Source organism: Nothoprocta perdicaria, unplaced genomic scaffold (assembly GCF_003342845.1).
Source record: "Nothoprocta perdicaria isolate Ctin4 unplaced genomic scaffold, notPer1 scaffold_180, whole genome shotgun sequence".
NCBI classification, from domain to species: Eukaryota; Metazoa; Chordata; class Aves; order Tinamiformes; family Tinamidae; genus Nothoprocta; species Nothoprocta perdicaria.
In genome coordinates, this window is record NW_020454983.1 from 1,241,661 (window position 1) to 1,385,695 (window position 144,035).

General features: G+C 39.9%; 1 protein-coding gene across 1 annotated transcript; it reads left to right on the forward strand.

The window, feature by feature from the left end:
* Window positions 1-26,614: 26,614 nt before the first annotated feature.
* Window positions 26,615-83,785, forward strand: DLG5 (discs large MAGUK scaffold protein 5). The gene is made up of 33 exons (XM_026036581.1): window positions 26,615-26,666; window positions 37,499-37,664; window positions 42,259-42,402; window positions 44,746-44,929; window positions 48,439-48,698; window positions 51,573-51,885; window positions 54,482-54,712; window positions 55,659-55,843; window positions 56,688-56,813; window positions 57,773-57,905; window positions 60,464-60,591; window positions 61,241-61,416; window positions 61,959-62,062; window positions 62,597-62,689; window positions 63,547-64,566; window positions 65,882-66,020; window positions 66,882-67,026; window positions 67,479-67,600; window positions 68,089-68,178; window positions 68,963-69,131; window positions 72,004-72,081; window positions 72,736-72,898; window positions 73,788-73,921; window positions 74,493-74,657; window positions 75,065-75,248; window positions 75,580-75,728; window positions 75,901-76,071; window positions 76,354-76,550; window positions 77,344-77,487; window positions 77,676-77,803; window positions 78,580-78,689; window positions 80,385-80,494; window positions 82,484-83,785. The coding sequence occupies exons 1-33, from the start codon at window positions 26,624-26,626 to the stop codon at window positions 82,585-82,587; spliced, it is 5,808 nt and encodes a 1,935-aa protein (XP_025892366.1). The 5' UTR covers window positions 26,615-26,623; the 3' UTR covers window positions 82,588-83,785.
* Window positions 83,786-144,035: the final 60,250 nt, after the last annotated feature.

Sequence of the window (144,035 nt, forward strand, 5' to 3'; positions counted from 1 at the left end):
GCGCCCTCCCGGCCCGGCCCTGGGCGCGAGGCCGCGGGCCCCTTCCCGCTGCTGGAGCCCGGTGAGTCGGCTGCTCTGTTGTTGTTTAATTCATCTTCCCGTGGAGTAGTGAACTCCAAACCTCGTGTAAGCACCGCTGTTGCGTTGTGATGGAAAAGCCTCAAGTGAACAGGTCTTCAGCACATACTACCCAAAATGCTTCTCATATTCTCTTTTTTTTTGCTTTATTTAGGATAAAGAATAATTTAACTTAAATATCCCTTTAACATAGACTCTCCAGGGAAATTTGGATTTGGGTTTCATTCAGAATATGGATAATGAAAACTGGCCGTTTACAGAGATGCGCTTCATTGTACTCTAGTTTGGAAGAGGAAAGCTCAAGCTCGCCCAGACTGTGTTTCTGTGTGTTGGGTGCCTGTTGGAGGTGGGGGCTGGGGGTTTGTTGGGCAGCGTGGGGTGTTTGTGAGCGAGGGGCAGGGCTGGGGGCTGAGCTGTGGTGTCTGTGGGCGCCCCTGTTCCCTGCTACAGCGAGGACACCAGCGGTTCTGCTCCTGCTTTGTGGTACTCAGAGGTGTCATCACACGGGCAGCTCCGTTACCTTGTTAGCTGCAGAACTGCTTTTTCAAAAATAYGCTTTTTCTTCTTTTTTTCCTTCTTGTTTTAAATACACCCCCCCACTAGACCATATGTAAACTGTGATGGGAACTCAGGCTGTTGTTTATGTAGACAATTCCTGTAGCTGACTGGGTAATGTATAGCTGACACTTTTATATGCACCCATCTACGCAACAGGGGAGGAAGGGAACAACTGTTCCCGTGGCTGAAGGGAGGGAGCTGGAGTCCCAGTGACTGCGGAGGGGTGTCCAACAGGCAGCCTCCCGGGAGGGCTGTTCTTTTCCCTGTACAGCCTGCTCCATTTCAGTCCACGCTTAACATATGTGACACCAGTAGTTGCTGCTGATTGCACATGTGAAATACAAACCTATATGAGGGCTAATAAGAACYGTTCTTAACCTTATTTTGTGTCTAACTGGAGATATTTTGTATAAATGTTAGTAAACAGAGCACAGAATCCAGCAGACAACCTTCTATCAAAGCCAACCAGAGCATGCTGGCTTTGTTTGTTTTATTTGACTTAGTCATGGTTAGGGACAACATGTTGTACTTCCTTGAGAAGTACCATGGGCTAGAACATGGCACTGGAAATTCACCTGAATGTGAATTGTTGCTTGTGAGAAASTGCCTCTGTCTGTGTGAAAGTGACAGTGTCGCTGGTTTCAGGTTTCCTGCTGTTTTGTACAGGAACTAATTCGTTCCTTTAAGTAGATTTCCAGTTGCCTGCTTGTGTTTCTTTGTGTGTGTCAACTGGTGGAGTATTAAGTACTTTATTTGATGAAGTCCATCATATGTGAGAAATGCTGTGTCATGATTGTATGACATCTTCCTTGTAATGTGAAATTAAGTGGCTTCTGGTAAGTTGTTTAGAATTAGATATCCTGCTAAACTGAGGTCCAGGTGCTTCTTGCTGAATCACATTTAAAAGCAAACTGACAAGTTGCCCCTCTGAATATCTAAAGCTGAGAGATGGAGAAAAGCCAGAAATGCCCAAGAGATGCTGCTTGCCCCAAGGAAAYTGGGAACCAAACATCTCGCTGCTGTTTATGGCACCTCTGTGTTGTCTTCCCTCTTTCCTGTCCCCTAGAAAATGGTCTTGCTGGAGATGGGGGAGCAGGAGAGCAGCTGGAGAGCAGGACGAGGAGTTGGAGCTAGTGAGTAGCGAGGAGACACACGGAGGAGGCGTGTGGAGTTAGGAAATGCTGTCCTGTAGGAGTGTGAGAGACACCAGGGAGGCTTGGAGGGATGAAGTGGAGGAAGGAAGGAGGAGGCAAGTGGTGGAAATGTTTGAGGAAGATGGGAGAAAGGGCTGTCAGTTTGTTCCCTGAGAAATGGGAGGGATGGGGGTGAAGGGAAACTATTAAAGTATAATTTACTGATCCAAGCACTGAAGCGACAGTTTGGGCGTGAACTAGAGTTTATGCTGTCTTCCTGTTCTTGAAATTGGAGAGTGGGGGAAGTAGAGCAGCTTGTCTGTGCATTTTGTTTTTCTGTTGGTTTGTTGGTGTTTTCTCCCCACGCCTATTACTACTTCCCAGGGTAGCTCATCCAACCTTGTTGCTGCATTTTTTAGATTGTGGATCCTGCCTGCTTTTTGATCCATTTAAGTCACTTGCCCTAGGAAAGGTACAGTTTTCTTGMAACATTGAGCAGTAATTAAACTTGCTAAAATAACCAGTGCTAACTAACCTGTAGTACTGTGCCTTCTCGTGACCTCAAATACCTCTTGGAATGCTGAGCCTGAAGAAAGCAGGAAGTTTCCAACAAGTGTTCAGGTGGGATGTTCCCAATGAAATGCCTAACCGTAATTATATGGAAGCAGTCTCGCAATCCCAAAGAAGGAAACTTGTGTTTTAGTAGTTCACAGATCCCAAGGGTGGTGCTTCTTAATTATGTTCTTGCTGTGATCAAAGAGCGGTGAGGAAAAAGTCCAGACCTTCTACCTACCTGTGATAAATTTGTAGGGCCGCAGTTTTCACCAGCGTAAAACAAAGGACATTTCTTGTGCTGTSAGTGCTAACAACTGTGGTTGTGGTTTATATGATCATTCTGAAATGAAAGTTCACTATCAGAAGTGGTTAATAAGAAAAACTAATCATTTTCTGTAACTTGGATAACTTAGACTGACTTTCTGTAATTTGGACCCGGGTTATTTGTTAAGGTCCGAGATGGCCTTTCTCAAACCTTCAGTACTGTTTTTTGAGGTTGTTATATCACTGCCTGACTTGGTCGCGTTGTCTCGTTACCTTAACGAGCGTTGCTGTGAGTTTTCTCGAGTGCTTGTCTGGGTAGTGAAGGCTGCAGCCTCGGCGTGGGCACTGACTGTGGGCTCTCCGGTTTTGCTGGTTGCCTGCAACCTGAGCCCAGTGGTCTGTCTTCCTTCGTTGCTTACTTGGACCACTGCCTGTTTTCTTTTTTTTTCTTCCTCCCAATTTTTCTTTCATTTCTTCCAGCTTTCTTCTTGGCTTTCCTTCTTTTTGTTAACTCCGTCTCTTCCGTTTAGCTTTTCTTGGTATTTCCATTATTATGATAGCATAAGAATTCCCAATTCAAAAAAGCAGGTCATCGCTAAGATGAATGAGTCTTAATGAGTTCTTCGTCCTTTCTACCTTTTTCAGACACCTCTTACACTGCAGATTTTGAGGATGGAATTTCATCTTTTGGTGTTATACATTGCCCAGGATGTTTTGGATGTTTCAGTTTGAGGTAGTTACTTCCTTTATCTTTCCTTTTTAAATAAGCTTTCTTGAAATGCTGCAAGTTAAAATTTTCCTTATGTAGGCTGTTCGTAGTGTTGATTTAAAGAGCAGAACTTGTTAATGCATCTAATTTTGTATGGAAAAAGCAGTAGCAGAAAAGCATCAAGGTTTCTGTGTCTATCCAAATTATATTGACTAGTCACTACTGACAAATTATTTATGACCTTTGACATCAAAGTCATAAGTTTTCTTGTTTATTTTTTGGCAAGTGCTGTTGATCTGGGACTGAATCTTCCTTATGTAGGAACTAGAAATACAGGAACTTTGCACCTACTGAGCTTTGACTCGAGGCTAGCCAGTGCTTTTGTAATAAAAATGTAGGAGAGAGATGGCCTTTCTGAGAAGGTGACTGATGTTACTGGATTGTTTTTGAATGTTTGAGACAAACCCTTCCAYGGGGCCTTGTTTTGGACTACTTGATGTTGTTTAGGTTAATTTTGACCAACCAGACTGGAGCAGCTGAGGGCAGCCTGGTGCTTTTGGGGGACGTGCAGCGCTCTGGTGGCAGAGTATTTGCCACAGCTCGTTCTGGTGGTGTGGCCACTATAGCAACATCTGGGCCTGCTGTGTAGGCAGCAACTGAGTTTAACTTTGGGAAGCAATTTGAGGGCTGTTGTGCAAGTGGAATCTGTTGTCCACAGGGCAGCCTTGTACTTGGGTCCACTAGGGGTGAACGTATTTTCCGTGACCTTGCGTGATTAGTGACCAGGAGAGAATCACTTAGTACAACTGGAAAGCCTTTGCTACACCAGCCTATGTAACAGGGCCATTTCACTTACACTTGAAAAAATTCCTCCTCTCCCCTGCAGTTCTCAATGTCTCATTTCTCAGTTATTGGGATGGTTTGCTCAGCAGCTTGCTTGTTCACAGCATTAATTGGTTTGTCCTGGATAGCTGCTATTTCCCTTGTAGAAAACCATACATTTTTAATACACGTTGGCTGATGAGGGAGCTGGATTTGCAGTGGGATGTTATGACCTGACTGGACCGCTTTCCCTGCGGGCCGCCGAGCTCCAAGCTGGAGCAAGCAGGAGAGTGCGACCGGTGCTGTGGGCTCTGCTGCAGGGCCGCGGCGGGCRGGATGAGCCCTGCAAGCTCCTGCTCTGGCACTTGGTTTAGTGCCTATGAGGAAACGTACGGGGTGAAGTGTAAGTAGCTAAATGCCTTCTGCCTCTCCTCCAACCCCAGAGGCAGSCGCCTTTAAGGCAGTGTTTTGCGCCTCTTAAAAATCCAGTTGGGAGTCTTCACTGCTGAGGTTATGAGATGCTGAGGCTCTTTTTTGGCTTCCATCCTCTCCCCCTCATCTCACCTTTCTATTGCATCTGAGCATGATTGGTGCTTCATCAGCATGTTTATTACTCATAGACGTGTAGCACGTGAGTAATCCTTGTTCCTGCGTGTCAGGGTGGGCACGTGTAAGTGCCTGCAGGACGTGGGCGCCGCATCCTGGGYCCTTGGGATCAGCCCGTGTCTTCGGAGAAGGGCTGCCCGTGTGGCTGGACCTGCTCGGCGGGGCTGGCGGGGAGCCCTTCTCAGCAGCGCTCAAGGGAGCTTGTGGAGGAAGGAACAGTCGTGCTGTGGGGTGYTCCAGTTGCCCGGAGCGTTCATCTGCAGTGTGCTTGGATGGATCCCTTTGGCCGAGGTGAGTCTTTTTCCGTTAGTGTTGGGTTGGGCTATGGAAAGCCTTGCTCCTCAAATGTGTCTGTGGGGGTGTGTGTGTATACATATATACACACRGTATTTTTTCTTGAGGGAGGTTGGCACACTTGTATGTAATCCTCTTTAAAAGCATCAAAACTTAGTGATGGGTGAAATAAAACTGATGTCAGTACCCATATCAAAATGAACCAGCACAGTGGTTAAGCTGCTGCATGGCTGTGAGCGTGATTTTAACGCAAACCTGTATCTGTCTCCTCTTGGTGACTCTGGTTCTTGCTGGCATTTGCTTTCCTTGAGGATTACTTCCTCCTGTTCCGTGTTCTCTGTGTATCTTCCATCTTTTCCTGGAAATGTTCTCGTAGGAGGAGATGGTTTTGAGGGTCCGGGATGGGGTCTTGCCTTTCTGGAGCAGATGGGTTGGGTCTGTTGTCRGGAGTTCTTTTGCTAGAAGTTGACAACAGATTTACAGATGTGCTTTTAGTGACCCTTCTTTAAGGAAAAGCTTAYTTTTACATAGTTTTAAAGTTMTCTTGAATGCTTTATAGGTCGATTTATGAACTTCGGCCGTGATTTTTAAGAAAATGAACTTTGCATGTAGATTTGTTCTGTTTTTCAGGTAAGCATGCAGGTGTATGTTGGGTGGTTAGCTAGCTACTAAAGCTAGGTAATAGCTTTTTTTCTAAAGGAAGTATATGTTACCTCAACAAAAATGCCCAACTGTCAAGTTTTTTGTCTAACTAAATGAATTATTAAAGATGTTTGTCTTACAATTGTCAGTATTGAGTCTGTATTTTTTCCCTTTTCTAGGTGGTTTTATGAAGAGCATTGATTTTACTTGAGAACTTCTTCAGTCTTTACTGAAGATGGGGTGTGTTTCATCTTTAACAGAACTATTCTTTGTTTCCTTCATTTCTTTCAAGGCCATTTATCTTAGGTGAGGTTAAAAATAACATCAAAGGCTTTTTAGTTAGTCTTGTAAAAGGAAAAAAAAAAAAAAAAAAGGAGGAGCAAAAGCTCAAACAGCCCTTAAGCAAGAGCAGACCTTCCCTGTTAGTTTATTAATTGGCTTTTTGTTGTAGTCACCTTTTCCACCCTATGCTCCTGAGTTGCCCTGTGCTGTATGAACAATGTAGGTGTCATCTGATTTCTAGAAGCTTGAAAAAAAAAATGCTGGTGAGGAAACAAAATGCTTCAATTAAAGAGCCCTTTTGAGGAAGGTATGCCCTTGGATTTGTGTTGTGGCTTTGCACAAGCATCCTTCCCTTTTTTTTGCAGGAGAAATGTGAGTTTCTGAGGCTTGCTGTTACCATTTGGGTATGTGAGGAGTAGATATCTCCTTTGGGGCATGTTGACTTGCCTTTTAGTGAAGAGCAGGAGGTTTCTAAAGTCAAATATCTGATTAGCCTGTCTTGTTAGACTAAAATATATATATATATATGCAAAAAATACATCCGTTGATAATGTATTTTGCTTTGGTGTAGACTGAAAGATGAACTTTGAGATACTTACCGTGAATTACTTGTCTAGACTACTGGCCTTGGAAAGCCCAGCATTTTAAGATACATTGCTGTAGCTCATGATTCCCATGTATTTATCTGCTGTTCCCCCGGTTCATGAACTTCTCCTGTTGTCTTTGGCATCCTGACAGCAGTCTGGGCTGTTCAGGGGCTGCGAGTGGCCGGGCGGTGTTTTGACTGTGCGGAAGGACGTGCCTTGATAACGCGGAGACGCCGTTTTGGACACGGAGGTCGGAGATCCCTGTTGCCCAAGTGCCCAGAGAAGGTCGCCTTGCTCTGCCTCTCCAGGAGCCTGGGACTGCTGAGGAGGCCAAGTAGTAGCATTGATATGGAAAAAGTGCCCAATATGTTAATTTTAGATCCAGCTACAGAAAATGATTGAACTGGTGTGAAGTGGTAGGTTGTTAGTGTGGTTTTTAGTACAAAATTCCTGTTCTATTTAGGTGCCTGGTGTCTTCCTTACCTGTGATGCCAAAAAGTCAAGGCAGGATAGGGAAGCTCTTGAGCTTGYAGTGTGACAGGGACTTGGCCCCAGCAACAAGCAGTTTGCTCCATATTCTGTGCCATCTACCAGGGACTTGTTTCTAAGGGCTTTGGGAATGCTGGGCCAAATGCTGCTCGGCATCTCTTTGGAAAGTTCTTTTATCTYGCAAGTCTGCGCTGCAAGAATACAATATTAGCTTCAGTAATTTTGCTGTGAATCTCCTTGACTTTCTCTTGGTACATGAGCTGCTTCGCAAATCCACAGGAGGTATTCTGAGAATCCACGTTATCCGAGGCTGTGTGTGCTTTGAACCTCCCAACAGTGCTGCTTCTGTGGGGAAAGACACTGGGAAAGAAAGCTTTAGAAAGCGTAAATTGTCTTATTGCTACAATCCATCCAAAAGCAGTCACAGAAAAATTTCAAATAGAAAAGAAAATTGGGGAGTTTTGCTGAAGCATCGTTGCATGCGTTACCATTATTGTATAAGACAAGAACCTGCAGTGATGGCTAAAACCATATTACAGCCCTGGGGCAAAAAGAGTGAACGAGGACAAAATGAAAAGAAAAAGCATTTGGAGTCTGTGTCAGCAGCAGCCACATCATTTTTCTTCATGGCAATAATGGRGGAAACTAAGGGAACTGTTCTAAAAGCAACCAGAAATTGTCCTTGTCTTCTCTTCTATAGGCTAGGCAGAAGAAACACGTTTTGATAGGGAGAAAAAGATTTAAGGTCATAAATGACAAGAGTTTTCTTTAAGTTTTCAATTAAAGATGAGTAGCTGTCTCACATTTTAATTATTTACTTGCCTAAAATTTTCAGGTTGAAACAACAATTAAAAACCTTAATTCTGTCTTATTTTCTTTACGAGCAATATTTCTTCATGATTTATATCATGTAAATGATTTATATCATGTAAATGCTATGATTTCTATATCATTGATATAATGATATAATGACTTATATATCATTGATATAATGATATATATATATAATATACATATATATTTATATTTCATTAAATGCCATGATTTATATCATGTAAATGCTAAGGCTAGGTGTTTGAATTTTGGGCCATGCTACATACATTACAGATGTGGTCAGAATATCARTATACCACACAGCCTCGTATGTGCAGTAATAATGCAGCAATATGCAGATAAATAATGCTGTTTTGCTGTCAGAAGTAGGGAACAGAAGTCTGATTCAACTTGTYGCTGTGTGAGGTTTATTGAGGCTAGCGCTCATGAGCTCCAGGGATGTTTTCTGGCAGTGGAGAGGTTCCCAATGAGGGAGCTCTGTGCAGGGTGTGGAAGCTTCTCCTGCACCRTATCCTCACCAAGCTCGCCAGCTTAAATGCAGGAGCACTTCCAAGGACTTGAGCACTTGTGCTGTGGAGAAGAGGGAAAGCAAGCAAGCTTTGGAGAACAACATAAACAAGGTAATAAAGTAAATCAAGCACCCGCTCCTCCTTTTGATGAAAATGAGATAGTTTTGTAAGGGGATTACAAAAGAARAAGTTGGTCTTGGGAACTGATGTGAGTTTGTCTGTATCTAAAGCAGGGGCAGCCTTGCTGGGCTATGCCTGGCTAAACCCTTCCCATAGAGACCCGGCTCTGTTAGAACCTGCTGCGTAGCCGGCCAGCAGAGCCTTGGAGTCTCTGTGCCCAGGGGAGCAGCATCAGACCTCTTGGGCTGCATCTGCAACAGCCGTTTTAAGCASTCAAAGCAAGTTGGATTTGATGCAAAGTCATCTAAGTTAGCTTAGATAATTTGTGCTAGTAGCTTAATGCTTGCATGAAAGGTTCCCTGTCATGTATAATTAAGAAGWGTTTTTAAAAAGCCATTTCTTACCAGGAGTTACGTAGTAGATGTTGCCTCTAGTAACATACATCTGCTGTCCAAATTCATTTGATTAAAAAAAGGAAGGTCAGGAGGCTTGTCTGGAGCCCATGCCCTGGGCTTGGGCATGGGCAGATATGCAGTGTTCTGTATTGGAAAACATCTATTAATAGCCTTAATTGTGTTATTTTTTTCAGTATATTAATTGGTGACTGTCAAGTCAAGGGTGTGTGTGGTTTTTTTTTTTAAACTTCTGACAGTTTTACCAGGTTTGATTTCCATTGCATAACTCCATTTCCCAACTGCCCTCTAAATTTTTGTGTAAAAACTCAAAAAGTGTTTTATTAAGCAAGGGAGAAAAAGTAGATTTCCACCTTCATATGGGGCAACAACACTTAGTGCATTTTTCTTTTCAGCCTGGGCTCCTCTCACATACAGAAATTGCTCGTGTAAGATGGTACTATGTGAATCCACTTTGTTTGCAAAGATGTAATGTTCTTTTTGCTGTGCTTAAATGTCTACTTTGGGTTCAAAATGGAAGCATCATAATTTCAAGTGAGCTATCTCCTTCTGTTTTCAGACAGCAAAAAGGGTGCTGACAGGTTTGCAGTTAGTGGGAGATGCCCGACCAGATGTCGTGTGCCTTGCTGTTAGATACCTCTGTCCCCGGGCAGATGCTGTGAGAAAATGAAACGTTATATAAGTGAATGTGAGTTAGTTGTAACTGACTTGTGTTAGGCATGAGCTTGCCAAGGTTTTATTTGGATATTCTGAGTGTAAAAGTGTCTATTCACTTTCATGAGTAGTGTATCCTTAGGTGGAAGGTGTTTTTATCTGTTTTCTCAAAATTAACAAAAAGTGCCAGCTTATATTAATGCGTATATTGCCATAACAGTAACAAACTGAAGGTTTATGGAAGGTTTTTTTGTCATTCAGAATAAAACTACTGTGTGAATATCAAGTGCTATGACAGAGAAGATGATGCTGTACAAAAACAAATGGCTTGCCAAGCTGCACTGTGKTTTTTGTGTAGTTTATGTTTGAAAGTGTATTTTTCCAAAGTGAATTCGCACTCCAGTGCTCTAGTAGTCAGTGCAGCCTGCAGGAATATGAATGCACTTGTCATTATTTTCARAAACAATGCATTAAAATGTCTAATGTAACCGTAAGCTAATTTTGAAGAGCTGTCACTGGATAAGAGGAACTGAGTTGTTCCAGTAAATTTCCAGGGAAAACAGTAGCCACTACCTTGTACAGYAGAGAACTGCAGGAAAGCCAGAAACCTCTCCCAGTAGCTTTCAGCTGATGGACTTTGTAATTACATCAGTCTGACTGTGTCTGTACCTTGTTCTAGAGGTTGGATTTAAAATTAATTGTATGATGGAGAATCCAGGCTTACWGCAATATCTTAATTAGAATTTAGAGTCGACTTTACATAAATGTCTGAAAACTCGGCTCTGAAAGAACATTGATTATAGAGCATGAAGTGAAAGGATTTTCATCTTCCTTTTCTCATAATTTGGGAATAAATTAAGGATATGTAAATATATTCCCATGCCACCTTGGTTTATTTCTCTTTTTATCTTGCTTTTGCCAATTTTGCTTATCCTGTCATCTTGCTTATTCCTCCTTGCTTTTATAATTAGTAAGAAAAAGCAAGTAGAAGCAACTTTTCTATGATCACAAAAACATTTGAAACCTCCAAAAGGTAGTGCTTTTTCTTGTGTGTTTGTGGTTTTTTTTTTTTTTTTTTTAGATCCACTCCTGTAGAACACAATTTTGATGTTGGTTATAGATTATGCTTTTAAATGGTCTGTTCTGCTGTTACCCTGACTGAAATCTGTGTCCTTCAAAGGATAGAATTTGGTAGTATTTAAGCATTCAGGCATCCTTTTACCCTATCCTCTGACCTCTATAAAGAATGATAAAGATATTATATTTGCTTTAATGATTTGAGTTATAGGAGGAAAAAGAGGGATAATCTATGGTTACTTTTTATCTTGGTTACAATTTACAGCATGAGATGAATTTAACGTCAGAATGGAGGGTATACGTGTGGGTTTCTTGGTTGGTTTTTTGTTTTTGCTTGTTTACTCTGGAAATCCAGTCTTTTGAGCTTGTGATTTTAGTTCTTAAGGTGAAGTTAGTTTCAGTAAGGTAACACCTTATGCCTCTTCAACACCAAGAGAGAAAGCTTTAAGTAAAAGCAGTTCAGTTTAACAAGGTCAATAAGCAGATGTTCCTCTTAAGCAAGAGCTTCCTCTCTAATGTATGGTGATGATATTGCTGCTTGCATGAGTGAGTTAGGGTCATACCTACCTTGTTAAGCAAGGTCTTAGAGGAAGAAGGGATTTTGAGCTTTACTAGAGCAGTATTAAGAATTGGCCAAGAACTAAGATACCTAATAAGAGTTTTACTAATGAGACATCTAATGATTAAACCCAGTTTTTCTGTATTCCAAATGGGCTATGGTTTGTAGGTGTCTTGGCGTTTCAAGAGTGGAAATCTTGTCTTAAGAGCTGTCTTAGGGAGTGATGGTGCTGGTCATGCCTTGAATGATGCAGAAAATAGTATTTGGTCTCTTTGTAAGCAGGTATGGGCCTCAAATTATTTTAATAGTGTGTGTACAAACTGAGAAACGTTCCTTATTTTGCCACGGTCTTCTCTTCCTCTGCAGCAGGGCCTGTGCCGGTTGCTCTCTGTGAGGGCAGCAGTGCTCCTCGCTGCTGCAGCCCCTGCTGCATCTTCCATGGCAGCAGGATGCTTACGGCCCTGTCGTACTGCTTCAGACTCCCTTCCTCACCCACTGCTCAGTTCACTGCTCAGTATTTGCCCTGATCTTCAAGAGAAAATGCTTGTGTGTATTATTGAGTCTGTGGAGTCGAATCTTAAGTTAGGTTTCTGTGTGAAAGTAAAATAAAGATACATGTGTTCAAGCTGCTTAGCTCACCTGAGGAACTGCAGTTGGATTTTGCAGTAAGCCTTATGCCCAGCYGCCGGTGTTGCAGGTAACGAGTGAYGGGGTGCAGCTCGGTACCCCACACCACCGCAGCCTGCCTGTCTGCCAGGGTCACAGCGCGGCCTTGCTGCAGCACAGCCCAGCGGACRAGGACCGGCCGACTGGTTGGGCCGCTCTCCCCTCGCCCCGCTTGGCTTGGGAACAAGGGGCCTTTGTTGTGGGCGCCGCGGCGGCAGCAGCGGCTCCCCCGCCTGCTCCCGGTTCTCCTGTCTCTCCAGCGAGGCCTGGCGGCTCCTGGGGACACCAGCCGCGCTTGCCCGGTGCCCACAGGGACACTCCAACCATGGGGCTGGCGCTGGCAGAGCCCTGCCCATCCTGCCAGGGCTGTGGGGCTGAACTGCGATGAGGCTTCCTGGGTCTCTCTGTAGCCCAGAAGGGGCTTGGTATTTTCAGCCCGAGTTCTCACAAGCTACCTAGCTTTTCCCAGCAAAAATTCTTGTCTAAACTTACTCTTTTAGCAACTCTTGGGAAAGGACTTGTCTTGGTTTATAGTTGAAGCTGATTTTACGTATGCCTTTGCCAGATCTGTGCAGATAAATGACCTTAYGTTTAGAATAAACCATTTAAAAAGTGAAAATGTTCATCTATCCATTGACATAAGTTGCAAAGATTTTTATATTTTGGGTGGTTTTGCAGGTCTGTCTTCATGACAATATGCTCATATGAGGAAGTGTGTCACTTTAATTATATTTTCTGAAACTATATCCAAAATGATTTGCATGCAGGAATTATTTTGTTACAAATTTGTGCCACACGTTTAGGATGACTAATTTGGATTTTATGTTTTCATGCTCCTTGAATACAAATACTTTCTGCAGCTTCAGTCAAATATTGTTCTAGTAGCAGTGGGTTGCACTGTATGCCCAACTCTTATGTCTTCCCCCCATGCTAGCATTGGCGTACGTTTTTAAATCACAGGGTTTAACTGAATACCACTTTTTGATGTGTATGACTAGATACAGTGCTTGGAAAAGTAGTAGGGCTGTCTTGAAAAACACGTCTTGTTGCCCTTTTGATAGTGTGTTGTTCTGAGCTTGCATTAGCTCATGAGGACCTGCTTTCCTCACCCATCCCGAAAGCAATGCTCAAAGAACTTTGTTGAGTACAACAATCACATTATTCGTATAATCTAGTAAAACCAGTGAAAATCAAGTGTTACTCAGAAAGCACCTGAGACCAGATGCTAATTACTGTGGTTATTAGGCAGGCTTGTGGGGCTTTAATCAGAGACTTATTTGCAAATCATAGACTTGCTGAGGAGAACAGAGAAGTGATAATAGGAAAGTCTTGCTGGGTTATGAGGCCTTGGGGAGTGGCTTACATGAGATCCTGTCTGAGGATCAACCTGCAGCCTTTGGAGCTGGGGTGGGAGAGGAGCTGGAAGRGGGTGGGAGCTGCAAAGCTGCAACCAGAGAGCTGAGCCAGAGCTTGAGCCGGTGCTGGGGAGCTGGGAGGGCTCTCTGCAGCCGCCGACTGTCTCTCTGCATCTCTGCTTGGCTTTCCCCAAAGATGTGGAAAGGAAGCGGAATAAGAATACGTCCGTTTAGGGGTAATGTTTATCTTTTCGTTCTTGCGCTTCCTTTATGCTGCCCTTCTCTTTGCTAGGCATTTGATTATAGCTGTGATTTGCATCTCAAAAAAAAAAAAATCCATGAGTTTTGACCTTTCTTTGCAAGAGCTTGGCTGTATGAGTATACAGAGTTGCCGCTTTCAAGCAAAAACTAATCGAAATAAATTGCTAAAATTTATTTAAAGAAGGAAAAATATTTTTACTGGCAAATCGCATAATCTGATTTCCTATCCAAGCATTAGTTCATATGAGTTCTGGTAAGAACTGTGGGGTGTGAGGTAGTGGAACACTTCAAGGTTAAAATCAGGCTGTTTCTGTGGTTTGATTATGATGGTGTCGTAACCCACTTCCCTTCCAGTGCTCGGGAGTCCAGAGTTCTTCAGTTCAAACCCCAACCGCTGCGGCTTCCTGTCCTTGTCTTGAGACTGATTACAAGTCACACCAAGGGGAAGATGATCTGGATTTTTTTTTTCTTAAAATATATCTATTTTTAATATAGGATAGGGTATGTGGCATGGCTGATGACCAGCAGTTAGGTACTTGCGTAGACCAGCAGCTTTTGAAACTGCTTTGGCTTTTATAATATTTTGTATTTGTAGTTGAGTTTGTTTTAAAACACATTAAAAGGGAAAGCAAAGTGGTACATGAATGATACCAGAACATTTGCAGGGCTTTTTGAAAGGATCAATGCCTTGTCATGCTATGTATCAGCTTCTCTCCAACTCAAAAGTAGGTGGCTAAGATGGAAAATGCTAGTGCAGTGCAGCACACAGCAGCTGTGCCGGGGTTCCTTGGAGAAGGTGCTCTAGCTCATCCAAGAGAGGTCCTGGCTCTTGTGAGGAACAACAGTCAGAGGAGGAGAGGGGCCCTGCTGCTCAGCTGGGTGTTGGGCTCCAGGCTTGGGGAGTCACCGCTCTGCAGCTCAAGTGCTGTCACCGCTGCGCGTGGGCACGAGAGGACAAACCAACGTTGGTTCCACAGGCAGCACTGGTTCTTGGTCTCACCTGTCACTTGCAGTCCCTCGCAGCACTTGACTTCCTAACAAAGCTGGACTACCTCCTTTCTTGAGCCGTGTTTCCAGTCAGACAAGAGAAGACAATCTTCCAAGCCCAGCTTTTTACAAACAGAGCCACGTGGTGCTGCGTGCAGCTGCCTGTCTCGATTGGAGCACATGGGTTTTGTCATTCCCATTTGCTTTGCAGCGTGTGTTTGCAAGTCACAGGGTGCAGCACTGTCCGCTTGAGCATCATTCACAGCTAAGTACCGAGGCAGCAGGACGTTTTAGAGCAAAGCTGTGGTTTATTCTTGGACCTCCTGCTCCTCAAGCCTGCCGCCTGTTACCACTTCAGTGTTGCCTCACTGCAGCAGAGAAAGGCATGCGAGTGCCAAACGCCTTTGCAGACCATTTTATACAGGACTTCTTACTCTTCAGTTCACAAAAACTTTCATAGTTTTAATAAGCCTCTCTACTCACATGAGTTTCTGTTTTGCAAATTGCATTTTACTGACTAGATTTTAAGGTGGCATACATATTATCAAAAAGCATGGAAAAGGATAAAATTTCACCAATTTACCTTGCCTTATGTGGCTTAGGGTTGGCTCTGTGGGTGTTATGGCATTAGGCCTGCTTGGCGCTGTGGCTGTGCTGGGTTAGCTGTGTTGGGGCTGTCGTGGTGAGAGCAGCAGCCAGAGAGCTCTGGTGCCCCAGCAGGGTTAATAGAGCCTGATCAAGACCTGCACGTTGATCTTTACACCAGCCCTGTGATACTTGGGCCTGTCTTGGCGTATCCCTCCTAGTCTCAGGGCACAAAAGCTTCCTTTAAGTGCCCTAGGAGTCTGTGAGGAGGCTTGGCACTGGGAGCAGAGCACTGAGGAGCGTGTTCCCATTGATCCTACTGCTCAATAAGTGAGCATTTCATGTCAGGATACAGGATTTGTCCAATCCTGTTCCTCTTAGTAAGCATGCTGCATTGCAAACAGTTTATTCCCCATTCTTTTTTATATCTGCTTCTTCCATGCCTACATCTGTCACATGGAGACCATGGGGTATTTGTGGGTATTTCAGCCCTTTGAAACTTCACCGCTGGAGAAGAGACCTCGAGTGATGTTAGTGTCCTGAAATGTCTCTGAGAGCCTTCCCACTGCTTCCCACTAGTTTTGGGGAAAATGTCCAGTAATGAAACGCTTTGTAAGTGAGTTTCAGTTTTTCAGGCTGGATTGTGCCAGCTAAGACTTCTGGCCATGTGGAAGCATCAGCTACCCTTGCTCTCCACTTGCATTGTTTGTGGAAAGAACAGTAGATGCACAGTGTGCAGTGAAAGGGCGGTCTGTGCTCGAGCACATCTTCACTGGAAATTTCAGAAATGGTCATAATACTTTCAGTCATTGCTTGGCACACACTCGTGTGAGTCCTGCAGATACAGGCTACTGCACTTAGCTCTGACTGTTGTTGGTGTTGCAGCTAGAGAGGTCTGGAATAGGGAAATAATAGTAGTGGGACAGTTATAGTTTGAGAAAGATGAGCCTGAACCTGATCTTTCTTCATCATATCATCAGTAAATTTTTATTTCTTCCAGAAATTAATTCAACCACTTTTACTATCCTGCAGTAAGGCTTTTTACAGAACATTGTTCAGTTGATGCGCTTTATAACACAAAACACCCTGTCAGGCATCAGATCAAATAAGCAATCTACCTGTCTCACTAATTAGGTTTTCACTTGTCATTACCACTTAAAATTCCCATTATTTTGTGGACGCATATTCTCCAGAGACAGTACAGCATTTGAACAAGATGATTAGCTTTTTGGTGAGAGACAGTGCTATTGATGAGACCATGTATGTTGTGCAAGATTATCATATGTTGGTTTGGAGCCAAGGGTCATGGCGGGGACTTTTTTGGTCCCAGAACAATTGATCTGCTTGCTTTCAGACAATAGTGTTTCTGTCTCCTGTCTACAAAGACTAATCATAACAGCTTCCTCTCCCCTCCGTGATAAAATCTGTTTTTCTTGCTAAGACAGACAAAATTAAAAAGAAAAAAAAAAAATAAAGAGTTTGCCTTCAGTAAAGCAATAAGATCTCAGAGAGCAGATTTGGGTGAAAAGGGGTGATGGGGTGTTAGGACTAGGTCTGTGTTTCTGCAGCGAGATACAAGCAGGAGATAGGAGGGATGGGAGAGCTGGAATAATAAAGAGCCGCCAGGTTCATTAGGGCTCTGATTTCCACTGGTGAGGGAAACTACGGAGTGGTATTGCCTCACTCTATTGTCCTAATGGACAAAGAATAACTGCTGATGCCAGCGTGGATTTCCCTGTCCTGTTTCTACTAGCCCTGCTGCTTGTTTTTCTTCCTTATCTGATGGATGGGGAAGGGTTAGCAAGATCCACCACGCTTTCAGAAGCACAAAGGAAATCCCAGCGCGCCGCGACGTGTCGCACTGAAACACGGTGGCCTCGTTTGATCCGCAGGCCTTGGGCTGGATGTTCATCCGCGGTGTTTCCTTAGTATCTTGTTTTCTGTCCTCTTCAGCATATGGGCTGATAGTTTCCCTTCTGCAGAGAGATGAAGAACAAGGGAGATGATTTTAAAAACCATAACTGAAATGCTTTTGTCTTGAAACGAGAGCGTCCTTGCTCTATGGATGTCCCCACAGAGTTTAGGAGAAATGATGCTAGTCTACATTGTGTCTGACCAAGAAGTGGTTAATGGACTTCTTCAGCATTTGAACTTCTATGCAAACTCAGAGGCTGGATCTAAAAATAGCAGTGAGGAGGATGCTCTGACTTGTCTAACAAAGCATGTTTGTGTAATACAGCCTTCCAGAGCAAGGATGTTGCTCACTTAACCCAAGGGCCACAGTAGCTCAGATTTTGTTTCATTTTTTCCACACTTTTTTTCCAATTGGCTTCTTGTTCCATGCTTTAATTGCTCCCAGATGGCATTGCCAAAAAGCATTTGAGACTGTGTTTTGGTGAGGAAGCTATTCTCTCTCTGTGTGTGTGTGTGTGTTGTTTTATTTTATTATTTATTTAACTTTGAATCAAACCTCTTCTGGTTCTTCCTGAGTGCGTTTTCTGGGCCCACTTCTCAGCCCTGGAAGCTGTTTCCCCCAGTTAAGATGAGCGAGTAGCCAAGCCTGGTGCGGGCAGCCCCTGTGTTTGCTGCCCGGGGAGGCGAGTGCGCGGCTCGGTTGRGGGGGAGCGCAGCCCCCAGCTGCGTCACGTCCCCCGCGAGGCAGCGGAGCCGGGTGCCAGCAGTGCCCCTGCAGGGTGCACTTGGCTTCCTTGGGGCCTCGAAACGTGGCCTGGGGCTCTGCTGGTCATTGCCAGCCTCCCGGCTCTCCTCCATCAGGATAGACCACTGAATACGTCTAGAAAGCATTGTACAAAATTGCTGTATCCCGTTAACATGATACCAAGAAGACTAGTGTTAAGGCTATTAGATTTTGCCCTTGATGAAAAAATGCACATCTGTGGATTTAAAGCATGTCAAGTGTTGTGGTTGGTTTTCTTTAGTTTCTTTTGTTTTGGTTTTATTACCCATTTTGAGCATAAGCACCACTAGCTGTTCATCAAATACAGCCTTTCCGTTGAAAAGATGGCATCTGTTTTCCCATTAGGATTAAATGTAGCATAGGCAGGGAATGCCATGACTTAGAGACCAGTATGCTGTCAACCTCTTGAAGTGGAAGACTTCCACTTGAATTTTATGGAGGAATTTCATACAATTTATATAAGTTCTCACATTGCTTTTCTAAAGTTGCCCCAATTTTATTTTCTTTTTTTAAGAAAAGCAGCAGTTAGATTTCTATACATATTAAAATCCCCGGAGAATTGTTGCATTGGGGGTTTTGAAGTGTGAATCACTTTTTGTTGGATCAAAACTAATATTCAGATTAATCTCTGACAAATCTTCCGGTGTCCTCAAAATGTCACTTTTTGGAAGGCATTATCCAAGCAAAGAGAATATGCAACGTTTCTCCTGAGGAACCTGGGGATTATACCRCAATTAGAGAAGCAGGAGCAGCTGACGAGCTCAGGTTGGTTATTTGCTTTTACATGCTCTTCAGTTGATGCATTTAGACATCCTGCTGGTTTCCAAGCATCTACTCTTGGTGTAATAACACTGCAGCAACATAACAAAAGGTACATGTGACAAAAGGGTGAATTGAATGCAATTCAGTTGCTTAGAATTGCAACATTTTGAAGATTCTTAAGTGTGTAATAAGAGCAGAGTATGAAAATATTTTTATCATGACAGGAAATGACAGAGCGCTCTGTGAGAGTCGGTGAAAGGTGATGAAGATGTCCTGGGGAGAGGAGCTGAAGGAGCAGAGACTGCAGGGAATGGAGACGGGGGCTGTTTCAGCTCTGCACTGCCRAGCTTTGAAGCCTTTTCCTCAGCTCCTTTCCATGCTGCTAACTGGGCTAGCTGAAGTTGGCCTCCCATCTAACCAGATTCAAACCCTTCATTACAGGCACTGTAACTCATTAACATACTGTAAGCTGTAGGAAACGTTCTTGCTCCTCATATAGGAATATGCAGAGTGTTGATGGAATTGAATCAGTGCTTAAAGCAAACCAAAACACTGATCCTGTGCCCTGTCTGCCTTAGAAGTGCTCTCAATATCTTCAGAATCCATTCAAGGAAGATGTGAAGGAACCTAAAGGTTTTAACTGGGAGTTATCAAGCCCTTCAAGTCTGGMTACAGAGGCACAGTTTTTACTACATTTTTTTGGTGTTGATGGGGAGCAACAGCAACAGCCAAATGTGGTTGTTGATATGGCTGAATGAAGAGGTAGCCAAATGTTACGTGATTATATTTGCAATTCCAGGCTCCTGTCAGGCCCATTGGGTGGGTGTTTGTGTGGACGTCCTGCAGGGAGGAGGGAAGACGGCGAGCAGGGCTCCCCCTCCTCACTTCCAAGCAGGGTCTGTCCTGCAGTCTTCTCTGCTGTTACCCCTCGTAGAAGGGAGCACGTGCAGAGCTGAACACTGCGTGCTGCGCCAAGGGCTGTGTTGGGAGCTGCTGTTACCATCAGTTCCTTGTGCCCGGGAGGCACGAGCCATGTTCCCATGGGCTGTGGGGCCGGCTTGGTGCCTCATGACCCTGCCATGCGCYGGGCTGTGGGGCTGCCCCACAGGCCTGGCCGGGCCAACGCTAGCCCCTGCCACCGTCACCACCAAGGAGCCCCTCTGGGGAGCGTCCTGAGCCGCTGTGGGTGGYGCGGCGGGAGCCAGAACACGGAGCTGGCACCGAGCTTTCCCTGGGGAAGGCTGGCAACAAATGATTCCTGCAGAGCAGGTAATTGGTGTGTGTGATAATCGCCCARCATGCAGAGCACTTAAGGACACACTTAATTGCGTTGTTAAATGAGGGTGGAGGTACAGCTGCTTTTTCATTTCTGCATGTTTGTCTTGAGGAGAAGCGCAGCCCGTGGCCTGCGTGTGCTCTGAGTGGGTGCTGCTGCTTTCCGCACCACCACGTCTGAACTCATATTGGCACCTGGTGTATCCATGGGTGCAGAGACATTTAGTTAGGGCCTCTGTGACAGCTTAGTGGTTACTCAAAAGGTCCTGCGTGGACAAGGGCAGAATTTACTCTTGTTTGTCCTTCTTCGGCCATCGGTGTCTTGGTCACTTTGACAATCCATTCAGTGGCCTGTTTGTAGCACTAGCTGCAGGTTAGTGGCCTTTTTGCGGTTCTGGCCATCTCCTTGTAAYTTATAATATCCTAAAGAAGACTTAGGCCTGAGATATCTGTAGGGAACTGGCATAGATATTGGTTTTACTGAACAAAGTCTTGGACCTTTTCCTTTAGAATATTATTTTTATATATATGGAATTACTGCTGGCAGCAATAGCGCTTTCTGCTCTCTATACAGAAGGAAAAAAAATTAAAAGCTACCTCCCTTATGCTCCTCTTAATGAAAGAGACAAACTGAAGTGTTGGAAAAGCTTGCCAGGGAGTTACAGGAAGCCTTTGAGYATGTGATTTACTTGAGGTATATTGCTTCTGTTACCCTTTCATGTAAATCAYTGTAAACTGAAGGGAGGAACTAAAATATGAGCCATCTCCTGTATAAAAGTGTATGTATTTTTTTTTCCCCTTACAACAGTGCAACAGAGTCTAATTTAAAGCCTTGCTCTGACATAGCTAAAAGGAAACCATTCATCCTCGGGCACTGCTTTGTTGTTGTTGTTCTTGGGGGAGAGGGAGCTGTTTAAACTGAGTGCTGGAGCTTGCTGTGAAAAGCAGTATAAAGGGMACTCAGCATTTAGGGCTTAGCTGGGGCCTTGCATCTCATTTCAAGGCTGAAAGGAAGTTGCTTTCGTGTTAGGCCAGGTTTCATAGTGAGTTAGGTGATTTTTCTCTTTCCTCAAGGCACATCCTTTGCTGGAGGAGGAGGGTGTTGCTGATGGAATCAAATCTCCGGCTGCTTGAGTCTCAGAGGAGGAGTATTGACTCCCACATCGTCTGAGTTTGGAGGGTGATCTAGGTATGGCTCTTGAAGGCCTTAAGAGCAGTACAAGTGAGTTGCTCCCTAAGTTGTAGCAAGATGAGTAATTCAGTTCAGAAGAAGGAGCTTTTAAGTTCTAATTAGCTGATATTTTTAGCATTTATAATGGAGAGCAGTATATGAGGAGATAGTAACTATGACTTCAGTTAGTAGCTCTCCTTAGTTCGTCGGTGATCAGAAATTTTGATTTTCAGCAAGCAGCCTTTGTCCTGTTTCTTAGACTGCACTTATGAATGGCCATAGATACCTTCTTTCTGGATGCACCTTTCTGATTCCTTGTCCTTAAAAAGCTGGACTTGCAACACGCATTTCATATGCGGGAAGCTGGAGCTGCTGGCAAGAAACCCTGAAGAGGGAACGTGATGCCCCTTGGTCGCTGAGGTTGTAGGTGTCCCCTGAGCRTGTTCAGACACCTGGCTGGGAGCTACGGTGACTGACCCAGAGGGGTGGCTGACACACGAGAGCTGCTTCCAGGGAGCAAACGCTCCCATTCCCGCTGCCAGGGAGGTTCCTGGGCCTTGGACTGTCGCTGGCTGCTGCCTTAGATACCTGTAGCTTCTGCTTTGTTTGTTGTTCCTTGTCGGCTGTGTGTTATGGCACACGCTACAGACGTTATTTAAGTGGTTACTTTGATTTAATTCCAAAACTGAAATGAAATTTTCAGAATAGCATTTAAGAGTGGTGTTAATCGTATTACTTTTGAAGGAATAACATGCTTCAAAGCTGTGTGTGTGTGTGTGCAAGCTACATGAAGTGAAAATTTCTGAATTTTGAGAGAGGAATATCATGGGCTAGGAATAGGYTTGTAGGAATATAGTGTTTGTATCACCTTCAGCCCATGCTGTTCTGGCTTCTAACACTGCRGAGACTCCTTTCTGTCTACAGCACATGGGAAGAAAGCTTTTAGAAATGGCTAGGTTGGAGTTATAGTTAATAGGGTGATGGGGATGGAGTACTGAAAGGATGTGGGCTTGACCAGGGTTTTTAAGACCCAACTTCTCCTACCGCCCTTTTATACAAAGAGCCTGGGGTCCTGTGTTGGCAACTGTCTTCTGTTGTGCTCTAATCTTCTTGGACCTGTAATGAAAATCTGCGCCTCCTTTTTAATGCATAAAAAATATATCTTCTTACATATAATTTGCAAAGTCATCTTGATTATGAAGATTACATTGAGAGACACAGGAGAGTTTGGAAATTAGATTATAGGAAGCTTGTTAAAATCAAATGCTTCTGCTTTTTTTTTCTTTTTTCTCCTTTGACTTATCTGGTATAATTCAGCAAACATGTTGTGGTTCCTAATGATTTATATAGCATGGGACCTCTCTTGAGCCTCCTAGAATGTGTTTTTGTAGAAATGATTATATTTTTCTAGCTGGCAAATATGCATCTGGGACTTGGGCAAATGGAATGTATTTTGGGTGGTTAAGAACAAATCTTAGGGCATATTGGGAAAATTAAGTTGACCCAGTCTGCTGTAGAGGCAACTTGGGAGAACTGGTGTTGAGACACATTCTTGCCGTGCTTGGACTGAACGTATTGAAATCTGGAAGCAGGAATCATTTTACTTTGAGATGGAGCACAGCAGGCCTGTGTGCTCGAGAGCGGCTTGGGCAGCCCTGCTGCCTGTCCTGAGGACAGCAGCGGGAACAGTGCAGGCGGGAGCGTCTCCACTTCCCRAGTTTTGAGCTCCCCCAYGCAAATGAGAGAGCTGCCAGCGCCRGCCGAGCTGGGAGCGCCGACACCTGGGTACGCAGACACTTGTCACACGCCACCTCATCCGCCTGGGCCGCCCGCAGAGAAATCACCTGCTGCCAAGAAGCAGAATCTGCCAGCGAGCACAGAGCTGGCAAAGGAGGTAGCAGGGGAGGCAGAGTTAATGCAGTGGGGAAACGCTTAGGAGGGGTATGAAAAGGGTGCGGATGGAGGATCCGGGCACTCCCCCTAATGGGGGCCACAGCCCCACATGGTCCTCAAGTTAGAGCCTTATTCTTCACTGTTTGAAACAGGCTCAGTCCACCCAGCTCTCTGCTTAAGATAAGTGTCTGTATAAAGGAACTGCAGTCCACCTAGATACAGACACCTTCGCAGCGGAGCAGTTGKGCATGTTTGTATGGAGGAGGAGAGGTTCCTAAGCAGGGAGAGGAGTCCCAAAATGAAGCTTAGCTGCACATAATGAAACTTGAGCCCAGTGTTTTGGGTGTGGGTGTTCTGTTTGTTTTTGTTTCTCCTTCTCAAAGGCCACTGAACAATTTAGTGTTGAGTCCTAGGAGAAATTTCACTTGGTTTTGTGCTCTGGTCTCCTCCAGAAGCCACCAAGCGCATTGCCTCTCATTTCAGAGGGAGGCTTTGCTTTGASGTTAACTGGTTGGCCATTTCAGTCTCCTTTTGCAGTGCAGTATCTTGTGGGGGTTGAGGAAATGCTGTCTGAGAAGAATTTTAAGCCCTGCTAGCTACATGGGTTCACTAAGGTGCTACTTTTGTCTGAATTCAGTCAGGCAGGTTTTGATATAGTAGGTAAAGATTAATATTGTGAAACCAATGTAGGATCCTCTGATGATTTTCTGACGCTTAAGTGATATTGCCGCTGATGATGCTGGCAYGTGTTACCAGAATGGACTCTTTTCCTTGGAATTCAAGTCAAATGTGACTTTTATGGCATTTCTGTTCAATTCCATGTGTCAGCCAAGCACCACTTGAGTGTTGCAAATGAGAGAATATTGACATAGACTAGTCTAAGGAGGAAGGAAATAAAATGCTATTGTATCAAACTTGTTGTTGACCCAAGTGCTGTGGGGAGGTAGGCTTTGCCTCTGATCAGAAAGCAGAGTCAGTAAGACGGCTGCAGAACGTGGCCTTGCCAATTTTGCTTCAGTCTKTGCATCTTTTCTTCTATGTCTCTTTTGAGTTTGTGGAACTGTGTGTCACCTTTTTCACCTCTGCACAGAGGTAAAACAAGGGGTTTGCCTCTTGTCCAGGTTTCCATTTCATGCGTTTTGTTATTGGCYGGGGAATTTGCTTGTTACTTAGGGGGTCTCTGCTGTCATCAGGTGGATCACCAGCTTAGCATGAATGCTCATAGAGCTGCACTTGCCTTCTGATACACTACCAAGTGCTTTGACAGGAGTTGCTGTGCTACTTGAAAACACGCTCTGCAGTAGTTCATTATATGCAGATTTATAGTACCAATTATTTTTAAGTAGCATTATACATCTAAGTCTAATCCTAAAGGAGTAGTTTTAAAAAACTCAATGATGGATGTCATATACCTTAATGTATCTTGAGCATCTGTTAAAAAATCCATGATGATTATTAAATTTGACTCAGAATTAGAAGGAAGTGTTAGGAGTCTGTGCATACTTGTATTTTGCTTTTTCTGTTTGTATGAGCATGCGTGGGAAGCTGACTTGAGAGCTTTCCAATTTGATCAAGGTACTTTGAGGTGGGAATTAGACGTATAGAAAATATGTGATTGGTAGCACAAGAAAACTGGAAAAAAAATTAGAAGTAAAGTCTGTTTCATACTGCTTTGGTCTTCCCTAGTTAAAAATGTATCTTATTGATTGGGGTATCTGGAGTCATCCTGTCCTATTACAAGTACTACAAGTAGAAGTTGTAGCTGTAATACAGGTACAAGTTCCCTGTCCAAATAGCAAGTTACTTCTATATGAATTCAGATCTATGAGATTTGGTCTTTTTTAACCCTATTTTTCTTAGTATAACTGTAGCAATCAGATCWGTTGTTGGATCTTCTGCTTTGGCCCAGCATTGTGAATTCTCTGTTGTTGACACAAGGTTTTAGTTTGTTTGAGTCCCACCGAGTCTTGATAGCAATCTCGGTACAAGTTGTCTGTCATAAAATGTCATACTTAAATATGCTGCTCTGTTTGGATCTGCTGTAGTTATTATTCTAATCCTTCCTGTCCAGACGACAAGAATTGTTGCCAGTCAAATATGACTTGAGAATATACGGAGAGGTTGATTTGAGTTAGTGCTGAATGTCATTATGAATTGGCTTTCATTTAATGACCACTAATAAAGGAAAAACACAGATGAAAGAGTTACTTCTGACATGGAAGCCAAAATGGGCAGCTGATGTTCTTTTTTCAAAACTTGTGTTCAAGTGGCTGTTGGTTATGTGTTTCATTTGAAGAAAAAAAGAAATACTTTCTAATCAATTAGAATTATTTCCAACCAATGTATTTTGAATCTTTTTTTTTTCCCCCCTTATGAGTATTTGTTGGGTGAAAGAAGGAGCTTCATGAACCCCTTTGATTTTGGGACTTATTTTCAGTAASGTCTGCCAGTAAAATTAGAGTGTTTGCTGGGAAGGAATGCTCCCTACATCACCTGCTTTTTTATTTTAACCGATTCCATGGTATGTCTGTGCAGATGGCTAAATGGAAGAGATGAAGGTTATGGTGCCCCACCAGTTTAACTGGCTGGCAATCTGTCCCTAAGTGTGTCTCCAGATGGTGTGTGTGGTTTTGGGACGATGGTGGTTGTTTACTTTTTTTTTTCTTTACTTGTAATGCTTATGTTAGTAAATTCCCCATCTTGCATCATGCCTCATCTTTCCTTCATCATTAGACAACAATAACTGCAGGTATTGTGGCTTTTTTTCCAAGTGGGAAGCGGAAGAGATGAGAAAGAATAAGAACATTCTCATTCTACAGACTGTCTTTAGGTTACTCCATTTAAAATATACATCTGTTCATCAAATATCTTGCTCCTTCTTAGCTTTTGGTTTTTTAATTTCAAAGAGACTGGGAGAAGTAAACAGTGAAACAGAAAGACTGTAGAAGTTATAACTCTTAGAAATACTGAAAGTGCCTTCAAGTTGGCTCCTGTCAAGACAGGTTGCGTGTCCTGCTTTGTGCTGCAAGTTCACCAGATTTCAAATCGCCTTTCCACATAATCATTCCCTGCCCTTTCTGTGGGACGTTCATTTGKTTATGAGAGATGGTAGAGCTGCTTAAATTGTAAGGTTTGGAAATAGGACCTGTTTTTCTAGTTCTTCTGGTGACTAGAATCTCTTGTACTTCGATATTAACTATAATAAGAAGCCTCTGTTAGTCCATCTTTATGTGAAAAAAATCTGTTGGTATGGTCAACACCGGCAGAGCATTTTGTAGGTTTTCACTTCTAGGACTAGATACTGAAAGCTGCAAACAGGTACAAGCAGAAATCCCTTACCAGTGAAGCTCACTTCCCAAATAAGCTGGACAGTAGGAGCATAAATGAATAACACAAAGGAGCAGAAGCTGGCAGTTTTAAAAGACAAGATTATATGCTAACTGTTGTTAGTCATCATTTTAAATGAATCTTCATAATGTACAGAAGAAACCTTATATTTTTCRGGACATCTGAAATAACCTGTGTCCTAGTTGTTGCCTTGTATTTATTCTACCTTTTTATATTTAATAGCTTCTTGTTGATGAACCAGCGCCATGTTCGTTAGCAAATTATTCTTAGTGATTTTTTTTGTACATTAGGCATGCTTGCTCTCTGTAATGAAGTATGTTTGGCCTCTACTATATCAGGAGGAGGAATGCTCCTAATAGCCTGTCGTAGGGCAAGGGAGATAAATGATGTCTTTATTTTTTCTGATTTCAGGATCTACTTACAGTGTGCTGTCCATAATGCCTTCTGATTCTGAAAGCAGCAGTTCTCTGAGTAGCACTGGTGAGTAAAATATTCCTCTTAAAAAATTGCATGTCTTTTGAATGCTGAAAAAATATTTTTAAGATAATCTTCACGTGTGTATTACAGCCTATATTTGTGTGTATGTGTTGATCTGTAAATAGTAGCGAGAGTCAAAAACTTTGTGAAAAATTAGCCAAGGTCATACAGACTTGTATCTTTTTGGATGCAAGGAGTCATTTTGCTTTCTCAGTTGTTAAATCCACTCGGGGAATGCAAAAGCAGTGTGAATAAAAAAGAAAACCCATGACCTTGGAATATTTGCTGTCACTGTCATTTTTTTCTGCTCTTTTTTTTAAGAGATGCATCTGAAATTCTGTAAAAAAAAAAAAAAAATGCTTAGTTTTAGGTAGGGCATATAGGCTCTTAATTATTTAAAGATCCAGTGTTGTGCCAGGCATCTGTAGATGAACGTGGTGGCAGGAGGGAAGTCACTTGCTTGTCTAAGGATGTCTTATATTTATGGAGCTGAACTTCTAACTGCAGCATGCAGGAATAGGATCTCAGGCTTGACTTAATTGCTGCTGGGAAAAACGTAGTTTTGACAAGTTAGTTAGATTTTTATCAAGATTACACTCATAGGTCACTACAGGAAAGAAGGTTGCTAGGAGCAAGTTGATGGAAACAAGAGGAAGAAAGCTTTGACATATTGGGACAGCCAGATTCCAGAAGGGAACCTTTCCAAGATCATTCAGGGTGGAGTGCAGCAAGACTAGAATGGAATCATTAGGTGAAGTGGGCCTGACATGGGAAGCAAGTTGTCCGTTCTTAGTCCTTTATCCCCAATTTTAAGACAWCTCAATTTTTGGCAGTTTTGGTGCAATTGTAAGTAGATGTGCTGGTTTCTTTGTAGTCCTTTTACAGTTTTAAAAGGAAAGGTACAAGGATCTCCTGCTAGTGTTTGATATCACAGCAGCGTTTTGTTTAGCAGCTTCTCCTTTAATACTGCATACCTGCAAACTACAAATGCAGGCTCTCTGTTTTCTTAGTTCTCTGTGGATTGTTCTTCAGTGATGTTGTGGTCTACGTGCCGTTGCTGTAGCTGCACTGCACTTGCAGTGGTCTGTCTAGCAGCTTGCCTTTTCCCGTCGTGACTGGAGTCATTTGCATGGTGTTTAGTATGACTCAGGTGGTCATGTCAGTGATGAAAATGTTTTCACTTTGCTTGAAATGATTTCTTTCAAGGGAGAGCCAGAGGCTGAGATTGCATTAGACCTTTCATTTAGAATTTGATTTATTGAAAAATGTGGCAGAGTGTTTACATATTTATTTGGCATTTGACATGATGCATCTCAGACATCCATTCTGTCCATATATGACTTGGAGCTGATATTTTTCCAAAGCATGTTTTATTTGTTTCTCACTTGAATATTTAAAAGTTTTTGTTAAATATTTGATCTATGTATTTTACCTCAAGGGATAACCTTGAAAGTGTTCCTTGTCTTTAGGTTGTGCAGTCATCAAAGCTGTTCATAACCTAAAAATGAAGTGAACGACTATTAAACAGAATGTATAATGTAGTATTTTTCTTACTTTTGCCTTTTTAAAATGACTAAAGTGAACTAACTATTGAATGTTTAGTGCATTGGCAGCCAGGGTTACTCTGTTCATTTGAAGCTGGCATGTTTCTTCTGTCTTCTGGTTTTAGACTTGCTGTTTGTGAATATTGCGGGGGGAGAATTAACCCTACTTGCATCTTGTAGAACAAGAGATGACTGTGTTTAATGTACCCTGATATCACCAGCAAATACTCTTTTGTTTAATAAGCTGCATGTAGGGAGAGACGTGATTGCAAGTAATTCAAAAGCTGCAGCCAAATGATTTCAGTACTTGTTTGCTGAGTGACAAGCCATCCTAACTGAAACTGTTTGCCTGCGTAAGCCCTGTAGGCTGCATATGGCGTGTTTTAATGAAATCCTGAGCAATGCAAAGTTTCAGGAATTTTCCGTAACCACCTTCCTGTTCAATGGCACATCCTTGTATGAGTGTAATGTGGTGTAATGGAAATAGTAAGTCTTGCCTGTGAAATCAATACACTAGTGGAAAAGGATAGTTTGTAGTCTGGAGAAAAAGAGGAAAAAACAACAACAAAAGCTTTGGTATATACTCGACTCAACACTGGTCTGATATGTACATACATACAAAAGTATATTTTAATTTCCCCACTCATGTACTTGCCGTGTGAGTGAGGAAAGGCAAGCGTTCTGCTCTAGGTTCAAAGCACTCTTCATTTCATTAATTTGTGCTCCACCTAGAGCAGAACACTTACMCTGTCAGATTAGAGATGTGTTTTACCTTTCAGAGGAAATGAGGAAGATATCCATGTACCAATTAAACCCAGGTAGAGAACAGTGAGTCTTTGCATCCTCTAACCAGGAGAGCTACTGCAACTGCTCATTTTTACTCTAGGGACTCCCTATTTCCTAGAAGTTACTAGTGAAGTGCTCTATCTTCCCAACCTTAATCAGAGCAGCTGCTGTTGGAGGTGGCTTCTGCTGCCAACTGTCTTAATTAGATGGTCGTGTTTTGAAATAGCTCCAAGTAAGCCAGGATGTTGGTTAAATTGAGATGAACAGATCAGTTTTACAGCAGTCCAAGTTTTCTGACTTGACTTGTGAAACTGATTGATGTATGTAATAATTGGGCTTATTTCTCAGAAAAAGACCTTGATGTAAGAATTCCAATAGATCCAAGAATGTTTTAGAGGGGGCATCACGTTCCTCCTGGCGGCGATGGGAGCTGAACTGGCTCCTGCCGCTCGAGGAGTGAAAGCAGCTTTGCCAGCTCAGGTGCATCTGCCTTGGTAGGACAGTTCCAGTTCCTGAAATACCTACTGGTGTTCATGTACAATGTTTAATCTAATATGCTGGTACAGGTCCACTCTCTGTGTGTGTTGGTGTATTTCCTGTTGTTTTTTAAAATTATTTTATTCATTTGTTTGAGGTGGGTAGGACAGCTGGCTCAGTTAAACAGTTATCGGTTCTCTCCTAGGTCAGAGTGCTGGAAATGGTGTAAGTATCTTCCAGGAACTGTCTGCAGCAAAGCTGTGCCCTCTTTGTGGGTAATTGTACAGAGCTTGGAACCTGATCTCCCAAAATCATGAGCTCTAGTGAGATATTCATTGGGAGAAAATATTAATTGGGACAAATGAGCTGATGCCAGTGTCTGTCAATCCTGATATGTTTTTGCATGAACAGAGTTTATCAACAGATTGTATTCCCTGTGGGAAAGGCAAGCCTGATGGTACTGAAGGGGAAAGGCAAAATCACTTGGATTATCTTCTGAATATCAGTCTGTTAGATCTGCATCTGTTGTGCTGCCATACTTTTCTCCTGTTTTTCACGATTGGGGAGTAAATCCTTGTTGATACATTTTATACTACCTGATACTGCATTGTGGGCAAGTCAATACGCTTAGAGTTGATTCCCTTGACTCAGTTCTCTCTGTAGCAGATGCTCCATTACAAAAATATTTCTCATGTAATGGAGATAATGTTTTTACTGCAGTGGGTAGCAGTGAGCTAGCTTCTGTTTGCTTGTTTAGTTAGAAAGAAGGCTGTGAGCCCCTGGGAAGCTTTGGTAGCCCAGGAAGCAGAGTGAGGAGCTCTTTGTGGTGTGTGAGTTCCTGGTGTTCRTGGTGCCCTCTCCCAGCGTGTCCTGCTGCGCGCTCTGTGCCCGCGTGCCCACGCTCCCGGGAGCCAGGAGTGGTGACTGTCACCAGAGAAGCAGCAGTTCCTGCAGGCAGGTGAGAGCCACCTCAGCTGTCCGTTCATTTTCAGATACAGAAACAATTTCAAAGGAGTAAAAGCTGCCCTATTTGCAGCAAAGGTGCAAATATGCTCCTCCACAGAKGTCTCTTCCCTAGTAACTTATTTTTCAACACTTAGAGTCCAATTCCAGTGGATTTCTGGTAAATGCGAGTATGAGAYGGGGGAAGAGTAAGTGGCACTAGCCGGGGTGTGGAGGTGGTGGAATGTGCAAGTTGCCTGTGAAGCTGCAGGGGAGCTGAGGCGCAGAAARGGGGAGAGGAACCTCCTAATGCAGGGTTTCCAGCCTGGGATGTGAGAATTGGGAGCTGCCAGGAACATGAAAGCTTTGAGTTGAGCCACCTTTGGGCTCTGTGGTCAATGGGGAAGTCTGAAATAAGCCTCAGTACAGAGGTTTGACACAGAACGATTTTTAGGTCTGAGAGGAACGGAGCTCCAAGTGGAAGTTTGGGGCCTTGGAATAAGTGTTTGGGGAAAAGTCATGTGGAACACATTAGGAAGGAGGTACTGGCAGCACAATCCCCTAATTGTCCAAGGATAGAGCTGGGCTGCATCCATCTTTCTGTATTAGCTGATGCAGACAAGAACCCCACATGTGTCATCTCTGTTAAAAAGCAGCATGGAGGCAGAGGGTGAGGTAAACCCATCCCAATCCGACTGGTGTATTAGATTTTAGGACCAAAAAATCTAAGTTCTGTAATTGCATGGAGGCAATGGAGGCAGAGGATTAGAGATGTCTTTGCTGCTAGTGACCTGTGTTGCTTTCTCCATTATTTCAGATGTTACAAAGGAACCCACGGTACGTGTAGCACACTCGAGTTCACTTCCTCCTCTCGCCCCGCTGCTGACCACATTCTTGAGCCCGCTTAGGTACCTGTTCTGGCCCATGGGCAATAGAAACTTGAGCGTTCTGACAAAGCTTTCCTTAGGCAGCCCCTAGGAGAAGGCATACAGGTGTTGAAAGATTAGTAGTTAAGGACCAGCTGTAAATATACAGCATGCCTCCCCAGACGCCAAAAAATTCATGCATCTTGGCCGTGTTTTTTCTAGTTCAGATGCAGAGAGGATAGCAGAACTGCGGACCTACCAGTTAGTTTGGGGTCAGCTTAAAACAAGAATCTGTAATTTTTTTTCCAAATTGTTCTCTCAGTCTGTCAGCTTCTCAGTTATCATAATAGCTTATGTTTAGTTATTGCTGTAAACTTGAAACGTGCCTTTTTGTCCAATAAGGAAGTAGGGGAATTCTGGCCACTTGCACAAGGAGTCTTGCAGGAGGATGTTGGCTCGTTCCCAAGCAGAGGATGCCCCCCAGCTTAGCAGTGTTTTCATTTACAAACCACAGCAATTGCGCCCATATTTCATGCCCTTTGCACTACTTGGAAACAGAAAAGCACAGAAATAACTGGGATTTGGAGCCAATTTAGGAAGTCTCATTCACTTTCATGTTAGTAATACCTATTCACACTGAATTTTTTCAATCAGCTTTCAGTAATTCTCATAGGCCTAATAGAGGAACACAGCAAGTTCTGATGTAACTTMTAGAATGTGACTGATGTGACTTACATAAGAGTTCATGGCCAGTCCATTTAATGTGTGTATTGTCACCCAAACCTCTTTTCCTTTCTCTCCCTGCCCAGCTGGGTTTGCAGAGCGTGAAATGGGTGGTTTTGACAGTACTGGAGGTGGAAGTTTATTGTTAATTCTCCAGAGAGAGATGGTATAAACTGCGATAAACCTTGCATGCCTTTACTGTATTTCCCTTCTCTTTGCTCCCTGCTGATCAGCAAGGTTTTTGTGTGTAAATAGAAGCTTCCTTCGGCTGCCCGTGCCCGGCAGAGTCTCTGAATGGGGCTCCAATGCAGCCTCTGACATCAGAATAATTATTTATGGCGTGGTGGTGCCTGGCGTGCCAAGCACGGATCAGCACTGCCACTTAGGAATTGGATGGGAACCAGTAGCACAGCTGTATGTGACAGTCGCTGGCCGATCTCCCGCTTGATCCAGCCAGAGGATAAGACCAGAGAGGAAAGCAATGTTGCCTTTGGAGTAATTCTTCAGTCTTGTAGCATGTTAGTTTGCATAGTGTGCTCCATTAGCTTATGCTTTAGAAGATGAATGTCACCAATGACTAARAAGACCTTTGATGATTGCTGTTGTGAGCTGACATAGTGGCTGTTACCTATCCGTGCACAGTGGGCTGCAGGTGAGCGCCCAAGACCCACAGGCCAAACTGACACAAGGGAGTAAATTATTCTTATTCCTCTTGATGTCCAGGAGCTGGTTGTAGGTTGAACTTGCATTTTGTTCACTGGAATTATGGAAGTTTAGTGTAGCTTTAAGCTTGCAGTGCTGTTTTTTTCTCTTTTGGTATTCCTTGGTGAACCTTCTGTATCCGTGTTGGAAATCCTGTGCAGTAGGTGGATATGACTGAGCGTGGTTGACACTGCTGCTTGTGATGTCTAGGAGTAAAAATGTGTATTTTGAACACAAGGCTAGTGTGTGCTTTCCATTCTGAAAATTGTCTCATTTAATACCTCTGCACACATGGTTCTCTYATCTAGTATGTTCTTTCGGTGTGTAATGCTTTTTCCATACAGGTATTCCATCTTTCCTTGATATGTCTGGTTTCCTCCTTTTGACAGAAATGGGTTGGGATTGCAGCCGTCAGGCTTCTCTCCCCTTCGCTCCACATCATACACTGTGCTTGTCGTTTYCTTTTGACTTCTAACATGCTGCTACTGCTCCAGCCCTTCAGTTCTTTGCAAGTGGCAAAAGAAAGACAGACAAAGAAATCTTTCTTTGTCATCTGTGTCTTTTCTCTTTGCTCACTGTGTTGCTGAAGTAGCTTTTCTTAGGAGAATTTGCAGTGCAGTCGATAACAAAACCCCTCAGTGGCACTCTAACTTTATGACTTTTCCTTGCGGCCGTCAGGTAGTTGCAGATCTGTCCCCACTAGACTTGTCCAACTTGGACTTTAACCARCGGTGTTTCCTTGCTTAACACTTTGTTAGCTTATCAGCCTGGCAGGCTATTTACAGAAAGGTATGGGTTTTCACTAACTGCAGTTCAAGCTRCTTAATCTGGGGCCCTTTCTTCTTGCTCCAAAGCAAACATCACTCCTGCGCCCAGTTCCATGAGGCCTCGCCAACAACATCTAGTCTTTCAGTCACTGTTGTCAAGACCCGTGCCAGCCGTTGTGACAACTGTCCTTTTAAGTCCCTGTGATTTCACTTTATTGCCTCAGTTTCTGCAGCTGTGGGTAACAAAGCAACATTTTTCACTACTTGTAGGAAGGATGTAGTTGCAGGTCTGGCTTATGATGTTCTCACAGTCCAAGATCTTTTGTGGCCTGACAGAGCACAGATGAAATGACACAGAATCATTTCAGTCTCCTCCCACTTTAGCCCATGCAAGTGTGGTGCCTTATATTTAGAAAATAAAAAGATGGAAAACTGATACAGAGTTGAGAGATTTTTTTTTCCCCTGCTTGTTCTGGGGATTTTGTGTTGTGTTTCCTCTAATGGATAAGCTTGATGTGTTTCTTGGCACCTTGAGGTTTCTACATATGTTGGACTTAGAACAGGGGTAAATTCCTGACCACTTTCTGGCATTTCATCTGCTATATCTTCATGTCTGACAGGTGAAATTTCTGAAGATTGTCAGCACTGATCTGGATGGGCTATGGTCTGTGATGCCCGTGTCCTATACTCATCTTAACAGTGTCTGTGATTATTGCCTTACGGTTTTGTAAATCATATTCTAAACATCCACATTTTTGTTTTTTTTTAAAGAGGGGGAAAACAAAAGGAATGAAAGCRATGAAAGACTGATTGTATACTCAATAGTCTTTTGTTTGTGAGCAAGAAATGATACAATTCATAAGATGACATCYGAAAAAGTCATGGTAAAACGTCAGATTTTTGAAGAAGTGTATGACAGGTTTTCCTTAGAAGTTGTTGATCCTGCCCTTCTTGTGTGATCAGTGCATTTTTGATAGAGTGAGGAGGTTGTCGGAATTTGAATCAAATTTGCTGTATTTCAGAAGATGAGATGTAGATGCCTTTGCATCCATTTTTCCTTGTGCTTCCTCGGCCTTGTGCTYATTCATTGTTATCGTATGTGCAGATCAGCTTGACATGTTTCTCAGCYGTGCTGGCAAGCCAAGCATTTGAGCATGATCTTCTGGCAAGCCAAGCATTGTGGAAGATCTGATGGCCCCAACTTTCATTCAAATGCTTTTCTTTCATAGAAGGTATGAAGGGAATCCTGCAAAAAACTTGAGACCTTTTGTTCTACCTCTTTCTCGGAACTTAGTGCCTGTGTACTGTGTTGTCTGGAAAATCTGTWTTGCCTCTGCAGCACATGCCTGCCCTCAGGCCCTTTAGGTGCCGTACTGCAGCTTGGCTGGAGGTAGGCGAGGAGCCCATGTGCAACTGGCCTCTCTTAAAAATAACAACAAGAACCACCCTATTTGAAGGCATACCAAAGTGGGCAAGTGAGTTGTACTTGGCTGGACAGGTAGCAAATGCATTGTGACAAATGCAGGCTGTGTGCGGGAGCAGGTAAGTTCCTGAAAGGTACCATAATTGGGGTAATGGAAGTTTAGCCTTCGGGCTTGTGCGTGTTCAGACCAGTTTGAAAGTGCAGCAAGGAAGTACTGCTGTGTAAGACATGCACTCACATGGAAGAAGGATACAGAGCTGGAAGCACAGCTCCCTTTGCTTGTACTGCATCAGGATGCCAGATGAAATGAAAGGCTTTGAGCAGTCAGCTTTAAAAAACCCTTTAGGGAGAATGAAGAGTATGATTTATTTATTTGGATGAACTAAGGGTGTACTGAAATCTTTTYGGAGCATCCCCATGTGCCCCTGAACATTATGAGATGTTTTGTGCAGTTRCTGAAAACCTAAGGTGGTTGTTAAATTGAGCCAGGGTAAAGATTTTGGACTTTTTGAAAGATTAAGAGGGGGGATGTCTGGATTATATTGATCTGTTTAAAAGAGATGCACTTTTTGATGGTCAGGTACTCTGCTGAAAATACCWTTGCATGAAAGTATTTAAAGCAATGATAAAAAGTGATAGTAAAGAAATTAAAAAAACTCTGTTTGAGATCAATGGGCCTGAAAGCCTTTGACCTAAGGCTGCTTAGCCTTGCCTTGCTTAAAGCAGTCTAGTTGTAYGTGACACAGTCACGGAGCGCGTGCACAGACTTTGTCGTCTGGAGGTGGTCGCAGGGCTGGTACCTGGCCATGGGTCAGGCCCCTCTCCTTGGRCCCTCCTGCCTTCTTGCTCTGCTGTGCTGGCGGGCACAAGGCCAGTGCCAGGGAAAAGGGCTTTGGGGCATCTCTGAAAGGRTGGAAAGGGAAAAGTGAGAGAGAGAGGACATGCAGTTTGCCACTGAATTTACTTAAGACTGTGCAGCCAGTTACTAAGTGAACTGGAGGCTATTCAAGTTATTCTAGCTGTATTTTCTGCTTGGTTTTGAAATTGCTCTTCTCATTGATGTGCCTAAACTATTGCAAGTGAATATGAGCTTTTTAAAAGGTATTTTCTTTTAGTCCATTCTTTTCTGCTTGATAAGTTTTTCTTTGAGGGATGAAGGTTTTTGTCTTTTTACCTATTGCAGGCTGTTGCTGCAATTCTTAATTTCTTCTGCTTGCTGTTGAAGCATTTACGTGCATTATTTTGCAATAGTTAGATCAAAGGAACTGTCTGTGTTCAGAAATCCTTATTAGAGAATTACAGTAGCAGCTGAAGGCAGTAAGAACAGGAATCCTATTATACTAGATGCTATGTAAACATTAACCCTGACCCAGAAGTTATTTTGGTGTGGAAACTTAAGCACAGGTAGTTTTACTTAGAAGTTGGAGTTTTTACCTACTGCAAGTGCTTCATTCATTGCTAATTTGGGTTTGAAGATGACAAGACAATCTTTGCAATTCATTAGGACTTGATCTTWTACAATAAATTTTCTTCAAATGTCTTGTCTTTGAAAAGCTAGTGATGAGAGAAGATTATTTTAGATTCCCCATTAAAAAAGCAACAAAAGCAAATCTTATCAAGTTTATTCTCATTTCCACATCTTATGTAACTTCTGTATTTAGAAATATATTTTTAGAATTTCTCTCCTGGATAGAAAATTCTAAGCTCCTGTACAGATCAAACCTTTTAACTTCTACATCTGTGACTGCTCTTTCTGTGACTGCTCTAGGGTTAGAACCTAGATATTCCCCTTGCAGAACTAAAATTACAGCTCAAATAAGTGTCAGTATGCTGAGAAATTTACAGGCTGTCCTCTCCCAGGTGGAATATGGCCCTTTTCTGCCTATACAGCTGTCTGGGAAGACTGTATGTATTTAAAAAAAAAAAAAAAAAAAAAAAGGCAAAAAAAATACTGAGAAATATAAAATCCTGTGAAACTCTTAACATATGACTGTTCATTAGAGGAAATTGGCTGTTTACGGTAGTCCATTTGCAGTGCTGGTGGTCATATTGATTTTAGCCCAAGATGTTCCAAAATGAAATACTTAAATGAATTGTTGGTAAGTCAAATGTTCAGGTTGACATGCTGGAGTGATAAGTCATGACATGTGGAAGTGTAGGATTGCTGTGTCCTATATTGTTTTGTTTTTCTGTGAAATTTCTTGGGTGTCACTCTGGTGCAAGCTGCTGCAGGTGAAATTTACTTCTTTTTGAAAAAGAGAACATGTTTCTCCRTAAGTATAGAACACATATCCATGCCTTTTCTGTCACTTTCATTGTCCTTACTTGGCATCATTTGTCAACTCTTGAATTGATGGTAAGTTGTAAGCAGGCAARGAAGGAAGGGCCCTACTCATTCTAACTAAGGCTGTATCTTACTTGTMAGGCAGATACAGCCTTCCTTCTAGTGCAGAAGCTGACTGAGTTGAATTACTCTGTCAGCTCGCTGGCCAAAGCTTTTGTGTCTTATACAGGATGTTTTTATCATGAGTCTTGATTTCGTTAGTCAAGTTTGATTGCTTTTGTGAGGAGTTCCTTGACAGACGATTATTTCTCTCTTGGTCAGGTACAACTGGTAAAGCATCATCACCACCTCCTGTAACAGACACAAGACAAATGAGTGAGAAGCTGGAGACAATATTATTTCAGCTCCGCCAGGTAACTCGTGAGAGAGATGAACTGCGCAAGCGACTGGCACTTTCATCTCCTGGATCGACTTTCGATGACTGCAGGTAAAAAGAAATGAAGGAAACCTCCTTGTTTTCAGTCTTTCGTTAATATTTTTAAACATCCTGACTCTCACTTGCCCATAAAGTAGCGATTGGGGTAGTTAAGGAGTTCATGCGTTTGGGGGGGAAAAAAGGAGCTCAGAACCACTGAGAGGTAAGGGGGACTGACAAGTTATAGTAGTATTCAAGTCAATTCATGTCTAATGGCCTGTTCTGATTTGAGGAATGATTGGTTATAAGGAGCKTAGTAGTAAGGGAGAATATGAGTGACCTCTTAACTGTTACCTGTTTATAACAGTTTTTTGTATAGGAGATGATTTATTTTTGAGCACAGAACATTTGACTATACTCAAACATGATTTTTGGCTTACTACGCAAGTATTTTTTTATCTGTAAGTAAGGACATGTAAGAGATGTTTTCTTGAACCCTGAAATAAATTTAGTCTGAAATAAGAGCCAAGCACAGGTTTCCTGAGGGACACTGCCATGATGCCTAGCTGCTTTGAAAGTTATGGTTCCTATTTGTTGCTGTTTTTATCTGCTGCTTTATAGGCTCTGTCTGTATGTAATCAGGTGAATAATTGAATTTCTTGTCCCTACAAGATGAAGTCAAGGTTTGAATCAATGAACTAGACTGGAGAGAATATGCGTCTTAGTCATATGCTCCTAGTTAAGCATCTTGCCTTTTTKTCTGAGCGTTGTTATGAGTGTTATTTTATGATGTAGGATTCTGTGTTGTAGGACAGAARAGGAAAAGCATGTCAAATGTCAACATGTTTTACATAGCTTTCAGTTACTTCTTACAGAAAGATACTTCTTGTTTGAAGTCAGAGTTTAGGAATTAAGGATTTTACATCTTAATTCTTTTTATAATCCAGGATATGATTAATAAAATTATGATAGGCTGTTTTCTGGACTGCCCCAGTTTTYTCTTTGATTGTCAAATCAATCTTTTGTTGCAAATACAGTATGTACATTCCAGTAGAAAAGAGCTTTAAAAACTCAGTAAATACTGTATTTGGACAGTGCTTTCCAAGTTGGTTATGTGCAGGATGCCACAATTAAGTATGTGAAGAGTGGGAAAATTTGTATTTACCTGATTTTTTTCGCTTTAGTAAAGAAGAAACTACTACTCCCACCTATGTATGCAGCTGTGCTTTGCTAAAACTTCCTGTTATTTTTTTTTACACTGCTTTTAGCAGCCTTTTTTCATGCACAACTCGTCTTGAACCTCCCAGGAATCAAGCAGAGACGCTGCAAGCTCTTCCTCTGAGCGGTGCAGTCTGGCAAACCCTGGTGATTTTCCAGCCCCGGAAGAGCTGTTGTTTTCTTATCGGTATATGCCCCTTGATAGCAAGGGCTGTGGCCAGGGCAGCGGATGTGCAGACAGCTCTCGACACGCCGTGGCTGGGTGCTCCACAGTAGCTACAGCTCCCAACATGTTGTAGGCCGGGCTGCCGCGAGCGCCGGTTGCCAAAGGGAGAGCTGCTTCCGCATGGCGGCGTCGCCAGGCGCTGCGCAGCGATGATGGCTGCCGAGGCGGGCGGCCATGATGTGCCGCACAGCGGCTCCATGGCTTGCGCAGTGCCCGCAACGCGTGACAGGGCCCTGCATGTGCACGTGGCGGGTGGCTCAGCAAAGAGCCCATCCGATCTCGTCACGTGCTCCAGGTGCCCCCTAAGTATTGAAAACAGCCATTCTTGGTGATTCAGCGTGGTTTCCTTAGAGAAGTGGAGTACGAAAAGACTTTYGCAAGCTGCCTTTCAGAAGAGCTTGCTTTAAGTCTAATCTGTAACTGTTATTTTTTGTGGACTTGATGTAGTGAATGAAAACATTTCCAAGCTGTTGTTAAGGCATTGCCCACAGGAAAGTTGGCTCTGCTGTTGGCGTTGGCTTTTGCTGTTAATCACGTGCATCTACATGTCAATCTCAATATGGTCTTGACTTGTTCTCTGGCTAATTCCACTAGAATAGCGAGGATTTTTTGAGCTGCTTTGTGAGTATCAGAAGTATAGTTGGATCTTGGAGCTTAGCATCTTAAAATTTCTTTTTATTTGCAGCAGTTGTTCTAAGGGAGTAACTGACACCTCTCCTTTACAGAAAAGAAGTTATTTTAGTATTCAGTGAACCCTTCTCTGCCCCTGAGCACTATATTGCAGTGCTCCCATTTGAATTCAAGTCAACCACAACCTGACTCTGAATGGATCACTTGGTTGCAACAGTTAAGTGTTTGACTTCTGTTGGRGGATACAGCTCCTTCTGGCCATCTCCCCTGTTTTTGCTGAGACAGAGCCCTAGAGCAGCAGGGCAGAACATAGAGCCTCAGTTGTCCAGGTGCTTGGGGTTCTTCTTGCCCATGCAGCCAAGCTGSAGTGCAGGATATCATGCACCAGGAGTGCTGGTATCATAGCACTTTGTTCATCACTAGACTAAATGACCTAGAGGGTACCTCTGTGCATATAGGATTCGTCAGAGTCAAGCTGGTGATGCTTCACAAGCATGTGGAATACAYACATGGCGGCCTTCAGAGAGCTCAAACACTCATGGCTTTGAACATGTCCTACGGTTATTCTTTAGTTAAATTGTGCACACACTGGAATCTTCTGTAGGAATGTGAATTTCTCATTACAAACCTAGTATGAGCATGTGTTAATGGTGTGAATGTAACTTAATGTGTTCCCTGAGACTTCAATTGTGCMTCAATTAATGTTGTCATTTTAATGACTATGTTGGACAGATGGTGTCTTCTTTCAATAACTGCACCCTAAAGTCTAATTTAATACTGAGGTTCTTAGTACTTCTGTCAAGGGTGTGAACGTTTGCAAATTGAGTTTTACTTACGCTAACTAGGATCATATTTTAGAAAAAAGATTTAGTAAAACAGGAAAAGCAATACTTTTGTATAACTGTCTGAGCACTTCTTTTGGCATCTCTAACTGGACAGTGAGTTAAATCCTAACAATCACTAAATGCCTGGCATGAATGCTCAGTTRGTTTGGGATGAATTTGGCCATCAGTTGGTTTTAACTGTTAGTCAGGGGCTCTTTTTTCCCAGGACTACTCCTCTGTGAAAGAGGTGAGGTAAGAAAAGAGGAATTGTCATTTCACTCAGCAACCCAAATRCAACTGGGCTGCTAAAAAGCTCCTTCATATTGTACAGAAACTCCTTAAGAGRTCGAGTTGGACCTGATTGGTGTGTTGGGTTTTGTACAGCGCTTGGCACTACAGCTGTGTTACACCATTTCCATTCTCCCTTGTCAATTCAATTCCAGCTGATTTTCTGTTCCAGAATCCATGTAGCTGTTTGTGTGAAGCAAAGACAATTCTGATTACTTTTCAGGCTGAGATTGCAGTGAAGCTGTTTGGAAGGGCCTGAGATGAGAAGGAGGAAGAGAAAGGATGATCTGTGAGGCAGCAGAGCAGATTTGACATGTGAGATAMAGGAATGCAAAAGATGTGGAAAATGACATAGGAAATCATTCTAAAACTGGGAAACTTATTGGTGCAAAATTACGGTGACGGTGTAGAAGAAGAACAGAGAGCTCAGTTCAAAAGTCCTAAGTTCAGTGCTTCAAAAGTAGAAGGCATAATCCTGCTAACGTATTTTGCTTCTAACATGATTTATGATGTGAAAAAAAGAGGAAAGATCCTGTGCAACAGGTAACAGTTAAAACTTAGGAACGCCAAAGGTCTAGTTGTCATCTATGTCAGTCAATTATCGGATGAGATGTATTATCTTAAAGAATTCCTCCCACACCAATAAGTCACAATTTTTTAACTAATAATTTAATAACTTTTGACTGATTGTGGCTTTCASTTTAGCTTACTTAAGAATTAATTATTCAAAATGATATCGTTTAAAAAATTATTATAAATAATATTGAACAAAATCTAGGATTTTATATAGGAATGTAYGGTAGATCCTGACATGTTTTCTCATTCCTTCCGAGTAATTTAAAATAATTACTAAATTAATTAAGTTTTAAGTTATTTAATTACTAAAGTAATTTAAAATAAGATATTTCATTTAGCCATATGACTTTTGGTCAAAAATAGTCAAGTTAAGTTCCATGGACACAGATGCCTCCATTTTGGTCTCACACTGAAATGTTTTCTATTAACCGTGATCCTAATCCTGACTTTGCTAGGGGTCTGTGGACAAAGTCTTCTTGCTGTTTTCTCGACAGTTTTGTTGTCCCAGCTCAGAGCTCTGTGTCCCCACGTTTCTCAGGCTGTGTTTTTTCAGCCTCACTCACACAGCAGCCCTGCACTTTCTCTTGCAAAGTTTGGACATGTTTGTGCCTGCTCATTCTTGTAGCAGGTGGCAGTTGTGGTCGTTGATGGTAGTGCTGCTCACAATGGATGTGTGTGCATCCAGAGCTCAATATTGGCTGTGTCAATGCTGGGTGAGATGTCTCCTCTCAGAGTGAAATTGATAGAGGTTCAGATCAGGACTTCTTACTTGTGGTTGCATCATGATGTCCAATGTTCAGTATTTAACTTCAAGCCTAAAACAATCAAGGGTTGAGTAGTACCAGTATGTTTTCAATCCCTTCAGTAGCTGAAATGTGACTTTGGTGTTCTTCTTCCTTGCCAGACCAAGTCCAAAACCAAATCATGATTATGAAAGACTGAAAATACAGTGTATGAAGGCCATGTCAGACCTGCAGTCTCTGCAGAATCAACATACTAAGACACTAAAAAGGTGTGAGGAAGCAGCGAAAGAGGCAGACTTTTATCAGTAAGTACCAATAAAGCTGTAAAAGGTAAGAGTTTTCTGTCATTTCTGTTAGATCATAAGGTATTAGAATGTGACAACTGGATTCCTTTTTTCAAAATCGCTTGTTGATGTAACTAGCAGCGCATTCTACTCATTTGAAAGGAGAATGGCTCAATTCAAAATGTAGGTAATACTGAGGTTAAAGATAGTTAAATCTATGCTGTAAAGTATGACTAGCATTTTTGATGGCGTTTGTCAAAAACTGCTAGTTTTTACATTGCACTTCGACCCACAACTCTTAAAACCTTTTAAACACAGACATCATTTTTTTGCACAGTAATTCTTAAGTTCTTCGTGCCAAACCTGCAGAAAGTATGAAAGGTTGCCAGCAGGTCAGGCTATCAAGTTGTGTTGCTTCCTCACAAAGAACTTTACTTATTTACTTGGTCTCATTTAAGAGTTCTGCCTCTGTATTCTTCTTCCTCTAAATCAATGGCTGCTTTTCTACTCATTCTTTTTTATTTTTTTTCTCTGTGCAAGATTGCTTCTTGCATGGTTTTTAACTGTTTGGTGAAATCTTGAGGACCGTACTCCTTACTAGTGCTTGCTGTGCAAAGCGTGTTGTAGCAGGATTTTTTGAAAGGTCAGTTGCCTGTGATTATCCAGTGCTAATGGCAGACTTCTGTATTCTTTGTCCCGAAAGATAGGCATTTAGCTCCTCTTATGTAGGAGATATGTACTCTCTGGTCATACTGGTTATTTTGTTATTTTCATGATAGTATAGAAGGATTTAACCTTATCTTAGGAAAAAGAAAACCTTGAGTTTTGAAAGACAAATGGATTGGTTGAAATACTCAAGTGTTCTAAGTATATAGGAGTATTCCACAGAGGCCCACAGCGGAGTCTTTCACGGTGCTGCACATAGGAAATTACAAGCTTTTTTGTTTACATTTGGTTGAGACCAAGATTATCTGCTCAGAAGAAAGTGCAGGGTATTTTAATCTGTTCAGAGGTAGTGTTGTTCTTTTAACTGTAACCATTCATTTACTGTTCTTTTTATTATAGCAACTCATTTACTGAGACTTGACTACTTCAAGTTCCTACTTAAAGCTTTAGGGAAGGGCACAGCTCAGTCTGTGGATTTAGATGCCCTCAATGTGACACCATGTTGAAATCCATGCATAATACTCTTTATTTCGTGATTAATTTGAGGGTTAATAAGAAGCTGGCACAATATACTTTAAAAATGGTTCTCCCCTGCCTCCCTTGGAGTAATTCTTAGCCCTACATGCTTAGAGGACAGGGGATTATTGCCTATCCGAACAATCTTGGATTTCTAATAAAATCTATATGAGAGATTAGTAACCTATGTGTACAGATTAGGTATACTTAATCTTACGAATGTAATTTGTCAAGGACTTAATTTTTAGCAGGCTGTTGTCCTAATTTTAAGCAAGATTTCTGTAAGCCCCTTGGGTCATTCTGCTGAGAAAATGSTGGTATTTCATTTCACCAAAAGGGAAGTGTATAAAGTGTATTTTAGCTAGTTTACCAGTTATTTTTAAAATATAAACTGATTCTATTCATGGTCTCTAGTTTTTCCTTTTTTTCTTTATTATGAACTTTAAACAGTTCATTAGCAGGTGTGAGAGTTGAATTTGAGTGAGGCTATTTCAACAGGAAGAGCTTTCCAGTGTGGTTGTTTTGTTTAATCCAGCAGGTAACACTTGATTAACTCTTGCTCCTTTTCAGCAGTGTGACTATCAGTTGTCTGAGTGCATTTCTTTTAACAGCTATATGTAATTAGTTTGGAATAACTTTTAATAGTACTTTTTTAACTTGTTAGACTGTAATCAACACAYGGTCTGTGTGTGTGGAGTTTTTTGTTTTTCTTTAGCAATAAAAAAAAAAAGAGGCTTTTTTCTGTTTTTAACTTGTAGTTAGGTTAGTTGTTGATCCAGACAAGGAGCACAAGGGGAAGGGGCGGTAATCTAATAGTAGAATTGCTGTTRTCTCGAGGATCTTACTGTGCTCATGTGATACTCATATCTGTGTATATCTGCTTGCTTTTTACATGGCTGTGGAATGGCACTGGAGGGATATTTCAGATTTTGCATAAAACCATTATCTTGGAATGCTGTGTAAGGACACCATGTAATGTCAGGTTTCAGTTGCAATTTCTTAGTTATATTCCTACTGTCATTTTCTGATGCTTAGAATACTTAAATTTGTAGAAATGTGTTCATGGGACATGTTTTCTTGGTAGTAAATTTTGGCGTCACGCAGGTTAGTACCTTGGCACGTGTTAGCCCTGGGCCGTTTGCCTCCCCGAGCATTTCTGTGTGTGTCTGTTTGCCACGCCAGCACATTGCACAGCCGCCTGCTGAGTGACCAGTCCCAGCTGAAGGAGGACATGGATACCCTGAAGAGGAAAAACACGCAGCTGGTGCGAGAACACAACCATCTCCAGCAGTCGTGTGAGGAAATGAAAAGGCTTCATGATGAGGATCAGAAAGAGATAACAGACCTACGTAGCCAGCAGCAACAGGTAAGCTACAGTTTGAGGTGCAAGCACTAGCATAAACGATGAGTTGTTCTTGAGAAATTCAAGGATGTTTTTTCCATATCTGGATTAAATCTTTTTTTTTTTTAATTGCCTTATTTAATTCTTTGTGAGTGACAGCTTTAAGACAAGAAGCACACATTTATCACCTAGAACATGTCCATGCATGTTTTGGTTAAATCAGTGAATACAGTCAAAGGGACAGCATTGCTGCCTTCTGTGTCTTGCTGATTCAAAAACACACACCTTAGGTTTTTAAGGGGAGAAAACCAGATCTTCGCTATGATTTGATCTTTTGCCTGCATCAGGAAGAAGGAAGGATACAGGATGCTCAGTAGTGTGAAGGAATTTTACTGCAGAAAAGGTTAAATAACAACTGTGCACATTAAGGCAATATGCAGCATGATTTTTTTTTAAGTGGGTAGGTATGTAGGTGTGAGTAAAAATCCAAGGTGATGCATGGAGTCCATGGCACCTTTAGATCTTAAGGAATTGGGTGGGACAGGAGTGCCTTTGAACAGGCAAGAGATCCAGGCCTTGTTCTTTAAAAGTGTCACAGAAAAAAAGGGACAGGTTTTTCTTCTAGTGACCCCTTAAAGCTTAGGAGAATGGTTGAACTTGGTTTGGTGGTTCAAGTTCACACCGTGCTTCAGTCAGAACAAAGGCATAGGCTGATCACGTTCATAAACTTGAAGCATGAAAAAGCAAGCTTTTGGGGACTGAAAGGAGTGGACATGTCAAAACTGTATGTKGCAGGCTGTCTCAACACCAAGGATTTTAAATTCATACAGACTAAGGAAATGTAGGCAAGAGCAATAATAAGGAGCAACCAGGGGTCAGGTGTGTGCCTCCTGTGCACAGAGGCGTGCTAGTTTAGTTGGAGCAATTACAGCAACATGGGGAATGGCCCAGCAGAACGTCTTGGGTAACTGTGTGTAGGCTGATTCACAAGGCAAACTTTCAAGTCAAACATGAGCCTTTGAAGCAAAGCCTATGCAAACAAAATTATTTACTAGGGCAGGAGGAACAAAGGTCAAAGCAGCCTCCGTGTGTTCAATGGTGGCTTAGGAATTTTCTTGGTGTGAGTGCAAGAAGATACTGAGGTTTGTATTTCTTCTTGATCCTGGCCTCGGAGATTTGGGTCTGGAGAGTTTTGCTATAAAATAGTTTAGTGACTTGGTTCATAGGTTTGTCTTCATGGGTTGTATTTCCATCATCTATCTGGAAGTTAATTAGGTCTATCTAGCAGTATGGAAGGAGGTTAAAAGATCATCCTAAGTATTTATTTAAAGAAACTTGATGTCTCATGTGAACTTCATGATTGCATTTTTATATAAAACTGTGTGCGTAATTCTTGGTGAGAAACTTGTATAACTCCTTTTCTCAGCCTGTCAAAGTRAATCATGTTGTCTTGAAGGGATGCCAAGAGCCTCGTCTTGTCTGTGTCACTTTTCATCCGAATTAGGCTAGCTCTGTTTTTGTTGATCCCTCCAACATGTTATTCCAGTGTTGGGCAGCAGTAAAAAGCAGCATTTGGGTAACCTTGGAGAGCAAAAGCTCCTGGTCAAGGTAGCTGTTGGGAGCGGGGTTGTGTAGCAGCTGAGAGCACAAGGGCTGCTGCTCCTGTGTGAGCTCCCTGGTTGCCGTGGCTGTCCCCTTTGGTCTGCCCGGCACTRTTTACTAGTGCTCAGATTGGGACTTTGGATGGGAGACTTTCCTTATTGCACCACTTCCTGATTAGGACATTTCTTTATTTTTAGCTCTATCATATCTCGTTAGCAGAGACTTGTTAACCTCCATGCAAATTCTGATGTTTTTTCCTTCTTTACCTTTGTTTAAATTTCTTAGCAAAAGATTTTAACAATATGGGCTTTCACCTTGGTTCTCAAATATTTATCMAACTAGTGTTCAGTGAGAAGGGGTTTTCAGGAGAAGAACACTTTTGAGGAGGTATAAAATGACGTATACTTACATTTGACATACACTTACATACTTAAGAAGTACAGAAGAGCAGCGTGTCCTTGAATAAGGATACATTTAACCACTTAGCTGAAATGGCCCRAAGCGGCATCGTAGTGTGAATGTGTCCTGCTCCGGGTGCAGGTCTTAGAACAGCTGGTGGTCTCCAAGTGGTGGCAGCTCCTTTTGGTCCGCAGTCACCAGGCTCTCCTGTGCTCACAACGAGATTTTTAGGCTGAATAAGAAGCTAAAGACGATGAGGAGCCAGTGAAACCTGAAACTACTGGTAATGTGAACGTGTTTGGCAGGGAAAATAATCTTCAGCTTCTTTTCACTTCGTGGGMTGTGTTGAACTTGTGCCATCACAACTTTGCCGTAGCTGGCACAAGGAAAACCCTCCTGGTAGTTGAAGTTGGTTTGATCTGTGGATGGCAGTTGCAATGCTTTTTSTTTCATTTTTCTGTGTTGCTCACATGTTTTGTTCTGTACGTTTTTCATCTTCCAACTTTCTCTTTTTTTCCCCGTTTGCTAGGGATGCAGCTGTGTCCAGCGTAAGAGCAATCGCTCTTGGTAGCRTAACGTTAAGACCATGTGCATTTCTGCACTGCTCTATATCAAACCTCTTGTTTTTTCCCACTGTTTCAAGTGCAAATTTCACTGAAAGAAAAGAAACTTAGAAAATGAGCACCCTTTGAAAAGGGGGGAGACCTCCCTTGAGGGGCACAGATTTTGGCCTCTGGAGAGGAGAAAACTGCATTTGTGTAAGTTCTCTAGAGATTTCTGTTGCCACTGCTGGTCACTCASCAGTCTTAGTTAAGCAATGTATTCTTACATCAATGGGTATTAGTTTGAAACTTAAGGTATGGCATAGAGTTTATTCATGCTTCACTGTGTTTTTCTTTTCCTGTTAATATTTTGCTTTAGCTTTTGAAACATGATCCTGTGCATGAAATATCTTACAGAATGTTCAAGTATATGCCYGTGTGTGTGTAATAACATGCAGCTTTTGGTCTCTCCGAATTGTTCACAGAGAATATAGACCGTCTGTCCTGAGTGCCACCTTGTGGTGGTTTCCCAAATTACTGATATCTTGGTCTTCAAATAACTAATACCTACAAAGAACTGTGAAGAAAATCTAGGTTTAGTAAACTGCTGGTAGCAAAATCAGCCTTAAAGGGATTTTCATCAACTTGTGCGCTTAAGATGTGATAAACCATTTTTTCCATTAACATTCTACAGATGAGTAGCAGTAAAGGGAATGAATAAAAACTTTGTTTAATAATACAGTTCTTGGCATTATGAGTTTTATTTGTTTGGAAGTGAGAATCTTTTGGATATGTATTTTATCATTGCATTGGCTTAGTACTGTTTGTTCAGCCTCAAAGGAAACCTGCATTTAAAGAGCAACCTAAGTGATTTGTCACCACACAGTAGCAAGTTTCCAGTGATTTTTGTACACCTTTGTGAGAGGTGAAAAGATGTGTATTCCTATTTTGACAACTGAGACTTATCAAAGGCTTTTTTGTTTTTTAAAGGTTATGAAGCAAAACGGGTCATCAGAGATATTAAATAAACTCTATGATACAGCAATGGACAAACTAGAGGGAGTGAAGAAGGACTATGAYGCATTAAGGAAGCGGTACAATGAGAAGATAGCAAGTCACAATACCGATCTTAGCCGACTAGAACAGGCTGAGGAGGAGAATAGACGACTTCAGAAGCAGATTGACATGCTAATGAAGCAGAGGGACACAGCAATACATTTCCAGCAGCAATATTCCTCTTCCCTCAGAAGGTATAATTGGGTTTTGGTACCTTTCAGATATGCTGTGAAGACAGCAACTGTTCTGTTATAGTTTATGTTCTCTGTGGTTGTATCACTAATATTTTCCCAGTTTTTATGTGTCTTTATCATGTATTATCTTAGTGTCATGGGTAAAAACGCTTTCTTTTATGTTAGATATTTTAGAAGAGGCTAGAAGGTGTGAGACAGATTGGTATAGGAGGCAATCTCTTTTCCTTGTGAAAGAGATTTTGGAAATAATTGGAAATCATTTGAGGAATTTAGCCACTACTTAGGTTGTGTGAGAAAGGGATATTCTGTCTTTTGAGCTATGTTTATTGTTAATTGTAGGCACAGGCTGAATATACACCCAAAGTTTTGTTAAGCCTCAGATGTAGTGTTCCAAACCAAGCATAGCGTTCCAAGCAATGAACTCCTCTATGGGCGAGGAGGAGCACAAAACCCACACACATGCATGTATGTATCTATAAATATACATGTGTTTTTGTTTCCTTACATATGTAGCCATGTATATTTTCCTGGAAAAAATATGTGGGAAAGCATGTTTTTTCCCAAAGGGTGTAAAACAAATGCAGCTGCTCTGCARCGTGCAACAAGCTGTTGTGGCCCTTGGATTGCAGCTTCGGAGCTAGTGCTGCAGGTGGGCATCCAAGTTTCTGGGATGGTTGTGCCTCGCTTGGCTGTGAAGCCCCTCATTGCATGGCTGCCACCAGCAGCTGAATCAGAGTTATTTCCTACTCCTACTCAGTCTCTCTGTGCTTCTGCTTGATGCTAGGCCTACGTAGTTACCAGTCAGGGGTAGGAGGAATGCTCATAGGCATGAGGAAAAGTGCCCGTGGGTGCGYTGGGAATGTTCTCATGGCTATACGTTAGGGATAATCATGTAGCTCTTGCAGCCAAAAGCAAATATTTACTTAAGCATTCATAGGTCTCTAGTATTTTTCAATACCGAAATAGATAATAATAAACACATTTAATACACAGGTAATAAATAATAAAGCATATAATAATAAAAAGGATAATAATAAACACATTTATAGTATGCATAAGCCTGAATTTAAAAAGTTCTCGGAGTGTAGTTATGTAACCTAAAAATGGTTCCTGACTGGGTTCCTGAAACTGGGAGGAAGTCTAACATGTGACAAGCCCTAGAGCTGTGCTCAAAGCATGACACTCGCAAGCCTGACACGTGTATTATGGCCTTTTCCTGCAGGCCCCCCTTCTTAATCTTCTTAAGAGGAATTATGATTTTATACTCTAAGCTTTATTTAAATTTGTCATCCATGGCAGGGGATTTGCATAATGTCCTGACACTTAAATTAGTCTTTTCAAGGTTAATAATTTATAACTGCTGTGAGCCCTCAAGTAGAAATAAAGGTTGTTAAGCAAGAGCTGTTGTGCAAGATGTTGGTTATGCTTCAGTATTCAACAAACATTGGTCTTAAGAATTTCAAGAGAAATATCCTTGTTCCCGTCAATCACAGATCTAATCATAGAGCCATAAATTTCTTTCTGAGCTCTTTTTAATGGTTTCCAGTTACAGCAGTTCAATCTGTATTATGTTTTATATGGTGTCTTGACAACTAAGCATGCATTAATATGGGTGATTACCGAGTCCTACCTTTTAAAACTGTTTCAGTTGTGTATATTTCTCAAAATTTAGTTTTCCGAACTTAAGATTTAATGAACCTGTAGCTTAAAGATGAAAAAGTGAAAAAATTAAACACTTTGCTTTCCTAAATGCCATGTTTTTTTCTTCATACACTATACTTTTTACTTGTTTCTTAATGGCTTTTTTGCCTTTTTTTGGCAGACATTGCCTTAAATATCTTTCCCTTTCCCTCTTCCACCATATCCCCTGCTCTGTTTCCTGAATAATTTGCAAATGAGGTTGAGTTCCTGCATGGCAGCAAGGTTGCATTTCTCAAGGTGTCTCCAAGATTTTGGGTATATACTTAGAGCTCTCCTGTAATATTTTCTTATTTTCATAGTCCCAGTTACATAAAGCAAAAATAAGTTTACAGTAGAAGCAATTTACTCAGAAGAATTGTAGTGAGTTTACTGTGTGTTCTCAGCATGCTGGATCAACCAGAAATCACCTGTAAGCTGTATGAAGTGCACCTGTGTGAGGGAGGAATGGAATATGCTAGAGGTTTAGGGGCATTGAATCATGACATACGTTTAGGTGCTCTAGCTAAAGTACATGTTGTTTCAATGTGTTACCTTTTAAAAATAGATATAGACAGTTTAAACTATTCTACAATTGAGTTTTATTGGGTGCCCTGTTGATGGAAATGAATAGGAATGTCTGCATTACCTGTTCTAGTTGCACTGGTTTGGCATTTATAGCCCCATTTTCTCCCCCTTCAGTAACCTGTCCAGTCTTTGTCTTTCGCCTGTGTTGTCATATTTGAGTTGTTCTTGGCTTTTTGTTCTAATTTCTAGATTTGTTTTCCTTTTTGCCTCRCATGTTAAAATGAGGGGAGAAGGAATGCCTTTTAAGATGCTTAAAACTCAACACAATAGATCAGGCTGAGGCCRTACTATTAAATGATGGCTGTATTTCTGTGTTCCTTATTCATTAATTTAATAGAAGTCTACTTTGAATAGCAAAATTTATTCTGAATTGTTGTTTTCTCAAGTAGACCTTCTTTTTTCTGCACGTTGACACTTCAGTCTGTTATCAATCAATTATATAATAATAATCTTYTTTTATTCTGCAGCACTTGGCATACAGTGTCTGAGATGTTCTCTGCAGCTGTATTGTGTACTGATGGATAGCTTTGATTGTCCAGCCAAATCCTTACTGTATGAAGAAGGAAAACGGAGAATAAGTATTTTGTTGACTTTTCCACTTGTTTTTAGGTTTGAGTCAGTCCAGCAGGAGCTAAGCAATGCCACAACCCAAAACAAAGAGCTGCAGAGAGAGATGGAGCGACTGCAGTCAGAGGTGACCAGGTTCAAAACGATGCAGCTGAAAGCAACCAAGGATGCAGAGAAGTACAAGGAAGAGCGGGACTCGGTTTTCAGCGAATATCGCCTCATAATGAGCGAGAGAGATCAAGTCATCAAAGAGGTAGATAAGCTTCAAACAGAGCTGGAGGTTGCAGAGTCCAAGCTGAAGAACACGTCCTCTGAGAAGCGAGTGGCCAGTGAAGAGATGGAAGCTTTGAGACAGGTACTAACTTTGTGTTCTGGTGGGGAAGGCAGCCAGTGCCTAACACTGCCTTGAGAATCAGATGCAAATAGGAAAATCCATGTAAAGCAGTCTCTGCTATCAAATATTACGCCTGTGTGTTTTAATAGGGTACCTGTCAGATTAAGTTTGTTCTTGCCTTTATGCTGCACATCATAAATCCTCCCTGARTTGAGTCAGTCCTTAATGCTTGTTCAGGTAGTGGCCTCTGCAAGAACATAGCTCTAAATATTCATTATTTTTAATTTTTAACCACCATGAGAACCACTATCCAGTATGACCTMAGTTACACGATAAAGTAAATTCTCAAGCATTTATGTAAAACCTGTGTTTATCTGAAGGTTTTACCTTASTTGTTTGCATTCTTTCTGCCTTTTTTGAGGTTAACAAAGATATTTTTAAGTTTTTCRCTACACCTGAGATGTGCTTTATAGAACATGTGTTAAGCCAGAACTTTGTATCCTTCAGCAATTTCTTCTTAACAAGTTTACATCCTGAGAGTCTACATCAAAACAGTATATATAATGCAGCTTGCTGCTCAGATTGATTTCAGCTGAATTCATCCACTTGAGTCTTTTGTTTGCAAATACTTATTTTAGTATGAAATAGATTAAGCAAATGTATTTCTTTGCATGTAAATCTCAGTTTACTTTTTTTGTAGCATTACAACTGAACAAAATAGCCTTCATGAATAATTATTAAGCTGGGGAGCTTTGTTTAAACTACATGACTGTTCAGGCACATAATGTGGTTTGACATATGGTGCTAGTATTTTTTTAAATCACTTCTGGCTTTAAAGATTCAAAGCTTTCAACCCTGCGTGCTTGCCAGCTAAGTGATTTAGTCTCTGCAATGAGTAAGGTTTTAATACATCTGTTTCAAACCTATTCTACTTGCATTTAAACCATTAAGTCACCAAGCTTGTGACTTTTACCATTGATTTTACTGGAATTAAGATGAGCTAATATGGAGGACCAAGTAAAATTAGAGTTTAGTTTTTAATTTAAATGYTAGCAGAGGTAACATTTTGGTTACTAGGCTTATGGTTTTATTAGCAAGTTTCCAAGTAACAGCTGCAGGATGGAAATTTCCTTTTTTTCAAGTGTGCAGTGTAACTTTTCAGCAAGGATTTGGACCACAGTGTTGCAGACYTGGGATTTTAAGGAGCCGCTTAGTGCAAAATAGAAAGTTATTTTGAATGATGCAGAGGCAGACAGTGTTAATAAACATGGCTTTCATGTTGGTACAGTCCATTATCAACTCCAATGGCAAGAGAAACCCTCTATCTAGACAAAGATGATCTGCTGGTACTTCACTAATTGAGAACAGCTCTTCAAACCAAAGCACTGTTGTATTTTGAAACAGTRTTTATTCTAATGGCCATAAAACAGCACCTTGTTTGTGTCATGCCATATTTTGGTGCAGATGTCAAAAGACAGGAATAGCGTTTTACTTGGACTGCCAAAGGCAAAGACTGTGCATACTCAGWTAGTTGTGTTGAAAATGATGAAATGTGCTGCARTCTTGTAACAATACCTGTTTTTTTCTCCATCTTTTCCATCATTCTCAAGCATTCTCCATCATCTTCAAGTGTTTTAAGTTTTTTCATGTAATGGATTGCTGAAAGTTTTCTCTCTGCCTTGATATAGTGACGTTTTGTCTTCTCCTRCATCTTGGATTTAATGCCGTGGTTTAAGTTTTGTGTACATTCATTTGAATGCACTTTATATGCAAACTGTAGTCCWGCCACACAAAACATTCCTTTTCATACTGAAACGTGTTCTCATCGATGAACTAGCAATCTCTTTGCTAATATAACTAAAAGCTTCAGTCTTTTTAAAAAGCACTCAAATATCTTGAGTGCTCTAGTAATCGGGACACACTGTTATATTTAAAATTCACAAAGTGAATCATTAATTCTCGTACTTACTTCCAGCAGAAAATTCTGTTTAATACAGGCACACAACAGTAATACTAGCCCTAATTAGATGTCATAACTCAGGAAGCATGATGTTAGTATACCAAAATGCAGTTGTCTTTCATGCTCTAAATGCTCATTTTTATTCCTTGCAGACTGCAGAGTAAAGTAGGAGTTGGCTTTTGACAAGATGTCTTTTACACATTTGGATCTTTTCCTGCTTTTCAGATGATGGTTGTCTTTAGCAATCTTTTCCAAATCCAAACATCAAGAGTTAGAGTTGTCTGTACATAGGAGGACCTTTTTGTAGTGTTTGGCTGRATAAGATTTAGGTGGTTGGACCACCATCCAGAGTCCTGGCCTGAAATTTAGCRTGTTAATGCCTTATTTCTTAGAGGAGAGTATTAAAATACATTTTACCACCAGTCCTAAACAATTGTGTAAAATAACTCTATTCCATGTCCATCAGGGAATGCACAAATCACATATGTAATGCACATGATGCAAGAATGTACAAACTGTAAACCCAGTTCATTAGGCTCCCATTATACAGAACATCAGTGGTAAACTCTGCAGGTTCTTAAGGTGTCACATGTACTCAGTAAGATGAGCTTTTTCCTTCTGTACCTAACATAATGCCAAAAATGGATTTTGTCTTAGGAGCTAAACTCAGCTCTAGTGGAACGGGATCGAGCCATTTGTGAGAGGAATGAGTTGCTGGAAAAATATTGTCATGAAGTGAAGGACAAAGCTGAGGCTCAGAAGGAACTTGATCAAGCTTGCAAGGATATCGAGACGGTGAAGGAAGAAAGAGATGTTGCCAGGAAAGAGAGAACAGAAGCCATCATCCAGAGAGACCATCTACTACGGGAATATTACCAAGCTCGTCAGGTATTGCGAGTTTCTTAAAGGTCTTTACATCCTTAGCCTCATTTTTTTCTCATAAGGCGAGTTAGAGGTCTGGTTGAATGTTGAGGTCAGAATAGAAACCTGGTGTCAATGGGTCCCAGTTAGAGGTAAGAACCTTTTTAAGTGTGCTTATCCTGACAGTACAAATACTTTTTATTGTTAAACATACATTCATATCTTAAAAACATGCATTCAAACCTCATGTTTAGTAAACTTTGAAGTCATTTTGAGGTTTATGTAATTGAAGCCAACCACACTTTTTCAGGATCTTTGTGATGGGCTGTACTCTTGTTTGGTGCACGTCATACTGTATTGCCTGTATATCTGTGTTGCTGTCATCTGTTTTGTTCAAAACAGAGAATGTCGAGTTAATTTGAGAACAGACATATTTATTATCTAAGTTCAGAATTGTTTAACCAAAAGTTTTTTGGAAGTTTTGGAGTTTTTGTAATTCTGGCTCTGCTTTAGAAATTAGGAACTTGGAGTCACCCATCTGCCTTGTAAACATATGCATCTCTGTCCCATGTTATGTATTCTAGTGCAAGAAATCTGTACTGTGACTACTTGCAATAGAATATCTTTAAATGTATTTTTATTGTTTTTCTCCTGTCTGCTAAGCAGAACAGGATATAAGCATGCTGTCTAAAATAAAGTATGCTGATATTATTTACAAGTGAGAGTTGTTATTCATGTAGGTTGTGCTCCCACAACTTTACTTTGAGTGAGACGTTACAGCAGAGCATTTTGTTTGTTTGTTGCTTTGTTATCCATGTTGCTGTTTTAGTTTTCTTGAGCAAGTGGAAATTTTAATGGAAAAAAATGAGAGTTTTGTACTTCAGGTAGTAAACATATTGCAAAGGCTAATGTGCATACGTGAAAATTCTATTTAAAAGAGTTGCCTATTTATTTATTTATTTTTAACTCCCAGATACAAGATTCTGCTACCCTAGACATAGAAAGAGCAAACAAAGAAATTGAAATGCTTCGGAAGCAATATGAGGCCATGTCCCAAGAACTGAAGGAAGCCGTCCAGGAAGCAGAAGTAGCCAAGTGCAGGAGAGACTGGGCCTTTCAAGAGCGGGATAAGATTGTTGCAGAAAGAGAGAGTATACGGTAAGCAAACTGTAGATGCTCTGTGTATATTCATGTGTGCACACTTGTGCATTTAATGTAATCATAGAATGGGATGGATTTTGCTAGCACTTCTTTCAATCTGTTGCAACTTCTGAATTGGTTAAATCACATAGTGTGTATATGCTGAATACACAGGGTATATGTATTGGTTTTTAATGCTGAGGAAATGTTCTAAAACATTGGTTATTTTGTGTTTTCATCCACACGACGTGCCTCTGAAAAATACTACTTAAGAGCCTTCCAGCTTGATAAGAACAATTTATGCCTTCTTATTAGGTGCGATGTGCTTAGTTCTAATTTAGTCATAGTCCTGAAAATAGCTCATATCTGTGTGTGGACCTTGACATAAAATATCCAGCATATTTGCTGTTGAATRAAAGGAAGGTACAAAAGAGATTACATGATTATTTTTTTTCCATCTAGCCTAAAATGTAAGTAAAAATCAAGTTTTGCAAATGGATGAAGAAAGAAGATGGTTACCTTGACAAACTTGCTGTAATGCATCTACCTAGCATAAGTAATACTCTATTTACTCATAAGGATGACAAAAGAAAGTATTAGAATTCTACAGCAGTGTCCGGAGATGACTAATTTGTTAGTGTAGCTCCTTCAGTGCTCAAACGTCCTTAGTTGGAAGCTCGTCTTAGAAGGCCGAATTACTAATTTCCAAGTTAAAAGAAACTTGTTTAATAAGCACATTTTTTTTGTCAGAAGTCTTTTGAAACTGCTTTTTATTGCATTGAGAAGTGCAATGTGGTAAAACTGGTCTGTTACTTAAGTACARTTTTAAGTAATTTTGTCTAAACTTGTTTTTCTTTTGAAGGACTTTGTGTGACAACTTGAGGAGGGAACGAGATCGGGCTGTAAGCGACTTGGCCGAAGCTCTTCGCAATCTGGATGATATGAGAAAGCAGAAAAATGATGCTGTGCGTGAGCTGAAGGAACTGAAGTATGTTATAGAAATGACCAAACTGCACATGGAATTGTTAACAAATCTGAAATTTTGCTCTGTTACCTGTGTCCATGAGTGAACCGTATGCCACTGGGGCTATGAACAGCAGGCATTCAGGARTTTGTGTATTGAAGCACCACTTATTTTTTTTAGTTACTACCCAAGCCCATGCACTGGGGAGAAATCCTGATGCAATACAGGATTGCAGTCAGATTAACAGCAGTTTAGTACATCCCAAATATGTTCTCACTGTTTTATGAAGGCACCAAAAAATGTTTTGAGGCACCAAAAGTTCCACAGGAACTTGAGGAAACACTTCTTGACAGTGAGGGTGACAGAGCACTGGAACAGGCTGCCCAGGGAGGTTGTGGAGTCTCCTTTGGAGATCTTTAAAACCCGCTTGGACGCAGCCCTGTGCCACATGCTCGAGGTGACCCTGCATGAGCAGGGGGGTTGGACTAGATGACCTCTCAGGTCCCTTCCAACCTTAACCATTCTGTGATTCTATGCTAAAGAAATTATCCATCACACATGGTCTTTATGGGTTGCAGAAAAGTTTTGTATTTACCATGTTCCGCTTGTCCTGAGTATTCTCAAGCAGCTTGTCGAAGGGTAAAATGTTTTTTATGACAGCAGTTTAGGAACCTAGTTGTGCAATTTAAACGTGTCTAAAAAAAAAGTRCAAAAACATGTAAGAAGTTAGCACAATATTTAGAAAGCAAGTCTATTTGAGAACAGCCCAGGATATTGGAAGRATGGAAGACTAGAGCAAACTTTTATCACAGCCTGCATTTTTGAGTTGCAAAATAAAATACAAGGATCTCTTGGAGATAACACTGTACTTATATTTCAACATATAATGTATAATTACATTACATGTTACATTCAACATATTCGCTATTATACATACTTTTAGTAAAAAGGGCTATTTATGAAAAGCTGTTTTCATTCCCTAGAGAGAAGATGGAGAATCAGTTGGAAAAGGAGGCCAGGTTTCGTCAGTTAATGGCCCATAGTTCCCATGACTCGGCCATAGATACGGACTCTCTGGAGTGGGAAACAGAAGTGGTAGAATTTGAAAAAGATAGAGTAAGTCAAAGAAACTAACTCTCTCATCTTAAATATTGGATTGTCTTACAGCTAATTATAATGCACCTAATACTATATATGATAAAAATGGTACTGTTTAATCTGTGTAATCATAATTCTCTATTTCTGTTATGCTAGGAACCGCAAACATACTTGAAGTAAGTACCATATCATGGAGAAATAATTCAAAAAAACTAAATCATTGCACGCAGGCTTTGTCCTTGTCTTAAGTATAAATAAAAGATCATTTGAGCTTGCAAGTTACTTGGGTCTATGTGCGAATATAATGTTTTGATAAGTGTTCTTAAAATTCAAGTGATTCATCAAAAAATGGCAGTCCTAAGGCAGCAGAAAGCTAAGACCGAATGGAAACACTGACACTGGAGCTTAGTACTGTGCTCTCACAGGCAAATCACTTAATTCCACATAAAACAGTCAAACTTTTTCATAAAGATCTTTTTTCTATTTTGGCTGCTATTTTTCTTACCGTGGTATAACATTTCTCCATTGGGTTTTATTTTTCTTCATTCTAGTTAAGTAATTTGTATTTCCCTGGTTTGAATGCCAGCCTTGTACATGTTTCCACTTGATAGTTTTGGTTGATACATCACACTGCAGGTAGTCATTTGGGGCGTTGTAGAACACAGGTGATCTTCCAGATCCTCCTTCATTTGTGAGATTTTCCACACACATGACAGTTACTTGCTGACTTCTGAAYGATCAAGTTGGCAGTATAAATCTTTTATTACTGTAATACAGTGATCATTTTTCTGCCCTTCTGATCTGTGTTCAGACCATTCAGTCAAAGACATTGCTGTGTTTTATTCGAAGTTAATTTTTGACTAGAATAAATAGGTGCTAATAGTGATCCTTCAGGATTACTGCCTGTAGATTCTTGCCAGGATTGTGAATGCATTAACTTTTTCATCCCTTTTCTCACCTGCTGATTTTTCTGTTTGTATTTCATACATGGCTATTTACTCCATTTTAATAGATAAGGGAAATGTCAAGTTAGTGCTTATTTGGGAAAGTAGCTGTTTCTAGCATATGCAGTGCCTTCAATAAACAACATTGAATCCAGATTAATTTTCCATTCACATATGCTTATTTGGTTATTTTTTTTACTTGAAAATTTGTTTTAAATGTTTGAGATAAACTCTATGCACTTCATATTACTAGGTCAATTAAATATGCTTTCCTCACTATAAGGGTTATAAATGATGTTATCAAACTATACTGATAATAGTGTGCCAACTTTGATAGACCTACAGAGAAATTGTTGTTGACATACTAGCATTTGAATTCTGGGATGAAGACTGAGTCCACTATGTTTGAACAGTGAGCCGATGCAAAAATAAAAGGGTTTTATGCTTCTGTTCTACATAATAACTCAGCTCAAAACTGAGCAAAGTAGTATCCACTTAGGTTTGAGGCTGTGCGGAGATGTATTCATCTGCATGCCATCTTTTATTGTGGTGGATTCGTTCTTTTCCTATCAACTTTTTACTTAGAGTATTTAAAATAATCATGATTAATTTCAGTATTTTTAAAAAATACTATAAAATTCTATAAAATTTAGATCAGCTCTCTTTCAGTTAAATTTTCATAATTTCACATACTTGCTGTGCTGCTTTTGTCAGTCTTATTTTGCATTCCCTCAAGAGTTTTTGTTATGCCTATTTTAAGGGGATTATTCATCAAATCATGTCTAGAACCATTCTTTATAAGCATGATCTTTTCCTATTGTTTTAGGATGCAAGCTCCATGCATTTTTTTGCCTGTTAGAATTTAAGTTTTGAGTACCATCTCCCTTCAGCACACTGAATTGTTCACCAACACTTATTTTTGTGTGTACAATTTGAAATTGAAAATAACAAGAACATATAAATGTGTAGTCGCTGTTTATAGTGACCATCCCATTTACCAAAAGAAAGACTAAACTAACATTTCCCAGTTTGGTTTAATGACTGATTTGTTTAAGGTGTTTAGCCCTTTTTTCACCCAGGGTTATCTGGTTTGTGCCAGTATTAGCAGAATATCATTTCTRTTCTATATTTAAGACCTCCATAATGTAGAGCTTGTGTTCCTGTTTATCTCTGATCTCTAGCCATATCAAGCTGAATTCTTTGTGAATGCTTCACCAAGACACAATGCTGTTTTCTTACCTTTAAAGTTACTTGTTCTTTTTTCCCCGAGCAATGCCTGTTCTTTAGGACATGTCTGAGGTATTGTAGTTCTCTCGTTACACTGTAACATCCAATATCATGACTTAAAACAGGTTATGCATGTTGTCTTAACTCTCTCTCCCATTTCTGTTCTGTGAAGTTCTCCTTATGCATTATTTCAGCCTAAATCTGTGACGGGAAAAAAAAATATCTTTTGATACAGCACAAGACCTAATATCTAATGGAATTGGGACTTTACAAAATACAAGAACTTGCGTAGAACAGATACCACGTAAATGCAAGGGCATAGTACAAGCATGCAGTAAGGCCTCTTGTTAACAGAGAGGCACAACTGCTGCCGTTGCAGTTTAATCACTAAGTCCTGTTTCTTAGGATGATATGGATTTGAAAGCGCTTGGTTTTGATGTGGCCGAAGGTGTGAATGAACCCTACCTCCCTGGAGACTGCGGCATCTTCGTTACCAAAGTGGACAAAGGAAGTATTGCTGATGGTCGATTGAGGTAGGGGGCAACTCTGGAACATGTTTCTTCTGCTTCATTGGAGTAAATTAAACAGGAACCTATGGAGCTTTTGGTGTTTCCATTTGTGAAGCTCCATTTTCCTGCTGGTTGCAGGTAGCTTTTTCGTGTTGACTGGGAGATTGCTCTGAGACGAACAGTATCTAGAAATGTTTCAGAAAGTCACCAGTGTTGGAAATGGTTCATATAGGTTTTGTTTTCTCTCTTTTTACCCTTCCAACTAGAAGCCTTTTTTGCTTACATTTTGGGAAGGATGTGAGGATGACCTCATTTTCGGTGAAAAAGAGGAGGACAGTGTGTGGGATAATTAGAAAACAATTTCTTTTCTCAGTGTCAATAAGAGATTTTTTTTATCAAACCAGTCTGTCAAATTAGTCGCTTTTAAATGAGCAGAGCAGTGATCAGTCAGCTGAGTGGGATATACTTCACTATAGAAGTGCAGACTTAGGAGTCCTGATCTTCACTTAGCTTCCTAGCTGTTTTCTGCTTCTTCAGGAGGGGAGAAGTTCAGATAATTTAGGATTAGTATTTTGAGGTATTTCCAGCAGTGTTACATCCCTCTTGAGAACAGCTCATCTGTTGTGTCCAGGCAGGTATGTGATTAATGCTGATCTCGTTCTGTGTCTGCCAGAGTGAACGATTGGCTGCTGAAGATAAATGATGTGGATCTTACTAATAAGGATAAAAAGCAAGTAATAAAAGCTGTGCTAAATGGAGGAGGAGTTATTAACATGGTGGTTCGAAGAAGGAAGTCCTTAGGTGGGCGCGTGATAACACCTCTTCACATCAATGTTTCTGGACAGAAAGGTAATGGGTCTGAATGTTGCATATAAATGTTTCATCTTTGGTCAAAAATGGCATGGATATAAAGGTATATGTTTTGAGTTTGTTTAACTCCAACTTAAACTGTTGTTACCCTCTAAAGAGGGWTTTTCATTAGTTTCTTTTAGCAGACTAAAATGGTGATGGTAGATTTATTCCATAAATACAGGGKTTTTTTTATTTCATATTTATTTCTAGTTAGCCATTTGTCCGAAGTGTTTTGGGGAGTGTAAAGCCTCTGAGTCTGTATTTTTATATTAAGTTCCAGGGTACTTGAAACTTAATTTTTTTATGCTGATTTCTCATTTATTTAAAAAGATATTAAGATATATTTTATTTAAATAAAATATATCTTATTTATAAGGTAAGATAAAAATATATCTTATTTAAAAAGATATAAAAGATATTAAGAGACTGGTTGACTTGAGTTGTTGGATTTCTTTCTCACATAGCCGTGTCAGATGTGTAAWTATTTGAAAATAATTGATTTGAATTGTAGGAGTAAACTTGAATTTACTGAATTTCAGATAGTGGAGTCAGTCTAGAAAATGGAATATTTGTTGCTGCTGTTGTACCTGGAAGCCCAGCTGCCAAAGAGGGATCCCTTGCTGTGGGGGACAGAATAATTGCTGTAAGTCTTAAGAATGCCTCTGAAATTTCTTCACTGCAAGTTCTCTCAAACATATTGCTCTTTAGAATTTCAGACTTTTCAGTTCACTCAGTCTTTTGAATACAGTTAGCTTATGATCATCACAGGTGTCATCGTTTGGAGGAAATTTTTTCCTGTATATGTTTGTAATCTTCAAGCATCTGACTTTGGTACTGCCTTGAAGGGAAGCTAATTACTGTAGATATATGAATTAATAAAGGCTAATGCAGTATGCACTGGAATAGAAGTATGGTTAAATGGTATTGCTAGTAAAAAGAAAGATTATAGAAATAAACTGTATACTGTAACAAAGCAGAGATGTTCTTGAGGTGGATGTGGGTAAAGTGACAGGGCAAGACCAACCAGAACTGATAGGTATATTGAAACCTTGATTTAAATAGAGCACTAACTAGGGTTTTGGTTGTCTTGGAGATACCACCTTCACCTTAAGATGTTCCCCACCTGCTACTATTGTTTTATGGATGTCTACTATGTTTTTTGTGTGTGTATTAATAGATCAATGGCATTGCACTGGATAACAAGTCACTGACTGAATGTGAATCTTTGCTACGGAATTGTAGGGATTCCCTTACCCTGTCACTGATGAAGGTGAGTAGGAGAGGCTAAATTGGCAGTATTTTCTTCAAGTTATACAAACCTATTCACAAAGTGACAAGATCATCAGAAGTAATCTATTACTATGAAAAAGTATCTGCTGAAAGCAACACTTTCTCTGGATGCACTGCACTTCTCATGTATTTGGTAGTTCTTTTTTACAAAGGAAGACTATTTGACATCTGATAAAGATGAAATATATTCTTTACTCCTGCTTCTTTGCCATTTGTCTCCTGATTATATGGAATTTCTCCTAGCTTTGTCATGCATTTYTGCAGCACAGCTGCAGCAGTTGTCTGTGCATGAAAAATTAAACTCCTCCTGACTACACAAAGGTTTGCTCTTCGTCAGGAGGGAGTTGCACAGAAAACTGAGCTCTGCCTTTGACAGCTTAAGCACAAGGTTCCCTCTCGCAAGCTCACTGATTTCCAAAAAAAAAGCCACAGGCTTGGTGAGTAATAATTCCAGCTTCAGGGAACTTACCTTTCATCTTTTTAGTTTCTTAAAAATTCATGAGGGAAAACAGACCCTGATGCATCATTTTGTCAGCATCACTTAGTAGTAGAAGTGGAACCCAGATCCCTTCAGATCCCTTTGCTGTCAGTTCTGTGCTCCTGCCACTGTGTGGAGTTGCTCTTCTGAAATTGTTTTCCAGTGTTGTAGGAAGTATTTCTCAGCTTGAATTTATCTAATCATCTATGCCTTGAATCTGCAAGATTTTTATTAAGCTATTTCCAGCTGTATCTGTTTATATTCAGGGATCTGTAAATTAAGGAGACTGAGAACATGCCTTGTATGAAACAGAAATCAGCTGTGATAATAAGGTAATCAATTGGTTTTCTTTGTTTTAGATTTTTCCGCAAAGTTCGTCTTGGAGCGGCCAGAATATATTTGAAAACCTGAAGGAATCAGAAAAAATATCCAATTGTAGAGTTCACACATCAGAAGTACAAGCCCAAAATAAAAGAAACTTGAAGCTCAACAGCTCAACGCAGACTGACATTTTCAGTCCAGACATCATGGATGGCAAAAAGGTCCAGAGTGATCAGGGCAGTGGTTCGTTTTGCGATCACAAACCTTTCCCTAACAACACATTGCAAGCTGACTCTCGCAGGAATACAGTCCACAGTTGCCACAGTAACTCAGAACACAGTCTGAACTCCTTCAATCCAGAGGCATACGGGGACCGAGGCTATGGAGTTGTTGACTTGGACAGCAGGAGGCTGCCCTATGAAGCTGCAGGAGCCGACTGCGTGATGGTAGAGACCGTATTCGACAAAGGACATGGAGCTAAACATAGTGGTGGCACCTGGCCAAAAGTAGTGGTTAATATCTCAACAGCAGAAACGGACAAGTTCTCTGTGTATAAAAAGCCAAAACAAAGGAAATCCATTTTTGACCCTGATACCTTCAAAAGACCACCAACTCCTCCCAAACTGGAGTATCTTTCTCCTAATCAGGTGACAGGCCATTCACCTCAGCCATCCAAAACTGAAGTGGCTTCCACTCCTCCAACTCCTCCTAAGAGAAGTGACTCTATCAAATTTAAGCATAAACAGCAGACAAGTTCTGCCTCAGAGTCTACTGTAACAACTGGATCACCACCCACCAGCCCAGCCCCTGCCCAAGCCCCAATTTCCTTGGCACTTAAACAGGACTCTGCTACCCTCAAGGGGCGCGGTAGGAATGCCGGACATTATTATCGGGAGGAGGGAATTGACTGCACTCATCTCTCTTCAAGGAAATCCTGTGAAGATGACATTGGCTTTCAAAGAGTTGAAGAGCCAGAAATAAAAAGACCAAGACCAAAATCAGCCCCAGCTTTGAGGCATAGAATGACCCCTATGTCCATTCCAAATCCTGCACTTCAGGTATAAGTTTGATATTTCGAAGCCTAAGACCAGAAACTTGAATAAGAATTTTCAGAAGGGACTTGAASCATGAAGCCAGACATTTAAATATTTCAGCAGTAAATTCTCGTTTTGAGTGCCCGTCTTTTTACCACAAAGGGAGAAGCTTGGCTCAYTCTGAAAATCCAGGTCTCTAGAGATGCCATCCCAAACTGGGCAGCCAGGCAAAATTGTCATTTTTTGCTATCACAAAATACAAACGCAATTCACAGAGTTGCAGTAGTAAGTAGGGTGGGAGTAGCCACCAAACGGAAGAATAGGGATCTGCTTAGTAGCCATGGTTGGGATTTTAGTGCTCCTTAGTGAAAGTTCAAGGACTTTTTTTTTTTTTAAGGATGCAAAAATCAAAAAGAAAATGGCGAGAGACACCTTCAGAAAAGCCAAAAATAGGGACTGCTTTGATTTTAAGAAATGAGATGGGTTGCCTGACTCCTCTTACCTGATTACTAGAAAGAGGTTGCTCACCTGCCTGGTCAGTCTTCATGCTGAAATAGCTCTGTGAAGGTAACCTAGGGTTCCCAAGATGATTGGTATGTTACGCTGTATATATAGACCGTTTGTGAGAATGACTTGAAAGTGCCTTTTGGTATGAGAATATGGCTTGAAATGCTCTGTTAGGGCAGAGTATGTGAATAAAGGATGCCACTAGGAAGACTGTGGGTTATTTGTTCCTAGAGTAGGATACACTGTGCAGCTCATCTGTTCAGCTGYCTAAATAATACCAAGTGGCATAATAAATAGCGTAGTTTCATATCCACCATATCAGAKGTGCTCACCAGCTGGAGCAAATTATAAATTTGATGATCTGTTTTCATATATAAAATAGAAAATATTTTTCCAACTGTAATATTAAGCTTGAAAAAGTGTGGTTTTTTTTTTTTTTTTGCTTGAGTATAATCACTCTTAAGTGTAGTGTCGTGTTTATGGGGCCTGATGGTACTGCACAACCCCACTCAGTACACYGAGTTTTAGAAGGAATACAGGAATAACTAATTAATTAGGAATAGCTGATGTAGGATTTGGGGCCATGCACTGTAGAACAAGAGAACAACAGGCAAATTTTTTAGAAGTGAATTTCCTTAGGGGGGGAAAAAAAAAAAGGAAAGCCGATCAGGTAGGTTGAAAACTGGCCTAAAGCAGAGGGATAGAAGTGGTTAGCAGTGTTGGAAGGTAAAGCAAAGGTRTAGCAAGCATTGCTATGGTAAGAGTTTGGGTTAGTTTCTTTTCTCTACATCTCTATCTGTCTATAATTTCAATGGGTTTTGTTTGTTTTTAGGTGCAGAAGTTTACTCCAGCAAGCGAGGAGCATCTGTCTCCGGACGTTCAGGAGTGGGCCCCGTACTCACCCAAGCGCTCCGCCAGGCACAGCGATGGCTTCGTGCCCCCCTCCTTGTATGCTGGAGCCATGGCAGCAGGTAGGAGGTGGTCATTTGGGTGACAAGAGTTGGCATGTCAGACTGCCTCTCTTGGCTCAAATCAAATACTTCTGCTCTTCTCACTTAGTACATGCTTTTTTTTTTTCTCATTTAATGATGATAGAAAAAGTATTAGTTATTTCTTTTTGAGAAGGGRCTGTATTTTACTTCATTCTTTGAACTCTTAATTGCATGATAACCTAATCATACTATATGGACAATATACTTGTACTTCCCAATATGTGAACAAGTTCTTGCTATTTGATTTAAGAAGAAATTGGTCAAGCAGACTTTTGAGTACTGAAAGGTAAATGTACTTAAATGAAAAGCTTGTATAAATAGTTTCATAAATAAACATGACAATATTATTTAAAGCCATCGGTCATGCCTAGAAGTCTGTGAGCCAGCAGAAAAATAAGGATAGTTTAAAAATAAGGATAGTTTTAGCTGCATTCTGTTCAAATAGCAAATAAAATTTTGCTTTCCTGTCTTGATGATTGAAAGACATAAATGTCGTTGCTGAATAAAAATGTTTGAGACTAGAAGACAGAGAGAGTTTTTTAGGTCCCGATGCATTTGATAATATACCCTGAATAGTCTTGTTTGTTTTCTTTAGTCCAAGTTATTCACTTCATCCCCGAGTCATTATGAAATTACAGTCCAGCTTTTAAATGTGCATATACTACTTAAACGATATTGAACCACATGGATGTATTTGCTAATCTATTCTTATAGGTATATGTGCTTCCATGTGACTATATTATAATACATAATAATATCAAATTGTATAACCATTTTTATCTTCTGTAACTTAGATGTATTCTAATAATGTTGTTAACTCTCTTTATCACTTCTGAATAGGTACTGTACCAAGAAGCTTAGCACCATGCCCTGCAGTAACTGCTGTCATGAGAAATCCAATCTATACAGCTTGGAGCCATAGAGTCCACACCAACAACTGCCCATCAGTTGCCAGCCAAATATGCCATCAGCATCTGCATCCCAGGTGTCTTGAAATTTTTATGCCCTTAGATTTTTGTTTCTAAAGACATTAAGGTGGAGTAGTTTCTGCTAGTTTATCCACTTCCCAATAAAACAGTTGTGTGTGTGTGTGTGTGTGTGTGTGTGTGCACGCACTTGTGCTTTTTTTACCCTGGGATCTCATTACTGTTATTACAGAGGTGATGTGCCGACTGCTTTCATGTCTTTCAGTGTTTTATAGCTTGCATTTCCCTGCTATTTCACTGACTAGTGTAGATAAAGAACTTTTTGAATTAACTAATGTTTAGTTGGTTTTCTTTTGCAATAAGTGAAGTCTTTCCTGTTTTTAAGCACTTTATTTTTCTCCTTCTCACTTAGCTTAATTCATAAAGTGGTGGATTTTTTTTGCTTATTTRCTGTTTGCTGAGATACATTGCCTAGTCATAACCGTTGCTGTCTCCCTTGCTTTGAATGTAGTGCCCAGCATCAAGGTCGCTTAAGTCTGGACTTAAGTCATAAACACTCCAATGAATACTCTGAAAATTCACGCACACGAGCATCTCATGGCTCAAACTCACTACCATCCAGTGCAAGACTTGGTAAGCARGTTTTCTATCTTTCATGACTTCTACGTGTTTGAGACAAATAATAAATGGATTAAATGGACAACTCCTTGTTTATGTACATATTAGCAAAGTCTAAAAGGCTTCTTCTATTACTTTGCTTAATTTTATCTGGCTTAGTTGCAAAAGGTTTTCTTTGGGAGAATCCAGGTTGATTTCTAYCTTGAGAATCTCTCTGAAATGCTGGATGTGAGGAATGCAGAATTCTCCTTTTGATATCTGCTGTTGTTACAAAGCACMGTTATAAAGATGAGAGTGCTTCTGAGGTTTCTTAAAATGGAGGTGAATACAGAGACAATTTACTAGAAATGGTATAGACAGTATTTCCAATTCTGAAGGCTTCTACGTAAATTCAGAAACCATGTTTGATGGTCATGAAAGAGGTAGAATCTAAATCTATTGTCTTGTTCAGTGTAGCTGCTCTTAAATATGTTCATTTGCTRCATCATCTTGTTGTAAAATAGGTTCTTCAAGTAACTTGCAATACAGGACAGAACGAATTAAGATCCCTTTAACACCAAGATATCCAAGGTCCGTCGTGGGCTCTGACAGAGGTAAATCGTTCATAATACACCATCTTTCTAATGCTTTTAATATTGGCACTCCAAAGCCCTTGTGTTAGAATCCAGCTTCACCAAAATTTTAAGAATTTGATAACTTTATGAAGGTTAGAATATATATATTTTCCCTTAAAAAGGAGAGAAAAAAAATGTAATGGAAGATGATTTTTCGGTTAGTTGATTCTAGGATATGACACACTAGAAAAAAAAATCCACTAAAATAGTAAGCATTGCTGTGTGTTGTACAGTTTTAATTTTTTCCTGGAATGGTATCTTAAATGCTTAACAGTGAAATGGCTTGTACTTTTTTATTTTTTTTTTAACTAAATATTATTTTTTGCATAATATTGCAGTCTGGATTGTAAGTTATATTTTGAAATGTAACAAAAATGCTAGCACTTCAGTAGAATAGTGCAAGTACTAGGGAGCTGCAGAATCTAGACTTTGATTACAGKAAGTAGCAGCTGTTCTGTGCCACTGTTTGGGTGTTCTGTAGCCATAGGGTATTATAGGCAGCACTTCTGCTAACTGGGCAAATGTAACATTACATGTGATATTAATGACAGTCAACTTGCACTGTCTAAATTTAGTTACTGAAGTTAGGAGGATAGTCTCCCTAAGTTCTTATGCAGTGAGAGAGTAAAATATACCATTAGGAGTTCTTCTGACATGTCAAATATATATGGTGCATCTTTCATTATGTGTCATAACTCCCAAAAGTGTAGGAGCTGCACGATGCTCACAACTCTGATTTTTTTTTCTTTTTTTTTCTCCCTAGGCTCCTTATCTCACTCAGAATGTAGCAGTCCCAGCCTGATAACTCCTCCACAGTCACCACTGAACTTGGAAACCTCTTCCTTTGCCAGCAGCCAATCTCAGAATTCCCTTTCCACGTTACCTAGGATTTCTATTAGCCCGGTTTCTGTTGGAGAACGTAGAAAAGATAGGTAAGGKCCCCACATTGTTCAGTACAAATGTATCAGAATTATTTGTGCATGGAAGGAGTGTAAACAGTTGATTTTAGTGACAAAAATGTATGAGCAGAGATATATTCKTAATGATATTTTACTCTTTTAACAAAATATATAAGAAATGTAGATGTTTTTTGCCTCCAGAACCTACAAGTTTTGAGTTTAGACAACTAAGGAATTCATAAGGGTTTTATTTTTTCCTATTACATGAATGGCTACACCAMATACAAGCACTCTAAACTGGAGTACTCCCTTTCAGATGAGTTACTTCAGATCAGTATTTATATCAGGCTTGTTTGGTACTCTAGAAAAACAAGCGTTACGAACATGTAGTAACTTCTGGTAGTCAATGATCACCTGCCCTAGTATTGYAAAGTGTTCCTTGGATTCAGTTTAGCTAGATCACATAAGTAAAATGAAAGTGTAACTGTGCAGGAGAAGCGTGTGCGTATGTATAGACCAGTTTTATGGCTGTGACTAATCCCTTTGACTCTGGGGACTACTGCTAGCTGTGACATAAAGTACGTAGATGTTAGCAGAATRTGTGGGTTTTATTTAGTTTTTTATTTGGTTTCATGTATCATAACCTGGATAGGCAGTATACATGGAACAGTTGCTTGAACTTGTGTCAGACACAAAATCTGAATCAGCCTTTTTACTCGAATGCTGCATGCGATTCTAGTAGTGTAAAGAAACTGTCATCTGTTGGAGTCATTACATTCGTGTGGTCTTCAGAAGCCGTCTATATTGCCTGATTTATATACAGGCACTTAATGTTCTGAAGGATCTGACCATAAAAATGTGAAAGATAAAGTAATAAGGATATTCTATACTCCAAGTTTGCTTATTCATAAAATGCTACATGAACCTTCTGTCTTGTTGAGCAATTGGTAACAAAGTTATTGTAGTGACATTAAGTTTATATTGGGTATGAAGCACGGCATTACCATGAAAGGGAATGTAGAGAGTTCTCTGGACTTTSTTTCTTGACTTGAGTGTAACTTTCATGCTGCATGTACTCAATTTGTGTTTTCATATAAATGTACATCTACAGTGTGAATTCAAAATTGGAATTTTTCCTTTTTCACCTGACAAATCATGTCAAGCATTCTACTAGAAATGCTAGTTTTGACACACATTASTGTAAGATATATTTGCTTATCTTTGGCAAATAACACAATTTTCACTAATGATGTTCAAAAGATGGGTATTTGAGGTATTTGGCTCTTGCTGGTCATATTTAGGATCATTTGAAAAGAATAACATTACAAGCTCAAAAAAAAGCTTTACCAATCATTTGGCTAAAGTAAATGTCTTAACAAAAAGATTTAAGCTGAGTTAAGCATTTTAAATCGTTATTTGGTCTTTCTACTCCCTGTTTTTCTCTCAGAATAAAAGTAAATTATTTGGCTTTTCCCCAGTTACTGTAAGCAACATGCTCCCCTCAAAACATGCTGTTCTGTTGATTTTTAGGAAGAGAAATTTAAATAAAAAAATGTTAGAGCTTTTTTCTAATTTATGTTTGGTTAATCTGTCAGGTGCTCTCTAAATGTTGAAGGAAAGGATGCTCACTTGATTTTTTAATAAGACCTCTTATCAAGTGAGGTACCTTTTCAAAAGTTGCCGTTCTATTTTACTTTTTTATTGATTCTCTACTATATGCTTTACCAATTGCCATTAATTTTGAGCTTACTTAGAACCCCAAGACACAATCCTTTGTAGTTTTTATATGCTTGATTTACCCTGTCATTTCAACACAAAAAAAAAAAAAAGCATATGCCCAATGTAGATAGTTAGAAAGCAGAAGTTATGACAGATAGAGAACATGAAGGTGTAACTTAGATTTTAATAAGGTTAAAAGGTTTAGTAATTATATTTTTGCCACATAGCAAGTTACCACATTGTGGTATGAAATATACTTTTACCTTTAGCATGGTTTACATTATCAAAACAGAAAATATATGTGTATGTGCCTATGTGTGTTCTTATTTATATGGCGGGGGGGTGTGTGTATGTATATATATGCACTCCTAACTTGAAGTTTTCTGTGAGTTAGCACAGTTGAATGTCATACTAAAAAAAAAAAAAAAAAAAAAAAAGAAACACCAAGAACACCAAGTAGGCTTTGGTTTACATTGGAAACCTGGGGAAGTGGTAGCCCCGTACTAGGTGAGGCTGTCGGTGGCTACCTCCAGAGACTGCAGCAATAAACATCACTTGTGAAATGATGCCCCTTCCTTGCTGTGCGTTGTTGTTGCCCCGAGCCCTTCTCATTGCACCCTTGCCAAGGTAACCCCGACTTGGCCCTTCCCCACCCTGCCTGGCTCTGGTATCAGTAATTGAAGTCCGGTTAACTCACGTGGGCTGTATATAGAGAGCGTGACTCGAGTAGTTTAAGCAGTCTGCACAACTTGAGGCATGTCCACGTAGCAGGATGAAGCGTTAGGAAATTATGTCCTGTTTTGCCAGCACTACTCTCACAACGTGCCCACATTGGTGACGTTTYTCCATGCAGAGCTAGCTCAGCTCTGAGCATTGGCTGCTCTGCAGCAAGTTCTAAGCTTCACACATCAGGAGGCCCATGGTAGTTTGCAGCTTGTCTCGGGTCAAGTGCAGACTGGCTGCTCTCTGGGACAGGCTGAGAGAAGCTTGTTGGTCTTGCTGGAGGTTTCAACCACTGCTCAGAGCAGTGAATGAGACAAGTATCCCCCAAGGAAGGGAACTTGGGGATGGGGRGGGGAACTGAGCTCTTTACTTCTGTATAACCTAGTTGTTGTGCTTGTTAGTGTCTGTTACTGCTGTGTCTTTTTAAGTGTCCTTTTCATCTCAAATCTTCTGCATCTTTCAGATATCTGTTCCGTAATAGGTCTTTTCTGAGAATCCCTGTGGCTCCTAGGCCTAGGTTCTCATCACTAAGGAGTTTGAGGTTGGCCTCATATAAGGTTGTCCTTCTCAAGCAGTATTGCGCACTTGGTGCTGTTTTACATGTTTGGATAATTTCCTTGTGAAAAAATTTGCATGGTAATTGTAATGCTACCATGCAAACTGCTGTCTTAATGGCTTGAGTTTGCAACTGCGTAATTTTCATTACTAATTTATGTTTCCCCGCATACAAATAGAAAATCTGATCTTACGTGTTGTTTTTTGGTTTACCACCGTATCGTTCATGATGTTTATTTTCTCTGGCAATAAAGTCTCCCAGCCTTTATAACTGTCATATACCTCTCTGGAATATGGTTTGTAAGTTGCATATTATATGCAGTACCTAAATTACTTGGATATAATATGGACCCGGAAGCTTCTTATCTACCAACTTCACTGCCATGCTATTTATAGATCACATTTATTATAACCTTTTAATGCTGTTTTGTACTGATATATGTTTGGTTATGCCATTATACATTGCATGGTGTTTAAGGAATGCCTTTACAACAACTGGTTGTACAAGATTTTAAGCAACTGTTTGAACGTGTTTTAGTGTTATAATTCATCAAGATGTTGAGTAGTGCATGTGACTGTGACATTGTTATGGTCCCAGTGCCGTTTTGTTCCAATCAGTTTTAACTATCTCCATTWAAAGGCCCTACATGGAAGAGCCACGTCATGTTAAAGTGCAGAAGGGTTCAGAGCCACTAGGGATTTCCATTGTGAGCGGAGAAAACGGTGGAATATTTGTGTCTAAAGTAACAGCAGGGAGCATTGCCCATCAGGCTGGCCTGGAGTATGGCGATCAGCTGCTGGAGGTAAGTGCTGCTTTATTATCTCGATGCCTCGGATCAGATAGCCCCACCAGAGCTGCTTTCCTCTAAAAGAGTTGCTTGCAGAAGCTGGTGTGCTTTGAGAAATGTCAAGGCTGTTATACATTGTAACGTTCAAGTACTAATTGTGATTGTTAGTGACTTTTTGTCAGGTCTCACTACAAAAATAAGTTTGTGTTGCTTCTAATGCAGACATACTTGAGCTTTAAACTCTAAYTTGGGTATTTAATATAGTCATCACAGCATACCGTGTTTTGGAGAGTAGATACTCCAGCAGCTAGCCTACACTAAGGTTTATTCCATTTTCATATCAGTGCCTGAGGTAACTGGCTTACAAACAATCATTTTGCCTACAGTATTAGGCTATCCTGTGAAGGCACGTTTTATAAAGAACAGAGCTGCTTTGTAAACATACCTCCTTCTGCATGTCTGGGTTCTGTGTGGGCAACAGAGCTAAATGGACCAGAGTAGATGGTGAATCTGAATTGATCTTTAAATCCTGKTTTTTTTAGGTCATGGCTCTGAACTGCTTTGCAGCTAAGCTATGATATTGAAATATAAAATATAGCAAAAATTACCAAYGAACAAACTTTTAGAAACTGTGGAAATCATAACTGAGAATGTTTATGCCTTTCAACAGGAGGAGGTGTTTTTGTTAACCTGTTACTATGTATTTGAAAACTACAGTGATTCCTTTCAAAGAGTAATCAAATGCTAGRCGTCATTGTGCAGCAGCACTTCCATCTTCCTATTTACTCCAGTGGAAGTACTTCAGCATCTAGAAGTTAGACAAATCAGGAGTTAGAAAGAACGATTTTGCTAATTTCCATGTGAAAACTTGACCTCCTGGTTTGTGGATTTCTTCTTTTCCTAGTTTAATGGAATAAACTTGAGAAATGCTACAGAGCAACAAGCTCGACTGATCATTGGGCAGCAGTGCGACACCATCACTATTCTGGCTCAGTATAACCCTCATATGTATCAGCTTGGCAATCATTCACGATCAAGGTAAGGCTGGCCAGCCTTTGGAAAAGCTGCACGGACTATCTTGTTAGTAGATAAGGCTGTACAGATAACATCTACAAACATCTGCTGATTAGAGGAGTGACTGCCTAGGAAAATAATGTGTGAGCATAATGTGCTTATCAGAAGAAAAAAAAATGCTTGATGAACTTTCTTTTTTTTATTTTTTCTTTCCTCTTTGGATATAATCCTGAGACACTTTCAACTCAAACCAAAGATCACACTTCCCTCTGGAGGTTCATGTACTTCGTGCTAGTTTTAAAATCTTTTAGAGTTAAGGGGTTTTCAAAAACTAATTAGAAAATGCATGTGYTTTAGTGAAACTAACTGCACCATTTTGATAGCTGATCACACTATAAAATTCAATTTTGGTCTTTTTTTTTTTTTTAATTACAGAGTACTTGTGCTATTTGCAATGGTGTTTTTTGTGGGTGTCTTCCTCGCTTTTCCTTTGATACTTAATTTGGGGCCAAATTAGGAGCTTTGTGCATGCCTGGAAAATATTTAGCATGGGTGAAATGTTGACCACCAACATTTTATTCTCGTTTACTGTTAGTTCTCGCCTTGAACCTGTGAGTAATCATTCCACCCCTCAAGACAGTGGAGCTGCAACCCCTGATAATCATTCCATAATTGATACTGTGAGCGAACAGGATGAAGGGACAATGACACCCCCATCCAAACAAACCACACCAACTACTAGTCCGCGYAATTCCTTAAGGTAGAGTAAAACTTCTATCCAAATGGAAAAAAAATGGCAGAGTAAGTGTGAGGGACATGGAGTGGGGGAGGAAGTGTGTTTCTGTGAAGGTTGTGAATGGTTAAAATAAGTCAGCTGGCAAATTCACTGGCCTGAGGATGGAAATAAGATTTCAATTTCTTTTCAAAATGTGGGAGTTCATAAGCAGTGAAGGAAGTGTTAAGACAAGGTGGTTTTGATTAAAGTTTTCTGCAAGTAACATGAAGCTTGTCTTTGAGAACAGTGTCTCTACTGTTTTCTCTATTCAAACTTACTTTGAGTAATAATTATGAAGCCATGTTTTGCTCAGGTGACTGGTTGGTTACATCTATGCTCTTAATGCATATTTTCTAAGATGAGGTACGTGTGTTATTTCTCCCAATCAAAAGGAGCCCTGTGGACATGAACAAAAGGACCTCTGAACCTAGAACTGTTGTTGTTAAAAAATCCCAGGTGGATCTTGGGATCCAGATCTGTGGTGGAAACCTGTATGGAATATTTGTGTCAGATGTAGATGACGATAGTCCAGCAAAAGGCCCTGATGGACTGGTGTTGGGTGACCTGATCCTTGAGGTAAGTTATGAATAACATTACAGCATATAGACAGAATGTCTAACACAGTATAAATTAATTGTACAGAGATTCTTGTTTTTTTCTAGCGGGAGTGTTCCATGGATTTTGAGTTAGTTAAGTGGAAAAAGCTGCATAGTCTTGATTGCACTCTCTTCCACTTTAGACATCTTAAGGTTGAAACTGTATTAGTATTAAGTGGCAAGGTTTTCTTGCATGTGGAGTTTGCCAGTGGAAAAATCAAGTTTACTCAAAACATTTTTGAAGGACACTTAATTCTATTGCCTGCTGAATGCACCATGGCACTTAAGGATTTGTGGGTTTTGTTTTGCAGTATGGGTCCATTGATATGCGAAATAAAACAGCTGAGGAAGCTTATCTGGAAATGCTGAAACCAGGAGAAAACATCAAAATCAAGACTCAATACAGACTTGAAGAATTCAATAAGATAAAGGAGCTTCCTGGAGATGGATTCTATATCAGGTATTTGAGTGTGACTGGCAGCAACTGCGTAAGACTGTTAGGATAATATACTAACCATCATTAGCAGAGTAATAGATCAGTTCTCCATGCTTTATCAATTCAAAGTTGACTCTAAGTTTCCTTGAAATGATGGAATATCAGTTGAAGGACCTATTTATGTCATTTTTTCCAGAGCACTTTATGACCGTCTGGCAGAGGTGGAGCAAGATTTAAGCTTTAAGAAGGATGACATTTTATATGTTGATGATACTCTACCACAAGGAAACTTTGGTTGCTGGATGGCTTGGCAGCTAGATGAGAATGCTCAGAAACTGGAAAGAGGACAAATTCCAAGCAAGTATATGTGAGTGATGAGTGCAACAGTTTATTTTTTTGTGCTAGTCTTTGCAAGTATTGGACTAATGACATACAGTGTGAAAGACTTGCTTCTATCCTTTCAGGTGCATATTAATTTTTAGATATGTTGTTTTAGTGTTGGCGTACTTCAATTAAAAGAAAAAAATGCTCTTTTGAGTAATTTAGTGCTACTAAAAGTAATCTTACTGCAGTAAACTAAAATGGAAGAGAGGGCAGAGTGCCATGTTGTGATAAAAGATTCAGTAATTACACTTACCTAACACTATAGGATGGATCAAGAGTTCTATAGGAGGCACAGCATGTCTGAGGCGAAAGATGAAAACAGTTCCTCTAAGACACTGTCAGCAGCAGCCCGGAGATCGTTCTTCAGAAGAAAGCATAAACACAAGCGAAGCGGTTCCAAAGATGGAAAGGATTTACTGGCTCTTGATACCATCAGTACAGACTCTATTCCTTTCTTGGATGGCAAGTTCCTGCGTTATACTTGGGAGGGGACTTTTTATGTATACATATATATGTACCTGTGCATGTGTGTGTGTATGTCAGTATGATGCTAAGAGTCTTACAGGTGGTGTAGCTTTCCAGTTGGTCTGCATTATACATGCTGAACCTWTGTTTCCATAGGTACCTTATGTTTTCAGTAACCGACAGAGATACTACATTAAATAACACAGCCCAGTATTTCAAATTAAAACRTCTATTTTATTAGCTTTTAATAAGCTTATTCCTGGGTCTGTTAGCACTAATGTTTCATTTCCCCAGGGAGATTGCCTTCTGATGTGCAGTTTCAGTCTTTGAACTATTTATTTTCAATCCAGGTTGTTTCATCTAGACAGAAATCCTGGACATGGCTCAATTTATTTTGCTTATATTCATATATTGCTTTAGARGAGTCATGCTGATTACACTACTTATTTGTTTATAACACTTACTACCTGAAAAGAACTGAAGAGATGAAATGAGAGAAACTACTCTACCTTGTTCTTATTTTTAGGAAATAGRGGAATCATTGTTTTTAAAGATAGATGCAGGAAGGGTGAGAGGGAGAGGAGTCACCAAATTCAATAAGCAAAATACCTGCTTTAAGCTTTGAGGTGGGGAAAATTGCAATCGTGTCTAGGGGGTGTTTCTTATACTTGTCAAAGCCCTTATCCATTACCGGGGGGTTGATGTCATAATTACTATAGGGGTAGTTCTGCATTACTTGAGGAATGCCGGATGAAATGATGTGCCAGTAACTTTTTTTCTGTGTTTTTAGATTCTGGAAGTCTGGCCTATCAGCGTGTGCAGAAAGTGGACTGTACCTCTCCTAGGCCTGTGCTTATTCTAGGACCGTTGCTTGATGCTGTGAAAGACATGTTGGTTAAAGAATCTCCTGGAAAATTTTGCAGATGTCCTCTTGGTAAGCATGTCATTCATCCTTGCCTAGAACAAGTGATAGTAACATCTGTAAGTGAACTAAATCTTAGCACAGAAATGGAGGGGAAAAAAAAAAAAGGAAAAATTGAACTTCAAGTTGGCTGTTCTGTAAGTCTTACTCTGTGCCTAAGGAATTGGAATAAATGTCAAATCTCTTCTTGTGTGAAACAGAGGTTATGAAAGCTTCCCAACAAGCTATTGAAAGGGGAGTGAAGGATTGCCTGTTTATAGATTATAAACGGAGGAGTGGCCATTTTGATGTGACAACTGTAGCTTCAATAAAGGAGATAACGGAGAAGGTGAGTTCCATTTTATGGTATAGTTCTTGAATAATTATGAAATATGGTCATAGTATACGGGGGGGCGGGGGGGAAGAAAAACATTTAGTGTTAACCTCTAAAAGACAACCATAGAAGGGTTGCTCAGGCTACTGTTTTAATAAAGTAAGGTGTGGAACAGTTATTCTGTTCTGACACTTCACAGTTGAAATTTTAGTTTAGTTGCAAGGAAACTGGACATGTGTGTGTTCTTTCATAGTATTAAGTTAAAAAATATCATCTTAGATTTTTTTTTTCTATCTTTAAAATACTTAGTGGACTTAAGTGTCTTAATTGTTGCTTTTAATGCAGTCATGTAGAACATAAGCATGATAATCCTGGAGATGAATGTAAATTAAGATCTGTACATTGCTTTTAGTTGCCTGTTATACCACCTGCAGAGCCCTGTCACTTAAGGAACACTTTTGTTAATTGMAGATTTTAAAGTCAAAATGAATATGAATACTTGAAATGGGTGGAGGGGAGGCAGTATTTCATATATTCAGTCTAAGTTTTCAYTTCAGTATCTCTTGAAATGCTTTTGTCTATCGCTGCACATTTTTGATACTGTAAATGGAGTTTCTTGATGTTTTTAATTTTCTGTCTTCAGTACAAATTATTCAGTAGCTCTATTTGTTGAATATGAATACGAATTCTATTGGATTGCTATGTTTTAAGTAGGGGAAGAAATGGAGAATCTGCATATGTGCTCCTACTCTTTACCTGATTGAGTGTTTTTCATTTATATTTGAATTCAGGATTGTCATTGTCTGCTGGACATTGCTCCTCATGCTATTGAACGGCTCCATAGTGTTCACATCTACCCTATAGTAATTTTTATTCGCTACAAAAACGCTAAACAAATCAAGTAAGTGTGTGGACATTACAGCTCAAGAGAGTTTATTTTTATATTAAAATAGGCGTAAGCTTGTATGTTTACTGTTTCTTTCATTCTAATTATCCTAAATCTCTTGTAAAATCCTATTGTAAACTGTGAGGTAAATGGTCTTAACTTCGTTTTGGTTGCATGGGGATAAGTGAACCATTCAAGGAAATGGAATGATGTAAACTAAAGTGTATATACACTAGGAGATAACTCAGATACTTCTTACTCACCGTCCTGTTAATCCATAAGATGTGAGATACATATTTAAATTAAGCATTAAGCAGTGACTATCGCAAAGATGTATTCTTAATCTCAGTGGGTCAAGTGTGAAAATGCAGTGAACTTTCATTGTTATTAGGTTGCAGTTATTCCACTTAACTTCAGCCATCCTGACTTTATTGAAAAAAGCAACTTCCAGTCTGTCCCCTAATATTTTAGTTAGTCTTCACTAGTTTTATTGGCCAAAAAGGGTCATAATGTTCCTAATAAGTATCAAGAAAAGCTTACCATGAGAAATCTTTGCTTAGGCTGCTTGCATTTTGCAAGTTGCGATATTTCTGATCTTTTTGCAATTTTGATGGCCAGTTGTTTATTTAAGAAAGGAACACAACCACTGTCAAAGACAGACAAGAAATCAAGTAAAATGACACATTTCACGGGGACTGCAGGATCATGCACTGGAATGATGAATGCAGCTGTCATGTGCTGAGCCCTTTTGAGAATCACACAGTGGCCATTAAAGCTATTGGGTTTTGGTTTTTTTTTTTTGAAAACGACGTGGAGATTGAAGTAGACAAGCAAGGATTTTAGCAGTCATCAAAATAAGATGCAGTAATACACTATTTCGGCCTCGTTTGGGCACCAATRGTCTATTAAGAGAAAAATTCTGATTTAGCACAGGTCCTATTGGCATTCTTCAGGACTTCTTGTCCCTAAGTAGCAGACATGCTCACCATACCAGTGATATATTAGCTCAGTAGGGTTTTCTACTCACCAGACTTTATAAAATAAATTTGTCCTAAGTCCCTCGCTGCTACTAGAAGAACCTAGGCTTTTATGAGGTCAGTACCTGTCTATATGTCATGGCTTCTGATGATAGATTCTGCYTGCTTTGGAATAGAATCCCTTACTGAGGACCCCAAGCCAGAGTCATAGATAAGAATGTGAAAAGCCTTGCTCTCAAATGAGGATTTTTACCACTTGTATTTCTYTCACTCTTTTTTTATTACATTTCCTACAGCTTGGGTAACAGAAAATTAGTTTGCTTCACAATATGTCATATTTGTGTATTTATATCATATTACATATACTCAAAATTCCTCTTGTTGTCAGTTTTCTCAATGTTTAATAATTCCTGACTTTTAAGAATGCAGTTGAGTGGAGCCCAGTTCAATGCAGAGAATACTGGAGTGTGTAKATAAAATGATCTGGTTCTCGTAAACCAGGAAAAAGTTGATTCTTTCTCCCCAAGCACCATCCCAAGTTCTCTGATTTTTAAGGAAATCTGGTGCACTGGAATGATCCCGTGCTGATGCTGCTGAAGTGCAGTAGGTGGCACTCTGTGCATGGTTACATTTGCAAATTAACCAGTCTTTCACATGTAYCCAGTTGGAGATAGTTGCTTCAAATCCATTTAAAATAAATACACTTATGCAGTATATTTCTTTCTTTTTATAGAGAGCAAAAAGACCCCATCTTCCTGAGGGACAAAGTTACACAAAAACATTCCAAAGAACAGTTCGAGACGGCTCAAAAAATAGAACAGGAGTATAGCAAGTACTTCACAGGTTTGTATTTCATCAAAGTTCCACTGAGGACACAGCTGCCGTTTTCTCCCTTTATGCCATGACTCTAAAGTTTCTGTGGCTCTTCCGAGTGTTTTTTCATTACACTCCTCCTTTTTGCAAACTCTGGTGTTTCATGAGAAAGCAAGACTCCCAATCTAAATATAAATACAATATATGGATCCTGCATAAAGTTACTTTAGTAACTTAAGTAATTTTAGTTTCTTTATTAACTGCTTTAGTTGGACTGGACATACTCTGTGCTGCTTGAAGACTGTCYGTTCTTGTTTTGGAATGTTTTGGAATATTTTTCAATGGGTTTTCATCTAAATCGAAAAGAGTCGGGGTGAAATGTAGAAATGGCAATTTTCCAGAAAATTACATTGGTTTGGGGGACAAGACAAAACCCAACTCAAGAACTCCCATCATTCTGGGAAATATCTGTCAAGTGCAGGGGAGGAGGGATTATGTAGATCCTTCCTTAGTACTGAGCTACCCTAACATATTCTGAGAGAAATCCCAAATGTGCAGAAGTCAGTTACCCAGCACTTGTTCAAGCTACTTGTTCATTTTCAGTGAATTAAACTAAACCTTGACAGAATTTGAGCTGCTTGGGACCGCAGTGTATATGACCACAAGTTATCCTCTGCTGCATGTTGCAAGTCAACTGCTGCATCTTGGCTTCCACCCTCAAGTGAAATTGAGCCRCTGTGCCCGGCGGGTCCCAGTGCCACCCCATCGTGTGCCCACGGGGCAGGGCTCCCTGCAGCAGCAAGTGCAGAGGACTCCTGCTGTCCCTGGTTACCAGAGCTGGTTGGTCACAGAGAACCAGTGTCCAAACTGGGCTGACATTTTGGCTTTCTGGAATTCCAAAATGGTAGTTTAGTGCCTGGGACATGCCTAGAGTTGAGCGTGTTGGACACAGTAGCTTACTTACATGCATTCTCTCAGACCCAGTCTCTATAGCTGCTTCAGTAAATGCTTTTTTGGACTACTGACCGTTTTATTTTCTCTACAACATTTTAAGCATTGTGTGTAACTTAGCTACCATTAACTACCACTTAACTACCATTTTCTACCATCTGAACTGCAGTTTTTGTCCAGTTACTGTACTGTCTGTCCAAATTTGCATCAGGATATATTGCGGAATCAATTTTTCTGTAGAATCCTATTTTTGCATTTCAAAGAAATATGTCTAATGCCTTAAAAGGCTTTCCATTTCCTTCCAGCATAAGTGCTAGCTGAGGCCCAAGAGGTTTTACTAACAAAACTCTCAAGTCACAGAGTTCTTACTTTTTCAGTTCTAAAATCTAATAATGTATCTTCTCCTTCTGTGTCAATGTTAGTGTTTTATGGCTTTTGTCTTTAGCCACAGTAGAAGGCAAGGTGTTCTTCATTGAGCTCTTGAATCCATTTTCAGAATTGTGTGCTGTTTACCTTTGATTCCSTGAATATAGTAAGATTTGGGTAGCAACTGTGGCTGTTTCACATACCTTGGCTTTCTGTGAGYTATCTGACAATTTGCTTTTAAGATTTGCATGTAGTGCCAGTTGCTCCAACTATAACCTCTATGTATGTTAGCACATAAATATATAAGTATTACCATCACATTCTCAAGAGCAAAGCTGTGGTATAACAGGGTCTGACCATATTTTGACTTAAACTTTGCTACCAGATTGCGCTGAAATTAGCACATACAGAACCCTAACTGAACAGTTGTCTTGGTTCATTATAGCCATCAGTTTTTCTGCTTCTCTAGGCTGATTTAAGGACTAGCAGAAGAGCCCGTATACTGAATGCTTGCCTTCTTTGCTCTGTTTATTCTTTTTCATGTTTTAATGGAGTCATATATCTGGCAAATACTGGATTAGGTAAATTAATTCTGATGTGTTGATAAACACAGGCAGAAAAATGCCTCGCTCTCCTCTTCGTAGATGGTCCTAAGCATTTGTTCCAGGGCRTAATTTGTGCCCGGGGTTTGTCTCTTGGCAGGCATCGTCCAAGGAGGAGCCCTCTCGAGCATTTGCACTCAGATTATGACAACGGTTGATCAAGAACAAAACAAAGTCCTGTGGATCCCAGCTGGCCCGCTCTAGGTTACATTGCTGTGAAGCTACTTCGCAGATGTAAATAACCGATTAACTTTCTGTCCAATGGACCCTGTGCATTTCTGTCTTGATAAAGATGCAAGTAGGTGACTTCTGTTTCACGAAGGGGAGTGATACACTGAACACGGACCTGACAAGGCACATGGGAAGGGGTAGGTCACGTCACAGAGCTTGTCTCTTWCGTCGTACACACACGGGGCTGGCTGCAAGGAGGGGATGCAGCCTCAGAGCACCTCTCCCAAGCCATGAACATAGCAATGCTGCAAAACCCTGTAGAATGACAAGTTTACAAAAAACCTTTTCAAAGTATTTTGTTGTTGCTGTTTACTTGAACGTCTCTGGGTTCTTTTCATCGTTGTTTGTTTTTTTTTCTTTTTTTGAACTGTCTCCTTTCACTTAATGAGATAACTCTCCCCAGTCGAGTGAGATTTCTGCAGATGAGTGAATGGTTTATGCGCAATGTGCTTCTGCCTTGCAATTCTGACCATTTGTAGGCACGTTGTTGACGTGACTGCCGGGTGATACCATGGTATTTCAATCGGTACGTCTTGGAGTAAGCTCGGAAGAACACTCCTGYACAGGGCAGACCACTGTTTGTATTCTGTCAACCCTTGTCTGTCAAACAGGCCGTTTTTTTTGTTCGTTTTATGCATGAATCTAATATTTAAGCGTCATAATATATCTGAACAATCCAAGCTTAAGCGTGTGTTGAGAGATAATTTTTGGTTGTTGGGCCTGGGCTAAGTAGTGGCGGGAGAGTCRTAAGCTGCAGGCCTAGCATGCTGTGTTTTGTCACTTTTAGATACTGTAAATATTGAAAGCTTATGTTGGTGCAATTTTGCAGGGTAATTCTTAAGCTTTGTGTTTCAGTGTGTAGCATTCACATAGATTGTTTTTATTTAATATAAGCGCAGCCACAGTTTTAGGGCTTTGATTAAAAGCCTTTAGAAAGGTACTAAATTGTTAGTGTTTTCACTGTCAACAAGTAAGTGATCATTTAGTTTTGGTTGCAGTACTTACCTATTGTACCGAACTCCATTGTATCAGTTCCTTTTTTGTTTTTGCACTTCTGAGTCTGTGTTCCTAACATAGGTCTTGTACCGYATCTTCTGTCTTTTGTGCCATGTGTTTTTGGGTACTGTATTTTAATTGTTTTTAAGATATCATTTGAGTAGAACTGCTTTCTTAGTCACTGTTCCTGAYATTTCATTATGTGGGGTTTCTAGTTTTACACTACAGCCTGTTGTTTTACTTCTGTTTGCAGTTTGTTTAATAAAAAAAGGGATTCTTCTGCACAGTTCTTCAAAGAAAGATTTGGTCCTAAATTTAAATTGTTTTACATATGCTGTTTTATAATTTAAATATTTATACATATACACGCATATTTGTGTGCGTATGTGTGTATATATATAAAAAAATAAGAAATGGTATGGGTGAATTACTAGTTCAAGTATTTCTCATGGTGTGAGGGACAGCAGGTTTTTTTGTTTATTTCATTTATTTTTTTTTTAAAGTTGAGGTCAGAGTGGACTCCAGTGGTACAGCTGAAACAGACAGGTACTGTTTGGACATGGATTTTCTGTACTAAAATAAAAACGTTACTTTGTATCAAGAAAAAGTTAAACTGATTACTGTGTTAAATAAAGGTCAATTTCTATAACTTGGTGTGTTTATAAAAGGTGCCTACATGTAATGTTCTGCTTCACTGTTTAGCTGAGTCTTCATATAGGTTTTGTCTTCTAAAATTGCCATATATATGTTCAAGAGTGTGTTTTGGGAGAAATGAGTTTTGGTTTTGTTTTTGGCCAGTGTTACTGATATTAAGATGAAAGGCTTTCAAAAASAGCACAAGACAAGAACGGAGGTTTTGTTTTGTCTCTGTGCTTTTTTCATGTTAGGTGGGCAAATGCTGTATAAGGTTTTTGAGGAGAAATTATTTTCTGCGTATGCGGAGAATGCAATTGATGGGTTAGAGGGTTTAACTGCAGAGCCTCTCTAGCTAATGCTACTGCTGTTTTCAAGATCATATCACTTCTTGCCCTAAAACAGAAGGAAAAGCTATTGGGCAAAAAGTTTATTATTAAAGGCACCTTGTGGAATTCAGTACCTGAGCTTTTACACTTTGCACGGACCAAGCTGTTCTGTTCATGGACTTACCTGGAAGCTAAGGGGAGGCAATTACTGTATATGAACTTGCCTGCTTCACCAGTTGCTTTATTCTCAAATGGCAAGCAGTCAGCACATCCATCCTTCAATCTGGCTCATGCTTAAGTCAATCCTCTTGGTAGTCCGAATACCTCCTAGCAGTATTTAGTCAGAAGACCTGTGTCGACCTGTGTCTTAGCTGCCTTCTTTTAAATAAATAAATAAATAAAAGGTAATTTCTGGCAGGTCAGTAGTAGCCATACCCTGTGCTTGTTCTGTTTGCAAGGAACTAGAACTACTGAGGCTTCTTGGCTAAACAGATTCCTTTAGCCTTCAGCTTGKATTAAGGATTTTCTGATGCAACTTTATATTTTTACACTTAGATTTAGGCAGAGAGATTTGCCCATTATTCTGAAAAGGGCAACTTTTCCACATGGTTTTGTGTGGAAGACATAGTTCTGTGACTTTTGAAAAGTACTTTAGAAGTAAGGGAGTTAGAAAGCCAAGTCTGGCTATGTCCCTCTTTGCCCTAAGTCACTGTGCAATACATATGACTGCATGTATGGAGTTAYTTAGAAATGGGGATCTTTTTCCTTATGTCCTCGTAGTAATAAAAGTGTCTAAAGTGGCATAAGGTGAAGATCCTGCAGCCTGATCTGTCGCTGATGCTTTCTCTAATGCATCTCCCTCTTTACCAGTCCATTTTCTGTTCACACTGTCGCGAAATGCGGGCTAAGTGTTCACTAGACACAAGATTATGCTCAAACAGCTAYCAGCCCTTCCACCTCAGACAAGGTCCTTTCTCAGTGCTGATGAATTTGGAGGCTGTCTCATAATCTCTTTCAGTGAATGCCAATCACKGCTCTAAGCAGTCTTGACCTGCTTTACTAGATCCTGCTCAGAAAGGTGTGCTCATGGATGAGATGCACACTTGTAATGTCTTCCAGAAGTATGTTTAAGGCCTTGTGTAATTGAAGGTTCAACACCTTCATTTCACAGTGGACAGTTCCTTTTAAATTACCCTGGGATTGGAAAAATGTGCACTGCTTTGGAAACCAAAGGAAATGCTGTGAAAAATACAGATATCCCATGAGGTGAACTCTGGACTTGAACTTTTGGAAAACTGTGGCTTCATTCTTCAGAAAATGAATCTCTTTGCTTCAGGGTTTTCTATAGATTCATCTTAACTCATCAGAAATAGTGTTGATCCATCTTCATTGTATCTTCTGGTGCTAAATCAGTCTACTGCTGAAGTACTAAACATCTTTTTCTCTAAGGTCTAAATGATTAACCTAGGGTAGATGAAAAGCTTATGACCAGGTTATGACAACCTTAATGTCTTGAGGTTTTTTTCATGTTGGAATAATGTAAACAATAGAAGAATGAAAATGTTTTTTTCTAAGCATATGCAAAGAGTCTAAATGTGTCTTCAAATCTTGCAGTTTTATAAAGAAAATAGGTATTGATACAGCATTTTTAGAGGAAGTCTCCAGACAAGTTAGTTCGAAGATCCCAAGGTAAGTTGCAGGCTCACATCACAGAATACAAGCTTGTGTGAAGATGTGATTTGGGTGCTGGCAGTTACTTACACATGGTTTGGTAACAAAGATTTGCAATCTAAGGATGAATAAGTGCAATCACTGGGAAAGCGAATATATGCGGCTTAATTCCAGGAAGATGATATAAGCTGTAAGTTCTCAGCGTCTCTTAAGGGACAGTCATGTGATTAGATGTCTATCTCATATCTGAGGTGGGCTGAATCATGTGACCAAATGAAAATGTGACAGCTTTTGACTACAGATYTTTTTTCCTGACATTCAAATGTGCAGAGAATATTCATATTTTATACCCTGACATTTACTATAGTARAAGATGTATGTTTAATAGCTGCAGTTACAGTGTGATTTGTTAAAACCTGCTGTGACTGACTGATAGGAAGTTCAATTATTTAGAATTCATTCTTCAAGGTGGTACCACATATTTTATGCCAGGGTGGCTATTTTCCAGCTCTGCATTTATTTGCGTGAAGATGTAGTAAATTGGATTGCATTTTTTCCCCATGTTACGTGGCAGAATTTCCTTCAAGCTGGCACGATGTGAACTCCCAGAGCTCCTCAGCTTTCTGCTGCTGACACTGCACAACAGGCCTGCACAGAACTGGATCAACGTTGTCTCCTGCAGCACAGGATAGGGAAGGGCATGTGGGGCCATGGTGGCTTTGATCCACAGCTGTCTTCTCCACCAGCTCCTTCATAATGGTTGAGTCTGTGCGAGTCAACCCCAACAAGATATTCATGTTTCTAGTCCTGGTTCCATGGTGCTTGGCTGACTTGAACCCTCTTTCAAGGTGCATCTTATTTAGCACAGACTGTTTGCCCCATTTTCCCATTTCATTTTGTCYTTGTGTCATTGCTGTCATTGCTCCACAGCTACTTGCATATATAAACTCTTCAGATAATTTTTTTCCGTTGCTGATGCAACCTAATCCATCCCTTCCTCACCCTGTTATCTTGCAGTGAAATATTTTGAGACATTATGTAAAGTCTGTTTCTTTCATAGAGCATACKGTGCGCTTGTGTGTTAATTACTGATTTGATTTTATGCGCTTGTTATATTCACTGTTGATGAACTTGTGAACAGCAGCGGCTGATCCACTCCAGCACTGAGCAGTCTGCAATTTCAGATAATATTTTAGCAGGGATTCCAAGTCTGCAGTTTCTGAAAGTGATGCCTTGCTGCGTTTCCAGCCCTGTCAGCAGTACGTTTGTGGAAGAATCTGTTTGGTAAGCACGGAAGACAACTTGAGAAAGTCAATGCACCTGCCGTAGAATTTTGACCTTTGGTGTTTTAGAAAGGCTGTCATTTTTGCATTAAGTTGCCTTTCCCTCAGTCCATTTGAGGTTCAGGGCCCATAAGGTATGATGAAGTATAGCAAGAGTGACTTGCTACCTATGTTTGAAATGCCCAGCTGGTGCATGACTATTGCTCTTCTGCTAGTCATAACCTTGTTGTGGTATCGTGGAGCATTACTGACGTTACCAGAGATCAGTTTAACARCTAAGGTCTGAAATACTGAAATGCACCAGGTTGGCCCTGTGTGTGTGCTTTTTTTGTTGGTGTCCTCTCCCGCTCTGGTCTTGCACTAAAGCCTAATGTCTGTTTTGTTCCTCCTGCATAGTCGGTCCTGGAAAATGTCAGCAGTCTGTGATACCYAATATGAGGGAAAGAACAAAAAAAATGCAAAGCAGTGTTGGCTGTTGGAGGGCCTGGGACCCTGGAAAATCTTTCCAGTCCTGCTGCCTATGGCAAGAGCTCCAGAGAAATAGAMATCTTCTCATCAAACAGATAAGGCATAGTTGAGTTTTAGTTTTTGATTTTTCAAAAACATAACTTCCTTGTTTTTAAAAATCATTTGATATCCAGACCAAATATAAGTGGCATTTTTATACTTCATTGTTGTGAGAATGCTATTCTACCTTCTTTGCCTCAGCATTTACTGAGGTACGTGTTACTCATGGTACTGAGCCTGTCCCATCTAGATTGTTGTACTAATCTGAACAAACCTGGCTCTTAGTCTTCTCTCAGATGTAGCTTCTCCATTCCTACTAGCTCTTCTCTGCATTTGTTCTAGGTTGAGTGAAACTTCTTTGAGCAAAGGTGGTCAGCATTGCACACGGGGGCTTGGTGAGCTCTTTAATCCTCTGGAGATCAGAAAACCCTGCTGCTTATAACCAGTCTTCACTGCAGCACAAACAAATGGAAATGTAGCTTTCCAGGCATAAAAATAACTGCTGCTTTCTTTGAGCAATGAGCAATGAAATTTATTGGAGCAAGGCAGGGTCTATTTGCAGAAAGTTTCTAGCTCTGCCGCAATCATTTTGTGTTTTAAAACAGACTATTTGTTATTTTTCCATTGAGCTGTTAAGAGGCCTTGAATGCAGAGACAACTCTCAAGTCCACCAGACTGAAACCAGATCTGTTTAACTGTCTGCTTTTTATGGCTTTCTGTTTCCCTCCCGCTGTTTCTCAGATATGTGCTTTGTTTAAGGGTTTGTTCTATCATAACTTGTCTAATCATTCTACTTAAGTTGCAAGGTCGTGCTTCTATGGTCACATCAGACTGAAACATCCTGAAATGACCTTAAGAAGTTAGGTCAGCTGGCCTGTCTGCTGTGGGGTTGCGTTTAGAGTATATAGTCCTGTGCTTTGTCTACACTGAAATGGCCAGAGCTGCTTTGGAAACCTTTTTATCATTCCACCATTATCATATACTACAAGAACAGTTCCCTGAAGTCAATAGAATCATACAATGCTTAAGGTCCRAAGGGACACGTAGGGGTCATCTAGTCCAACCCCCCATAAAAAATTCAAAATTCTAATTTTTTCATCTCTTCCCAAAAATGATTTGTCCCATCTCAATTTATTAGTTGATGGGCTTTTTTGGCTATCAGAATTTTCTTCTCTGGCCTTCTGGGCCCTTCTCGGCYATCTGGAAGGTGCTTGCCACTTTCTACTCCTTGACGTATTCAAATGGAGTAATTTTTGAGAGAGAAGGAGCCCTTTAAAGACATCTCAGGTCAGCTATGCAAATTGAAGGCATGCAATATAGATAGACATCTACAACTTGAGGGGTATTTAGTGTATGTAGTAGATGAAATTTAAAATTGAAAGAATACTTCTGGCATGGGAGATTTTGCATAAATCTTACTTTWCCCAGTTCATGTTGCTGGTACAACAGATGAAACAACACAGAATATTTCTTCAGCAGAAACAATGATACATGATAGATGACTTGCATTTATCAAATCATATTTCAAAATTAGGAATACTATTCTTGATTCAAACTGATGCATCAAGTATTGTCTGATGTTCCATTTATTTCTCAAAGTTACAGCACTTCAATTACAGTGTTTCTATGCTGTGTGTAGTACTAATTAGTTTTTGTTGTAACCTTAGGAGCAAAGCTTTAGAACATCATCTTTGCATTCRTAAGTCTAGCAAAATTCTTCACTTGCTTTTTATGGAAAGTGAAATACTTCACTAATAATCATTCCAGACAAATACGCATAAGGAAAATAACATGTATTCTATAAAGGTTCATTCCTTAAGACAAGAAGGACAAGCGAAACCAGTGGTGGGAATCTCAAGAATCATTTTACATCAGTAGCTCACACACACTGCATGAAAAGGCCAAGAAGTTGTAGCTYTAAGGAGTGTGTGATGTAATCCATAATGCACAACTAATGGAGTTCAATAGTGGTATTTCTGAATAGCTTCGTAAGTATTGCATATTTCCTGCTGCATTATCTTATCCCATATTTCTAGTGTGCTAAATCAAAACACCTATTATGGGCTATTCAGTAACAATCAGTCTAAATTGATGAAGGCACACGAAGCCATGTATGGCAGCAGACCTTTAGTTGAGACCAGGCAATAATAATCTAGTCTCTGAAGTATGCAAAAAGCACGAGCGAGCATCAGGCTATCTGGCTCAGCATCAAGCGTTACTTATAAAAGGTATGACTTAAAAAGGAAAGCCTTTTGTGACAGTTTATGCCGTCTAACTCGATGCACGTAGCCTGTACAGAGTTATTTTTCACCTATTCATGAATACACAAGCAAGGAAATTGCCTTTAAATCCGGAGGAATGCAAGCAGTTCTTTTGTTTAGTCAAATAAATATTTTCCGATACACACTTAACTAGTTGTAATTTATGGACAACAGATGGTTGTTCTTCACAAGCGATTGTTTTTCCAGAAGATAACTCGATGTTAAAAGCTGTGGGTTTGTGTGCTCTTCTCTTATAAGCTCAGCTCTTTCTTGAAACTTTTTATTAAGCAAAGTGACCTCCCCAGAACACTGAAACCTTGTTCTTTTATTAGGCCTTTTTTTTTTTTATTTTTACTTCAGACTCAGACTGTTATACTGGTTGCACACAGCCCTCAAAGAAAATGTCCTGTAGTTTTTGCAGGGTTCAAGCAGAATTTAGAAATAGGCTCCAACTGCTTCTGCTAAGGCAGGTAAGATGCAATGATATCAGATCAAGTTTCTGAAACTGCAGTCTTGAATCTACCTCTGTTGAAACTGTTCAGAAATTCCTGTTAATTTGACACCTTTTTTCTTCTCGTTTGGGGCTAGTGAACAAGCAGTTTGATTCTTATTTCTCCATTTTCCTACTAACATGGAAACTTCATCCCTTAAAATAGGAACAAGAACAGAACTGAGGCTTCTCATATTATAAATGCTTCTGCCAGAGGCAGATTGTTAAACTCTATTTAAAGTATATTAAGTCTTTTTTTGAGTGATCAGAGCAGTACCAGGATGTTAAAACCTTAATAACGTATAGCGTTGTTTGACGAGACTTTCACAGCAGAAGTCACTGTTGCGTGAGCTTTAACAGACTCAGCATTTCTCATCAAAACATATGTGCAACTCGATTAGCCTTTTCCTTTTATACCATATTCAAAGCTTTCTACAATCCTGTGTTATGTTAAAATCYGTGGAGAAGATAACCTCCTAAGATATAATCATTTAAAGTAGTAATGTTTAGTTATGTTAACCTTGACAATTTCAAAGGTCTGGAATTCATTAATAAAGGCATTTTTTCCCCTATAAGATAAGCATTTTTAGGTACCACCTTCCAGAATTATTTATTTATTTACAGAAGTTATTTTTATTGGAAGAAAGTACTGATGTACATCTTGTTTTTGCTTAGGTGCTAATGTAAGCAATATGGCCATTAACTTGTCAASCAAGTGCCCTGCCATGTGTTGCTGTCTTGTACAGCGTGTGCAAACACACCAGTGCCTAACGAGAAGTCGCCACATGTCTTTCCTTTTGCGATCTGTGCATMTGGGCCACGACCTTGCTCTTCTAAATTTCCTTATTCAAATTACAGACACCTCTGTGTACAGGTTTTGATGTGATCTGTCCCCTGTTTCCWGTGCTAAGTTCTACCATCAAAGGGCACAGGAAAATGTTTCACTCCGGCATGAGCAGGAACGTGGCCGTGCTCCAGCTCTGCCTGCTGTGCACTTGCTCCGTACGCTTCGGGTTGCTGTTTTTAAGGGACTGAGACCGAGTTTCTTGCTTGTCCCTCTTCACCTTTTTGGAAGCCCCAGACTCTCCATTCTCCAGCTTTTCCTTTGCGTTTACATTGACCATGGGGACATGCTGTAAAAAATCTTKTAATTAGTTGCATTTAAAACACAACCTGCGTGTGTTTGAAAAGAATTTAAAAAAAAGAAAAAAAGTCTAGCAGTAGGGAGAAAGAAGCTCTCCATATCCACATTAACTGATGTGACTGCCAAGGCAGTCTATGTCTTGTTAATTTGGAGTTCTTTTGTGTCTTGGAAGAGTCCGTTTTTTATCCCAGAAGATTGCAGTGTATTTTATGCAACAAATTTTCTTCTCTTTTACAGCCAGGAGACTAGGATGATATTCATTTTYGAGAAATCATAAGGAATTTTTAAAATCCATAATGATCATGCCTTGGAGGTCTGTTTCTCTTTTTAAGGTGTAACTCTCCTCCTTGATGCTGGGTGAGGAGTCTGAATACCWCAGCGCTGCTGCTTTCAGTGCACTCGCTGAGGCAAATAATTACTCCAGGAAATACCATTCCAGCAGGTTTCACAATCAGCATTTCTCTAATTTATTTCTTGCATGGTTCCTGTTTCCTCTAGTGTCCCACCGCCGCCCAAGGTGCTCGTGTCTGCTGCAGGTCAAGGGCAGGACCTCCTCCTGGTTTGGCCACTGCTCAGCACTTGCCAGCTCCCCTGTTGAAGGAGTGTGAGGCAGGAGCGTGGCAGAAAACAAAATGGGGAAAATAAGGTGCTTTTAATGCAGAGACACTGTTGAAAGACCAATTCACTACTCGGGCGTTTTGAGGTAAGGTGGATCTTAGACATATATGAAGCTGGGCATCCCACCTAGGGGAAATAGCCATGGATTCAAGCCAGATTTGGTCCATGTGATGAACAGCAGACGTAGGCATAAATCCCCACCCTTCTCTAAGAAGGTATATATATGTTTCCTTTCTAGATTGTTTGTTTTATCCTTTTGTGAAATTTGTACGGTGAAGTGAGGAATCTGAAGGACTTGCTTATTTTGTTCATCACATTTGTTTGCATCCTCTATGGGCTCATCTTGGAAGATGAGTGTGTGTTATGCAGCCTTGTGGGTAGCCCCCTGTTTTATATACAGCAGTGCTACACTACAGTGAAATTACAGCCCTAATTTCCAATGAGTGCAAAGCAATAAAGAGCCCCACTCCTCCCTTCTTTAATCATACAGGAGAGTCCTGAGCACCCTTGAAAAGCTGTCACTAGGGCAATTACCTGGAGTAAAATTAAAGCTGAATGTTGTTGTTACCTGCTTTGAGGAGGTCTGTGCTCCCTTGATCTGAGAGAACAGATAAGGAGCTGTGTAAAGGTTTGCCTCTTTAAATGCAGTCTGGACTTAGAGGTCTGGAAGAAAACCCAGTTTAGACTGTTTTTTTCCCCTGTTGTTTTTGACTATCCAGACTTGTGTTTTATTCTTAGCAAGTGCTTGCTGTTTAGGCAGGATAAGCCCATCTGAAGAGGCCAGTCAGTTGCCATCACAGAGCTTGTCTGCTTTCAGCGAGTGCATTTTTGACTGTTTGACTTCATTTTGACCATAAAATACATCCCCACTAGTCCATCTGCAACACCTCAAATGAAGCTGATGTGTAAGCCGACTGCATGTAAATAGATGACAATGTCGGYTGCAGGCAAACCACACTCTTGACTGCATAACTTTATGAGAAATGCCATTCTCTGCAGTCCAAGAAGGAAGTTTTGGGAGGACACCAGTCCATGTGATGCACATGAGCAAACCACAGGCCTGTTTCTGCAGTGGAACCAGAACCTGTGCACAAATTCTCTCCTYGACCCACRGTGCAGAGAAACTAGGAGCTCAGGMTGCCCCAGCTGCTGCTGAACAGCAGCCTGCCCAGCAGTTGGACCTGCAGCCCTTGTGGCATCCTCAGGCTGGTCAATACCTCTGTATTTACTGGCATTYGCTACAAAGTCATTGCCTTCCTAATGCAAGGGTATCAGTTGTAGCCAGAGAGAAATGTGGTGACTCCAAGGTCAAAAAATTACAGCATATGTAATTTAGAGTTTTCATCCCAACTAATTATACCTAAGCTTCAGCTAATAAAATTTGCAAGGTTGCATTTCTTAGGTGAACGGTTGYTTGTAATTAAAGAAAATGTGCATGCTTTAAGAACTCAGTATAAATAGATTCCACTTTTTAATTTCTTAATGCCTGCCTTTTCCACATGAATAGTAGTTTATTCATTTTACACCCAAAAGTGGTTTGTGYATTTGTTGAATGAGTTTATGAATGCTCTGCTGCATTTGTACTTAATTGATATCTTCAGAGACAAGTCTTGCCTGTAACACAGTGTAAAATGAGCCTTGTAGTCTAGTCCTGGTCCCAGGTTGCTCTTTTTCCTTTTTGGTTTTTTTTTGGTATCTTGTGTATGTTTTAGATCTTTCTCATTTCATGCTTGTCTATATGTTTGTGCTCTGAACAATTCTTCTAGTTATGTGAGTTTAAATTTGATTAGTTAAATCAAACTGAAAGTATGGACACATGCATTCAAGAACAGAGGCTTTCAGAAGTGATTTACACTGCAGAAACAAAGCTGCTTGAATTTTGATGAGAGCCTTCAAGGCCCTTCACTTGGAACATAATTTGATTTTTTTTTYCCTAAGTGGCAAATACAAAGAGCTCAGTTCTCTTAATTCTAGCACACTTAATAGAAGAGTAAATCTGCACATTTTATTCCCCACCCCAGTGCTACTCCCTCTCATAGCAGAAAGTTCTGCATGGTTTCCGCTGCGGAAAATATTCTCCATTTTCACCAATAACCTTTCTCTTTTTTATTTGTGTTTCAGTTATATCGTTTGCAGTCCCTACCYGTCTTCCTTATTGCTCTCCTGCTCGTGTTTTCATTACTTACTGTGGTTTGGGTGTGCTGGTAGATGGAGCGTTCTTTTTTGACGCAGGCCTTTTATGATGTTTATTGATGAGGYGTTTGTGACAACAGTCTCCTGTTCACTTAGCATTTGTGTCTTGCTCTAATGTGCTGCTTTTGAAAAGCCTTTCTGAGATGTATGAAATGAGACTCCCAGCTGAGAGCAGTTCAGAGTTTCGGCATAGTAGCTGCCTCTTTCTGTTTTAACTGAGACTCAATGGATGTGGTAGAGACTTGCCCGAATTAGACTATCTGAAATGGCTTAGGATAAATGTTGAAAGGGGGTCAGACCTGTGCTTCTGGAGACACATCCCCCTAGAGCTTTGCTTATGCAGCGTATTTTTATAAYGGGGCATTCCCTTCTCAGCTAAGTGGTTTTGACATAGTTACTTTTCTTCTRTTGTGTTTGAACCTTTGATGTCTGTCGTGAGGAGAGAAATGAAGGAGAGCAGATTGCTTTAGCCAGTGCAGAGGAGACTGTTGTTCCCTCTACATAAAGGATATATTTCTATTCAAAGCAGAGCTACGTTCAGTTTTCTGTGGTGTTGGAAGGTGCAGAAATAAGGAAAGAGGTGATGACAAAACTACTAGATAAGAACTCAGAAAATTGTTTCCAGTTTTGGGGGAAAACAAGGATTTCCTCTATAGTTTTAGGCAAATCAGTCTGGCCTGACATAAGATCTCTTATGATAATTTTAGCAGACTCAAAGGAAAAACAAGAAAGTGCCACAGTTATCATGACAGTGCAGTGATTTATACCTTGAACTGGCATATGTCTTCCCCAGCTCAAGGAAATTCACCCCAAGTGGTATGCAGTACCTTCCCTTTCTCCCTGCTTAATTTATTTGCTTTCCAGACCATCTAGATGATGTTGAGTTGTCACAAAGTCATTGTTACTCAGTCGAGAGAGAGAGAGAGAGAGAGAGAGAAATATCATTTATTTTTCTTGGCCAGTCTCATTGATTTAGGTTGCAAGCTTTTGGTACCTGTTTAAGAACTCGCATAAAGTGGTGTGGATGTCGCCGGGGGCATCTGTGCCCCGCGGCAGTATAAATAGGAAAATGTGTAGAACTGCTATATGTGAGAAAAAGATAATTTAATACCATTGTATGGTGGAACAGGTGGTAGGGAGCTGAAATAGATATTGAGAAACAAAATAGGAAGTTGTTATTTGTTGGTCAGAGTGTTCAACTCTGCTGWTTACAGCTGAATCTCAGCAGAGAAAAGACATGAGAGAAGCAGCCCTCCCGGTGCACTCCTGTGACTCCTGTGAGTCTATAAGAATGGCCAAATGCTTTTTCATCCCTTGCAAAAATGCCTTAATATCAATATGCACCCACCACCTGCCAGGAAGCAAATTTTAGGGAATGAAAACATCGTGTTTGTTAGAGTTTAAAAGCAGGGAAAAGCAAAGAGCAGAGGTGTCACAGCATGATTTTTGCTGTATAGGGAGTAACACTTTGCRTTTTGCAGACAAGTATAACATGGTTTTGAATAGCTGAAATGCAGAAAATTGAGTAAGGGAATATATATAATGTGTTTAGTGAGAATTTTCGAGAGCTTAGAGGAATTAACTGTCTGTCTGTCTCCCTGACATTTTGCCTCTAAAGAGGTGTATTGATTGCACAACAAATGTGTGTCCCTTGGGTCTCTCCCAGTAAAATAACAGGACTTCGTGACGTGAGAGAAAGTAGGAGCAGTTTTTTCAGAGTACCCACAGCAGTGAAGACTAAGTCAAGTCTACCGTGGTAAGCTTTCTGTCAACAGCTGTCAAATGAAAATATTGACAACTCTGAGATCACTGAAATTCATGTGTTTTGGCAGTTTTGCTGAATTTGTGACTCTTCACAAGGATGGGTTTTATCAGTACAAGACACACACTGGAAAAAGCCCAGGACTTTCACCTTTTGCCATAGCTATTGGACTGGCACTTCGCCTGCAGAAACACAGCAATCAAAGTGCTGGGGTGTTTAGGGAAGAAATCCCAAGTGACATGAAAGTGAGCACTGCTGCTTACACCCAACTGGACTGTGGAAAACTGCAGTGACAGAAGGCAGGGCCATATTACAAGATCTGAAAAGACGATTGCTCTGCATGCCATGGACATCTGTGTGTCATTTTGCCAATAAGTAGATATTTCAGATTTTCTTTGAAGAAAGAGGACTGGAGGCAGCTCCCTCCTGAGCTTGAGTCCAAGGTGGCTGTAGGTGCAGATGCTCCTTTCTTTGGAAGGCTCCTTTTGCGTATTTACTTGTGTTGCTGCCAGGCATTTTCTCTGCAAGTACAATATCCTGGGCCGATACTCTGGCCAAATCTAACTAAAATCTTTAGAGCCTGCTTGACTTAACCTAGCCCATACATTAAAATGTCATTTCTTTTCTAACTGATGGTGTGTTTCTAAACAATTTTCATTTTTCACCCCAAATATGGCTTTCTGTCGTCTTTGAGTAAAGTGTTCCTTTATTACTAGCTTATTAAAGTGCTTGGAAGGGACTATGTATTGCATGTTGAAGACAAGCTGTTATAAATATTTAGCTAGTTGAAGCATTTGTGATTTTTTTTAACTTCAAAGTCAAAAGTAAATGCAGTACTTGGCATCCAAGTAAGTCTTGTACAGTAGTTGACGATTTTTCACAGTATGTCGAAGAATATCCAACGTTAGTACCACTGGAATATCCAACGTTAGTACCACTGGAATATCCAACGTTAGTACCACTGGAATATCCAACGTTAGTACCACTGGAATAAAATGTCAAAGAGAGTCTTGCCTGGAGTATTTCTAAAAGACATTGACAGCATCAATTCTCTCTCAAAACGCCATTCAAAACATCTATTTTGGGTCCATCCTGCAGACCCAAGGAGTCAAGGAGTTATCCAGACATCCAAACTATTTGTATCGACTAGTTTTTAAACAGCTCCTTTACTCTGGACACTCGTAGGCCCAGAGGCCTGTGACATCTGTGCCTTATTGCTGGCAGCCATCAGGTTTCTAACACACAGCTACGGTGTTTCTGGCCACGTGTTTCTACCAGTTTATTCAAGTATTCACACATACTGGGTGAATGGTACTGTATATGGTTAATAGTCTTGTCTGAAGTGTAAAATAGGGAGAGRGAAAATTGGAAATAGCAGTTTGTTTTTTTAAGTCACTCATTTTAGCGATTTTGGACCCAAGATTTTGGCCTGACCAGACCCCTATCTAGCGTAGGAATTGTTAAGGAGTATGTTTAGTCTATGATTTCTGAAATAGTGCAACACCAGCYTTATTAGCTGGTTGATCCCTAGAAGGCTGAGTAGCCTCTCCAGGCCTTGGAGCCTCTCCTCTTGGTCTATAAGTGCGTCAGTGCATTCATTCCTCATAGAAACACGTCTAGGGAAGCTTGTGAGGTACTTCCATGTAGTACTACATAGTACTGCATGTCTGCACAATAACTGGATCAATGTTTTAGTTWTTGTTTTAATATTCTGTTAGCACAGCTGGGCAAATCAGGCTAAGTGTTTTTCTTGCCACAGTTTTTTTAAAGGAAAAGTAGCATTCTTTAATCTATGTGCAGCACTTATAGTATATTAGCCAAGAAGTTTGGAGAAATCTGTGTCCAAGAATGTTTGTGAAACAAATAATCTTAAATAAATGTTAGTAAAGTGTATAAAGAAGGCAAATGTTGAACTTTCCAAGAGCTGTGTACAAAAGGAGTCTGGTTTCAGTCAAAGTAATGGCAACARCTCACATGAGCTCTCTGTGAAGTGCTGGGATTTCAAAAAGTGATGAATTTCAGATTGCTCATAGACAAGTAAGAGGCCAGAGCTTTACTGCAGAAACTACTTTGAAAACTTTAGTAAATGCAAGAATCTTTGAAAAATCAATAGCTATTCATAAACAAAATAATTTATTCTCCYGTATTTTTCTCTAGGTTTGTTCATCTTGTGTCTCAGTATTTTTTTTCTTGTAGTCAAGGAAAGGCAGAAAAGAACTTTGGAAAGGAGAGCACTGAAGATGATTTGAGTTGGAAGAATATGGAAAAGTGCCACTGTTAGTCTTCCATGCTTCTCACATCAGACTTAGTCCCCAGTCAGCTGAGTCTCTGTCTCTGCAGGCTTAGACTGTAACCATCGTGGCAAGGATGGCACGAGTCATGTCCAGTTTGAGCCATCCTCATCTGCTTCCCCCTTTGCCTTCAAGGTACAACAAACCATTAGTGAGTGTGTTTTTATACARTTCTTTCATCATATGTTTTGTTTTAATTGGATTGGATTTGCACTAGGTCCAGACTTGTATTCAAGASGCTGTGGCTTTCATATTTTTTATCCTGAGACTGCCCAGGGTGGGTAATTTATGGCATACAAAACTGATGAGTTGGCACTTCCCAAGTGAGGGTGGGATCCAGGCCACGTGGCCATTGCTGGGCACGTGGTTCCGAGTGGGTCCTTGAGATCTCCGTGTGGGGCGAGCACAGAGCAGATGTGTCGACAGGGCAGCAGAGGGGCTTGTGCAAACACCGCTCTGTGCAAACTCTAAATCTCACCGCTGCCCTTCCTTTTTGGAAGGAAGTTTCCTGCCTGCYGCCAGAATGACTAATGCTGCTATGAATTCTGTAGGATAAAGCTGTAACGTGTATTTATGAGTTTGCTGGAAAGATGTGCTAAAATCGTTGCAGCATAATCCATCACATTTGGCTGCCCTTTCCGACAACTGAAGATCCATAATAACGTTGTTTGGCAATCTGAGGATATCTAAATAGGCTTTTTCTTTTAAGTGTCACTTCTTRATTATTCCATTAAACCCAAATGGCAAATTGAGGTGCAGTTTGTTTCAGCACAGAACAAAGGTGGAAGACACAAGGGAGCTGAGGTACTGCTCAAACCCAGGTGGTAAGTGGCACCTTCTTGGATAGGAGAAGCTTAGACAAGAGGATGAAGCTGTTTATAGGCACATTGTATGTAGCATACTCACCTGTCTTTCTTTCGCTGCTGTTTGCATTGTACTCTACAGTAGCACAGCCCAGTATGATATGTCCCATGGGGTCTCTTGAGCACTAGGAATGTTACTTCTTTTATACCTGACAACTTTTAAAGCAAAAAAAATATGTTTTTTTCCTTYTCTCGGTAGAACTCTGTTGTCCTTCCTCTCTCTCCAACACCCTAGGGTCACCTTCAGATCCCACCATGAGTTATTGGGGAGTGGGGAGGTCAGGCCCCACTGATCTCCATGTAGCTACCCCTGGAGTTTACTGTCATTTATTATGAACAACAGGTTCAAGGTGCTAAGTGTGTGTTACTTGGCTGGTGTCATCGTGACTGTTGAAGTTTTCAAGTGTTCTTAAGAGTTTTTGTTCCCTAGGGCTGTGCAAACTTCACTGAGGCTCTACCATAGCCCAGTCACAGGTCTCTTTTTCACTAGTTATTGGGTGGTTTCTCTCCAAAGTTGTGTCTTTCAGTGAAAGACACAGGACAGGGGAGGTCCAACCTTTTCTGTTGATTCAAGGTGTTTGTTCTAGCCCTCGTGTTGTGGAGTGCTGCGTCAGTTCCCCTCTCAGCAGTCCAACTCCTCCTCACCTAGCAGCTCCCACCACTTCTGTCAATCGGTGTCTCTGCAGCTCTGAGGGTCCCTGCAGCTGCTGTCCCTACTGCAGTGAGTGGGAATGAAGGCCCTTCGTTAACACTGCCTAGGCCATTCCTTCCTTTGGATACATAAACGGCATCTTACCATTCCTGCTATGTTGGCATGGCTCTCCCCAGCCTCTCTGCAGGGATCATCTTTTCTCACTACAGAGCAGGACTTTATCTTCCACACCTGTTCTGACAAACATGGAGATATACTCAGATTTGTTAGTGACCTATGCATTATGGCCCTTTATGCCGTTTATTGTGGCCTTTAATTACTTCCATCTATCAAAATAGAGCTGAAGACCCATGCCGCCCCGTATGTGCTCCAGGTGGGACACTGTCACATGCAGATGACGCGCCTGCTTTGCTTACTGAGCTGAATAATTAGTAATTTACCAAACCCAGTAAACAGCGACCTTGCTGCCGACCTGCCGTGGCACCAGCTGCCGGATGCGGTGCCCAGCTGCCCCGTCCAGCTGCCCGGTGCGGAGCCGGAGCCGCCGGCAGCTCCGGCGCTGCTGCCGCCCCGTGGGGCCGGGCTGCCCCTCGGCACCGCGCGCGTTCCCTCCTCTGCCCGTGCCACGCTCAACATAATCACCGTACTGAAAACGAAGGCGTTGCAGATTTAAAAGTGGGATCTGCTTAACTAAAAATAGCAGTAGAGCAAACCCTGTCCTTCTGTGCTGAAGGACTGGCTGGTATTTACAGTGCCGTGCAGTCATCAGACTTGAGCATAGGAGTAGGAAAGAATGCCAGCCAAGAGGGACCAGGAATTACAGGCTTGTCCTGGTTTATTCCAAGATCTGCTGCTCCTTTGCTGTGTGACTTACAGGCTTGTCCTGGTTTATTCCAAGATCTGCTGCTCCTTTGCTGTGTGACCTTGACCTTGTCACAGGGTAGATCCAAAACACCAATTATTCATCTGTAAAGCAGTTAAAACACTGTTTTCACAGCTCCAGAATGTGAATGAGAGAACTGGTATTTGCAGAGTGTTTGAGTACCTTAGTCTGAGCTGTTGTACTGATGAGCAAGAGATCACGCATACACCTGGTACTCATCTCTCTGAATCTTCAGACAAAAAGGAACTATTTTTATTTTGYAAGAGAAAATTTGAGATCATTCCTTGGGAATAACATGTTTGTCTTATTGCTACATCCAGATTTTTACACCCTGAGTGATCCAGTCTATAGCACCAGTTGGCCCATTGGCATCAAGACTCCTAGATTGACTTAGGATGGTGCTGTGTCATTTGAAACTGGGCTATTGAGTGCTGTGTACCAAGCAACTATAGCAGAAGCAACAAGACTTGCATCAAGGAAAAAAGGTTTTCTTACTCCATTCTTTGTCATTCTCTTTTGGTCCAGAATCCTGCTGGTTCACTGTATACTTCCACAGGGCACTAGCACAAAAATTTTGACTCCCAAAGCAAAGCTATATCTGCAGTAAGAAAGTTCTAATTTTCTGGGGCTAGATTGTAAACATGACATGTACCCTGACCATTCATTTCTTCTCTGAAGAATTCTCTCTTATTAAAGATCTATCTAAAGCAGGAGAAGTCATTAAAAATTTACTGTTGAAATGACCTGGGTTAAGAGCTAGAAGCATTTTAATATCAAATTAAATCAGAAGCTCTCCTTAGTTTTTCAATTCTGGAGTTTCTTAATTCTTAATTTCTCAAGAAAAATGCCAACTGAGACAGGTCTTGCAGTCTGTTTGTGCCTCTCACTATAACAGTTTTCCTTCACTTTATTCTTCCCATTCTCTGCAGTTGACTCAGGCTTTTTTCTAGGTCTTAAAGCCTATTTAAAACTCCTCAGTTTGCCTCCCACACTGTCCTGTCACTGGTATCAAGCAGCTACAGTCTGCTGTGTTCAGATGCACCCCGATCTTCTGCTTAGAAAGATCTTCTGGTCTGCAAGCCAGGCTGGATGTTGTACATATGTTTAATATAGCAATAGCTTTAAAATCTGAGTATCTCCAAGTTTTCTGTTCAGATGCAGGAAGAAAGCTCTGAGTTGCACGCTAAGTGCATTACTGCACATCTCCGAAAACTGGGGAGCCTGTTCAAGTCCTGTGGTGTTAGGGGTATTCTTTTATTGCTCTTTCTTTAGACAGTAAAAAAAAAAAAAAAAAAAAAAAAAAAAAAAAAAAAAAAAAAGAACCTTTAAAGGCATTTTATCAGAGCTTACCAGCCTTTGAGAGATATCAGTGATTCTAAGACTAAGATTATTTAAAATAAAAACTCTTTGGCTCAGATTAGGCATATGTGATGGTGAAAACTAAGGTATAGTCCAGCAGTCTACTTATTGTACTCTTCTCTTTGAGCTTCCAGCCAGGATTCTAACCAGGAAAAGGTTAAACTGATGGGATATCCCTACCTTCAGAAATGCTCAGGAAGCAGAATATGTCCTTCAGAAGGAGAAGCCAGAAGGATGGGAATTGTCTTTAACTGTTGTTAAAGATGTTTTGATGGACAACCTAATGGAGAAAGAAAAAAGCCTGTCGTTAACTTTTAGCACGTGAAAATCCAAGATCTAAGGTCCATGCCACACTTTGTTTCATGATTTGTTAGCTAAATTTTGAGGTGGTTACCTGAATCTCCAGATATGCTTAAAAACGAGAGCGTACTTTTCTCTTTTTCTTCTTGTTGCCCCTATTTAGATATGGGATGACCTGCGGTGAACATATGGGTTTGATTTCTTTGAATATGTGACATTGACATTTGCAGTGTATTTGCTATTGTATTTTTATTGCAAAATTAAATTTTTTGAGAAATCGTACTTCATTTTGTATGTTCTGCTGAGATTTATTCCAGCACAGATTTTTTTTTTTTTTTTWKRSRYMTSTKWYWSTKKTSWYRKKKKTRWARRGGRGAGAGAGAGAGAGAAAGAGARGATACTCTACAGAAGACATTTTTGAGCTCCAGGGAATTAATATTTCCTTCTRACTGTCTTGGATCTGCTTTCTTGGTAACACACTAGTAGTAATAAATCTAGCTCTATATATAGTCTTAGACTACAACTGCCAACTAAATTGCATATAGACTTTGAGGATAGAATCCAGAATACTGTGATGGAAAAAGGTAGAGGCCTCAGCTACTTGCATTTAAAGAGAATTTCCATCTGCCCACACTATTTATGGACTGTCAGTCCATGTGAGATTGGTAAATTAAAGGGGAGATTTCTCCAGTCGTGTGGAGCTGCATATGCTTTAATGCATCGAATGCCATATAGCAGATGTATACAGAAGCAGACCTTTATGTAACAGCAGAGCTCAAACCCATGTAAAGTATGCATTTTGTCTCCTATACAATCAAGCCTAGTCTTGGGTGTTGCTAGCTGAAACTCAGAATTTCTGCTTCTAATTAAAAGAGCATCTGTTTTCAATATCCTAGAAAAATGATTCCAGAGTAGGAGACACATCCTGAAAATAGCTGCTCCTCTAATTAGTACACTGAGCGCTCATCTGTTTTTCTTCTTCCTATCATCAAACTGTTCTAGTGCTTTTTGGTGTTCATTTGTATCACGAATTACCGAGAAAATCGGGTAAGCTGTGTCAGCCTGTATTAAGCCCTGGCCAGTCTTGGTCTTTTTAAGAAAATTTTATGTATGAAAAATAATGTCCTATTGCCAACCAAATTATGGTATTTTACATAAGTGAAATGATAGACATAGTGTAGGATATGACATTTTGTATTATGCTGTGACATAGACTGATTCAAAACCTAGCTTTAGCTGAAATGCTCCAGAAGGAATATAAATCCTGTATTTCTTGTAGAATTGATCRTTATATTATATGTTAAAGGGACTAACAAATTCATTGCTCTAGCCTAACATTTTGTGTGTGTGTACACATATGATATATAATCCCTTTTGTGCGCTGCTTTCCATTTGTCATTTTATAACTCCCTCTAGTCATTTTGCCTGGATGAAAGGATCTAAACATTTCAAGTTCTTGGCATATTTTCTARTTCTACTAGGATGATCAGAGGTGTGTAACTGCTGAGATGCAAGAAGAACTGGAGAGAGAAGTGGGAGAATACTGACCCCAGTAAACTCTTGAGTGATAAAGAGAGAAAGTGAATGCAAATAACTTATCCGACTTTGGATAAGTGGGGAGTATGGTTGCAGCTTTCTCTGCCCAGTTCACATGCCTATATATTGGTATGGGCTGACACTATTGGCATCCATATGGAACGAGGCTTCTTAGGGTATTTATCCCTGAGGCTTTTTTTTCCTCTTGATTGAATGAGACATCAGATAGCTACGTACAGCCAAGAAGTTTTCTAGATTCTACAGAAATCCCTGGTGAAATGGGAAGAAAATGAGGCAGATAAGAGATATACTCTGACCACACTGATATTTAGTAAGAACCAAGCGCTTTGAGTCCAGCCATTTGTAAAATGAATCCCACAGATTTGCCTGCTGCTAGTTAAAACTAGTGCTCGTATATATGTGATCATATTCGTTTGAGCATGGTACACTAACTACATACTCTGTTGGAAAAGAATAAGAGCAATGAATCTTTGCAGTTGTGTTTTGCAGCTTACTGAGTGGTTTTCCCTCTTTGGTTAATGGTACCTTCAGCATCACTGCAGCTAGTGTCATTATAAGTGATGGCCCATGCCTGAAGGTGGCATATGCTGGAGCAGGAGCAGAGATGGATCCTTCATCACTTCACTGTAATCATGAACTCGCCTCTCCATCAGCTGAGAACACAAGTGTTGGCAGAAGGCAAGATGTTGCCCATTTTACTTAGTGTGACAAATGAAAAGAGTACAGAAACTTTAGCACAGAAATGTAGAAAACAACTGACTTGGTAGGATGAGTTTGTCATAATCGCTGTTTTTGTGGTAATAGTTAAATGAAGACTGCAGCTCTTCACAATTAGGAGTTTGCAACTGCTTGTTGGGGCCTGGAAGCTATTAGCATTGTAGGCCATTTGGGCAACAACTTCCTCTGCATCTGCTCCTTATGCCTTCATTTAAAGCAGGCCTCAATCTGGAATGACCTGTGTGTATCATATATATGTACATCCATCAGACAGCAGCTTGGATGACATCTAAAATGGCAGTTTCTCATTGAACATAGGTAAGTCTTTATTGCATATTGTTTCTATTTGGAAGCCTAGGACCTTTTTAATTTAGAAACAMCTTAGGAGGAGCAAATTCCAGATTTTTTTTTATTCCACCAGGATCTGTAACTTTTTTAATAAAATAAAAAAATTTGCTAAATTGTCATTGGTTACATGAGCTATAATAYTGTGCATGTATTTATATTTTCTCCCTATTTAAGATGGGAACTTGGAAAATAACTGATGTTGACACATATGAGGTATCAGTTTACCATGTACACATGAGCTAACCCAAAAAACAAAATCCCATTTTTCATACTCAAAGAAAGCAAAAATAATAAGCATTCATGTAAGCATTTTAACTTCAGCAACTGCAAATGGTGAATTATTTTAGTTATGTATCTTTTATCAAAAGTTGTCTACTGTCCTTCCACACCTTTGCACTTCAATTTATTAAAATCATTTTTTGAATGAAGCTAAAAAAAGGCATAACTTAAAGCAAGCATAGCCTGATTTAAACTGGTGACAATGCTGTTATTTTGCATGTAAGTAATTAATTTGGAGTTAGCTAAAATAGGCTTTTTACTGGGGTTCATTAAAACGAAGTACGTGCAGAGAGATTTACACCTGCTTGTCTAAGTCGCTTACATCTCTCATTTGATTTGGGATAACTCTGTGCTGRTACACGTTACTAGGAGAGAGGAAAAGGGCAGTGCAAGCAGTGGAACATTTATATTCCAAATACGACCTCTGGAGCGAGCTGGCTGGGGACACGGGCACGAATCATGCACGTGGAAAGGCTGAGCACTTGCTAGCAGCTGTTGATGTGGCAATGGAAAATACTAAGGGTTCCAGGCATTACAGGGGTATAATTTGGCCTGCAATAAAAGTAAGCGTAAATGCTCACTGAGGAGGACTTGCACTGTAATCAATGAGATTTTGCCATGGGCTATAATGACAAAAGCACGAATGCTAACTTTGTGTGCATTGTTTTTCTAACAGTATTTAAATGTGAGGTTTCTATGATTGGCATATGTAACTCATTCAAGACAGGACCATACCCAATGAGCAAAATTTGCTGTTGTGMGCTACTGATATTTCTTAATTGCATTTAGAAGTTGTCCGTATCTATTATATAGATCATAATGCAGTTAGAATGTTTTAGAAAGTTTGGAATGTGGTTGAGGTATTTTAAATGTGCCCAGTTTTTATTAATTTGAAGTTCATCTCACTTTCAGCGATGCCAGTGTTTTTACAGAGCATTAGCAAGCCCTCCAATTCCTCATGTCATGCCATGTAGTACATGGTGTGACTGACAGGAAAGCTTTGTTACCAGTAACAAGTAAGTGATTCAGAAATCTTTAGAATGAGAGAAAATCCTGCTGAAGCTCAATCAGATACCACTATTGCATCAAGAACAATTAGTTAATATTTCTCAACTTTTCATCGTAATATTTTCAAGCATCAAGATTAATATCCAATGCCAGGATATCAGTTGCTATGAAAGTTAGTTCTTCTTTATTCTAGGTAAAACAAAACTAGTTCTGATAGGGTTTGGCAGCGGGGTAAGCATTAAGAATTATTGCTGTAAGATTTTTAGGAATATTTCTTCAGCCAAAACTACTGAGTATAAAAAGTCAGATTTTTTTTTCAGCTAACTGCCTGTGCTCAAACAGGTCTGAGGAACTTGGTTTGATTTGGCATGGACTGTGCACCCCTTGAAACTCACTCCTGCACAAGAGTGCACTACAGCTATAAGGTAACACATTTTGAAGAAGTATTTGACTGACTGCATTGAGGCCTCAGCTCAACTCAGCCGTACAAAAAAACTAGGCTTCGTGGAAACCTCAACTTGGTACATTCCTCTTGGACCAATTCAGGGTATTTGCCACAGGCGCCCACTCCTTCTACATGGGCTGTTTTGAGCGAGACTTCAATGAGACTTCCCAGTGCTTGGAAGTCTGCTAATGATGTAGTTTGCAAGACCATGCTGTGGCCAGAAATGTGGCAGGAAAGGTAGGAAATTCCATTTATTCAGTTTTAGTATTTGTAGTTTGTGAGAGTAGCCAACCTACCTGAAAGATCTATTTAATAGAAATATTTTTTTCACACTAACTTCTCTTTGTAAATAAGCAATAATGAAACACTATTTAATACAAATTTTTCCTTATTACTTGTTTACTGTGTAACCAAACTTTGTTCTGACAGTACAATAACCAATTCTTAAGCTCATCCTTAAAATATTTCAATTAGGTATTAATATTAATTTATCTTACTACTGTCACTATGAGATAAATCAATACTGTTCTTCCCAGCTTGCAGATAGAGATCTGAGAAATTCAGATATTCATACCAGAATTGTTTGCTAATTCTGATTTCATGTATGTAGGCATAGAGGTTTCTTCAAAGCAATTAGTGTAATGTAGCACTTTGTGGGTTGACATAACAGGCAGATAAGATCTGAACTTYAGACCACAAATATTAAATTCTAGATGAAAATAGCTCCTGCTTTTAGAGCAGTCACTTGGAGAGGAGGTCGATCAKCAGGTGTAAAAAATTAGAAAATGCTTCTTAATATGCCTACACACTGAAATATTGGTGGCAGTTACAGAATCTCTAAGACCTAACAAAGAACTTTATATGTAAAATAACAGAAAAATAAAGAATGGGGAAATTAGTTAAAGATCTATTTGCCCATGTGGAGTATAGCATTATCCTTTTAAATTTTCATGCAAGTAGATTGTAACTATTACACTATCCCTTGTTATGTGAAGGCCTTTAGGAATATGTTGCATCTGGCAAAAGCACAAAGCACTTCAATGTCAAAACCAATGTGTCCACACTAAGCCCAAATAGTATCTAATAAAACCTTCATTCTGTTTCTGATGATGCAAGTGAACATTATGGAAACATCACTTCCAGCAATATTTTCTAGCTTTGAGACCCGATTTTTTATAACATGTATCAAAGTGTGACATTCAAATGTGTTACCAAAGAAAAAATAACTGAGGTACAATAATTGGAGTGACACCACAGCCAGCCGAAAAAGAGAGCTTTTCTTACCATTTTGTTATAACTGCTTGCTCTTGTTCTACTTGTTCTCTCATGTTCTCACAGCTGATGCTTACTTCATAACTTTAATGTGAAATAAGATCTGTATCATATTCCTGCAGCTGCTTTAATGCTCTAGAATGCATATGCTTTCTGAACATTTCTTCTGGCAACTAGGAAACCAGTTTTGGAAAGTTAAAGCACTCTCAACTTTCTCATGCATATAAAACCCTCCACATGGAGCTCTGGCTTTCATTAGTGAAGCAAAAGCATCTCTTGATAATTAGAACGGGCTGGTGAGCAGCATCACTGTGTTTCCCAAAGCTGCAGACTCCATGTCTGCAGCCAGAGGTTCTGCATCAGGAATAAAGTGTTTTCAGCTGCTGTGGCATCAGCAGCAAGCATCAAATGAAAGGAGATTGAAAATAGGGAGGGAGCACTTTTATGTCTCATTTTCTTCTGCACTTGTCATCAGGCTGCCATTTCAGATATTGAGATCATTCAACCTTGACATGAGCAARACCTGTCTGGGAGGGTAATACAGCAAGGGAAAGTGCAGGCTTTAGCCTAAAATCATTTGAGAACACATTACTGCAGGCAGTTCTGAGAACTCAGCATCTGTCTTCTCTAACTAAAAGCTAAACATMATTTTCCTTCTTCTATCACATAAGGACACATTTTTCCCATCTTGGAAATGAGAAACAGAGCAAAGCCAGGCAGCCTGTTCAAGAACATGTGCATGATCCAGCCAGTTTGCCCTTCTTGGTTTGGGGTCAGATAGTCATTCCAGAGAGGCACAGAGTGAGGCTAGAACTGCTCTTGAACTTAGTTAAAACACCTACAGCAATCTCAGGCCACTTTGATTCAAGGCAATGAATTGGTGCTGCAAACCATCCCTGTGCAAATAGGGAGGAGGTTCTTCTATATTAATAAGTCATAACTATATCTTAGGTTTCATTTCCCCGGTGCTCTTGCTGTTGCTATCCAGGGGCATTAACAAACTGTTTTTAATATAATAAATGGGGAGCAGGAGAGAAAAAGCTGTATATATAAAAAAGATTCACACGATGGATTGTACCGTAGGAGAGTGGAGGTCTTTTCTTCATTATGACACAGATTTTCCTATGAGATTCAGAGCACAGGACACTTCTATTTCCATTATCTATCAAAAGAATGAGGAAAAACATACCTTGTCTCTCCCAGCATGCTCTGAAGATAAGTACTGTGTGAATGTTAAGTCCTGCAGGTACTTTAATAATGGGCAGAGCCAGAGAATCTAAGGTAACAGCTACCTAAAGAAAGATGAAATTGAACGTGTTCAATCAAAGCAGATTCTTAACCTATGAGTGACCAGGCATATTTGCATCTGTGGATGATCTTAAAGTTTCTTAGCTTTCTGAAAATGAAGTATTTTAAAAGTGGAGAACTCTTTCTTGCCTTACCAAGTTTCAGAAGCTGCTCTGATGTCATTTGTTTGCAACTTGCAAACAAATTGATTTCGTTCTTCAAGCCTGCTCCTCCTCAGTCTACACAAGTAAATTGTACCCTGGAGCAGGCCTTTCTTCATATGCAAGCATTGTACGACACATAGGACACATGAAAACTCAAAACACTTCTCGAGCTTGTGTTGCTATCGCCCTTAGACATGAAATAAAGCTAAGAGCAAGATTCAAGATCTCAGGTGTGCATCGTATGTCTGTCCTACAGCCATAAAAGTGCTTAATTGAATACCGATTTGAAGTGGAAGAGGAAAACAAAATGAAAGAAGGTAGAGAGAGACACTAATTTTGATCTCTACAGAAAAAAAAAGTGAAGAAGTGGCAAAGATCAGAATCTTTTGTTCTTTTTTGAGAGAGATTATAGAAATGTCTTACTGCAGCAGAGAACAATTTCTTTCCAGCCACACTGCTGTGATGTTACATTTCACCTTCCAATTTACCAATTAAGTGTGTTTGATACTTTATAAGATTAAGAACAGCCCCCAGTTCTGGAGTGGGTTAGTGAAATCTTTAAAATTCAGACTGAATTAGAGTAACTGTGCAGTCTTTTACTACCTCTTTTTATTTTCTTCGGGTCTTAAGGAGTAGTTGCTTTTTAAAAGTAACAATGTCAATCGGATCATAAAAATGGTCTTATTTTGCTCTTACTGTGGCTGAATTCTGGTTGATATCCGTTTAATTTTAATTGATTATTTCCTGTGTGATTTCATAAGAGATTGCTGACCAAGTCAGCAATGTATTTGGCTTTGCTTAGACTGGTTCCTAGCTAAGACTTATAGATATACCTTCAACAAAAAAAAAAAAAAAAAAGATCTTTTGCATGAATGCTGCAGACATCCAATGAATGGAACTTAGGGAAAGTGCAGACAAAATTTACTTTGAGTCTGATTCCAAGCTGGAAAATACTGTTTAACTGATCTTGGGCTAGTAATTTTGTCTTCTGGCTTGGTCATTTCTTACTTCTCTGTCTCTAATTAAGATGAGAATTTTGTGCTGGTTATTTGGYAATATTCCAAGTACATATGTGAATCTCGCAATATACTTCTTAGGTAGCATTAGACTAAAACTAGAGATGGAAAAAGAGGCATCTCCTGAAAGCTAACCAGTTTCCTCAAGGTTGCACTAGGTCTTGGTTCTCTATTTACAGTTCCTACCACTATACAAAGCTTTTAGTCAAAATGATAGGAGAAAAAAAATCCATTTGATTCCCAGTCCAGAATTCATAATTCTTAATAAACATCATGTAAAGGCAATGGCAGCAGGAGCAATGACTCTTTTAGAACCGACTGTGTGCCCGCTTGGGTGGAGCCGTGTGTCCAAGCTCATCTCCTAGTCACGCAGCTGGCACCGAGCTGTAAACACACTGCTTTGTGCTAGGCACAGCCTGCGTACGTAAGGAAYGTGTTGTTGTTTTTTCCTGCAAAGGAAAATATGGTGGGAGAGAGTGTTTTAAATTTCTGTAAAGCGTTGAATAAATTTGCTTACTACCATACAGAAACAAGTGATGAAAATGCTTAGCCTGTCCTTAAAAAGCACTAGTGATATAAAGACATTTTCTAGGTAACTTGCTACATGATCAGAAGATGCTCGTTAATCAAGAGCTTAAAACTTTGTTTCAATTAAGATGCATTTTTTGAGCCTTCCCTGAATTCCTCCTTCTCGCTGAGTTCTTGATGGTCATAAGGAACAATTMATAACTGTTTTATAACTTTAAGGTTTTGGAAGATCATGATTTTGTGTCATTTACTCTAAATTCCTTCTTTCTTTACTCTCAAACTTTTCTTACTTTCAAACTTTGTCAAGGATGYGGACCTCCTAAGCCTGTGATCATATTTGATATTTCAATGTGGTCTTGGTGTAGCTTGCTTACATCTGTCCTAGTGCCTAGTCCTGTGTAAGACCATGTTCTACTTGAAGTCTCATGAGCACCAAGCAAGGTATTTTAGTCCTAAATGGATCTGGTCACTGCATGAATTTAACTAAAACCAGGTTCAAAAGTTCTGCTCACCTAGATTTCTCTCCTTCCTCYCTCCATCCCCCTTCCATTTAATTAGAAAATTTAAAACCAAAACCTTTTATAGTTGTGATTTATATTTCCATAGTGCTCATGTTGCCAAGACAACTGTAATAAATGTCCTCTTCTAGAAAAACCATTTGTAGATATAAGAGGGTTTTAGAGATACACTATTCAAGTTGAAATGATTGTAAAATGAAATATCTAATCAATTCTGTGGTATTTTTCTATACGCTGTCAATTTAACTGACACAGTAGAATTATTGTCAGCTCTGTCTTTGCAGTTTGTTTTGCTCTTGTTTRTCATTTGGGTAGTATAGAGGAAGGAAATCCAATATATTTTTGTTGATGTTTATTGGGTTTAAAATAAAAAAGGGCAGGAAGTATTTCTGGTCAAATATTTTGGGTAATAGAAATGCTTGTTCTTTGTGTTGCTCTGACATTCATTATCAGGATCTTGGTGAAGGAAAAAGAGGGGGAGGCTTCTCTTAATTTCTGACAGAAATATGTTAGCTGCTAAACTAGCTAAAGAGACGAACAAGATTKTGGTTGGGTTTGTATTGATTTCTGGCCTTTTCTAATGACTTTATATTCTRCTTTCTTGGCATTGTATGACATAATGTCTCTAGAGGCTAAGGCATTCACTCTGTTTCAATTCTGTCTATGTTAGCWAGTTTGGGAGCCCTACAATAGCAAGATACAAAACTGCTACCATAATTTTAACCACTATATAAGTTATTCCTGTGCATTAGTTCTCTAACAATTAGTCATTGACCTTTATTGCGATTAAAAGTTTTTGTCTGTAAATCAGAAAACAGAAATTATAGCACATGAATAAGGTGGAATTTCTCTGCATCCGTAGTAAATAATTTTACTTGGCATATGAGGTAAGGTACATGAACGATGAGAAAAAATGGATTTTGAGTATTCATTTGTGTTAGATTTTGAACATGCARTTATGTTAATGAAATTCAGGAAACACAGGAAGCAACCCTGAAATGTTTACAATGAATTTACATATTTTCTTTTGAAATGGTATTACGCATTTTTGGTAGAGCCCATACTTGATAAATTAAGCCAGGTTGCACCCAGGAGTCCTCTCCATGATAATAAGGGGGTTGGCCGTTGTATAGTCGTTGTGCTCTGTGGGGACATAGCTCAGTGATGAACCTAGCTCACAGGGGAAAGAGAAAGTTGAGGATCTTAACTATGGGTAGTAGCAAGTGCTAAAGCAGTATTTTGGAAAGATATTTCCATAGAAGGCATTTTTATGTAAAATAGAAAATGACTTGTTTGAAGSAAGCATTCGTAAAAAAATATTGTGTAATTGAATAGCTAAATTTCTGCACAAAACTGGTGGGATTTAAAAATTTAAGTCAATTCTATTCTTGGTCAAGATAGGTAAAGAGGCTTGAGAGACCAAAAAGTGACAAGTGGATGTGTGGTTGTGTTCATATTTGGAGGAGAAGTTTCCAAAACAAAGAATTTCTGCAAATGGGTTGAGCAGCAATGGATATGCATAATAGACAAAAAAGGACTATGCTTGTCTGCATTTTCACAGCAACTACTTCAACAAGTTGTAGAGGGAATTTTAGAAATAAAATGAGGAACAAAAGGGAGCAGTCAGGAGTGCACCGTGCGTATAATCCCTTCATCCCACTAGCCAGATGGAGGCCACGTAGGGTATTGAGAAACTTGTTTGAAATAACTCTCGTTAAGAATGACTTTTTAGAAAGGCACAAGCCCTCACAGTTATAGTTGTCCTTGTCCTTAATATATCACAGAATCACAGAACAGTTGAAGTTGGAGGGGACCATGAAAGAAAAAGGTTTTAGTTATGAGAACTGGGAGAGAGAAGCATTGGAAAACCTGTGTAACAACAGCTGAAAAAGATACGGCATCCCCAGATGCCTGCAAACATTCTTAACAGAGACTCTTCTTCCTTTTGTACAAAAACATATCGATGTTGTATTTACACAAAGTAGGGTAAAAAGAGGTTCTTGGCAACTTTGAATTCCTTGTGGAAGAGTATGTTGCTTTCTATAGAGTTCCATCAATGTATTCACATTTCCTTCCAAGAAGTTTTTTTTCTTTTAACTAGCATACTTTATTTATAACTCTTTCTCAGATACGCTATGTCACTTGCTCCACACAGTTCCCATTTATAACCGATATCACATGAGCTTCATTAAGAGTCAGAGCCATTCCTTTAGATGTTATGACACAGGATCATATACATGGATACAAGCTTTTCTCAGTAAGTAGTTGAGTGATTTTTTTTTTTTTTTTGAGGAAAAGACTGTCAGTCTTTTAATATACTGTAGTATTTTAATGGCAGTGCTCTGCGGCCTGTGCTCTATGTGTGACAGACAAGCTACATAGATTTCCTACTACCTTCTTGTTTGAAACTGGGGTATTGACTTGGTCTTGCACATGCTTCCCCACAGTCTTGTGTTTCTCTGCTCCATACATCCTTAAGAAAATTATCAGCACTGCTCTGACTGCATTTTATACACATATGAAGGAACTAACTTTAGATAAATTAAATATTGCTACCAACATAGCTGTAGCAGACGAGCTCAGTGTGGGCACTGCTTGAATATTTATTTAGCTCTGAGGCAGATTTTCTATGTTTTCTTTGATCTTCATGAGCTGTAGCAGCTCCAAGGCTAGCAGAACCTCAGCAAGCCAGATGAATGCTTCTGTTAACCTAAGGTAGGAGGTTAATGCTTCCAAACAGGCTGCAGGACATGATGAGCAGAGACTGGAGTCAACAGAGGAGTGCAGGATGCTTTGGGGCAATTCCTTCCGTAAGTAACTTACTGTGTAGCCTCGTCTCATGCGTTAAGAAATTAAAAAGAATAACCTTCAATGAGGTAAACAGGCTAACACRGTACAATAGATTGTTAGAATGGCAGAATTTTTGATTTAGTCTGATTCAAAAACTCGGCAAATCTGTATTTCTGTCATGTACAGGGTGAGATTCACAGTTTGTTTCTCCAGCAAGTTGTTCAAATTGTGAATTATACTAAATCTTGAAACCTCAGGCAAAGGAGCTAACTCCCAAAGCAGTTGTATTCCAGGAGAAGGGAAGAAAAGTGCATAATCACCTGCTACTATCACAAGTGTTCAAATATATCATCTTTAATGAGGAAGCCAGTGCATACTAATAAAAAGGAAAAGGATGAGCAATAGAGATGTATGAATGGGAACCTGTAGAGGTTGTRCGTCCCATAAATCTTACAGCATGGTAGCAACGTGGTGCTGGGCAGCTATGTGGTTATTATAAAATATGCCTTATTACAAATTTACAAGGCCTTTTTGGTTAGTTCTACAAACTTGGACAGAGATCTGAGAGCTAAACTCAATTTATTTTAGAGCATAAAGATTTTTCTGCCTGAGCTAGCTAAAATGAGTGTATAAACAGCCTGCTCTTAATGAACTTGAAGAGAAATAAAAGTTTCCTTTGACCTCAATGAGAAGTTGCCAGAGTAAACTGTAAGGGTGAAATTTTGATAGTGTAGCAGAGASTGGTGAGGAGAAGGGGACATGTTTGAGTGTTTTTCGGGTGGAACATCTTGGGCCAGGTAACTGCATAATCAGGTAGTGCTGAAACAGGGGAAAGGACAGGAGTGTGCTGCTGACAGGCAACAGGGCACGACAGTTGTTGCTTTTGATGACAACGAGCTGCTACATGAGATTCCCATTTGCAAAAATGATGCATGTCCTGAGTATGTTCGCTAACTGTTCAACATCCTTCTGTCGTCTTGGTGATACCCTGTTTGTGGCCTCTGCAGGTCATTAGGATTTACATTACTGTGAAATCTAACTCAGCCAGGTCTAAAACACATTATTAGAATGGTTTGTACATTGAGTGCCTTGCTAAACTGTCTCTAATCTGGGCTTTTTATGAGGCCACATCCTGTAAGGTGCCATTACCAGTGCAGCCAGATGGAAGAGAGGGAGCTTAAAAGACCCCATCCCTGCCTGGACACTGGTGCTCCCCTTTTCCAATTCTGTGGAATTAGTTAAACCCCTAAGGGCCAAAGGAAGCCCTTAGTGCTGCTTAGAACAAAGACTTCTTGCCCTTAGTGCTGCTTAGAACAAAGACTTCTTTCAGCTCCCTACTACTGTGCTGGAATTCCCTGTCCAGGATCCTAATTACAAAACACCCATGCCCGTGACATGATGGAGCTTTGATGTGAATGTGATGCTGCATCAGAGGAGCAACAGCAGCCAGGTGGCTGCCAGGGTTTGGCTGATCAGTTAGATGCTCTCTAAAAGGTCTAAGTTTTCAATCAAATGGATGAGCACTATGTGACCCATGCAACTGTCAGAGTATTAGTGCCAACAAAAAGCTAGAGGCAGGGACAGAGTAGCCCTTAGGGCAATTAGGATCTGCAACTGGTTGCAAATTCAGTTGATTTATATGCTTTTTTCTCACTTGTGTTGTTATTTTCTTCAGGCAGTTCAGGTAGGACAAAGGAAGAAACTTCTCTCTTCTGACTATTAGTATTTCTCAGATATACAGCATAGTGTATACCAGTGTTATGGAACAAGAGTTTTGGCTGATCTGGCTGTCACTCTGAATTATTACTGACGTTTTGGAGATTTTCCTTCCAAATATGCCAATAGGAAAGTTTACACAGTGCAAGAGATTAGCTTGGTATAATAAACAGAGTTCATCTGAATCTGGAAAATCTCAGTGGCTTAAGCAATGCATAAATATATACATCCTTCTAACTCTCCCACAAGAATGTGAAACAGAAACCGGAGAGATTAAGTTGTGAAACAAGCTCCATCACCAGTTCTCTAACAGACCTCATGGAGTAATCTGCCTTTCTCTTGTATTTAAGATTTCCCAGAGTTTTTGTGACTAACCACAAAACCTTCTACTCAAGGCACATTTGATTCACATAAATCTGCACCTTTATTCTTTTTGAATTCATTACCTGTAAGCAGTTTAAGTTTTGGTCTTCTTACCACTGAATTCTCAAAAACTTATGTAGAAAACTTAAGAAAATATTTTCCRGCAATAAAAGTCAATGCTGCCTTTACAGGTGAGCAGTTTATAGAAGCCACAGACTTCAGGGAGTGCTAGGATCTGTGTTTGGATTGTGGGGCAATCTGGAAGCTCTTGCATAGCATTTACCATCTGGATAGCTTCTTAGAGACTCTACTTCTGTAGACACTGTTTATTGCAGTGATGCCACAGGGTAAAGCACTGCTGGTAGATGGTGGTGATGTGTCCTTTGTGGCTGGCAGAACAATAGAACCCATCAGCAGGGAAATTCCTCGCACAGGTTGCCATTGTGTAGAAAATTCTTGTAGCCTCTGTTTGTAGCCCAGAAGAGTATTATTCTCACAGCATAGAACTGCARTTGAACAGGGGGAGTCCTCTGGCAAAGAGCAATTCCCCAGACTAAAGAAGCTAGATAGAAAATCATTCTACAGAAGAAACACAGCTTTCTTCCATAATTTCCTCYTTGATTTTCTTTTTAGTATGTGCAGAACTTCCGGGAGTGCTGAAATGGCTGCTGATGAAAAGTACAAAATGTCATCCAAATTTTGTGGGGCTATAGCTGTCTTCCTACCTTCCTCTGCATACAGTAAAAGGCAAAAATGGGAGCCTGGTAATGAGGAGCTAGATCAGGAAGGAAATTTTGAGCTTGAGCACTTYTGAGTCTGAGCATGACTGACTGCCATGCTTCACTTTGAGAGCAGTGAAAGGGGAAGCACAAAGACTGACCACGTTTCTTCTGCCACTTAACAGTGTGAGCTCAGTCTYGTAATTGAACTCACCTAGAACGGTAGTGCAAAGACATAGGTGTTGTCACAGGTTCAGGCCAAGCGCCAGAGAGCCCTCCAAGACAAATCTCAAGCGTGCTCAGTGCCTCAGGGAAAGCTTGAACTTTCCTTCATTTGATGCAGATAAGCTGTGTGTAGCACAGGCTGCCAGCACATCTCCTGGGCTTTTCAGTGCAGAGTACAGAAAGTGGAAAGCCAGGCAAATAGCCAGCTGCAGTACAGGAAGGTGTTAGGGTTGAAGGCTTACTTAGGTCTGCCTTTTAACCTTGCAACATACTTGTGTGTATGTGTGTGACCTGGACATATTGACACCACTGGGGAAGAAGTGGCAGAAGAAAGCCTGTTGAAAGCTCTGGTGTTTGACACATCAGAGGCTTCCGACAGCGCTGAAGATTAATTATCCATCAGCCCCATATGAATTACATAGATTTTCATCTGACAGGATTAGAACTGCACCTACAGACACCTCATTTCACATGCTAATAGCCTTTAATATCCTTCTGCCATGTTCCACAGTCAAATTATTCATTTACTTAGCATATCAGACTGAAAGAGGGAGGGAAAAGTATTATGCTATAGAGGCTTTTGCACCTACAGATGTGGCCTATATTGTACAAATTGCCTCTTTCTCTTGTTTTATTAAGAGCTGGCAATATGGTGTGTAGCCTTCTTTGTAGCAAAGTGTCTTGACCCAGCTTGTCATCCTGCCTGGCATTTCTGTAGGCTGGTTGTTTTACTCAATGGCCTCTCTGTTTCTGCACTGTGCTGGTAACAATTGTGCAGTCATTTAAATACCTTCTCTATTTCCTTAATTCAGGAACTGATTAAAGCAACACCTCAGAGAATGGATTATGCTGCAGTCCCACCTTATATACCCATCCGTCACAGGAAACCTTATCCTCTAGATGCCCTTTTTAGTATATGTATCAGACCCCAGGAACAGGTTCCTTATTACCAAAGAAATATCCTAAGACCTTAACTTTGCACTGATGTTTTTCTGTGCAATAGCTGTTTTTTTTTTTTTTTTCCAGTTCTCCATTTATAACACTAAGGTTCGGGCCTATTTGGTAACTGGGCCTCTTGGGTAACTGTTCTGGAATAAATTGCATTTACCTTTTATCCATGGGAAGGACAGAGGTACCTTGAAGGTGGAGAAAGAGAAAGAGAGAAAGAAAGAATGAATTAGGAAATAGTCTTAACCGTTGGAATTCCAAGTGCTCATATTGGGTTTAGGGGAAAAGACTTTATGAAAGAAAACATGAAGAACAGAACAAAAGAGTACTGTTATTTCCTTATGAAGCACCTTTTAAGCAGGAAACCAGAGAAACATGTTCTGGTCTAACCCTGAAGCACATTTAAAAAAAAGAAAGGAAGAAAGAAGACAAGGAACTTCTACCTATTTTTAAGTCTGTTTTAGTTGGAAAAAGAACAAATAAGACATCTCTCTGATATTTCTTTGTGTCCTATAATGATACATGTAAAAATACAAAGAAGTAGAATATGGTGAATGGAAGCTAAAATACAAAAGTAAATTGTATAGAGTTGAAGGAGAAAATCCCTCCAGGCGTTTTCAAAGACTATTGCAGATTACTGTTATTCGTAGCTATTACTAAGTACAACCAGAGTATGACCACTGCTTGAATTCTTCTTTCAAATTRTTCATCACTTTTACTTTCATGTAAAATAACTATTTTTATGGTTTTTAAGCCTTTTAAATTATTTCTTTCACTAAAATATGCAAATCTAAGAATGACTTTAAGGTTTGGAGATAATTCTGTTAATAACTTTGCCCAATTAGAAGAAAATATAGCAAACAGCAAGTAGATCTGAGCTCTTCAATCATGACCATTAACGTTAGCATCGTTATATTTCATTGTCTATATGGGCAAGAAAATTAAGGGAAGAAGGCAACAAAGGCATGAAAGAATAATTTGTTGAAGATCTTGCTATAGGACAAAGGTGAGGCCAGCAAGAAAATTCAGGTTTCCAATGACCCTTATGGCTGCATTCCCTATGTGTGTCATGTGTGCTTCTAGCTATTGAATTTTGTTACACAATAAAATCCACTTTTTCCCCTGCTTCTATTCAATTTGAAGTTGCTTTCAGCAAGGTGGTGTGTCAGAATAATGTCAGCTCTTTCATAAAATTCTTCTTACACATTTTGGAAAATGTTTCATTAGCTTTCAAACTTTTCCTTCTGCATTTTCATTTCAAAGCTCCATATATAAATAGTTATTTGTGGCTCACAGGCTTCTGGTTTGCAGACAATATGCCATCATATAATGCTCACCTGRCTTTTTATGGGCTGGTCTGCTAAAGAAAGAAGACTTGGCAAGCTTTCTTTGCTTTCTGCCAATTATTATCTTTCTGCAGCCATTTTTAAAATGCTTGTCTTATTTCATCYGTATTTGACAGAAGTGAAAAAATATTTGAGAAAAATTAATTACTGCATATTGAGTAAAACTGTAGGGCTAGAAAGTGAGGGGTTGGTTGCGCTCTGACTGAAGGAGAGACTAGGTTGAACATAGACTTATTTTAGTAAATAGAGACAGTAGAGCAGGCACTTCATCAAGGCCTCCTCTAAATTTCCCCATTAGAAGCAAAATTAAACCAGAGCCTGYGGTTGACCTTATAATAGAAATATGTGGAAATAAAGTTTTGTTAGGTGTCCTACCCATGGATCTAATCCCCTATCCTCACCCTTCTTGTCATTCTATCCCTTCCACTAACCCCTTTCAGATAACATACTAGAAATAGGAGAAGCCTCTGAAGTGGGAGTGTTTCCAATGAGCAGTGACTCTGATTGTTGGAAAATATTGCTCAATTCCCTATCAGTTGAGCTAGAGATGGGGCACAATTTATTTTTCTCAGACCCTGTTTTTTTTTTTTTTTTCCCCCATGGAACTATTTTCATCCATTTAGAACTTAATCATTTTTGGTCCTTAGATTTTTAAAGCTGTTTTCTTTCTTTTCTCCTGTCCTTCTTTTCTACTGGAAAAAAAAATAGAAAAGATTGAAAGAAAAAGAAACAGAGTTCTTGTTTTGTGTCATTTTCCTTAGCGGAAAAAAAAAAAAATCAATTTTTTTTTATGGAACATCCTATAGTCATTGCATAATCTGTCTCCTTTCACGGTTCAAACTGTTCAGTCTTGAGGGAACTGCTAGCCTACATAGATTCATCATTGAAATTATTATTATTAGGAAATGTTTCAATTTGTGCTTTTCCTGTGAGAAATGAATTGGCAAACTCGCCAGTAATCTGTTTTGACTACATTGATTAGTATCTGTTTTGTTTCAAATAAAGTATATGGTAAAAGTTACCACCTTTTATTTTCTGCTCTGTTGCTAGTGATGAAGTATCCCTAGYGCCTGAGATTTTTCCGGCAGAAATGAAACCTGTCGGTTAATAATAGCACTTGGAGGGATTTGAGGCTGCTGGGTCCCTTTAGCCAGTCTTTCCTGGTATTATTCTGTGCTCCAAGGCCARACTTCACTTGCTCAGCTATGGTGAAAAGTGTGTAGAATCTGAATGACTTGAGTTTGCTCAGCTGAAAGGGAAGTTAASGGCAGTGAAGCATCTTGACATCTGTTAGCTGCTCTCCATTTACTTTGAGAGATGACTTCTTTTTTTTTTTTTATATTGATAAGAAGTGGTAGGGCATTTGTTAGGGTTATCCTTTTTTAGTCTTCTTTATTGGATGAAAATGTCTAATGATGCTAAGTGCCCTTCCTGACAAGGGCCTAGAAATCAAGCAACACATCCCAAACTAAGCCTATTTCAAATACATAAAATGACTAATCAAGTGTGCCTCTGAAAAAGAAAGAGCCATTAACTTCTGYTTTCTAGAGGAGGAATGCACTCATCTGTTCTTGTAAAGATTAAAGGATAAACYTTTTTCAATTAGATCCCTTACTTGAGAAGCAGATGCCTAGGAGTTGGGAATTGTGTTGTATGAAGCACTCAAACATGGAGCAAATGACCTCAACTTCTGTTTCAGAACTTGTTCTACGCTACAGTAAAATTTAAAATAATAAAAGCAGATATTAAAACATTGATAAATAATGCTAATAGCTTGCAAGCATCATAGCTTGCTGCTACACTTTATACTGTGATATATCATCTGGGAACTGCATAGGTCAGATACCATTGCATTGCTAAGGTTTTTAAAGCAATAAACTGAAGAAAGGTCTTTTGAGAAGCAGATACTTTTGTAAAAAAAAAAAAAAAGACACATTTCTGTTTTCTGTCTATTTTTATTTTCAATCTTCTAGATACAGAAGCATTGTCTTTATGTTACTAGCTCTGAACAACTTTACTTGACAGTATATTGAGAAAGCTAAAGAAAATAATTTGTCTGCTTGAGATACCATTTCTAATATTGATTGCAGAAGAAATGGAAGTAAGGGAGGATTAATTCACATATTGGATAAATAGGGGATATGCTTTATGCTTACAGTAGGGAGCTATTCTTTTCGGTCAGTGGTTAAGAGGAATTCTCTAATTTTGTGATATAAGCTGTCAAGTCATCAGGAGCATATTTTGAGCAACTGCTCAAAGTGGAGTTATTTGTCATCAGCTTGAGACATATTTTCTGGTTGCTATGGCTTATGTTGTGATGTGAAGACCGAGACTAAACTTGGTATATAAATTGTCTGACACTATCTTGTTTTGAAGGCAGCGCAGTCGATATCTGGGAGAAAGCTGTGTGGCTGAAAAGCAGTAATTGCCTTGCCTGGCCAAGAAATATCGTGTCTTGTGCAGCGCGAGGCCCCGAGGAAGCAGGAGGCTGCAAAGGGAAGAGCTGGAGGAGTCCGTCAGAGGCGAGTGGCCAGGGCAGCGTCGGCGATGCAGAGCCCTAGGTGAGGATGACAGATATCCCATCTGGTGCCCGCTGCTTACCAGGTGAGGCCGAGCAGCAGAGGCACCTGAGCCCTMATCCTGCACCGACTAAACCTAAGATATTAACCAGGTGTAATTCCTCAAATGGTTTCTTTGGTCTTGCCTGTGAAATCCCACAGGTTGCATAAATTYGGATAATGAATCATTTTGCAAAGATTTTGAGGTATTAGCCTGGCAAAACATGAAAGCTGGAATCTGTCACAGGATTTTTATTCCTATTTAGCAGTCAGCATGGGGCAAATGAAATCAGTGGATCAAGATTGAAAACTTATGTAAAACAAGGAAAAAATATTATTTTTTTAATCTATACCTAGCAAGACYACTGTGAGCACAAGTCTAGTTTACACAGTTCTGATTTAGCCTGTGGTTTACATTTTTATCCTCTGGCCATTTCAAATCTTGTTCAGCATTTCATCCAGCACAGGCAGAGTCTAATTTCATAGAGAGTTTCAAAATTATCTTTAAATACAATGTACATTTTTAATATTCTTTCCACTCTAAATCAGTTTTAAGATGTGTATTAGGCTAAAACTTTGTTGAAGAGTTGAATACAGAGATGCTCTGTATTATTTTTAGCTTTAGTAAGCTTAGAAGCAAAACAGTCATATCAAAACTGAGGGTTTAAAAGGAAATAAACAGATCTCTGCTCCACTTGAAAGCATTATGCGTAGTTATGAGTGATAAGAAATGTTCTTTCTTTTCATGAAAAAAGCAGAACTGTATCACATTAAAGAATCAGGAGAGGTAAAATTGTCTTAACTCATGTTCTTTCTTGTGTTAGAGTTCTGGTTATGCACTTGGTTGCACCCCCATCACAGGTATAAAAATTTTTRTAACAATATAAAATTAACTGAAACTTTTAAAATATATTTCATGTGAAATATTGTAACAAGGTATAAGTTTTATTTGTTGTGTGTTTAGGCATTCATCTATAATAGCAAAGTTCAAGATACCTATTTCATATGAACAAATAATTTAACTGGAGGCTGTACTTATTTTCTGTGGGAGATGCTTTAGTCTGAGCACTGTTGAAAATTCTGTGTTTCAATTGAGTATGTTTGTGGGCACATTAATGGATGAATTTCTGAAAAGCTGTAAGGAAGACAGTTCTTGAAGATGTTTTCTTAAAGAAACTCTAAGTGAATAAAAGAGTCCTGATATCCTACTTGCATGAAGTATCAATCTGTTTTACTTGTTAACCATTTTTGCACATTTAAAGTAGGATATCAAAGCCYAACTTTATTCGTTATGAGATCTTTAAGAGCACAAATTACTATTTTWTTTAAGTTTTGGAGCCAAATCTAGGAGGGGCTGAGGATTCAAAGAACACCAAATGTGAGGGATGATGGGTTTTAATGACATCTAGGGACTGCGGAGAGATAAGAAGACTCTTTGAGGAATTATTTTTATTTTCTGCTAATACCTACAGCGAGGAAGTTCAGTTCTTACAAGCTCTTACCCACTTAAGCAGCTAATATGCATTTATGTCTCTTCCATGAGAAGAACTCAGAAATAAAATTTTCATTTGCAGCTTTTTGCAGCAAGAAAATATTGTCTTCTGAAATATTTGTCTACTGTGAATTTCRTGTTTCTGGAGAAGATTATCTCCAGATTTCATCAGCTGAGGATTTAAAATCTTTCTTCTAACTACCTACCAAAGTAAAAAACAATCTGTATTCAATGTAGAAAACTATAAATGTTGTAAAACTCAGCAAAAGATTCATCTCATTCTCTTTCTCTCTAAAGCAAAAGAGGAAAGAAAATAATTCCTGAGTGTATAAAAAAGAAATATTTCCTAATTATATTGGTGTGTTTTATAGTCAAAGTTCACTAGGGTTTATAAACAGGACCCTGTTCCTTTTGACAGAATCTAAAACTTTCTAGGTTGAAACTTTTCCAGAAATTTCTGAACATATGTATCTATTTGTGCTTTCATTCTTCTTGACCTCAAATAGCTGAGGAGACCTTGAAGGGCCCTGTAACCGTCTTCTCAACTGAAGGAATAATTAATACATTATTGGCTATATACAAAAGTCCTGTCTTACYGGTGCATATCTTTCTAGTTGAGTGAATCTTAGGAAGGAACATTGGCACATTTGCTGTCAAAATCAATTGATCTATATAAAGTATAGTAGTATTATGCATTCTTACTAAAAAAAAAACCAAAAACATTCTGTTATATTTTGTAGAGTGGTGAATATTCTGCTTGTCATTTTTAGTTTGTTCAAAAGGTGGTGAAAATAGTGTTGATAGAGCAACTTTCAGCAGGTAAGTATTATTTTTTCTTTCACAACATATTCAAAATATATATTCATAATAGAGTCTGAATACGAATTTCTGAACTATGTTGCAGTTTAAGGGTAAGTTGCCACAAAGCATTGATGACAAATGTTAACTTTTAATCAAAAATATGCCGTGTCATAGCTGAAAAGTTTTAAATGGGTTTCATGTTACCACATATATTCTCTCTTAAATATGTGATGTTTCATTTTCAAGAAAAATCAGTCATTTCCTTACAAAAACATGTTGTCATTTTCAAATATTTTTCCCCAGCCAAATAAGCAAAGATATATAGATATCTTCATCCTTACTCTTAAAAAAAAAATTAAGACTGTATAGTTGGAGAAGATGGAATAACTTGCCTGTAGGGAATATTTTTGGAGGGCCCAGTTCTTCAGCTGGATGTTTTTTTGTAACAGAAATGTGCTGAACTCTCTTTAACCCAAGAGGAAAAYGCAGAAATCAGTAAAGACAGAAGTCAAGAAACTCAAAATGGACCAGTCAACTGGGCTGCTCTTTATTTGTGGAGTTTAGCATTTCTGGCAGAGCCGTCCCTCATATTGAGGTTCTGCTTGTCTCAATTTGTTTTCAAATGTTGTCTGCCGCGACAGCTGTCTCCCAAGCGGCGAGGAACAGGCTCTGTGRGCAAAGCTGTGTTGTGGGAATTCTCCTCCAAGGGAAGTCTGGAGCTGCAGCAATTAGCAGCTCCCATGCCCAGGGTGATGCTCAGGGATGCCACCGGAGCCCTGCGGGCTCAGGCTGTGCCTGGCCCGGGAGCTGGTGTCGAGCTGGTGTGTGTGTGAACGGGGTAAACTTGCCAGTTCCTAAAGGTTTGGTCTCGATTTTATTCTTCTGCTTTTGTGTAGGCTACCTAGTAGTAGTCTCGATTTTTTTTCTTCCATTTGGGAGTGAGAGATAATATTTCTTCTCCTTTTTTTAGAGGTATTGGAGGTCACAGTCAGGCTTGGATTCATGAAAGAATTTAGGCATCTAAAGCTCTGTTGAAAACTTACAACTCTATTGAAAAGTTCTAAACTAAAAATCTAAACTTCTGTTTTCAGATCTTTGTGTAGGGAGTGTAGATTCCAAATGGCTCCAACTCCTTTTCCTACCTTCCTTTGATAAGCAGATTTTTCTTTTTACTTCATTCAGAAGCAACTGTTATAGCAACTTCTCTTTGTGTCCACTTTGGGCGATTACTTTTCATCTTCACAGATACCTCTGTTACTGATTTTACCTGAAATATTSAATGTGGACTTCAAGAACAAGGCTCCAGTGTAGCTGGGAACAAAAAGCACCATCTTACAAAGGTGAAATAAAGCTGCAAGTTTAAAAATATCAAAAATGCAGTCACCCTAAAGCAGTTTGAAGTCTAGGGAGAGCTTACAACTGCTTGCAAAATTCAAGGATCCTTCTTCTGCCACCCCGCCGACTGCTAGTGCAGCTGTCCCTACAAAAAGTTTGTTCTGCACAAGTTAGTTTTCATACYTTTAGAAAAGGAGACTAGAATATTTTTTCTGTGATCAGGCTACATGAATTTCACACATATTTGCAGAAGAACAGGCTGGGTGAGACACAGGCAAGTCACCCTTAAGCTTTGCTTTGAGGGCTTGAGGGGTGATGTAAGCCCTTTCATTATCCAATCAAGAATAATTTGAAGGTGAATTCTGCACCTTTACTTTAGCTACATCTTGTAGCGGGAGGTAATTGGAGGGAATGCCAGGTACAGGGACTGGAGCTGCCTCCCCACGTAGTTCCAATTCCCTGTACTCTCCATAGTGTCCCTTCATCTTCAYGTGCTGAAGCCAGGCTGGCCTGCAAGAGGTGCCAGTGGGACAAGAGGCCCCTGGATTTCTTGGCCCCTCACCTGAGCAGGGCTTGCAAGGAGGATTTTGGCAGATCTGCTCAGGCTCATGGGCCTGAAAGCTTAATTAGAGCTAGTGAACCTGAAGCACACAATAAGCACAAAACCTATGCGCTGCCTCTTATAACCCTGGCATTTTGCTCATTTTGGTGAAGCCCGTTAATGTCACTTAGATGGAAAGACGTTGATCTTGTTCATGGGTCCCCTGCACAAATGCCTCTCTTCCAAGGCCAGTAACCGTAACCGTATGAATAGCAGAGTTTAAGTTGTAATATTCACATGGATCCTTCATGGTTGCTCCCATTCATTCAGAAATGTGGTTGCTCTTGTTAACCAAATGACAACTCCCTACAGTCATAATTAACTAAATGATGAAAATTAACTAAAATTCAGACAGGAATTCTTGGCGATTTACTAATGTAAAAGTATCAAACTTATTAAAAATGGAAGGAAGAATAAGGATGGATTGTCTTCAATGAAACATCTCACAAAATTAATGCGTCTTAGTCCCATAATAATAAATATAGATAGTATGCCTAGATATGCTGTTAGAGTCCGTGTTCAATATTTACTTGTTCTTTTCTGTGAAGATGTAGCTGCAATGATATAGCTGCAGATTTCTTCCTATCATTGCACATCACGAATACACATACTTAGAGGCTGTCACTCAAGCATTAAATGCAGCTTTTCGGAAAAATTGTCTTATTGCAGTAACCAAGGATGAAACAGCACCTTCCAGGTCAATAATTCACACTTCATGAGTTCACTTGGCTAGAGAAGTGTAGCATTTGTTCTTAAAACTATAGTTAGAAAAGAATGCAGTATTCCGTTTGGAAAGATTTCAGCTATATATAGATTAGCATAAAGAACTGCTAAGGTTAATAGGAACTTTAAAGAGGAAGAGAYGAGATGAGAGAACAGAGAAAAGAAACAGCTGACATTTCCTTGGRTAATTGTCCCATTCCTTTAAATAAGAGATAAGGATCTTGTATAAGAACTCTAGAGAGGAAGGATGGGTTAATCATGACCCAGAAAGTATTTTATTTTTTTCTAGGGGAAGAAATTGCCCCAACTTACCTTGAGTTTGTACTCAAGGGCTCTCATGAGCCTACTCCATTCCACCACTTCATGGGATACAGCTCCATCATAACACTCCACCTTACAGGATAGGAGATATTTGAAAGCCATTTTTTTTCTGATTGCCTGACTCTTCGCTTGGGGTTACTCAGTGGTACTTAAAGTTCTTAATATTGTTTTGATGTCATAACAGAGACTATTTGCCACACATCTTTTAATAGAAGACTCCATTGTTTGTGATGACATAAAGATACATTCAACCAGTTGAAGGATGTTTAATTTGTCTTTGTTTATGTGTATGTATTATAAATTTAAGAAGCTACTATGTCTCCGATTAAAAAAAAAAAAAAAAGAAGAGTGTTTTACAGTATATGAATAGGAGGATTCCAGGGATCTATTTTCAGGGTCTGTCATCAACCTGCTAGCAAATTATATTATCCACAGATTCTGCAATGTTTAGTTCATAAACAAAAAAGACTGACTTAGACAAGAATTCATGCCAGAGAGATTAAAGGAACTAATCTGTGAGCCTACCACATTAGGAGGAACTGCTCAAGAACATGATGTCCTTATATACAGATTGCCCCTGTAAGGCTGCCAATGTCAGCAAGACCTTGGGTGCATCTGTCATGCTAGTGACTGTAGACTCGATACATTTTCTCATGTGTATGAGTGCAAAAACATTCTGTCAACTCTTTTTTGTTTCTGTGAGTCTACTCTCATTTTTTAGATTGTGTAGGAGCAAACATCCACTGACACAATTTAAAAGCAATTAAAAAAAATACTTAGATGATCAAATCTCTTATTTACAGGACTTTTCTTGATAACTGAGTTTATGCTGAAAAYCATTTTTTCTCTAAGATTTCAGCTCTTCCATGTACTGACTTGGTCAAATAATTTTCTTTAAATACCTTAGCCAAACAAAACATTTTTCTTTTCTTGCAACTGTAAAAATAATAAGTATAGATTGTTGTGACTTTTTTTTTAAGGTTTTCAGTATATGAAAGTTTTCTAGACTTTTTTTAGAAAGACTTTTTCAGTATGGGAGTTCTCTGTGGTCCTGGGAGTTGCTTGCATTGAATTATTCACTGGTTTTCAGGTAACTGAGTAACAGCTTTCTTCTCCCTACTGCTCTGAATATCACTGCAGCAGGCTCAAACGTTCAATTTTGTGCAAGAGTGATTCCACATTAAGAGCATTTACTCTATCCAGCAGATCTTGTGATCCTTCCTTTAATGGCTGCTATCGTCTTTTGCCACTTCCTATTTGTTTTTAATCTGCTTAATGTATGAGTTACCCCGCAGTGCTCCCAAAGCTGAGCATTTATGAGACATCTTATTGTAGTAGGTCTACATGACTTGCATAAATCTACTAAAATGATAGTCTATTGCTTCCTCCATTCAAAATCTAATAAGCTTTCAACTTTGTTCCTCTGCCAGCTGGCAGACCTTTGTGGTATCACTCTGATTTTATGACGAAACACCGATGTGCATCAGTGGTGGGCCCTGAGATATCTAAAGAATTCAAGGCCAAGCCAAGGGCTATAGAGTGACCTGGACACTGTGTGGAAAATGAACATGGTGGGGGACTGTGAGGAAACTTTGGGATCTCAGTGTTTTCTGTTGCATTTGTGTGCGTCCCTGTTCATTCTGGTCACCCACCGGAAAAGACTGAATAAATACATAAGCTTTGACCTTGTTCAATGTTTTGGTGCTTAGGGTGGTTTGCAGAGAAGTGTTGCTGTGGAGAAGATGTGGAGTTTGAAGGCACAGGTCATGAGCGGATCCTGGTCCTGAGAGCAGCCTTAAGCCCAGGCACCAAAGTTGCTGGAGCTCAGGCAGTAGACTTTCAAAACAGAACCTGAAACAAAGGATGGCCCCCCAAAACCAAAGCACAAATGTGCTTCAAGCTTTTGTTGCAAAATGTGTGCAGTCTTGCTCTTGAAAGAGTATAGAATAGATGACCTAATAGATATTTTGCCTCCTAACTTGTATGATTTAATGAGAAAAAGATAAATAATCTTTTCTAGCAATGCTATTTTTCAAATAGACATGCTGCTGTAGGAAAGAACCTGATACTCTCTTCAAGAAGAGAGAATTTGAGAGCTCTGTGATCAATGATATTCAGCAAGTAATGCCTGAAGTACTAAGTCCTAATTTTCCAAAGTTAATGGAAGAAAGCATAATGACAAATGGTAGAAGATGCCTGCCTCKCTTTCAAATGTAAATTTCTCCAAATGGGATATTTCAAAAGCGACCTCTCAGGATGGCAGGCAAGTGTGCATTTTAATCACAGCTGAACTGTTAATYCCAGGACTGGCTCTCAGATGTTGAAGGCCTCAACCTGGAGTTCAGGTGCTGCTGACAGGCTCTCTCCTAAACTAGGCATGGACATGATGGGTATAATTCTTGCATTTGTTGATCATAAGCTTCCCAGACAAGCTGATTCATGACCCCAGACTGTGACCAATGATGACTCCTCTTGAGCCAAACTTTGCAGGCTTCACGGAGCCAACTCTGCTACAGAACATTGTCCTTCAATAGGACGTTTTGTTGTGCTGGATCAGCAAAGGAGGAGAGAAAAACTACTTCTATTTTGAATTTAAGAGTTATTCCACCATTTTTCAAGTGGTAAGAGAAGTCTTTTGGGGATATATAAAAGCCACCCTTTGTCCTTTTATTATAAAGGGAAATTGATTTAATTAACATCAGATAGTGAGATTGCTCTCTGCTGTGTCATTCAAAGGTGATGTTTGGCTTGGGAGCTTGCTGAATACAGTTCAAGTTTATAGTATGGTTTGGGACAGTTACAGAACCAGCCTGGCTGGGGACAGGAGGGGAGAGGTCCCCTTTGAAGATGGAGTGATAGCAAGAATGTTGCAGCTTGGCCATTTTATTTGATAACACTTGTCTTTAATTTAACCTGGTCTGTAGTTGGAAGAWAAGGCAATGCCATGCCATGCCGTTAAGGAGGTAAGGGCTCCTGGTTATTGAATGTGATTTAGTTAAAACCTGTCACTAGCTAACTCAGTTGAAAGCTCCAGCAATAAGGTGTATACAAGGACAAGTCAAGTTGTTTTAGYGTGCATAAGGGAGGGTAGAAAATTAGCATCCATAGTGGGAAGAAGTGAGCTGTCTAAATAGACAAGAGATGTAATTCATTTCCGAATSCCCTCCAAGGCTGAATCGCTCAACACCTGCAGAATTTTGTGCATCCAGAGACAGGCAGAGTCCACTGACGCTCCGACTTAGCTCTTCCTTTGCTTTTTCTCTCATTCCATCTGTTCACCTAGCACCTGTATTTTTATGCCTCACTGACTCTCCATCTGCTTCTATAATCTGCCTCTTTCTCCTCTGCTCATGGCCCTTAAAATATATAGCAGAGGTAGAGAGCCGTGTGGAATGAACACCTCAACATGTTCATCCCGCACAGGCTGAACACTAACGCTTTCAGCTCCCGCCTGCTACAGTAGCTCTCAAGTTTGCTTCAGCTCCTCCAGGGCAGCTTTAGACTGGTTCTAATGGCCCACCATCTGCTTCCAATAAGCAGTTAAATCTTATTTCACCTAGCTGTTGCTGCTGATGCAATTTGTACCATTGTCCATGTATTTTCTCTGCTGGAGAAGCCTATTCGGTGGCAGGATTGCTGTAGACCACTGTGATCTGGTTTTTCAGCAGTCCCTGACTTCTCAATGGGAAGTTACTGAGCCTGGAAAACAGTTTTTCTGTTCCTGTGTTGATATTGGACCTCAGTAAGTTTATATGCACCTTTCACCTTTCTTTTACAAAAGTCAAATTAAAAAAAGGTGTCATTCATGGAGAAAGATAATGCTGGAAACTGAGTACAGTAAAATTACAATATACTGAGGCTTAAAAAAAAAAAAGTAAGAAAGCTAAGCATGCAAAATGGCCATAAAAGTAAAAATAAAACATAAAACAGAGAAAACTATGTTTTTCTATTCTGCTTCTTTCCTTGCTATTTTACTATGTGGTTTAAATTGGTTTAAATATATTATATTGCAGTTATTACATGTATATACTCACTTAGTTTCCCTCTTATTTAACCAAAATATATTATTTCCATTTATTCCATAGACAGAACACTGTTTACAATTGAAATCCGGCATATTAGAGAATTGTGGAATATGGCTCTAAAGAAAATAAAGGCCTTTCATAATGTGAATGTAAGTAATATAAAGTATAATGAAATATTACTTAATTTGCCAATCTAGCAGCACTGTGAAACCTCACAACAAACTTGTATGTGAAGAGTCTATTTTAGAAAGTCATRAGACCATGTTTGATACTTGACATTGAGTCGCATTTTGTAGATACTTGTCATAAACATATAATGTTATAAAATTATTTAAAAGATCATGCCATTCATARCTATGCCATTACTGCTCACTGTAGCATCAGGTCCTTTGGAGGTCCACTGGTAAATTTAATACCTCCTTGGCTCAATGAGGCAAGTTTTATTTTGCACAGTGACTCTTCTTCATAGGCCTATAACATCCCTATGCTCATATACTGAGAACAAGTGAAGCTTTAATTGCTCTCATGACTTTTATTAAAGTCCTTCTGAAATATGTACATGGACAAATTAGAAATTAGAAATGTATTGTAAGGGGTGCATTTTCTCCTGCTTAAAATTCCACTAATATCACTTGGGTTATATCAATTAGACCTATTACTCACATAAAATGTGTCACTATCAAGAAACTGGTACTTAACCTTGATTGAAGAAACCCTTGAGATTGTGCTTTGTAAATGTTTTGGTTCACATGGGAAACTACCCAAAAATGTAGAAAAGTAAATAGTCCTACAAACATGTTGGTTGAAAAGTCAGTAAAAATTTTATCTCTAATTTATCTTTGGCCTGTGCAGTCCCATGTTGTTTCCTAATTTATACTTTTCTGTGGTCTGCCACCAGTGGCTATGTATACTTGCAGGCTTCTCTATTCTTCTCCTTGTTTCACCTTTAATAACACAGTACACAAGACTTTGCTCTCTGATGCATATTTACATAAGGGCTATTAAAGTAACCTACACAGTCAAGTTCTGCATTAAGAAACTTTAAGATGAAAGACAAGCTAAATAAATGGAAAGTATTAAGGTCTTTAGAACCTTGGAACTTCCAGCTRTGTTTTAACACACACTTTTTTAAAGCAAGTCCTACCAAGAGTTAATTATAGGCTGAYGCTGTAAGGATCCTAACCAGATGAAAGGTAGCTTGTGATCCCGCATCATGTACGATTTGATGTTATGAGTATTTGGTTACAACTGCTGTACTGGGAAAGTCAAGGATTAGACTTTTTTTTTCAAAAATGATCTGGGATTCATAGAAAAACACTACAGCTGCAAACGGCGACTCCATTGCAGTCACGTTGAAACTACGTAAAGATTACAGGTCAGCTTTTTTCGTATCTAAAAGTCAGAGCTCTTTTCTTATTGTAGCCCCCTGTCAATCAACTCATTATCAAAATGGAAAATCTTGGAGAGTTATTATTCCAGAGGYCTGAGTCTCTCTGCCATTTTTAGTTTATCATAATGCAATTCAATCTGCCACTGAATGTCACTTTGCTGATGTGCACTTTGCTTGTAGCACTTTCAGTGTAACAGAATATAGCCATTCCCACTATTTCTTAATCTTCTGCTGGTATTCAGGCCATTTTAAGAAGGTGACCTAGTAGTATTCTCTCAGGCATTCAGCTAATCTAGTGCAAAAGAACTTTAAATAAGTAGCTGCCTTCATCTGCTTGATTGGAGAAGACACTCAGCTTTGTATAAATAAAAATCTCTGTGCTGGATGCCTGAGATGTAAACAGGAAAGGTACGTATGTGCTATTAATAATTAGGGCTTTGAGCTTCCATAGTGCCTTTCATCTGAAGTTCTAAAAGCCCTTTGGAAATACTGACCCCCCATAACACCCTTTACTCGGAGGTAAATACGAAACCCACGGAGGGCATGTGACGTGCCAAGKTGACAGAGACAAGGTCACGTGCAAGTCCTGGCTTTAGGGCTCCTGCTCCAAGCAGAAAGCTACAGTCTGAGACCCTTGGAAAATAAACAAATAAAAGTAAAAGCAGGTTTTGAGTGGTACAGGAGGGCTGGCTGGAAATGAGGTGTAARTTCAGAAATGATCATAAAATAACCGTATGCAGGTGTGTACACTTTAATTCTGTATGGAACTATAACAGTAATGGAATGAGATGGAGCTCAAATGAATAATGAGCTCTAAATTGAGAAATGGTGTGATAATGTTTTCCGTGGTTCAATTAGTCAGCCATCTGTACTACTTTCTAGTAATAGTTTCATTGCCTGCTTTAGGAGAGATTCAGATGCCTCTCTCCGGTTTTAAAGAGCACTCAAGTATTATATAGGAGGCCCTGAGCACTGCAAGGACAGTGCAGCAAGATGCTTGGGTGCGTTGACCTATATGCAACACATTTACATTTAATATGAGGCCATTTTGTATGCAAACTATTAACAAGAAAAAAATCTGGATGTAACTAAATCTGCTGTACCACTCTTTTCCTTCATAACCATTTTTTTCATGTTAGGGAAAAATTAATATTCAACTTGAATATTCTTTCATCTCTTCTGCGTTGTTTTACCTCAATTTGGATGTTGCCTGGTCTACTGAGGCTTGGTATGGACAAGCCTAGGAGTATCTTCTGTTTCTTTATAGAAGCACTGAAATGCACTGACTCCCAACAAACCATTTGTCCTTCCTAGCAGATGAATTTTATTCTCAGCAGCTTGAGTTCATAAGGATCTCATTCTTCATGTAGGAGGGTTTAACAAACTATGAAACTGGGATTATTATTATTATTATTATTATTATTATTATTATTATTATTATTATTATAGGTAAGAGTAGGATGATAAGAAAAGATGTTTCTCTACTGTAGAAGCATAGATCTGAGGTGAGAATTAGATAAACATGGAAGTTTTGAACAAGTTGGAGGAAACTGAAGGAAGTAAAGCAAATCTGTTCTCACTGTCTAAATAAGAAACAGCTGAGTTCTTAGCATTTCCTTAAATCTGATATTAGTCCAAACAAATGGGATGACCTTTGGCTTGTCATAGCTTCCTGGAAAAGACTGAAGAGATGATAGTTCCTGCTTCAAAATAGCTAATCCTGAATTTGTTAGAGAGGATTTTTTTTTTTTTTAGTTAAATGTAAACACATAAAAAAGGTTGGACCTATAGTTTTGCTTTTAGCATTTGCTGCCAATAACCCAAGTGAATGACCCAGTAACAAGGAGAGTTTCTGCATTACTTGCAAACTATCTGCTGAATCACTGAATCATTGTAAATCAGTTCTTGCCCTGACTGGATCAATAATGTTTAAAAGTTTGAGCTCTTTAACTTTTTGACCATAAAATATCCTCTAATACTACAATACACTGCTACTCCAGGCAAGAATATGATCAGGAGGCTGGGTAAGGAGGACTTAGCCTTGCCACTATAAGAAGAGCTGTGTCTATCTCTGGAGTGCCATGTTTGGTAGATATGAAGGAACATCATTAACCTGCCTAGATTTATTGAGTCAGTGCTGAGGTGTCTAGCAGAAAAAAAAAGGCAATTCACTTCTCTAGACTGTTTATTCTGGTCCAGGTTAAAAAATAGTACAGCCTGGGGAGTTCAAATATGAGTTCTGGCTATTTAGTAACCAATGTGAGATAACTACAGATTCTCTTTGATTTACTTATCTAGCAGGGTCAGCACAGGTGCAATAGCACCAGTGTATGGTAGAAGCATTAATGACTTCTGAATATGTACATCTTTGTAGCCATCTCAGGGTTCACAATCCAGACTCATTTTCTATCAGTGCAGAGTTTTAGAAGAGCCCTCAGAGAATGAAATGTGGCTTCCTTTCCTTGGTGTTGACTGTGCAAAGATGAGGGTCCCTGTCTAAGCTTTTGCTCATTTCACATTTTGCATAACCAGCTGTCAAGTCCTTTTGGAAGACACAGTGGTTGCTATTTGCCTTACTTTACCTTTGTCTTACTGTATGTCTAAGAAGGCCTGACATACTGAAAAAGATTTACTTTGAATACTATAACATATTCTTACTGTAAGAACATACAGATCCAAATTCCCTCCCACACTGGATAATAAGGCTTCTGTTCTTCCTACATACTTAAAGATGTTTGTGTATTTCAGAAKAGTGTTTAAAGGTGCTATAGTGCTGTACTGCCAGGAAACTGCATCAGAACAAAATACYTCAGCAAGGGTACTTGAAGGTAATGAAGATAATGCTTAAAAGCTGAAAGAACTGATAGTGGAAAAAAAATTAAATCATATGAGTTCCAAATTTTTGGGGGGATCCAGTTCCCAAATGTTCATTTCAATTACGTTTTAAACACATACAACTCCAATTGCTGAGTTCCATAATATAGATTCATATATCATATTAATACAATTCATGAAATGAATTTATGCTATTGCCATGTCAGTCACTGTGGTGATTTAGCCAAGTTTACACTCCTGGGTCTGAAATCTGAGTGATTTCAGTGCTTTGAAGAAAGCAGTTATAGCTGCTGCCATGCTTTGATGCTCTGCAAAGGGATGGTAGCAAGCAGCAGGAAAACTCTCTGTCTGGTGTTAGCTCTCAGAGAAAGTGTAAATGCAAAGCAAYAGTGTTCAGATTACCTTTTCTAAGAGAGGGGTCTGTCTTTGTGTTGTTCAGAGACCAGTTAAAACAACAGACATGAAACAATCTATGAGAGATGTTGCTTTGCAATTGCCTCCAATGGGAAGTCAAGCTGCTGAGCCGTGCTGCCTGCTTGGGCTTAGCGAGGGAGCGAAAGTCTTGCATCATTGACTTGTTTTTTACTATAAATTTTAGTGCTGTTTAACATAATCTAGTTCATGTCTTCCACTTCTTGATAATGACGGAAGCTGGTTAAACCTATCACCAATTAACTGGCAGTGCCTTTCACTGAAAGGGTACTAAACTGATGTACAATGAACAAAAGTGTATTGTCTAAATATTGTCTACTAAAACAGTATTTATTTGTCTTAATGCTAACCTGCCCTTGACAGACTTTCATTGACCTATTGCTTTGATGCAGTCGGTAAATAATTTGCTCATGATTACCTGTCACTGAATAGCTGAATCATTCCACAAACAAATGAAAAAGTGTTTTATAAGTTTTTTTTTTTAGATAAGAGAAGTGAGTGTAGTCCTGCAGAAGTTATTGATAAGCCTGTTTTGTCTATAATCTGTAGGGGTGTGTATAAACATGCCTGAAATTCTCATTTCAATTTCCTTGTTCCTTGGGAATGAATATCTGACCACTAGGGCTGCTCTAAGACTGTGCTAGGACTACAAATTAGTGATGATTCTGTAGCATAAAATGGTACAATAGCTCAAATGTTGTATTTTTATATGTGAAGGACAAGCTCCCCATGTACCTTTGCATTTCACCCATCTTAATGTTAACGGACATAAGTGCTTGCAGAGTTTTAGCAGCTTCTAGAATTAAAAAAAAAACTAGGTTACATTTTCTGATACAAAATGAAACACTGTGAAACACCCCATTGTGGAAATTTTAAGGAAAAAACATCTTGATGAAAAGTTTATTAGTGTTCACAGTACTAAGAAATGTTGTGTAGCAAATGTTTATCCATGGCCGCAATTCGTAAAGAAGTGATCATGATCAAGTACTGTGAAATTTGTAACCAAAAAACTATCTAAAAAACAAAAGCATCATGCGTCAGGGTGCAGAAATGAGCATCTGCCTACAGATCAGATAAAATTAAATCCACGTATGTCAGTAGGTGCAGCATATGAGGCTCTTCAGTCAATAAAGCACCATGCCATCTTTATCATACTGCCTAGATGCTGTGACTGAAGGTCACAACTGTAATTTCACTTCATTAGTTATGATTGAATGTCCCAACACTCCACTGAATTTGGGGGTAGAAAAATCTATAAGCTCCGTTGGGAAATACTGCCTTTCTAAGGCAGCCGGTTCTTTTGGACTAGACTTCACTGAGACTGAATTCAGCCTGAGGGTGTTTCATTTTATAGACTGCTGCAGGCTTCAAACTGCATGTATAAGACTGGTGCATTAGCAGAGCTCTGTCACGTAGCTGTGATGATGGGTACGTATGTGATCCTCAGTAGCACACTTGACTCCAGAGAGGACATATTGGGAGCTATCAGTAAGAGAGACGGCTATGTCTTCGTTATAGTATTCCAGCATTGCACCTCTTATCAGGAGTACAAAAATGATGTAATGTAGTCACTGATCTTTTAAAAATTCCAACTCCTAAATTAGGTATTTCATCTTACTGCACATTCCGGGAAGTACAAAATTATGGTAAAAATACTGTTTATAATTTGCCTCCTAATTCTTTTTTTAATTGAAGAACATATAGTTCCAAACAGGAAAGGGAGTCCTGCAGCTATATTCATTTTGTAATTAAAGGTCACCTTTATATTGCATACTAGCAAATAGAGCTTCAGTTAGATATAAGCACTGATGAAGTCAGCAAGCAATTAAGGACATGACTCCTACACCGCCTCTTCAGCTTACTAGTCACTTAATCATACAAGGTGCTGAGCCTTGTCACCCTGGGCCTAAAACACATGCTTAATTTTAAACATGTGACTTGGTCACAGAATTCTATGAGATGACTTGGGCACAAGATTAGACACCTGTTTAAACGCTTTGCTGGATCAAAGCAAGAATGCCCTGGGTTTTGAAGGATGGAGCATTAACTGCACCGTACCTCCTCCTCCATTCGGAGGAACTCGGGTCRATATGTGTTTCGGTAGTGGGATGAGCAACAGCCTCTGCTGATTATGTTGTGAATTCAGCATTTCCAAACTTACTGGATGGGCTCGTGTTCACTAATGAAAGTAGTCCTGTCCTCATTTATTTTTAGTTGCATACACTTTCAGCTATTCTGTTCCATACAGACATTAGAAATAAATWAGCAAAAGCAGATAGTGTTCTTCTTGACATTATGTTGAGGCTATTCTCAAAATGCATACTAAATTCCCAAATGTGAAATATGCTGAGGAGAGCAAAGGGTAAGTATCATGACAATCTAGGGAAAAAAAGAAAAGGAAAAAAAAAAAGAAAGAAAAAAGAAAGAAAAGCAATGGCTACATGTAAACAGATGGTTTGCCCTGTATGCTTTCGGTGTGCCTGATGTCTGACTTTATAGAGTTAAGCAGATTTACACCTGGTGGAAGAGAAATTAGCTACTGTTGAGAGCTGCTTGAATTTTTTTTTCCCATAGTGGATCTTTTTAGTACATATATTTCTTGATATTTTTTGTTTTGTCAAAATGTTACTGACTTTTATAAAAAGAAACAAAATGTTTCTGATGAAAATTACCATCAGCCTAATGGAAGAAGAGCAGCAGTGAAGTCCTACTAGTGTTCCTTCTTTTCCAAAGTATTTCCTTAAAACACCAYGCTAGAGACTTTAGGACCCTGTAGTGTGTGAACTTTGGCAGCTGATTTCAGGAATGGTGGCCGTGTTTCCATTGCAGGGGCTCCRATGCTGAGACCAGCCTTGCTCTGTGAGACCGTGTGGCAACGTTGGTTGCTGGACTTGAAAGAGATTTGCCCAAGACAAACAGGCAACTGTAAACAAATTGTAAGTTCAGGTGAATCTTCTTTCTCTCCTACTCCCTTTTAGTCATGTCTTGGGAGGATCTAGAGTCAAAGCTAAATATTTCTTAGAAAGAATGAGGGAAAGCTGCTGACTCGCTTATTCCCAATATGCAAGACACCAAATAAAAGAAGCGGAACATATTAAAGGCAATACAAAAGACACTTAGTCCTGGTAGTTAATTACATTAAAAAAAAAAAAAAACCAAAACTTTGTTAGCATTGCAGTTGTAGTTCTATTATTCTTTATTTGTAGCTTGTAGAATTAGTCACAATGGAAATACCACYGCCAGAAACTCTGGCATTTATCTCTGCTGTTGTACAATTAGCTTGCATCTTGTGTTGAACAGTGGTTGCTGCTTCTCCATCTTCTGTCACAACAGAAAATGGACCTGCACAGCTCTCCTCCCTCCTTGTAGCTCAGGATATCTGGAGTCTTAAGGCTCAGTCTGCACTGCTTGCTCACATACACCAGGTTATACAGACTATTCTTTTTGAAGCCAAGAATAAATTTCCCTCAKGCCAACTTGATAGTCACATTTGAATTTCTTAACGTTCTGTGAGGCACACATTACTTAGGTTGCCAGAACCAGCCTGTTTTCCCTAGCCGTAGGAGTGAAAAACTGGTGAATCACAGTCCTTCCTCTGTTTTCTGCTTTCCTCACCTCCATCTTTCTTTCCTCACAGTGCAGAAGCTATGAAAAGTCAAAGCAGAGCCATGTACTTAATGATCGTTCAAACAGAAAGCCTMCCAAAATCTTTCTGCTTTCTGCTCCCCTGTGGCAGAATCTCTGACTGGAAAGAAAAATCATTAGTGCAAACACTAATAATAAGGTTCTGGTTCTGAGGAATCAGGAGTGCTTTCAAATATATGGATTGATATTTATTAAATGCACTTACGGAGTTCAGAAGGTACAACATGGCCAAATGAATATTGCTTCTGAAGCCATCATTTCTGAGCTCAACTTTTCCATATGCTGGGGCTTCTTAATACTCCATTAATGCCTAGGCCATGCTGATTTTCCAGTAAGTAGGCCTAGCAGTCCTATAGGCAGCACATGTCACATCTAACAAATGCTGCATAGCTTGGGCCACTTGGTAAGAAGAAGTGGAGACAAGAATACTGTTTATGTAAGTATTTTGTCCTATAAGAATACTGTCTTCCTACAGTGGAAGAAAAAACAAAAGCAAAAAAAATCCAGAAACCCCTTCATGAAGAAAAAAATGCCTAAAGGAAAATGTTCCACGTCTGCAACTACCAATTTGTATTCTCTCGCTCTTCGTACTGTATGGATTAATGTGWACAGGGCAATTGTTTTATATTTAGCTGGATTGAGCGGCAGCATTCTGGAGCTGAGCACCCCGAGCGATGGGGTGATCCATTAAAGCATTCTGCTGACATACGTCTTTGTCCTGCCAGCAGGAGGATTCTGCCAGGGTGAAGTGCCAAAAGAGATTTCAATACCGAAGTTTTAACTAATTCAAGGAAATTGTTATGTAATCTGACTGCCAAGAATAGCGCTCATGTATACTGTTACAGAGATGTGAGGAAGCTGAGTTTATTCGCATTTGCAAAGTGCTTTGATAAAAAGGTATTAGAAACACTAATATATTATCATGCTAAATATGTATTTCAGTCTTTGAACCGGGATTGGATATATGCAAAATAAGGTAAACAAGATTTTYAATTAATATAAACTGAAATCATTTGTCTAAATGATCCAGGCTTATGTCGGTTTTACATCAACAGGTTATCTTTGCCAGTCTCAGAGAGCAAATATTTGGCATTAAGAAATAAAACAACAACAACACAACCCTCTCAGACTTATTTAATGACAATTCTTTTTTTCTCCTGTAGCCCTCTAGTCACTGGACATGTGCTATTTTTGCTTTTCTCCTAGTGAGAAAAACTAGGAAAGGTAAGTGCTGGAGAAAAAAAATTGCATTAAAAGCCTGGCTCAGACTTAATTATACAAGATGTGATTATATGTAAAGTCTGGTTGATTTTGTGCCTCTGTCATTTGAAGACCTCCCTGACCTCAGTAGATGTAGCCAATTAGCTAGTAAGTAACTTCTATTTATTGTACTTCTGTGTATGAGGTCTTTCTCTGCCATAGCTGCTGACATGCTGTAAATGCAACAGCATGTCCCACCTTGACAATAAAAATGGAAAGAGAGACACCATTGGTCGAAATAGTAGTTATTTATAGTAAAAGCACATAAGGTAAAAGCACATATGCAGGTGGCATTGGGTGGAATAAATTCATACCTATTTGTTGGAACTTTGACATTTTACCTTGGAAAAGTATTTACGTACAAGCCTTGTTTTAAGCTGCTGTTCAACATTTATTCTTTACCTTTAATCACACCGGGAGGTTTTAAATACAACCATTAAACAAACAAGTTGTGGCAGTCAAGTTTATGGTGTATTGGATTCTTTCAGAGCCTTTTAGAGTAGGTTTACTTCCCTCAAGAAAATAACATGCAATGGTTTTACATCGTTTCCACAGACTCAATTAGACTAGAAGTCYTCTGGAAAAACTGGACAGTTGCACTAATTTTTCACATTTAATTTTTTTGAGGAAAAAAAGAAAAAACCCTACTCTTTGTATAAGGTAATCAATGTTTAAGAATAGGTATCTGGTACTGTTATTCAATTCATGATTTTTCTAAAGAATCAGGCCAAATTAATCTTTGGTAAAGGCTTTTCCCATACAAGCAAGATATAAAACTATCTTGGTTTATACTTGGCTCATACAGGTACAGTTATGCAACTGTTCTTTGGCTTTGCTGGGTTTATTACACTTAATTAAAAAGAAGTGTTATTGATACCGGATAATGTTATAGATAAATTATATTTGATTAAACTGAATAGTTCATTCTCTCCTGTTTGCATCTTTAAGAACTAAAAACAAGATTGTCCTGCATGATGGAGTTTTTTTTTTTTTTTTTAATTGCCAAGGAACAGGTTTGATGAATATTTAAAATACTTTGTCTGTGACACGGTACGCAGAATATCCACAAGAGGGAACTGTTTTACATAAAGAGGAGATATTTCTTAGATCCAGAAAGCAGTAATTTAATGGCAAAACCATCCAGATGAACGTCAGGCTGGCATGATTGTGTCCCACTCTATGTTATACGGTAGCAACAGGAACAACGCAGCTAGAGATAACATTCATCATGTTTTGTAAATATTATTCAATCAAATAAGCACATTTTGAGCTCTTGTGTTGAAATATTAAATAGAACAACTAATCTTTCTTAAGTTTTGTGTTTACTCAGAATATATGGCTCCAGGAAGCATAGCTGGAACACCTTGTTTGCTGTGAAGGCAACAGGGCTGTGTGGGGCATGGCTGTGCATCACACCTGCCTCTGCCTCCCTTTGGAGGCTCAATGATGGGTGAAAGGATCCTCAGGGAAGCATGACACCAACCCAAGGCTCTTCCCCCAGGCCCCGGTGAGCGAGGGCAGTGCTAGGCTGGGCCCAGCGGGTTGTGGGGAGCACAGGTGCTATGGCAGCATGGCCAGGTGCTGCAGGTTGTAGCTATGGCAGGMAGCTTATCTCGGCCTGACTTGTTTTGTGCATTGAAAAATCCTCCACTCAATCCTCCCGCAGGAGCCTCGTGGGAGCCGCTTCCTTCAAGCATTGTGTAACGGACTATCAGCTTTCCTCCGGGATACGGTAACGCCGTGTTTTCTCACTCTACACTCTCGTCTGATGCCATCTCTGCTCAGAGGCCCCTGCTAACCGGTTCCTGACAAGGAAGCCTCTCCTGACGGGCTGTGGGGAGACACCTGGATGCKCTACATCTGTAGACAAACGTCACCACACAAGAGCTGGAAGGCCAGAGAGGCCCCCGAAAGCTCTTTCCCAAGGCTGAGGTGAAAAGCCCAGGACACAGGGGCAGAGGTGCTGCTGCTCCAGGTGCAGAAATGGCTCTCRCACGGGTGGCTCTGTGGGGAGTAGCTCTGACGGGGAGGTGCACACAGGGAGGCTGTGGGATTTTACCCTTGGAGAGATGACAAGAGGATCTGCGTAACAGCCAGTGCAGACACCAGGGTTAGCGGAGCATGTGCGGATCAAGATTAATGTGTGTGTGTGWGTGTGTGTGTACGTATATYCTCGGTTTCAGTCGCAGTGTGGAAAAAGCAGCAGATGACTGTTCAGATTTTCTCGATGGCTCCCTGCCTCCCCCCGCCTTCGGTGTGCTGCTTTCGAAGCAAGCAGGAGCCAAGGAGACAAGCGCACCGCTTCTCTCGCCGGGTCCCCCCCGYTGCCCCTCTCAGCGTGCCGTTTTAAACCGTTATTCCTCTGCCGAGGTTCCGTTCCGGGGATGCTCCGCGGGGCGTCCGCGGCGTTTCCCCGCGGCGCGGGCGCGCCCGCCATGGCGCCCCGACACGGGCTGCGCGCTCCCGCCGCCGCCGCCACCTGCTGCTGCAGCTCAAGCGGGCGCCCTGCCGGCCCCGCCGAG